The sequence below is a fragment of the Eptatretus burgeri genome, chromosome 2 (assembly GCF_056783735.1).
Source record: "Eptatretus burgeri isolate ZD-2024b chromosome 2, Ebu_testis_v1, whole genome shotgun sequence".
NCBI lineage: Eukaryota > Metazoa > Chordata > Myxini > Myxiniformes > Myxinidae > Eptatretus > Eptatretus burgeri.
Window position 1 is genome coordinate 146,482,511 of NC_140962.1, and position 115,000 is coordinate 146,597,510.

A 115,000-nucleotide genomic window follows, 5' to 3' on the forward strand; every position below is an offset into this window, starting at 1 on the left:
TCATCCACAGAGGAACCTAACCGCGGATCACCTTTCGGATGGACGAATTGTATTGTTCGTGCTGGCCTTTCATTGTACTGTACGCAAGGAGAGCAGAGTCAGGGGATGGCAATTTAGGGATGGAGGTGAAGCTTCACGCCACAACCACAGATGTTTGGATTCGAGCACACGCCAACCGTGGCCAAAACTGATCACATGTTCAACCCAGATTATGGATTACTGTCACACCTTCTTGTAGATGCTGCGGTTGTCCTCTTTGCTCCTTTTGTGAACTTATATTCAATGGAATGGGGTCCACCGATGACCTTCCACCTCCGAAGCCAAAAGCTCAAAGCGAGTGGTGTCAGGTCCAGGTTGCACCTGATGGAATAATAATGTATTATTAGTGTCATTGTGAGGTTCACGGTGTTAATTATCCTCAGCAGCAAGTCGTAATACTAACGCCGATGGCAAGGGAGCTGAGTGGTAGCATATGTGTTTGATTGTTCTTGTCTGGATTGGGTTGCAGAAAAATGTATGTATTGTTGTTCTGTTGATTCGCATACTGGGTGCCGCATCATGGAGTGCACCCTCATTCAGTGGCTGGCTGCTTTGTGCACTAACAATACTCCTTTGTGGACAATAAAACTCCATCGTGTCATTCTATAAAGCAAACCCAAACAAATTCCTGCCTTTTGATTGTACGCAGGCCATCAAAGTAGTGCAAGACAGGCCAAAAATGTATAACGAGGTGTATATATCAATGAAATCAATTAAAAGGTGTATATATCTCAATCACCTCACGATTTTTTCGACAACACTTCCATGACCTAATCTGATGAAAACTCTCTCAAACAATAATAATAATAATAATAATAATAATAATAATAATAATAATAACGATCTCTTATAATGCTTCATCTTCCTTTCGCACATGTGGTACTCTTCACTGTATCATAATGCTTCCACGATTTAAACTTATCAATTCTACTACTTCAAAGGCACAACTCTTCTACTAATTAAACAGACTGCTCCCAATTCGACCTCTCCTTCATACCTTGCCTAAAAAATCCAACTGTTATGTTTCTTCTCTCCATTCTATGAATTCGCCTTTATCGCATCCATCAAGAAACGAGTTTAATCACATCTCTGACAGAAAACTTAAAAAAAAAACCAGTTTGCAATGAATGTTCGCTTTGCATCAACCATTCTTTTTTTCCAACTTCAGTGGCAACTCACCCCTCTCACCCCTCACTCTAAAATCAACCATCACACTCTTCTCCCTCCAAGCCTCCCTCTCACCTCTCTCAAAAACTCCGCCCTCACCTTGCTCCCACCATTCACCCCCCCCCCCACTTGTCCTTCTCAAAGTTTCCCCCCTCTCTCATCCACAAAGCTGCCACCTTCCACTGCCCTCTCACCTCCATCTCTCCACTCCACCTCCTCAAATCCTCAGCTGCCTTCTTCCCCCTCTCTTGTCCCCGCTCTCCCCCAGCACCACAGAGCCTTTTCTCCTGCTCATCCGGCCCCTCCCCTAGCTATTCTGCAATCGCCGACACTCTTTCAACAACCCTGCTTACCTCCCCCCTTTGTCCCTTGTCCTACCCTCCCCCTCCCCTCCCAACCCCTGCACCCAAAGCCTCCTCCCCTCCCTCTTCATTAACAGTGTGGACCTCAAATATCCAGGGCCTTCGCTCAAACCTTTCAGATCCTTCCATACAGGTTGCCACTGACAAATCAGACATAATCTACCTAACAGAAACTTTCCTCCCCCAAGACGTGTCTGACTCCCAAGTATCTCTCCCTGGTTACTCCCTCCTCCAGTGTGACAGATCTAAGCCTCGTCCTGGTGGAGGAATTTCTCTCTTCATCAAAGACTCTATTCCTCAATCTCCATGCACTGCCCTCACTCCCCCACACCCCCAGGAATACCTCTGGCTCCGGCTTCCCTCCACTCCCACCTCATGTTTATATGTGCATTGTACCGTCCACCCAACAGTGATGACTCCATCTACACCTCACTATCCGAAAACATGGACCATCTTCCATCTTCTCATCCAAACTCTCTGTTCCTCATATGTGGCGACTTCAAATGTCATCATGCCAGTTGGCGAGGTGTGGGTACCTCTCTCACCTGTCATGGCATTTCAGCAAAAGCTTTCTGCGACTCATTGGGACTGACTCAATTGGTCAATTTCCCGACTCGGATCTCAAGCAATGGTACTCCATCTCTTCTGGATCTGATTTTGACAAATTTCCCTGACAATATCTGCTGCTCTTCCTCTGCTCCATTCGGTTCTTCTGACCACGCACGTCCTTGTCAAAGTGGACATCTCTCTGGCTGTTATCAGAGAACCACCTCACCACCGTAGAGTCTGGCATTTCACTCAAGCCGACTGGCAGGGTCTCCAAGCAGCCATCAAAGTTATCGTCTGGTCTCCTATCGCGACTTTCTCCAACATCAACTCATCCTGGAATTCTTTCAAAGAAACTTGCGCTCCCTCATGCACAGATTTGTCCCCTTTCGTCTTTAGATGTCCTACCCTTCCTCCTGCCCTTGGTTCACTGAAGCTTGTGGTGAGGCAGTTGTCCTGAAACAACTTGCCTTTGCCTTATGGAAAGCAAACCCAACTGAGGATAATCTCAGTTCCTTCCATTAAGCTCAGAACAAGTGTGTATCTACCCTAAAGAGAGCCAGAAAACAACATCTTTCTCATCTCAAGTCTGAACTCTCAAACCTCTCTCCCTCCTCAAAATCCTGGTGGAGTCTAATCAAATCTGTTTCTGGTGTATGTTGCCCCTCCATCCCCTCCCTTACCTCAAATGGCCGCACTGCTGATACCGCACGTGAAAAGGCTGAATGCCTAAACTCGGTGTTTGCAGCTAAATCTTGTGTCCAAAACCCATTTCTTTCTCTACCCACCTTACCCAGTCGCACCCAACTGTCCCTGGACTCTGTGTCCTTTTCTCCTCACAAGGTGGAGCGCTTGCTGTCAAACCTCGACTCAGATTCTGCAACCGGTCCAGACAGCATCAGCCCACGAGTCCTAAAAACCTGTTCCTCTGCTCTTGCTCACCCTCTCTCTGTTATATTCACCCTCTCACTTGCTCAAGGTCATCTGCCATCTGCTTGGAAATCTGCAAACATCACTGCCCTGCACTAAAAAGGTGCAAAAACAGATCCCTGCAACTACAGACCAATTAGCCTTCTCCCAATCATCAGCAAGGTTATGGAATCCATCATCGCTTCAGACATTAAATCCTTCCTCTTCTCCAATGGCTTGATTTGCGATCATCAATTTGGTTTCAGACCAGGTCACTCTACCCTGGATATGCTGGTTCTGCTCTCACAAAATATGGATGAAGGTCCTCAATGCCAGACAGGAAATCCGAGCCGTATCCATCGACATATCATGTGCTTTTGACACAGTCTGGCACCCTGCCCTACTCACCAAACTCTCTTCCTATGGTATTCAAGGCCATCTCCACTCATGGCTTGCAGACTTCCTCTCCTGTCGCAGTCAACGTGTGGCCCTAAATGGAGTTCCTTCATCCCCTCTTCCTGTCCAGGCTGGAGTTCCTCAAGGTAGCATTCTGGGCCCTGTTCTTTTTCTGGTTTTCATCAATGATCTCTCCGACTCTCTGGAAAATCCTCTATATCTTTTTGCTGATGACTCCACCCTCTGCCGTACCATCTGTCATGCCTCAGACCGACAAGCAGCAGCTTCTTCGCTCACTGCAGATCTGGATAATATCACAAACTGGTCTAACACGTGGAACATGTCTTTCAATCCGGACAAATCTCACACTCTCACTATGCCTCTCCGAAAGGACCGTTTAGAACCCTCCCATCCACTTTCTCAACAATCCTCTGGAAGAAGTCCTTTCTTTCAAGCTTCTGGGTCTCACTATCTGTCATGACCTTTCCTAGGAAAGCCACAATTCAAACCTCGCCTCCAAAGCCAGTCGCCAACTGGGAATCCTCCATCGTGCAAAGTCCTTCCTCGGCCCTCTTGAGCTCCTGACCACTTACAAAGCTTTCGTCTGCATTCTGATGGAGTACTGCTCTCCCCTCTGGGCTGGTGCTCCAGCCTCCCACCTTTCTTGGCTTCACGCTGTGGAAACCAAGGCATTTCGGATCATTGGTATCTCCCGCAATGAGGCTGTCTTTGGGCCTCTCACTCTCTCACCACAGGCCGTCGGTGATCTTTCTGTCTTCTACCATCTCCTCTCCAGCCTTGCCCCCCTGCTCTCTCTGCGATTTGTCCCCACCACATTTCCGCAGGGCGCTCAAGGTCTGCCAACAACCCCCTTCTGGTAAAACTTCCAAAATCACGAATCACTACTCACCTTCACTCTTTCTTTCCTCTTTTTTCCCACCTTTGGAATAAACTCCCTCACTCTGTTCAATCCCATTCTTCCCTCCAGGCCTTAAAAACAGCTGTCCACCACCACCTCTTATCAACCCCCATCCAAATCCTCGATCTTTTCTACCCCCGATAATCCACTCAATCCCACCTCCTTCAAATTCCCTGCTTTCCTTCCTGAAAGTCCCTGTAATGTCCATCTTCTCTTCGCCATGTTCCCCATCCCTCTCCCTTCCACAGATCTCCTAATGTGTCTGTCCCCACTGTTTTGTCCCTCCCCTCTTGTCTCATGCTCCCCTTGCTGTGTGTTGTGTGTTGGCTCTCATTCGAGCCTCGACAAAGTATACAACAACAACAACAACAACAACAACAACTACAACAAATGTTTAAATATTTTATCATTAATTAATCGGAACACCTGTGTTGGCATAACGGTTCAAGAGGCTGGCTCCTGTCTTGACATTGAATTAACACCAGGTTGGTTGAGTCAGCCTGACATGAGGTCGGAAAAATGAGGAGCGGCTTATTGGTAACAGGGGCACTGCATCAGCGGCACAGCAGCATTTCCAGAAAATGATGCAGCCAAGCAATCACAGGCTGCGTACGAATAAATGCATTAATTAATTAATCTGAGGTCTATCCTGGTTAACATTCCGACCCGACTACAAATTGTTGGATTGGAGCTAACGAGTCTGGGGGGGGGGGGGCTTGCATCATACGTTAGGCTATTCCTCAGATGGACGTTAAGCTGGGTGTCTGACCTGCGAGCTTTATTTGGTGGATGTTAAAGATCCCAGGGTGTCTTTCACATGGAAGAGGTGAGTTATTGTCGGGACCCTGAATAAATTTTGAAAATTACATCTTGGCACTGCTGGGAAGGCAAAGACAAAGCTCCAAAAGCAATTTTTGCTGTCACAGTGCTTTGGATGAGAGAGAGAGAGAGAGAGAGAGAGAGAGAGAGAGAGAGAGAGAGAGAGAGAGAGAGAGAGAGAGAGAGAGAGAGAGAGAGAGAGAGAGAGAGAGAGAGAGAGAGAGAGAGAGAGAGAGAGAGAGAGAGAGAGAGAGAGAGAGAGAGAGAGAGAGAGAGACAGAGACAGAGACAGAGACAGAGACAGAGACAGAGACAGAGACAGAGACAGACAGAGACACAGTAGACTTCCTTCCACTTATGATGCACTCATACAACACAAACCGACTTGCACTAACACAACAAGCTCAAAATAATACCGACTCATCCTCTATCCTTAAAAAAACACCCGAACAAACATGACTCACCAGCCTGGGTCATCAAGTCAAGACGTTGGCATCATTAATCATTTCAGCCCTTCAGTAAATATATATATATATATATATATATATATATATATATATATATATATATATATATATATATATGTACTGATTCTGATGTCCAATACACGATAACAGAGCGTCGGTGCTGCCGAAGCAATTTCCGTGCAACGATTACACTGGGTGGTTTGCCATTGCCTTCCCAGCAGTAGTTAGGTCAGGCGTTTTGAATTTGGCCATAATGCCGGCGATAACTCGTCCACTCTTCACAACACAAGGGACACCTCCACCAGCAAGTAATGCCAGAAACCATGACCTAATTGATGTTTAATTTCCAAGAACTAATCCCGACAGATGGGACAGCCAGTTTAACGTCCTTCTGAAGGACAACACACACACACACACACACACACACACACACACACACACACACACACACACACACACACACACACACACACACACACACACACACACACACACACACACACACACACACACACACACACACACTGATGCATCACCCTGCCTGCTAAACAGCAGATTGACCATTTATAGCTGGGTCAGGATTCAAACCCAGGCTATGCTTAAGTCAGAGGTGAGAGTGGGTACCAATCGGGAAGCCTACCAGCCCATTTCATTGTCTTCACAATATATGTTTTGCAAGGGATGTGAAAGCTCCACAAACAAGAAGGGCACCGGGAAGAGGGCATGCATCTGCCAGACTGAACAGTTAACATTTGTATGATGTAGTAACATTTGTATGATGTAGTAACATTTGTGTGATGTAGTAACATTTGTATGATGTAGTAACATTTGTATGATGTAGTAACATTTGTATGATCTACATATGTAGAGGGCATGATTCTGCCAGACTGAACAGTTAACATTTGTATGCCACTGATCAGCCGGATCTGGATCTGGACCTGAACCAAAATCGAATGTGCTTGGTCATGTAACCTCATCCCCAAGTATTGTTGGGTATGTTTTCTGTTGGGTATACCCAGCCAACTCATCCCCAAGTGTTGTTATAACTCGTCCACAACTTTTTGAGATATCATGCTCTCTGAATATCGTTTTTATTTGGCCGCATCACTCAAGGGAGAAGAATCACTTTAATAAAATACAAAAATTATCCTTGCCGAATCCAGATCTTCACCAAAATCGAATCAATTAGTCCTTGTCCTACTCCCAACCTGTCCACCAAGTTTAGTCCGAATCCGTTCACAACCTTTTGAGATATCCTATTAACAGACAAACAGGCAGACACAGAGACAGGGGTGAAAATATAACCTCTGCCCCCTTTCGTTGGCGGAGGTAACTGGAGAATTCAGAGAACACTTTCTCACACACAGTCTTGAGAAACCAAAACATGGGCAGAGACGATGAGCGGAAAATTTGATTTTCAAACAAACCTGATTTCAAGTCAAATCCAGTCCTCGAAACTTACTTCATATTCACGATTCCACACACAAACATACCCATTCACACTTACACAAGCATACAAATTCACACTAATACAAACATATCCATTCACACTTACACAAGCATACAAATTCACACTTACACAAACATACAAATCCACACTTATACAAACATACCAATCCACACTTACACAAACATACCCATTCACACTTACACAAACATACCCATTCACACTTACACAAACATACAAATCCACACTTATACAAACATACCAATCCACACTTACACAAACATACCCATTCACACTTACACAAACATACCAATCCACACACAAACATACCCATTCACACTTACACAAACATACCCATTCACATTTACACAAACATACCAATCCACACTTACACAAACATACAAATCCACACTTACACAAACATACCAATCCACACTTACACAAACATACCCATTAACACTTATACAAACATACCCATTCACACTTACACAAACATACCAATCCACACTTACACAAACATACAAATCCACACTTATACAAACCTACCCATTCACATTTACACAAACATACCAATCCACACTTACACAAACATACAAATCCACACTTATACAAACCTACCCATTCACATTTACACAAACATACCAATCCACACACACAAACATACAAATCCACTCTTACACAACCATACAAATCCACACTTACACAAACATACCAATCCACACACACAAACATACAAATCCACATTTACACAAACATACAAATCCACACTTACACAAACATACAAATCCACACTTACACAAACATACGCCTTCATTCTTCCACAAACACACCAATCCACACTCACACAAACACACCAATCCACACTTACACAAACACACCAATCCACACTCACACAAACATACCCATTCACACTTACACAAACACACCAATCCACACTTACACAAACATACAAATCCACACTTACACAAACATACGCCTTCATTCTTCCACAAACACACCAATCCACACTCAGACAAACACACCAATCCACACTTACACAAACATACCCCCTCATACTTCCACAAACGCAGCAATCCATCCTCACACAAACATACCCATTCACACTTACACAAACATACCAATCCATACTCACACAAACATACCCATTCACACTTACACATACAAACCAATCCACACTTCCACAAACACACCAATCCACACACACAAATACACCCATTCACACTTACACAAACACACCAATCCACACTTACACAAATACACCCATTCACACTTACATAAACATACCAATCCACACTTGCACAAACATACCCCCTCATACTTCCGCAAACACACCAATCCATCCTCACACAAATATACCCATTCACACACACACACACACACACACACACACACACACACACACACACACACACACACACACACACACACACACACACACACACACACACACACACACACACACACACACATCTGAAGAAGTAATTCCATCCCCTTGATTAATAGGAAAGCCTCCACAAGCCTTGGACTCCACCTCGAGTATCTCGTTTCGAGAACTTTTTGAACGACGCTCGTTTCAAACACGAGATACAGCACCGACGTCTTCCCTTCGCGTTTCATGGTGTTCATCCCCAGGTGGGGTTTTCATCGATCCCCCATGAAGGACAAATTGAAACAAAGAACACTCTTGCGACTGCAAATGTCCAAACATTGAAAGCTTTGTCGTCATCATTTTCAGGTCTCGACAGAGTATTCATGGGTAGATTTGAGAATACCAAAGGAGGTTGCGGAGAGGGATATGAGGGAGATGGGGTTGCTTGGAGAGAGGGGATGTTCGGGATGGAGGGGTGCGGAGAGGGTAACTCCTGCGACCGACCACATGTCAAGGTCAGATTAATTGGCCCATGAAAGTAGTAGAACATCAGTAGTAGTCGTAGTAGTTTTTTTCAGTAGTAGTGGGTGCATTCACAAACCCTTACTCACTCGTGTTTTGTTTATTGTTTCGGTATTTGGGATATTTTTCATAATTCCCTAAAATAATTTGGTTCATTGTTGTTCGTCATTCATTCATTTGATGTGCGACCCATGGCTGCAGGTGGCATCATTTCTGGAAGCGTGGTTCTGCTGCTGATGCAGCAGCCCTATAGGTACGAGCAGGAATCATGAGCAGGCGATGGCTCGCTGACTCTTCGTGAAGGACATCATGGTGGTCTTCACCATCAACTAATTGATGCTGGCAGAAGGGATTCTCGTTTGACGTCCATCGGAGAGAAGGCACACACATTGATGCCTCACCCTGCCAGTGAAACACGAGGATGAGAGTTTACAGCTGGGTCGGGATTATCTCGGCCATCCTGCCAACTCGCTTGATTGTCTTCGCAACGTATCCACTTTCAAAACCTCGAGAACTTCAATGGAATATCGCAGCAGAGTTCTTCACATGAATATAACAAGCTCAAATGAGCTAAGATCCTCGTCATCTTAATGATGACGTCATAAAACCAATATGACGTCATTGTGATGCATCAGGTTTGCGATAAATTATCGGTGCTAATGGCCGGCTTGATTCCCGCAAACAAAATTCAAACGGCTTGCCTAGTTTCGGAGATAATCGTATAGGCGATTTCCATTTGCGGCGATATTATGACGTCAACTTTTTTTTTCTAGGAAGAATTTCCAAAATCGGAGATGGTTACTGCCTGCGCGTGGGCTTTCTGCATATACATGGCAAGTTTCACGAAGATCCGATGAAAACTTTGGGTTCTGAAACAAGAAATTGTCAAAAAATAGGAATGACGTCATAAAAATTGATATGACGTCATAGTGATGTATCGTATGTGCGATAATTCATCGCTGCTAATGCCCTGTTCGATTCCCGCAAACAGAATTCAAAAAGCTTGCTTAGTTTCGGTGATAATTTTTTTAGGCGATTTCCATAAGCGGAGATATTTTGACGTCATAACTTTTTTTTTCTAGGAGGAATTTTCTAAATCAGAGATGGTTTCTGTCTGCGCAGGGAATTTTTACATATATATGCCGAGTTTCAGGAAGTTTCCATGAAAACTGTAGGCTGTGAAACAAAAAAGTCCACAAGAAGAAGAATGTGAGTAAGACTTCGAGATCCTCCACGAGGATCTAAAGACCTTGAAATAAATGATCCAGCACCCGCATCCTCAGAGAGAATATTGTGGACGAGGCTTGACGCAAATTCTGGCCTGGCAGCCATCTTGTAACTCGGTGGTGTTTTTGAAGACATTTGTATTCCACAAATGGCTCTTACCTTTGCAAGGTTCTTACGCGAGAGGTGACTTAACACCCTCGGGTTGGGAGGTGGAACGCATCTGCGGTGTGCGGTGCAACATTCCTGCCACTCCGCGTTAACCGTGTTGCACACCGCGGCCTCATTCCCAGAGCGTCGTGTGGCATTGCCAAACCATCCAATCTGGGACTTTCATTAAGTTCGTGGCACTTTATAAGCCTTTGAGCAATAAAATTACAGTGCCGACGTGTGTCTCGAATTACGTAAGTGAAGGTTCGCTGCCGTCGGACAGAGAAGCCAGCAAGCAAGATGGTCTCCGTGCTCACACCGTGCCCTCTTCTGGTCCACCAAAGATATCCGGTTACGTTCAACAACGAAAGCCAAAGGGAAGCCGGTTAAGCCCTAAGTAAAACACATTTCCTCGTCGACAGTATAAATCCACCGATATTATCGGGTCCGGTGTGATGGAGGACGTGGAGAAGAATGAGGAATGAAGGTAGAAAGCACCTGCTGCTCGCGAGGGTAGGGCCAGACGTCTTGGCGCCAAGAGTTGCTCGGCCTTGGCTGGAGACTGTGGACTGGACGATTTGCACTCAGCGAGATGGACGCAGCGCCAGACTGCTCAATAACCAGTCGATCCATTGAAAGCAAGCCTGGACAGATACAAACGATATGATGTTTCTCACCCAACACTTCTATTGGACGTTAAGCCACTCGGACACAACCTGCTGCGGACTAAAAAAAAAAATTGGTCACGGCTCGTAAAAGTCTCTTTCAATGAGATTCAAGCGAAATGATACTTAGGAGAAAATGGAGTTACGCAAAAAAAAAAATGTGCTCCAACAAATCGTGCGTCGTGCGTACGTAATAATTCGACGGGCGATAAGGAGCCACTTTGTAAATATCTATGGGAAACGTCACAATCGCGAATAGCGATTATCACGGCTTTCCACTTGAACGTGTGTGACGTGAGCCTGCGGCCTGTTTCCCCGCCCGCTTGCGCGTGCGGCCATCTTCCGGCCTTGCATTCGGGGCAAGATCCTTCGCGGCGTGGTTCGTGACCTTTTCAGAAATTTGGTGTTAGCCTCTGAACCGCGATGCCCTCTTCCTCGCCATGCCTTGTCAAAGCAGCGTTAATGAAAGTGCTCGCTTTTACAGAGCACGCATGCGTGCACGCCGAGGCCTTGAAGCGCCATCTTGACACGAAATCACGCCGGTGGTTCCGTTCCGTGGCACATGTGGTGGAGAGGCCGCGACCAGGAGAAACGTTTAAACCATTTTAGCCTTGATTTGGAGGCATTTTTTGGCATTTTCTTTTTTAATTATTTCTACGTCGAGTACAGGAGGGTGCTACCTGTATGGTCTTAATTCACTCCAACAAGAGAATTGGACCATCACAGGTGGAGGAGACCTTGTGGGGCGAGCAGGTTATCCCAGCCAGAAGGTCGTTCATTAGCTCGCTGAGTTTTTTAATGAACAATCCAGCAGCGCCCTGGCACTTCTACTTTATCAAGCTCGACTTCCAAAAGATTGAGATCCAAATCCTTTATGAAAGCCTTCAGCTGGATTTGAACCTTTGAACCTCTTGCCTCTTGATCCCAGTGCAGCGGCTTCACCAACAGGGCACTTCTGTGTCTGTGTCTGCCTTTCGTACAGTTTATATCACTGGAAGCCATTTTGGCTATATTATTCTCCCTCGAATCTTTAAGCAACTTCTCCATCACGCCTGTTGCTTCACAAACAAATACAAGGAAGCTGAGACAAAGGAAGAGACCATTTGGTCAGCCATGCTGATGCCACGTCCTGAACATCACAACACCCAAATCGATCCATTGAAATACTTCTTTCTACTATTGCCATCATTACCACAAAGTTAATGTGAAGTTTTCGAATTTGATTACTGCCAAACTATGGCCTACTCTTTTCGAAAGATACCCTGGGTTGTTAGCATTCCACAACCTTAATGCTGATTTTACACTTCCTTGCAAAGGGGATGCACTCCACCATCGTGACGCCGTCAGAGAAGGATTTCAAGACAAGATAGATCAGAGAGGGGGGGGGGTAACATGATGAGCTACACCCCGACAACACCAAGCCTTCCATTGAGGTCTCCCATCCAAGTTTGCTCACCGGATTTGATCACTTGGGATGCTAGGATCCTGGTGGGGTTGACTCTGCCTGTCATCCTTCCGAGGTCAGCGAAATGAGTGTCAGCATGCTGGCTGGCATCCTTTGATGGAGTGGGGACCCACCCAAGATTGTGTCCAATATCCAAAGAGACTGCTTCGGCAGCACCAACGCTCCGCACAGAGTATGGTCCCAATGGATGGATGGATGGGGTATGCTTACGCATTGTATCAGCATATGAACTGTGCTTCCCCCATTGTTTTAGGTCACTCACCTGCATTTGATTTTTCATTTATTTATTTATATTTTTATTTACAGATGCTTTCCGACGGTTCTATGATTTTTTCCTGGTGTATCGGCTTCAATATCCATCGGCACACAAAATTTCAGCTTTCGACGTCACCCGGCAGGTACCGATCTTAAATATCAGTCAGCCAGTGGTTAGAAAGATCTTCATATATTAGATGATTTTTTTGATGGCAGTTGCCATTCTTGGCCAGAAATGAAGTGACTCGACCTTGAAATTTCTTCGGTCACACCGACGATGGGCAAACCCGCATTCCCAGAGTATGCTGTTATACTCACCCAACTTGACACCGAAAGGGAAAAAATGATTGACATTTTGATTAAGTTACTGCTGTACACTCGTTCTTCATGATGACATTGTATCACTATAATCATTATCCTCTTGCACCATGCTCCATACGGAGCTTCAGTTCTTTCGGAGCAGTTTCCCTGGCGAGGGTGACAATTTAGGATAGGTGGCCATTCCTACGCAGGATACTCCAACTGAGTGAGGCAGGAATTGCTAATTTGCTCATGGTCCAGGAGACAACACACCTACTCTTCGTGAAAGATACCGTGACATTTCTAACGTCCACCAACAAATGCTAGCAGAGGGGACATCCTATTTAACGTCCATCTGAGGGACGGCACATACATTGATGAACAACCCCGTCTGTGAAACACCAGGATGGCAGTTTATAGCTGGTTAAGGATGTATACCCAGGCTTGACAGCTTAGAGCGGAGTGTGTACCTCTAAGGCCTGGAGCCCGAGGTTGATGCGTTTATCCTGTCTGGAGTATATAGATTACAGTCGATCTATGTTCAGGTCCTTTAGTCTGTGGTGCTGAGGATAACCAGAGAATGCCTCAAGTATGTTGATTCCTCCAAATTTTTCCCAGTTTAGTGTTAAACAGCAGTAGTGATTGTTCAAAAAGGTAATCATACATGTTTGTGGTTGATAATATATATATTTTTTTACATCTGGTCAACGATTTAGAAACTCCACTATTTATAAACGTTAACATGGCGTTTACCCAAGGAGTGAAAACTCCGATGGGAGAGGGGCAAATTAAGTCTCTTCAACCTCCATCTTGCGACGCTGAGTCCTCCTGTCAATTTTGGTTGAGAATGTATAAGTAACAACCTGTCTGTATTGCAGTAACGACCTGTATCACGGTCAAAAACAGACGGACAGACGGACACCAAATTGAGTATTTGGGAATGAATTTAACCTTTTGACCCCTCCCTCGGGCTTCCCTCACACTTTCTGTCATGTGGTAATCATAACTACCAAGTTTGGTCAATTTCTGCACAACAGTTTAGGAGGAGACCGTGTTAGGTCAGGTGTGGGAGCATGCGTTGGAGCAGCGTGTTGCTACGTTCACTTTCCATTGGTACACCAGGGGCCTCCGTCTGACCATCCCCGAGGAAGATGCCTGGCCCATCCCCATCTCCTTGAGATGCCGATCAACCTACTGCAACCATGAGGCATGCACTCTCCCATTGGCCATCACCACTCATGAGACTCTCTCGCTGATAGAATCTGGTGAGCATGAGCAGCATCAGGAAAACGAGCCACATGTCCACACAGCCGCAGCTGATGCTCAAGGACTATGCAGGTAACAAATCTCATTTGAGTCTCTCTCAGCAACCACTTGTTGGACACAAAGTCTCCCCAGCGATAGCCAAGGATTCTCTGAAGAGACCTAGTACCAAAGGACCTCCGTTTCATATCCCTGGTCAGTGTCCAAGTCGCACATCCGAAGAGCAAGACTGGAAGCACGAAGGACCCGAAGACTCGGACATTCATCCTCCTGCATAGGTACGAACAGTGCCATACACCATGATCCAGTGAATCCATGACTCCCAAAGCCCGACACAGACGTCCATTGACCTCTGGCTCACAACGTGCGGAGATATGACTATCACTGCCAAGGTAAGCAAATCTCTCTGTGACCTCAACGTCCTCACCATAAACAGGTACACACAAGATGGCAGCATCCAAGATGTCATTGAAAGCCTGGATTTTAGTTTTGTCCCTGGAAACCCATAATCCCAGCGGCTCAGATTCCTCACTCAGTGCCTTGAGGGCCCCAACAAGGATATCCAACATGTCTGCAATGATGACTGTATCATCTGTGAAATCAAGGTCGACTTCTTGACATTCCCAAGTGATGCACTGCAGCTTGATGTATCAGACATCTTCCCCAGAACCCATTGAAGAGTGTGGGGGGTCAGTACACACCCTTGACGAACTCCAGTAACAACTGGAAATAAGTCGTAGATGGTATCACCACATCTCACAGCACTCTCAGTACCAGAGTTTTGTTCAAAAATCAGATTGATCAGTTTTGGTGTCACCCCACGAAGACCGAGAATCCTCCAGAGGGCATCCCGATTCACTGAATCGAATGCTTTACAGAGATCAACAAAAGCTGCAAGCAGCCTCTGCCGAAACTCTCATCTGCGTTCGGTGAGGACCTGAAAAGCAAGGATATGGTCAATCGTTGACCTCTTTGGTGTAGACTGTGACATGAAGAGACAGTGTGGCAGACAGATATACAGACAGACAGATGGAGCCAATTACAATTTCTCCCATTTTTTCCCCCAAAAGCGTGGGGATAATAACTGCATTTTGGCCAATCGACCATTGTCTGTCGGGTGTCCCCTTTGGAAGGGAGATGTGAGGAGCTGAGCTTTCCTCAAAGTATCCACTTCCCTTTTGGGAAGGATCATGATTCGTGGCCTAAGTTGTGAAGTTGTATTATTCTGAGTTTTGTTCCGAGGGCTCTTTTCAGGATCGTCACTGAGCTCTGGACAGCCTCCAACTGCAGATCATTTGTGGTAATGTTCCCAGGGATGGTTTGTTGGATCTTTGTGAGGTTCTTCTTTGTCATTCCTGTTGCTCAAATTATCACTGGGACAATTTCAGCATTCTTCAGCTTCCAGGGTCTTTTCACTTCATTCTTGAGGTTTTGATATTTAGTCATTTTCTTGATTCCTGTGTTATTTAGACCAACATCACGAGGTACTGAAACCTCAATTAGCAATGCCTTATTGTCCTTTTTGTATCTAAGTACTATTGTCTGATCGCAGTTTTTTTTTTTTTTGTTCACGCTAGATGAGATCATCAGGTCATATGTGAGCATTATTTCCTTGTTTCCAATGATTGTTTTTGGTTCATGTTTCCATGAGTTTTGTGGAACTAGGATATTGAAATTTCTGTAGATGTGCCAGTGGATTACTCTACATACCTTGTTATGCCTTTGTGTGTCCAGCTGTTCTGACATGAGGTTTTTCTTTTTTACATCAGATAGGTGGCTTGTGCTTTATCCTGGTGTTGGCGCAGTCGTTAGGGCAGCGGTTTGGGATCCAAAAGGTCCCGAGTTCAAGCCCCGTTGGGCCACTGAATTAATACACCAGGGGGTTGACTCAGCCTGTCATCCTTCCGAGGTCGGCGAAGTGAGTACCAGTGTACTGGGCCGGTGTATACCCCGGTTAAAATAGGTGTACCATATCCCTGTGTCGTAAGAGGCGACCAGGGTTGCATCAGGAAGGGCATCCGGCGTAAAACATGTGCCAAATCACTATGCGGATCATGCGGATGATTCGCTGTGGCAACCCCGAAAGGGAGCAGCCGAAAGAAGAAGAAGAGAAGAGGTGGCTTGTGCTTTGTTTCTACCAGCCAGATAGAGGCTCAGATTGTCTCCATTGCTCAAAGGTCTCCATTGATGGAGGCTCAGAACACAAACACTCTTCTTACCTGCAACTTAAGAGACTCACACAGTCAAGAATGCTGTTATGTTTGTGGGGTAGACGGAAGAACTTCATAGTAAAGGTACAATTGTATAGAGTAGCATGGTCCATGGACAAGCAGGAGACATCTTAATGTAAATCAAGTATGGAAAGTTGTCAGCTTAAGTTGTTACGTGCCATTGCATTGGGGGGGGGGGGCAGTGCTGTGTTAATTAGGTAGGGTTTAAGGATAATTTATCCCAGTATGTGATTGCCCACCGTGACCTTTTCCTATGTTTTTGCATTTACAATACCAGCGATAAAAAGGAATCACGTCCTTAAAGCAACAACTGAGCTGAGTGTTCCAAGCAGGCAAAAACCCCACCTCCAGGAATAACAAGTAGCAAACCACACCTGGGGAGGATGATGGGTGGGCGTGAAGTCAGAAGGCTCGGGGGAGAGGAGAGTTCTGTGAGGTATGCGATTGGAGGAAAAGGATCTAACTCATTGGCTTCCCCTAAACACGGCAAAGAAGGCTGCGTGATTCGCGTGTTCATGCTGAGGTGAATTTGTCCGTCCGCTGGAGAAAAACACTAGCCATTGACTGTTCGGCTGAGTCGTGAAGTGTGTACACTTCTGAGGAGGGATGAAGAGCGTGCCTCGTGGCCTTATCACGAGGCCTCAGAAATCGTCTCGTCGTATGGTCGAGAGGAACAGTCGGCATATTCACTAGAGAAAAGAAGCTGCACGGCGGTTTCTGATCCCTGACATTGAATACATCCACACGAATACTTCACATACGTTTCCTGCCCACATCGGCTTGGTACAATTTTTGGATGCGGTTTCCTGCGCAGTACTATGCGTTTCGATCCACAAGCTCCTCGAGGGTCATCTCTGGACGAAGTTAAGTGCCAGAATAAAGGAGGGGTTTTTCTTTTGTTTTATCTTTTCCCCTTGTCCATTCTTGTAACTGTGTGTAGAGGTGCCTCAACTTTAGTCTGTAAATTTCCTCACGTTTCATTAACTCATTCTTTGATTTATTTTCATTATTACAGTTTGATTTATTCCTTCTTGTGAATACTTGATTTAAGTTCATTAAACTCCTATTTATTGAGAATGCTTGTGTCTGTCTATTTGTTGTGGGTTCGAGAATAAACCCTTGTCCTCGGTCCTGGTGGACGCGTCTGGTACGTGCTTCACCGCCTCCCATCCCGCGAGCGCATTAATCTCCAAGGGTCACGCGTTCGCCTTCAAGGTCGAACTGTTCGGCTATCTGACCAGGTCTGTCTTACCCGGCGTGGACACGACAATACAAAGGTTCCGCAATCATCAAATTGATGTTAAAATGAAAAATAACGTTCCTCTGACCCATGAAGTCGAGTATGTGTTGTGCGTTGGAGGAGCCGAGCTTGGCTTATTCCTCAGCTTTTGCATGTTGCGCACGTTGCGCACGTTGCGCACGTTGCGCACGTTAATACTATATATAGCTTTGTTGTCTTTAATTATTTTCCAGGAAGAAACAAAGAAGAGAAGTTGACTTGGCAGGTATACATCTCCATCCAAGCGAACGAAGAGCACGCAGTGAAGGGACAGACATCAAACTCCTAGCTATCATGAGACTATGAAACGTGAAAAAAAACACAACAGAATAAAGAGAGACCACAGACTGCTCCACAGCATGAGACTCATGAGAACCTGATCTCAAACAAAAGCAAATGAGGCCATTTGGGCCAACATTTCCATGGTGCACTCCTATGTTAATTTTTGTTTCTGCTTTAAACGTCTATCATTTTGTGGTTTACTCAAGTCTAAATAATCCGATCTTGATCGGGTCGCCGAACTTATGCATATTTTTATATATTTTTTAGTTTGGGGAGGGGGGGGAGATATTTTGATGTGCTCTTTACAGAGTGTTGGTGCTGCCAAAGCAGTTTCTTGGCAAGGGTTATACTTGGTGGTTTGCCAATGCCTTGCCAACAGTAGTTATGGTAGGAAGTTGTAATTTGTTTGTCATGCTGGCGATAGCTCACCGACTCTTCACAAAGGACACCATAATTAACGGGGTCCTTCGTGAATAGTACATTTTACTAAACCTTCCAATTATATTATTGAGGAAAAGGGTAGGAGTGCCAATGCTAGTACATACTAGTGGGGCATGCTTTCACACTGCAAGCAACTACTCAGGCGCATCCTACGTGCATACATAATAAATATAAGCTGTTTATATTTCATGATGCGGATTGTCAGAATGAGCTTTATATTATACATTGTGTAAGCATACGAACCGTGCTTCCCCATTGTCTCGGGTTGCTCACCTGCATTTGATTTTTCCTTTATTTATTTTCATTTATGGATACTTTCTGATGGTTCTGTGATTTTTTCCTGGTATACCGGCTTCAAAGTCCATCAGCCTACAAAATTATCATGCTTCCAATTTGTCTCGGATCGTTACCCGCACTTATTTTTTTCATTTATTTATATTTTCATTTTTTGGATGTTGTCCGATGATTCTGTCACTTTTTCCAGTGTAGCAGCTTCGATGTCCATCAGCGCACAAAATTCCAGCTTTCTATGTCACCCCGAAGGTGCCGATCCTTAATATCAGTCAGTGAGTCAGTGGTGACAAAGAGCTTTCGATATTAGATATTCTACGATTAATTTTCAATTGTTCATTGGCTTTGACACCAACACAAATTTTTATTACAGACCCGAGGCATCAAAAAACTACATATAATCGAACACAGTTTCAAATGGAGCACCTCACCACCATTAGAGCATTTAAATTATATCAGATGTGGCAATAATTAGGATTGTTGCTCTCGACTTAATGACAGAAGACACCATTTGCATTTTTACCGCCACTATCCCATCCCGCCACCATCGTCCAGAATCCCGCGCGGACACGAGCAACTCGCTCATAGATTTGGTGAAGCGTATTGTCGTTGCATTCTGCAAGGAGCTCAGGAAATCAAGAATTAGTGAATAGAATGAGCTTTATTTAAAAGTGTACAGCGACAAGTAATTTTTAATGTAAACATGGCAAAAGTTACAACATAAGAGGTGGAAGAGGTGCATGTTGGTGTTGCCTAGCAACCAGTTCCAGGGTAATCTCCATCGTCTTGGGTCACGTGACCCCAAATGAGCAGACCGAGGCTGCACCAGCTGACCTATATTACCCTCGCTGGAGGAGAGGGTATTGTGTATGGGTCCGTTTGTTTTTGTCTGTCTGTTTTGTTTGTTTGTCCGCACAGAACTTTTGTGTTTTTCTCTGCAACCGATCATCAGATTGAGACAAAATTTTCAACAAAGGCGCAACTACTCATGTAGAATGATTTATTCATAATTATAACGTCATAGGTCACGTGGTGTGGGCGGTCCTCCTGAGGAATCAGTGTTATTTTTATGACGTCAGAGGTGCCTTCATTATGACATAATTGATTATATGTAGAACACTACTACATCTGATCAGTATGAACATTTTTGAGCATCATCTAGGGATAAAATGGTCTGCAGGAATTTTTTGATGACATCATCGGTCACATGATTCGGCAGCCATATTGTTTTGTTTTTTTTAAACCTTCAAAAATCTTCTTTTCTGAAGTGGCTCAACAGATTGAGGCGAAACTTTACAAATAATACTGCCTATCCATGAGGAACAAAAGGTTCACAAATATGACATCATAGGTCACAAGGTTTGGCAGTCATGTTGGAGTGAAGAAAAACATTAAATAATGTTTTCTCTGGAACCGCTTAATCAATTAAGAAAATTTTTCAGCTTTCTACCCCAACATGAAGGGACTATTAAATATTTAAATCAGTGAGCCATTGAGTGAATGGTAAAAAGGGCTCAATATTTTAGATATATACAGGATGGTTTAGAGATACGTACACTCATCTCCAATCTGTGTAGCCTGAGTTGGAATCCCTACTCAGATACAATCTGTCATCCTGGTGTTTCACCGATGTGTGTGTGCCATCCTTTGGATGGAAGATAAACAGGCATGAATTGGTGGATGTTAAAGATCCCCCGCTGTCCTTCGTGAAGAGTCGGTGAGCCATCACTGGCACCACAGACAAATTCCAAATTCCTGGCCAAACTACTGCGGGAGAGCGATGGCAAACCACCCAGCACGACCCTGGCCAAGAAACTGCTTCAGCAGAAGCAATGCCATGTAACAGAGAATGGTACATCAGATATATATATATATATATATATATATATATATATATATATATATATATATATATATATATCATATATTTTCTTCGAAGTCCATAAAAAAACAAGCTCCATGAGATCAAATCAGAACTGACTTCGGGTAAGTCGGGTTGAGATTTTCCGCCAATACACCTCGCAAAGATATTAAATGGAACACTCACCAGTGTGACCACTCCTCATTTTCATAAATGCCAAGGTGAGCCAATGAAAAAAGCCAAGAATTCACAAGGTTTCGGAAAAGCGATGGTAATAGAAAACCTATATGCCAAGAAAACCTACAGAAAACCAAGACCTCAAGGTGAACAACGAATAGCCAAGATCTTGTGAAAAAAGCCAAGGAGTGGTCACACTGACACTCACTATGGTGTTTCCGGTTCCTGAAATACTGTGACGTGTGACTCAGGTGTGACGAACTTTTCCCACGCTGCTTTCACACCTGGGGAGCATGAGAGGGTAAAGTGCACAGAACTGACTCCGAGAAAATGAATTACAGGTGGCCGTGCAGGTGGGTTTTTTTTTTTCTTTACGCGGACTTTTGGCTCAAGGAGGACATCAGACATACTTCACATGCAGGACGAATGCATGAACAGACATCAACATTAACGATCCGACAGGAAGGTGCAGAGGCAGTGCACGACCCTCCAAGAGGTCAAGTCTAGGCTCGATTCCCAGCCCAACTGTAAACTGCCATCGTGGTGATTCACAGGCGGGAGTTTAGGAATGAGTACACCGTCCTTCGGATAAACTTGAAGCTGGATGTCCCGTCTGCCAGCATTAGTTGGTGGACTTTAGAGATCCCACGATGTGTTTCGCGATGAGTTGAGTTGTCGCCAGAGTTCTGAACAAATTTTAGATTCCTGTCCAAAATTAGCTCAATTAGCTGAACGTCAGGTATGGCCAACCGGTTCTTGAAAGACCTTCACTAAACCTTCCCCCTCCTCGGCCAACCCTGAAAGAAGGTGGCAATAATTGGGGCCGTTCCAGAAGATTTTGACACACTTTAATATAAATATTGGAGTTTAAAAGTGTTGGCTCAAGATATTAAGGTCTGTCGTTGAAGTAACACCAGGTGGGTTGACTCAGCTTGTCATCTTTCTGAGAACATATATGGGATTTGAACCTGGGTTTGCTGCCACACGATGGGTTTGCTGCCACATGATGGGTTTGCTGCCACATGATGGGTTTGTTGCCGCATGATGGGGTTGCTGCCGCATGATGGGTTTGCTGCCACGTGATGGGTTTGCTGCCGCATGATGGGTTTGCTGCCGCATGATGGGTTTGCTGCCGCATGATGGGTTTGCTGCCACATGATGGGTTTGCTGCCGCATGATGGGTTTGCTGCCGCATGATGGGTTTGCTGCCGCATGATGGGTTTGCTGCCATATGAGTCACGAGTTTTGATGGCAACGTTGTTTCGGCTAACCAACAAATTGAGGGTTCAAACACTTCTTTATTTAACTATAAAATCCAACTTTTCAGAAGTTGTTACTAAGGTTGAGATTCCATCGTTCACTCATTCATTCGCAGATGGTTCGTGGGAAACGGGTCCAACGTGCGCAGTTTTATAAGGTCTTCATTAGTCACGCTGCATGGTCCGAAGGAAGCCCTTTTCTCGCTAACCTTTGGTCCCCTGAAATCATAGATTCCGTGGTATTTGCAGATCTCAGGGCATTTAGCAGCCTTGTGCCAAACGACCTTCAAACAGCGATTTGACCTCATCTCCCGTTGGTGGATCACTATTTGGAAAGCATTATGGGGCCAGCACAGCAGTTGCATGTGAGGTCTGGTCATGGTCGTACAGAACGGTCGATTTGTAGTTTGGTTAGGGTCGTGCCAGGAATATCAGCTCAGCCTTTCATTTGCATTTTGTTTTGATTTTTCTTTGTTGTGTCCTCCAACAACTCTAATATTTACCTGCACTGTGCTCCAACTGTCCTCACTTGATTCACCCCGTTTACCCTTTTTCCAGGGTACCCGCTACCCCGCTAGTTCCGCTGCTTACCTCGTGGTATCAGCTCTTCTCTCTCACCGAGTGTTATTAAATGACCGTACTCGTGATAAACCAGGTAGAGTCTCTCTCACTGACCCTCGGAAGTCACCTCGACATAGATTGGATGAGGATTTTGCTGAAATTCACCAAATCCGGCAGTTTGCAAAAAATAATTTATGGGATGATAAGAATCTGAGTAATTCTTCCCTGCAAAGGATGCACTCACTCCACATGCAACACTCATCATCATCATCATCATCATCATCATCATCATCATCATCATCATCATCATCATCATCATCATCATCCAGACGCTTGACAGAGCTCTAGTGTTGCTGAACAGTGTGTGCTGGTAAGTGTTATTCTGGGTACACTGGATGGGTCGTATGGGATGGATTGGTCGCGATTGGTGGTTTTGTTGTGGTGGGTAGCCCAGTTGTGCCAGGTTTGATGATGCCGAGTTGTTTGGATATCCTAATTCGTGTTGTGCTGGGATTTTTCGTTTTGTTGTTGGGTGGGTGGGGCGTTGGTTCGGCTGTGGGAAATTTGGTGATGGTTATGTTGGGGAGTAGGGGGGTTCGTTATGCTGCTGGTAGGAGGGAGGTTGGTATGCTGGTGGTAGGAGGGGGTTGGTTATGCTGGTGGTAGGTGGGGGCTGGTTATGCTGGTGGTAGGAGGGAGGTTGGTTATGCTGGTGGTAGGAGGGGTTGGTTATGCTGGTGGTAGGAGGAGGGTTGGATATGCTGCTGGTAGGAGGGGTTGGTTATGCTGGTGGTAGGAGGGGGTTGGTTATGCTGGTGGTAGGAGGGGGTTGGTTATGCTGGTGGTAGGAGGGGTTGGTTATGCTGGTGGTAGGAGGGGGTTGGTCAGGCTGGTGGTAGGTGGGGGTTGGTTATGCTGTTGGTCGGAGGGGGGTTGGTCAGGCTGGTGGGAGGTGGGGTTGGTTATGCTGGTGGTAGGAGGGGGTTGGTCAGGCTGGTGGTAGGTGGGGGTTGATTATGCTGGTGGTAGGAGGGGGGTTGGTTATGCTGGTGGTAGGTGGGGGTTGGTTATGCTGTTGGTAGGAGGGGGGTTGGTCATGCTGTTGGTCGGAGGGGGTTGGTTATTCTGGTGGTTTGCTTTTGTTTTCCCAGCAGTCACTCACCGCAGGAATTTGTAATTTCTTCACGGTGCTGCGATAGCTTGCCCACTGTTTGGGAAAGACACCGGGAGTGGGATCTTCAATATCCACCAACGACAAATGTATTGCCGTTGGTCGTTGGTGATAGACAGGTCTGCCAGCAGATCGTCCATCTTTGTCTCACGCTGTATGTGAAACACCAGGGTGACAGTTTATTGCTGAGTATGGATTCCAGCCCAGGCAAAGTAGCTCAGTGGTGTGTGCACACACCTCCAGGGTAGCTCATTTGTGTGTGCACACACCTCCAGGGTAGCTCAGTTGTGTGTGCACACACCTCCAGGGTAGCTCAGTGGTGTGTGCACACACCTCCAGGGTAGCTCATTGGTGTGTGCACACACCTCCAGGGTAGCTCAGTGGTGAGTGCACACCCCTCCAGGGTAGCTCAGTGGTGTGTACACACACCTATAGGGTAGCTCAGTGGTGAGTGCACACACCTCCAGGGTAGCTCAGTGGTGAGTGCACACACCTCCAGGGTAGCTCAGTGGTGAGTGCACACACCTCCAGGGTAGCTCAGTTGTGTGTGCACACACCTCCAGGGTAGCTCAGTGGTGTGTGCACACACCTCCAGGGTAGCTCAGTGGTGAGTGCACACACCTCCAGGGTAGCTCAGTGGTGTGTACACACACCTCTAGGGTAGCTCAGTGGTGTGTACACACACCTCTAGGGTAGCTCAGTGGTGAGTGCACACACCTCCAGGGTAGCTCAGTGGTGAGTGCACTCACCTCCAGGATAGCTCAGTGGTGAGTGCACAAACCTCCAGGATAGCTCAGTGGTGAGTGCACTCACCTCCAGGGTAGCTCAGTGGTGAGTGCACACACCTCCAGGATAGCTCAGTGGTGAGTGCACAAACCTCCAGGATAGCTCAGTGGTGAGTGCACTCACCTCCAGGGTAGCTCAATGGTGAGTGCACACACCTCCAGGGTAGCTCAGTGGTGAGTGCACTCACCTCCAGGATAGCTCAGTGGTGAGTGCACTCACCTCCAGGGTAGCTCAATGGTGAGTGCACTCACCTCAAAGGGTAGCTCAATGGTGAGTGCACTCACCTCCAGGATATTTTGTAATCTCCGATCCAACTCGACATGAGATCGAAACGATCCCTCCCATTATATCTCTCACCAGGAATAAATAAAAAGTCAGAAAGTGAAAGTAGTCTGAACTGGAACGGCATTCGGTAGAGCACACACCTCTCCCAAGGTGATTACCGATTAGTTTACGTTTCGTATCCACTGATGGGTCGGATCTGGATTCGAATATTCAACAGAATGAAACCTGTTTCGTCCGAATCTCTCCACAACTTTTTCAGATATCGTTCACACACACACACACACACACACACACACACACACACACACACACACACACACACACACACACACACACACACACACACACACACACACACACACACACACACACACACACACACACACACACACACACACACACACACCTAGATCAGACAACCATTGCTTGTAATGGGATGAATATAAACAGAATATTCCATTAACTTCGAAGTATAAAATGTTGCAGTGTCCGGTACACAATGTTCTGGTGTTATAAGAACCACCATGAGATCTTAAACTCCCAAACTCGAATGTTTCAAAATCACCACCTGAACAAGAGCACTCCGACATGTTGCGCCCCCTGATGGCATTGCACCAGGACAACAGTTTCCAACGTCGATTCAAACCCAAGACCAGAAATCTCACAGGTCTTCACTTTGGACCAACAGAGCTATCCTGGACCACAACGATCCCCAACTCCAACTTCATCCCAACCCTAACCCTCACAGCCTACAACCAATCTTCAGCAGCTGGGTCTCTCTGCCACGAACTACTCGGGATAATCAAAGCTAATACGTCATTGATCTTTATTTCAATCTTGGTGTCGTCACCACATTTGAGATATTTCGATAAGAAGATCTAGATCTGCTCAAGAACGGCAAGAAGTTGGCAGATCTGCGACGAATGAGCACAAGTCGTTTGTGGAGAACACACCTCTGCCAAGCTGAACAGTTTAAATTTTGGATCTCACCGAGAGGTTGGATCTGAATCCGGATCTTAACCAAAATCGAATCCGCTTGTTCTTGTCAACTAACCAAATCAACCTAGTTTTGTCATAACTCGTCCACAACTTTTTGAGATATCCCGCTCTCCATAGGTGTTGGCCCCATCTCTCAATGTTGAAGGATCACTTTTTAAAATTCTAGTATCTGGATTCGGATCTTCATCAAAATCAAAACAAGTCACCCTTGTCAAACACCCAACCTCTCCACCAAATTGCGTCTGAATCCGTCCACAACTTTTTGAGATATCATGCTCAAAGACAGACAGGGGTGAAAACATAACCTGCTTGCACCTTCGGTGGTGGAGGTAACAAACACCTTTCCTTGCACCGACATCACCCACTCACCTCACACTGCAGAGTTCCATTTGTACGTTGTTCATCCTCCCCTGAAGGAATCCCATCTCCATGAGCCAAGCACGATCAACGCAGAGCCTGCGTGACGTTTGAACGTGACAATTGTCCTCCTGTCTATCAGTAATGGTGTGTGTCATCGTGGAGCGTTCCGGGTCCATCCACAATGCCTGCTACAGGGAGCCTCGTTTTCCAAGGGCGCAACTGTGCCGTTGATGCAGTGCCCCCTGCAGGTTAGAGCAGGAATGTGTAATTTGGTTTGGTGCCAGGGATGGCTCACTTACTCTTCCTGAAGGACACCATGGGATCTTTAACGTCCACCAACTAATTGAGGCACCGGCAGACGAGGCACCAAGGGCAACATCCATCTGGGATTCTAACTGATGGTGCACACATTTATTCTTCACCCTACAAAACACCAGTGTGGTGGTTTATAGATGGTTCAAGATCCCAACCCAGGCTAGACAGCTCAGAAGGAGAGTGTGCATATCTCTAGACTCTAGACCATAGGCTATCCCGCCAGCCCATCATCAGGATAAGACCTGTACTCAACGTCCGGGAAAATAATTCAAGGTGACTGCTCAGGTGAAAGGTCAAACTTGTCGGAGAGAAGTTAGTTTTGTAAACTCTTTTCTGCATTCCTTCCACAGGTTGTTTTGACTTGGACCGATAGCTCGAGACCAGTTTAATTTCTTCGGAAGATAGATGATGGATGACCAGAGAGTACATCTTTCAATTCCTCAAGGCACTTTGGATTCCCTCATCCATTCTGTTAATGGCAATGACTTACAAATTGAGTGGAATCTGGTGAAGAATCACAAGGTAAGTTCCAAGAAAACCTCAAAACAATGAACCAGAGGTGCCCATATTAGATCGCAAACACCCACCCCAGGGTAAAGATAAACTGACTAAGGGCCGGTGAAAGGACAATCAGCATCCGAGGTGGGTAGGAATGATCCGTCAAGAGCTAGGAGATCATATTATACATATAGACTACCAGTCAAAAGTTTTAGAATACCCCCATTTTTCCAATTTTCACTGAAATTTAAGCAGTTGAAGTCCAGTGAATAACCTGAAATGGTACAAAGCTAAGCGCTAAACTGCCACAGATTAAAAAAAATGTTTAGGTTACCAAAAACTAAAAAATAATGTAAATTTCAGAGTTGTTAAAAAGGCCCTTTTCAGTGAACAAGTAATGGGTTAGCAACTGCAGCTGTTCTGCAGCAATAGATGTAAATTAAGCCTTGAAAGTGGACGCAAACAATTCATTCAGGTGTCCTAACTTTTGTTGATTAGTTACAAACCCTCTGTCTGTATAAAAGCAGTGTTGGAACAGACTGTTGCTCCACCCTCTGAAGCATTATTTGGACAATATTGCACTGCAGGAAGTATTATATTGACATCATAATGGTGAGAAAAAAAACAATTAAGAAAGGAAGACAGACAGACCATGATAACCCTTAAAAGTGAAAAAGTTTCCTTTAGAGATATTGCAAAGGAGCCAAGGTGTCAGTGAGTACAGTTTCCTACACCATCAAAAGGCACTTGGAAACTGGAGGAAACTCTGACAGGAAGCGGTCTGGCAGACCCAAAGCCACAACACAATCAGAAGACAAGTTTCTGAGAGTCAACAGCTTGTGTGATAGGCGGCTCACAGGACAGCAGCTTCAAGCACAGCTTAACACTGGTCGAAGTAAGGAAGTCTCAGTTTCACGTATGAAGAGAAGACTTCGAGCTGCAGGTTTGACAGGTCGAGTGGTAGTAAGAAAGCCATTGCTAAGATGGCAAAATAAGAAAAAGAGGCTTGCCTGGGCCATGAAGCACCGCCAGTGGACCAATGAAAACTGGAAGAAGGACTTCTGGACCGATTAATCAAAATTTGAAATCTTCGGTTCATCACGCAGGGTTTTTGTACACTGTTGAGTCGGTGAAAGGATGGTTCCTCAGTGTGTGACACCAACTGTCAAACATGGAGGAGGAAGCGTGATGATCTGGGGCTCTTTTGCTGGATCCAGAGTCGGCGACTTGCACAGAGTGACTGGCACCCTGAACCAAAAGGGCTACCACAGCATTTTGCAGCGCCATGCAATACCCTCTGGTCTACGTGAAAGGTCAGGGGTTCATCCTACAGCAAGGTAAAGACCCAAAACATACCTCTAGGCTATGTCAGAACTACCTTAGAAGAAAAGAACAAGACGGTAGGCTTAAAATCATGGAATAGCCAGCACAGTCTCCAGACTTAAACCCCATCGAGCTGGTTTGGGATGAACTGGACAGAAGGGTGAAAGCAAAGCAACCTACAAGTGCAACACATCTGTGGGAACTTCTGCAACAGTGTTGGGAAGAACTTTCCGAACAATATTTGATTTCCATTGGAGAAAGAATGCCACGAGTATGTTCGGCTGTTATATTTGTAAAAGGTGGCAACTTTGATGAGTCAAAAATTTAGATAATATTTTGTTCAACAAAATGATTCCATGATTTCTTTTTTATCTGCAGTTGTTTATTTGTTCTATGCTTTCATATCAGTGTGCATTGAAACATTAAACGGCTTACATTTCAGTAAAAACTGGAAAAACGGGGGTGTTATAAAACTTTAGACCAGTAGAATATACAGTGGGGAGAACAAGTATTTGATACACTTCCGATTTTGCAGGTTTTCCCACTTACAAAGCAGGTAGAGGTCTGTAATTTTTATCATAGGTACATTTCAACTGTGAAAGACGGAATCTAAAAAAAAAATCCTGAAAATCACATTGTATGATTTTTAAATAATTAATTTGCATTTTATTGCATGAAATAAGTATTTGATACATCATAAAAACAGAACTTAATATTTGGTACAGAAACCTTTGTTTGCAATTACAGGGATCAAACGTTTCCTGCAGTTCTTAACCAGGTTTGCACAGACTGCAGCAGGGATTTTGACCCACTCCTCCATACAGATCTTCTCCAGATCCTTCAGGTTTCGGGGCTGTCGCTGGGCAACACAGACTTTCAGCTCCCTGCAAAGATTTTCTCTTGGGTTCAGGTCTGGAGACTGGCTAGGCCACTCCAGGACCTTGAGATGCTTCTTACGGAGCCACTCCTTCGATGCCATGGCTGTGTGTTTTGGGTCATTGTCATGCTGGAAGCCCCAGCCACGTCCCATCTTCAATGCTCTTGTTGAGGGAAGGACGTTGTTGGCCAAGATCTCACGATACATGGTCCCATCCATCCTCCCCTCAATATGGTGCAGTCGTCCTGTCCCCTTTGCAGAAAAGCATCCCCAAAGAATGATGTTTCCACCTCCATGCTTCGCGGTTGGGATGGTGTTCTTGGGGTTGTACTCATCCTTCTTCTTCCTCCAAACACGGCGAGTGGAGTTTAAACCAAAAAGCTCTGTTTTGGTCTCATCAGACCACATGACCTTCTCCCATTCCTCCTCTGGATCATCCAGATGGTCATTGGCAAACTCCAGACGGGCCTGGACATGTGTGGCTTGAGCAGAGGGACCTTGCGTGCACTGCAGGATTTTAATCCATGACGGCGTAGTGTGTCACTTATGGTTTTCTTTGATACTGTGGTCCCAGCTCTCTTCAGGTCATTGACCAGGTCCTGCCATGTAGTTCTGGGTTTATCCCTCAACTTTCTCATGATCATTGAGGCTCCATGAGGTGAGATCTTGCATGGAGCCCCAGACCGAGGGAGATTGACTGTTATCTTGAACTTCTTCCATTTTCTAATAATTGCGCCAACAGTTGTTTCCTTCTCACTAAGCTGCTTGCCTATTGTCCTGTAGCCCATCCCAGCGTTGTGCAAGTCTACAATTTTGTCCCTGATGTCCTGAGATAGCTCTCTGGTTTTGCCCATTGTGGAGAGGTTGGAGTCTGATTGATTGAGTGTGGACAGCTGTCTTTTACGCAGATAACGAGTTCAAACAGGTGCAGTTAATACAGGTAATGAGTGGAGAATGGGAGGACTTCTGAAAGACAAAACTAACAGGTCTGTGAGTGCCGGAATTCTTACTGGTTGGTAGGTGATCAAATACTTATTTCATGTAATAAAATGCAAATTAATTATTTAAAAATCATACAATGTGATTTTCAGGATTTTTGTTTTAGATTCCGTCTTTCACAGTTGAAGTGTACCTATGATAAAAATTACAGACCTCTATGTGCTTTGTAAGTGGGAAAACCTGCAAAATCGGCAGTGTATCAAATACTTTTTCTCCCCACTGTATATATATATATATATATATATATATATATATATATATATATATATATATATATATATATATATATATAATAATAAATGCACATACAATGCACGCACAATGTACGTACGCACGCACACTTCTTGCACATCATTGATGCACAAATGGGTTTACATACTTCAATGATCACAAGTACACTCACTTGTCAAAAGACTCCAAGACAAAACAAAAAAGGATGTGTGTGTGTGTGTGTGTGTGTGTGTGTGTGTGTGTGTGTGTGTGTGTGTGTGTGTGTGTGTGTGTGTGTGTGTGTGTGTGTGTGTGTGTGTGTGTGTGTGTGTGTGTGTGTGTGTGTGTGTGTGTGTGTGTGTGTGTGTGTAAAATAGATGACCTTTAAAACCCAACCCAGCAATAAACTGCCATCCTGGTGTTTCACAGGCAGGGTGATTCATCAATGTGTGTGCCGTCCCCCGGATGGATGTTAACGACCCCGTGGTGACCTTCACGAAGGGTGGGCGAGCTATCGCCGACACCATGAACAACATACAAATTCCTGCCCTAACTACTGCTGGGATAGGGATGGCAAACTGGCCTCACGACAAGAAACTGCTTCAGCTGAACCAACACCAAATAACAGATTATGGCACATCAAATTTATATTAGATATTCGTTACGGAAATGGCCGTAAATGGGGGTAAAATGGAGGAGAGATTAGAATAGTTATTTCATAGTAGGTGTTAGCATAAGTGTGGTGTAATTCCAGTAAATGATAAAATGCATCAGCACTTGTTTCAAAAGATCGAGTCCCCCTGCCCAAGTCTCTCTAAGCCCCACCTGCCCCCTCCTTAAATTATTGAGCCTTCCCTATCATTTATAGGTCCCTTTTGGGATTTCCTCCCCATAATGACAAATAAGTGTGACCCACATTGCGATCGCAGGGTCACTGCAGCATGCGTTGCGAGTGTGAGTTGGTACAAGTTTCTGTTCTTTTCACCTTCTCAATCTTCTCCATCCTCCACATCTCGCAGCACACGCACTCTCAATCCCTTTCACTTTCACTGCATGCCTCATAACGAGTGCAAATGTAGGCCATTAGCAGAGCAGTGGAACTTCTTAAGTGACTAAAGGCAAGTTCTGAAGCTTCTCGAAACTTCCTGCAGCTCCACCTCCCCTGCTCCTTCCAGGTGTGACGCCACTGCAATGCGGCTCCACCAATGACATGCGGACAACAAAGTTGCTCCAGAACATCCAGGTTGGGGGATTTGTGGAGGGGGTGGTGAGGAAGGAATATAAGGAGACACACAAACCATTTGAAGTCTGTTTTCTTCTTTTGGTGGTTGTCTTTTGCCTTTTTCCAACTGAGTCCACAACCTAAACAGTTTTGCCTTTCTACTTGCTTCGACTTTCATTGCATTCTTCCATACCTGACATTTCCACTCCCACTTTTCCACAGACCACAACACTTCTTAGTTTCTTTCTCTCTGTACTTTCCGCAGCTTTTACTGACACAAGCCTGATCTAAGCTTGGGGTCTCAGGGTCCTAAGTTTGAGCCCCGTTGGTTGCCAAATTAACACCAGGTGACGGACTCAGCCTCTCATCCTTCCGAGGTCAGCAAAATAAGAATCAGTGTACTGGTTTCAAGGCACAGCATCAGTGGCATAATCACTCCCCAACAAAATGATAGCTACACGGCAGCCAAGCTGCCATATGCAAGACGAAAACAACCAAACACACCTTCTCTGCACCCAGTGCCTTGTCACGCTGCTTCGGAGATACCACCTGCCCTCACACCAACAGAACGAGAATTCCCAGAGCCATGCAAGTCATCACTTTGGGATGGACAGACCTCCCCGGTTCCCCATACGACCGGAGCACTACTGCAGGAGGAAGAGAGGGACCGTAGGGGAGGAGACCCCAAATAGCCGAGAAATGGACCCAACTGCCTCCATCAAGGTTGCTGATGCTGTGCTGTGATGCACAAGACCCCATACTTATCTTTCACACTCCTTTTATCTTCTCCCCTCTGCACAACCTTCGTGTGTTTATTTGTGGCTCTAACACAGCTCCATGTTGCACCTCTTCTTCCTCTTAGATTCAGATCTCCTTAAATACTAAAGACCTGTACACATCCTCGCATTGAGGGTGCCTTTTGAGAGCGTCTACCATGAACTTTTAAATATATTCAGACATTTGCTTTAAAGTTTCGAAAAGTTCATGTTATTATTTAAAGATTACTCCATTTAATATCTTGTAACTTCGTAAATACACTATTTTCAAGTCATGGACGACGATCGTCCATGACGGGTCTCGCTATTGGCTCAATCAAGGCACGTGACAAATATCGGAAGTTTTATTATTTTTTTTCTTCTTCCTCTTCTTGTTCTTGTTCTTCTTCTTCTGGTGAAGACAAAACCTTTAGGACGCGGCTCTTGGACACATTTGTCCTTGTTCTTCTTTGGGTATCTGGATCCATGTCTAATTTACAGGCACCAAGTAATCGTTTGAAAACATCTGAGGGTGGGATTGCTCATGTACAGGTAATGAGAGCGTATACGTGCTGTAGATATTTGGAAATGCCTTGCTTTTCCACCCATTAAAATTTCTCACCATGAATTTACACCAACTGCCATCATTCCACGTTGAATTCTCACCAAACCAATACTACTCCCATCAATTTCCCACTCGATTGCTCATTGCCCGTGTGTGTAATAAATTTATGAACGTTTCGATTCATCTCTATTTATCCTGTTCCGGTTCGATCTGGGATAGCATTGATCTGGGATGATTGATCCGAGTACAGAACTGTAGTGGAAGCTCAGAGAGCGGCAGATGGTGTTGGTTCGCTCGGCCAATTAAGTGGTGATCACAGTTCCCCATCTGCTTCATTCACCTCATAGCAGTGGTGTAGTCTACGTGATACGCAGGTATATACCCACTAAGAAAGCTCCAGGATTTCCGTATACCAACTTAAAACTGCGCAAGGATACGTAACGATATAGTTTTGTGACAGAACTTTCAGTTCATTGATTTTGTTCCCACATACCGGGTAGAGTATAACTGCAATAAAATAAGCCTTGCAGGGGAAGCCATCAACTTTATTCATCTCCATTCATAAAATTCACCCCCACTCCAGTACGGTGCTGTTACAAAGCGTGAAACGCGGTGGCTCACTGGCTGTGACACGTGACACGTGACCCAGACCTGACCTCACGCACCTACCAACGATGAACATGTGTTTGACAGTAGATTGCTCATTGCCTGTGTTGCAAGTTTTTAATTAGCTAACATTATGAAAAGAAAGCAAACTACACTCTTTGAGCGTTTTCGTAAGCCTGGCCCTGAAGTTACCGCCGCTTCGGATGACACAACAGAAACTACAGAAAAGGATCAGCCTGATGCTAACGCTGCACCTGGTAAGTGAAAGTCGCATACAAATTAGTTAATGTCTTTATAATTCCAGCAGTGTGTGTGTGTGTGTGTGTGTGTGTGTGTGTGTGTGTGTGTGTGTGTGTGTGTGTGTGTGTGTGTGTGTGTGTGTGTGTGTGTGTGTGTGTGTGTGTGTGTGTGTATATATTTACATTTTATGTAAATAGAGAGAGAGGGGGAGGGGATTGGCCAATTAATTATTGGTCAATCCCAAGGCGAGCTCAGGGAGGACGGAAAACTACCTGAACATTTTGAGCTATGTTTGGACGTTTTCAGAATTTGTATCGTCATTTTATGAGTGTTTAAAGAAATCGCCGCTTCATGGCCTGGAGCGTCACGCCTAGGATAGTTATAGGCCGCAACGGTTCGGGGCCCCTTTAGCGACAAAAATGGCTTCTTTCACCTTTATAGCTGATGCCTGACGGCTTTATAACTGACTGATGCTTTATAACTGATCGCCGGATGCCTGACGTTATTACCTGCACGATGATGTGTGTGTTGAATTTGTGTGACTTTGTGTTGTCGAGTTATGAGCGAATAAAGGACTTTGCGCCTCTGGCCTATTCGATTAACGTTAGGCCTTACGGCTGTGATGCAGTTTCACTCTACCAGCTCTCACGAACGACGGAAAGATATTTTGGAATTCTGTTTTCAGATTTCACAGTCGATAGCCATCGGCTAAATCCCAACCTAGAAAACCAGGTGAAAATCGGAGGATTTTTGGTATTTTGGTGACTAAAGCAGCTTTGGGTACTTTGAGAACAGAAAATAAAATGCGCTGATTAATTCCCTTTAGCGGCGGTTAATGTAAATAATTTTTTCATCGGAACTTGGAGGTATGTGAGGTATAGACCTACGAAATGAGGGGTATCATTTGGTTGTCGGACTTATGATGATTAAATTGCAGAAAAAACGATTGTTGGCAGGCCGCGTACATTTCGGCGCCTCGCCATCGAAGGGAACGAAAATTTTTCAATCTGTTTTCGGATTTATCAGTATCTATAGGGTAGTAATGAGATTACCTCGAAAATCCGATAAAAACGGCTTATGTTTCGCAGTTTAGCCGCTGCTTGCATTTCGTACTGGGAAAAATAGCATTACAAAATCAACTGGCGTCGACACAGAAAAAAAAGAATGTCCATATCTGAGGAGTGGGTTTCCTTTAAGATCCAGTCCTCAGGCTCAAACAGAAACAGACAAACAGCCCTGGCCTCCTTGAGGAACAAGATTTGACGACATCAGATGTCCAGGGCACACGAAATAGCTCAGGAGCTCACTGAAAAGGTTGGACAGGATTTACTTGGAAATGTAGTGAGAGCTGTGTCAGAAACTGTGTTAGCTGAGACAGATGCTGTATTCAGGACAGCATACTACCTTTCTAAGATGAACCGACCTTTCACTGACCATGGCAATCTCATTGAGCTTCAGGGAAAAAATGGTGTCAGCATGGGCACTAGTCTGCACTCATGGTACAGTTCCACAAAAATCGTAGAACACGTAGCAAAAGAGATGTAGAAGAAAATTGTTAACAGCATTGTGTCTTCTTCAAGCAAGTTCTCATTGACGAGGCTACATCTCTCAGCCACAAATCTGCCATGACTGTCAATGTGAAAGCCTCTATAGATGGAGCTACTCCGGAATTTGTGTTTCTGGAGCTGGTTGAGCTGGAAAGCCAAAAGGCAGAGGGTATAGAGGAAGCCCTATTGAGCTGTTTGGACGCTGCAAGCTTCAGTGAAGAGTGGCTTCAAAAGAACTGGATCTCATTTGTTTCTGATGGAGCCATGTCATCTCAGTGTCATGTTAGGCAAGAATTCTGGTGTGGCAACCAGGTTGACTGCAAGGTACCCTTACCTCTTCACATGGCACTGCATGAACCACCGTTTGGAACTGGCTGTATCTGATGCTGTGGATGAGGTTCAGTCAATCATCCACTTCAAAGCATTCATGCAGAAGATCCACAATCTCTACAGTCAGTCCAATAAAAATTCACGGGAACTTCTGGAAGCAGCACTGGAAGTGGGCTCACGAGTCAAGAAAATTGGCAGAGTTTTAAATACGTTATGGGTGGCCAGCAGCTTCCGTGCTGTAAAGGCTGTGTGGAGATCATATGAAGCACTCAACAGACACTTTGAAAATGCTGCGGGAGACCAAACAAGAAACAGCAAAGAGAGGCAAACTTACAGACGTCTGGCACATCGTATGCAAAGCAAGGAATTTCTGTGTGACCTTGGACTCATGTACGATGTACTGTCTGAACTTGCAAACCTGTCTCAGCAACTCCAGGCCCATTCAATCACACTATTGAGAGCAGAACAGCTCTCATCCATCCATGAAGAACACCATCCGATTGCTGGCGTCATTCAAAGACTGTCCAGGAGAGATGTCGGAGGTGGCATTAAAGGCAAAGGCTTTGGGACATTTTGGATCGGTTTCCCTGGAGTCAAATGGAAAGCTCACATCAATCAATGCAAAGCAATTCCTACAAAGTCTGATCAACAATATGGAGAAGCGCCTCTCATTTGAAAGTGAAATGCTTCTTGATCTCAGCATTCTGGACACAAACAACTGGCCATCAACACCTGGCATACGGTATGGTGAGTCACGAGTGGAAACGACTGTGCAGGCGGTTCAATCTTTGTGAAGACCAAGCAGTTGATGGTATGAGAGATTTCCTTGAGCACACACACAGTGAGCCTGAAAGCCTAAAACCTCTCATACGATGCATGCAGACCATCCCTTGCAGCATGGCTGAGTGTGAAAGGGGTTTCAGTCTCATGAACAATGTATGCATGGACAAGAGATCTACATTGTTGTTATCCAATGTAAGTAATTTGATGATCAGCATCAATGGGCCCCCTGTAAGTCTTTTTGAGCCAAGTAAGTACGTCACAACATGGTTGAGAAGCCATCGCTCTGCCACACAAGCAAGGAGGCAACGCACACCTCAGATACCTGAGTACAAACATATTTGGAAAGTTTTGTAGACTACCAGGCTAGTAACCTCCCCCCACCCCCACGAAGATTATGCGACTCCATTTAGCAATAGTCCCATGCTCTTCTTGATCCTTATTTTGAATATGAATAGACGTTGATTTTCAAGATCACTGACTGGCATTTTATCTTTGAATTAATCACAAATATAATGTTAATATTTTTGTAACCTTAATTTATATTACTTTCACAATCCATCCCTTCTTGGCTTCATAGATGTATGCCAAGATACATTACACCTTACTAGAATTTTTAATATTGATATTTTGAAACTCTGCATGTTTGCATACAATTGATGTTGTGCCCTTTTTATGGACTTTTTAATCGAAGATTATTTTAATATTTGTGTCATATAGTGTCAAATTTTTTTTTCTTTGTAAAACTTGCCGCAATTCGGTCTTTAACTGCAATGGCAAGTGAATGAATAAGTGAATGGTTTGGAAGACAAGTGAACATACTGTTTTAATTCGTATCCTCCAGCCATGCAAAATCACTAGGGATCACTAAAAACGGTAGAAAATCAGTCCGAAGCGTTTAAATCTTCCCAGCTGTAAATGTCATTAGATGTTATAGTCTGTGTTGCTATAATTTGTTGATAACACATACCCAGTCTTGTAGAATGCTCTCAATTGTGTGTGGGTGCATGTAGTGTATGTGTTAGTGCCGTGGTGGTTATGGGGTGTCGCTCCGGCACAGATGTGGCGAAGGCGGGGAGGGATTCGGGGATCATCACGGTATACTCACTACAAAAACCTAGACTACACCACTGCCTCATAGGTACGGTAAACCGATCCTGGGTGCAAAGATCGGAGCAAAGGTGAATGCTGTCGGCGTCAGTGGTCTTTTTGTACACGCCAAGTTTGGAATTACCCGCCGGCACGGCCATCACATTACACACGCATCCAAAAATTGAGGTGCCACCAAGTAGGATATCCGTGCAATAGGCAAGGCTCACATTGAACGTTTTAACCACGATGATGGTTTTGCTTATGACTGTGAAAACATGGTTTGCCCAATGGAGAGGGGGTAGTGGATTGAAAGAACAATATGAACTGGAGGAGCACTCGGTAGAGCATATACCTCCGCCACGAGAACATATCGGGCCCAATACATTTTTGAAACATCATGAAATACAGTACTATATCGTTTTTGACCCTATCAATGGTGAAGAATCACTTTAGAAATTAAACAATTCTCGTCTTCCGATCTGGATTGGGATCTTCACCAAAAATCGAATCAATTCGTCATGGTCACACACCCGACCTGCCCACCAAGTTTCAATCGAATCCGTCCACAACTTTTTGAGACGTATCATTTTTGGCCTCGTCTCTCAATGAAGAATCAAATTTCAAGTCAATCAGATGAAAATTGAGGATTTTAGAAATCTCACCCAAGTTGTTGACCTTTAAAATTGTGACCTATTAGTGATAAACAGACAAACAAATAGAATCACAAAATTGACTAACCAATATAGTTGAAAAAATCTTCAATTTTACAAGTAATAAACAGACAGAAAGGAGTGAAAACATAACCTCCTTCACCTTTGGCAGCAGAGGCAACTATGATTGTTGAGTCTCTTCTCTTCCTCAGACATGAGGCTGACATTTAAATGTGTCCTTTGACATTCATAAATCAACATGCTCACACTGATAAACTACTCGACAGCAAATTGATGAGACACATACGTCTGGCAACCACGTTGTTGTGTTGGTCGGGTGAAGTTTTGGCTTAAGCATTTCATGAACCCGCTGGCCAGGCTCAACACTCAACTAATTAGTTAAGCAATGACTCGCCCACTCTTTGCGAATGACGCTGTGGGATCTTTAACGTCCAACTAATGCTGACAGACGGGATCCTAGTTTAACATTCTTCGGCCACACACATTGATGAAACACTGGGATGACGGTGTACCTCGGTCCAGATTCAAACCCAGGCTAGACAGCTTAGTGGTGTGTACATGTTCCTGCAGGCCATCCGGATAGCCCTCGATTCGCCGCATGTTGATGCAACAAATCTGTAAAAGACAAACATAACCTCGATTCATGGAAGGGTGAGAAGGGCTTTCTTAAAATTTAAACTCGGAAGTGCACCCATCATGCTGAAAATTGTTTATTTAAAAATCCTGACCTCAGCACTGGGGTCAACCTGTCATTTGAGGCTAACATATAGTTCCTGTGCTCGTTTTTTGGTCATTAGGACCTCTTCATGGTTCACCTGATTTCTCTCAACCAGTAGGTCCAGAGATGACGGAGCAAGAAAACCAGGTGGTATCTGCTCAACGTGCCGGTGTTTGCAGATTGACCACCTTATTGAAAAACGCTACCAGGTAAATACATCATCATCATAAGCACCACCATGACCCTCCACATCCTGGAGGAAGCACAGCAACCAGACTGCTCATTAGGGAGGGAAAACTCCTTCTTTTGAGACAAGTACAACCACAACCAGGCACTGGCCCTTGAGATTTACCCAAAAAGGCCATCTCAGCCTGGGTGGTGGATGTGTAAGTGGACGAATTAAAAACTTTGAAAGACAGGAAGGGGTTGAAGGTGTTTGTAACCGTCAGTCTGAACAGGTAACAATACCTCACGATGTCACCACTCACCAGGTGCACACTCCAATCTCAACTGTTGTGTTGGTCAAGCGATGGTACTTTTCAGCCGGGTGCCAATGTGATTTTAGAGAGATTGGTGACAATGACCTCAAATTTAAAAGGAGGCCTTTGGATGGAGAGATCTTTTAATGTTTCCAGTTAAAGGATAGTAGTGCAAGGCTTGTGGGAAAGGAAGGGGAAGGGTCTGTTGCAGCTTTGAGAAATGTTAATCTGAGTAAGTTAGTATATGACAAGAAAAAGCACAAATTGGTCGCTTAACTAAAGCCAACCAGTTTGCAACTTTACAAGATGGAGGTGATCACGAATCGAAGGACTTGGCCATTGTCGGTGAGGGGTATCTTGTGTTATTGAATCCAAATCGTGGATCATTTAAACGGCATGTTCACATTGTCCACAATTACCACTCCCTGGGAAAAGCTTGACGCGTCGCACACGCTGCTGACTGACAACACACCCACAGAAACAGCACGATGACGTCACAATCGATGGCAGGACGTGTGACATCCAGACAAGGAAAAAAAGACACCTGGAATGGTGCGAATTAGCAACACTCGAAGCGAGAAGAAACAAGCTGCACCTCGTCTGCAATGTGTACAACATGCATGCCACAGGTGTAAACATACCTTCGAACGTCAAATAAGAGCAAATCACATCACTTGGTGAACACCATCTTTGGAACAAGTAGTCAAAGTGGTTGTAAATTATTTGTAAAAACAAAACAAAACACAACAACAAAGCTCTTCCAACCATAATTTAATTTTAAAAAAGAATTAAACAAACTCAAAGGTGAAATTCCTTTGCAAATGGCGACCCCTGGTGGATTCAAGGTACCTTCGCTTGAATGAACAGCATTGTTGCATCTTGGGCCGAGTACCTTCGGTCAGGTTCCGAGTGCACAGAGTGGAATACTCGACTTGAAATGATGCCAGACAAAGGCTCTTCAGCACTCGTCACACTCAGCTAAACCTCGAGCTTTCAAAGAAAAGGAATTTTGAATTTTTCAGTCGAAATTCACAAACAGGTTCAACCAGTACACCTGGGACGTTTGCCTTACACCTGGGACCTGTGACAAGAGAGGCATTGGACGTACTTTTTCACACATTTGGAAATGGTTGGTTTATTTTTTTATTTCATGGTATTGTTTTAACACTTAAATTACAATTACAAGGAATGTATCCTCTCGTTCAAATTAGTATCGGCTTCGCGTTTTCTGTTTCTGCGAAGCACCTGGCACTTTATTCTGGAATCGTGGATTAAAATCCCCCTTCCTGTATCGAGTAATCGAATGCAAGTTCCTCCTTGTCTGAAACAAAAATCGAAGCAGACTCGATGGGAAATTGGTTCGAGTATCGATTCCAAGTCCTGGAGGTCAGCAGTTCAATTTCAACCTCAGCCAGGTCATACGCAAGATAAATGAGTACGTGCTGCTTCGTTGCTTGATGCCCAGCACTTGGAGGATAAAGCACAGGCAAACTCCGTAGGTTAGCATCCATGTGGAGGAGGAAATTCCTCCATAATTGCCTCACCGAATGTGGGGAGTATGGCATCACCAGTACCTTGAGTGTCGCAGGACGGTTCAGAGTGTTTGTGTGAAGTCGTGCAGTGTTGTCTCACCCGTCTTCATGCGCGCAATTTGTTGCGGCTCGTCTGACCATTAGACCCTGAAATTTTGTTTTTTTTCATGAAATGCAACATTTAAATATCAGCCCATACCTCCGATGGGCTGAACAGTTTACGTTCTGTGTCCCACTGATGCGCCGCGTCTGGATCCTGAAACTGAAGGTAAAGATGTTATGGAGAGTTTATTGGAGTTTGAGAGACAGGAATCAATGCAACAACTAAAAGCAAATTCTTGAATATGAAATTAACAAAACATAACAGCGATTAAAAAATAAATTTGAAGAGGTTCAGTTCTTAAGATAGATAAAACAAGGTGGAACAGTCCAGATGGAAGCAACCTCGCACACGATCTCGGGTCCCAACGAGTTCCAGGCGTGTTTGTGAACTCAGAATTGCAAACGGAGAGATCCCAAAACAATTAAACCCACTCCAAACCGACGGGAAGGTGGAGTTCGCACACAAGCTCATCCATTTCACATATCATGCACACAGTGGTCTCGTCCGAAAAAAGCAGAAGCCGAAGGTGGTCAAGTCACACTGAAAAATGAAAGGATTCGTCAAGTTATTGCTGGTGGCAGCACAAGTGGGTTTCGGAACGACCTCCAAAATGTCCGCATGGGATCGCGCCTTGAATCGGAGGTTCATGCCAGTGGGCGACAACAAAGCGCAAGATCATTCAGAAGAATTTCTTTTTAAAACTTTCAATAATAATCAGAAGAGAAATTTAAAGCACCAGCACAATGGACGGGAAGGGGAAGGGGGGGGGTACAATGTCCTCCATCAACAGACTCAATAAACTCACGCAGACTTTTCCAACAGTTGTATGATCGATTATTGGTTTGAAAACCACATCAAAACAGGAATGACTAAAAACCCAAGTTGTTCATCAACTACTGGCCAATAATAACAAGTGCAGACAAAAAAAAACAACAGAACTCCTTACAGCTCCCCCCCCCCAATCCACTTTCACAAATGGATCGATGTTCTCGAATTGGTAACAATGTTCCAGATAAATCGGCAGAACCGATGGTTGCGTCAAAAGGATAATCTAAAGTAACGAAATGAAAGTAACAAATATACAGTTTCATGCAGACAACCTAAGCCCTCGTCAACGATGCAGAATCCTACAACGAAAGCAAGGGCCGACTGACGAAGGTCTAAGTATACGGTAACAAAACGGATTCCAAAACAGTTAAATTACTTCCAAACAACAGTGAATAAAGTTCAACAATTTAGAACCAGTCCGACAAAAAACTGCATCAACCGGTGACAATACCCGTGTTGCGGTCCAAGAAGGTCGTACGATCGAGGTGAAATGATGACCCAACACGGTTTAATGGAAGCGAGAGATGTGCGTGAAGGAACGACCCCGTGCACCGGCTCGACCGAACGTAGCAATCCTGGAAACAAGACCACGATCAACGGAATGCAAAGAGTTTTGAAGTTTCATTGGAACCAATCGGGTCAAAAGAGTCCACAATCTTTGAGATTGTTCTTGATTATGACGTCGGTGACGGCGTCGAACACAAACTGCACGTTCTTGGTGTCAGTGGCACACGTGAAGTGCGAGTAGATCTCTTTGGTGTCTTTCTGCTTGTTCAGGTTCTCAAACTGCTTCTGGATGTAGGCCGACGCTTCTCTGTAGTTGTTTCCGTCTGTGGGGACAGGTACAAGGAAAACAGGATGAATTTGGATGCCTGTACGACTAAACACCCAATTCAACTTCATTTCACAGGAGTGAGAGGCACAGGGACATCAATGTTGATGAAAAGGGTTGTTGGGTGAAGGATTAAATATTCTACTGAAAAACTTCTCCATTTACACATTTCATTATCTCAAACATTTCTCCAAGATCCTAATGTATAAAGTCCTCTCTCCTTCAGTCACTCCTCGTAGCCAAGTAGAGCTAGGCCGAGAATCAAACGGTTGCTCCATGCTGAAACTTCTCTTCTGGCAGCTATGGTCGCTAGCAAAAACGGAACAATATTCCAGATAAAGCCTCACGAAATTCCACGAAAATGGGAGATTCCATTGAAGGCCTTCGTTTCCATGGAGTCAAGCTGATCAAGGTGTGAGGAAGGGGAGCCAGCATGAAAGGAGACAGAGGTCTGCCATCAATCTGCAGATGAGGGTCTCAAAGGTGGATGAACGGTCAGTCGTGCCAAGGAAAGACTGCGCGACGGAGGTTGGCAACCGGCTTTGGAAGCCTGAGATGCGACTTTCGATGTGGTTTGCCCAAGAAATATCAAGGCTGATGGTGAGGCTCAAAAACTTGAGTGACTGAACTTCAAGAGGTTTAAGGAAGTACATGAGAGGGTTCACGTTCGGAAAGAAAATGAGAATATGTGATGTCAGGATTGAAAGATATTGCATATGTTTGACCAGCCGGTGATGTCATCAGGATCTGAACAGAGTGAAGAGGCTGCTACCTCCACATTTTAAGGATGAGGGATGTTACAACATCGGGTAGTGTCAAAGAGATAGAGGATTTTCAAGAGTCAGAAAGATCGTTGACGATAACAAATCGGACTGGGCCCAGAACACTGCCTTTTCGACACTCGACAGAGATGAGATTATCCCGTTGAGGGCCGTGCGTTGGCGATGGGGAGAGGTTGCCTTCGATGCCATCGGCAGAGTTTGGAAAGCAAGACAAGGTGCCAGACTAACGAATTGCTCGAGATGTCTAGAAATTTAGAATTGACCCCCTCCGAATACAATTAAATAAAAACCCAATAGCTTTACCTCTTGCTGCCCAGTCCCATGCTGTCTGCTTACCCTCCATAACTATTACCACCCCCAGATCCCTTTCCTGTGCAAAACCCTCGAAGATTGGCTCTTGCATCATGCAATCCCTATTTTCATTATTCTTACCCATCCCCAGCACCTTACACTTCTTTATATTACCCTGTATCTGACAATCCTTTACCCAATCTATGAACATTCCGAGACTTAACTGAATCTAATCACCGCCCCCCCCCCCACCACTCTCGACCTTCCTTCAAGTTGTCATCCACAAATTTAGAAAGCACATCAGTACCAATCCCCGAGGAATCCCACTACTGACATCCTCCCACTCACAACCACTCTTTGCATGCTATCCTCTGCTATTCCATCCCATACATTTTGTAAGCATTGCATCATATCCTTCCCACTTTCTTAAAATCCAGTATTCAATACAGTAAGCAACCTGACCAGTCACCCCAAGCCCGCAACTAAGTTAGCAGCTTTGTAGATGGTACCTTATGAAAAGCTTTTTGAAAGTTCACACACACAACATCTACCCAATCAGAAACTACTTGCAAGAACTCTGAAAGTTTGTGAAAAATGACCTCATTTTAATAAACCCCTTGCTGAATGTGTTCGTGAAAATTACTTTAAAGAATAAATGATTACAGAATAATAGTTTGAAAATTATTCAAATGTTCCCAATCCGTTCCGTAATCAACGTAAACACCTGCCGTACAACTGAAGTGAAACCAACAGGTCGAGAGTTCCCCAATTCCTCCTGGATCCTTTAACGGGGTTGCGTTAACTACCCTCCAATGATCCGGTCGATATCCGCCATCACGACACGTACTCTGCTGCCTCCAGTAGTTTTGGATGTTCATGATCCAGCCATGGAGGTCGATTTTGTCTTGATTTTCTGAGATGCGGATTCACATCTTCCACTGCTACTTGCATATCCTCTGAAAGCCCTTGCTCACCCACCGAGTAGCCCTGCCCCAGACTTTAAAACCTCCAAATGGAGCACTGACACTGAACAGGTTCCTCCCACCATGAGCATCGGGAGGCACATCACAGAAAAACATCCAATCGGAATTGGTCTCCTTGATAAGTGGTCGACAGTTTGTTCTTCATTCCTTCACTTTGTGCGAATTTCACCCGAAAGAGCGCACAATGAGAAGCTTTGTAGTTCTTTTGATTCTGTTTCATGGAAATGTCCTTAAAATGTATGTTTACGTCGATATTATAAGTGAAGAGATCAAACTAAACACTGTTATAGTTGAAGGAGGTTACACGTCAGGAATACCTGTAAAAAAAAAAAACAGGTACAAATCAAAATTCACTAGTTATTAAAGTATTCAGCCCCTAATGTCAGCTCTTGGTGGAAACACCTTTTTCAGCAATGACTGATACAAATTTTTTGGGGGTAGATCTCTACCAGGTTTGCACAGTGAGATGGTGAAATCTTTCCCCATTCTTCACGTGACAATTGCTCTAGTTCTGCCAAGTTTGATGGGGATCGTTGATGGACTGCAATCTTCAAGTCTCACCACAAATGTCGAATTGGGTTCAAGTCACGACTGACTGGGCCACTCAAGAACATTTATTTTCTTATTTTTCAGCCACTCCAGTGTGGCTTTAGCTTTGTACATCAGATCATTGCCCTGATGAAATGTGTGAATCTTGCATCCAGTTTCAGATTCATGGCTGACGAAAAGCAGGTTTTCATCAAGGATTATCCTGTACTTTGCACCGTCCATTGACCCTTTTATCCAGAACATGATGTCGCCACCACCATGCTTGACACCAAGGATGGTGTTGACTCGGTGATTAGCAGAGCAAGGTTTGCACCACATGTAACGCTTTGAATTTAAACCAAAATAAATTTTTGTCTCATCTGACCACGAAACATTTCTCCACATGCCTGCAGTATCATCGAGATGCTTTTCCACAAACAATGGAAAACACAAACAAACGGAAATGGCTTCTTTATTGCCACCTGTCCATAGAGGCCAGATTTGTGAAGAACAGGGTATTTTTGATTAATGAACACTGAACTCGGATAAAGGGCCTTGCAGATCTTTCACAGTCAGTGTTGGATTTACAGTGACATCCGAAACCAGTTCCATGCTTGCCCGGCTGCTGAGTTTGGATGGGCGACCTGATCTGGGTAGTTTCTCGGTGGTATGATGTGGCTTAAACTTCTTAATGATCGATTTCACCGAACTCAAAGGGATAATGAGCGACTTTGAACTCTTCCTGTAACCCTCTCCTGAACGGTGCTTCTCCACCACTTTATGTCTGACTTCTTTGGAAAGCTCCTTGGTCTTCATGTTCACCTTGTTGGTTGAACAAGTGAGTTGCACATTAAAACTCTTTAGATAAGTGGGGAAGATTAATTTTTAAGTTAAACCACTGATTACATGCAGGTGAAACCGATTCCACTTAATGTGTACAACCTTTCAAACAAATCATTTGCTTCTGAAATGTTTTTGGGTCAATTAAGTAAAGGGAGTTGAATACATCTGCAACTGATAAATAATCATCTGATTTTCTCTGTTAATCAAACGTATTTTTTTCTTCTGTTAATCAAACGTATTCACATCTTATCTGTAAGGGGGTTGGGGTTAACACGCACGCACGCACGCACGCATGCACGCCTTATGATACGTACGTACGATATATGCATACCTAGAGCCAAAAATATACCAGCTTAGCATGCCAGGTGACACCGCAGAACCAATCCAAGTTGTACCTTGTGCAGAATTAATCACCAGCTTCTGTCACATGGATTGCTCACTTGGAGTAAAACTGCAATTAATAATCATCCTCATTTTTCAAAAAAATTGAAGTTAACAAATGTATGCTCCCCACAAACGAGGTGGGATATTCGCACGACAGTAAACCCTTGTTTTCCCCTGGCGGTTACGTTTCCTCTCACCGAAAACTCATGCATCATGAACTAGAGAGGTATACTGCAATCACCATCGCTCACGGTGCAAAACCAGAGCATTCACCACCACTAACATTTTCTGCACATTTCTTTACTTGGCGGATACTGGACTCAATGCCATAATGTCTGCCCACGCAGTGATGCAGCACCGCACTCTCTCGCCTCGACCAAGCTCATCCAAAACCTCCACTTTGTGTCTAAGCCATCATTTTGCATCGAGTTCACCACTAGCAACAGTTTTCTTCTTGGGAGCCATGGTTAAAAATCACGAAGGGCAATTATAACCAAAAACAAAGGAATTGATTAAGATTCCACAGAACGCAGTGTTGGCGCGTCGTATAGTACAATACTGTTGCCTTATTGTACTGTACGTGCTGCACGTCTCATTTAGCACCTGCACGACAGCAGCCCCGTCCCACGGAAAATTATATCAAAACAGCAGAAAAGTCCCACGGGTCAAATATTTTTGGTCTGATTGGATAACCACCAGAGGCCATTAACACAATTAGGGGCAGAGAATAGAACAACATTAAAAGAGCTCAACTCAGAACAATTTAGCAACGAAATTAGCACTATGTGATCAATTGATGGGGGATTACGATTCACTCCTCATACTTCCGGACTGAGAAACTATTTTATTGCAGCGAATTGAAAATCCCTGGCAGGGGTGAAAATTGCCAACAGTCTCTTGCGTTCTCTTAGTCACCTGCGGAAACGATTATGACCGGGACCTGTCAGATTATTTATATTTGCATAAATTTCCAGGAGTGTCAAGGACTTGGACAAGTTTTCAGACTTTTGAGTCCTGGAAAATGCCTTTTCATTTTTTTTCCAGGAATTTCTAGTAGTTTCAAAGACTGCGTGATCCCTGTAAAACGAAATTGATAGTCGTAATTTTGGGGTCAAAAGTAGTTTGCCATATGAATGTGGCAAGAGCACCTTCACTGCAAGAATTGGGTTCGACTCAGACGTTCTCATGGAGAAAGTAATGAATAGATGCACTCAAGTTTTAGTACATACTTAATGGATCTACTCACATTCTGATGGTATGTAACTACCTGCTTAAACACCCTGACCTATTTCTGTCTCGAGATCAACACTTCACAAGAATATACCTACTCCACACTCGATACCTTTGCTCCTTGAAGGTTAACGGTCTCTCATGCCGATTGTCCTCTTTTCTACCCCCATGAAACCCCCACCCCACCCCAAACCCACCTTTCAAATTCCAGCTTTCACTTCCTGGGAGGTTGCTTCTCTATCCATCTGGTCCACCCCTTGCATTCTCCCCTACCCTCATTCCTTCCCACACCCATTACTTGGCCACATCTCCTTTTATTTTGTCAAACTCTGCTGTTAGTGTCCCCCCCTTCACCCCCCTCCACTCACTCTACTGTTCCATTCGCTGAGTCCTGATGAATTCAGTGTTCCAGCTCTTCCAAGAGCCTCGACTTTGTATGCAAAATTATCTTTCACCCAGATTGCTGCACCCCCTCCAATTCCTCAAAAAAATTTTTCCCAGTCCAAGTCTCGCAGAGTGCAGCCACGTATTTGTGCTCCACAACTAAAATCCACATGCTAAACCAATGTTCCACACAATCCAGTGCATACAAGAGGTTAAATGTAATTTTTAACATTCTTACATCAAATAAAACCTCCAATTGCTAACCCCATACCCTTGTATAGAGGGAAGCAGATGGTGAGTGGACTTTCAACAATCTTCTTCTCAAACAGGTCCTTCTTGTTGAGGAACAAGATTATCGAGGTCTCCACGAACCACTTGTTGTTGCAAATGGAGTCAAAAAGCTTCATGCTCTCGTGCAAACGATTCTGCACACGTCACAAACGCACAAAAAAAAACGACTCGTTTGTCGAAAAGCCTGACGGTTTACCACCCGTCGACAATCGTGCCCACATTCTGGACTCTCATGGTGTTTCAAGGCAATTCATTTCACCACTTAAAATTTAAATCAACTTCACCGTGATGCAATATTCAATCCCATCACAAAGCGGAGCTGCAACAATCGAGTTCATGATGGGACAAGTAAGGTGGGAAACGACATCATCAGGATTGCATTCCAAAAAACCGACACGTCCAACACTTCCTTCAGAGTGAAAAGAACTTCAATGTTTGGCTTGAAAGTTTTGGGAGCAAATCAACTGTACGTGCAAAAATAAACGTTCAAGGACGTTCGTCGAGAGAACCAGCTCTCAACCATTACATCCAGGAAACGAGTCAATTTCCTTTATTTATTTATTTATTTATCTATTTTCAGGCTGCATTTCACCTTGGTACACCATTAACCAATGAAGTGATGGATAGGGTCTTCAAAAAGTTGAAGTTCCATGGAAACGATACAATCATACACGACAAGGCAACGTTTAACTCCACAAATCTCTAACATGCAACATAGACATTGCAGTTTGGCAAATATATTCGTTTGGTCCAGATTTTGGTGACATAGGGTAAGGATGCATCATACATACATCAATCCTCATCAACGCAGGGCTTCAAAATGCGGATTCCTTTCTTCGTGTGGGAATAATTGCGACGCTTCTTTCCCGAACACATATAAAGCTTGATTGTTCGTGTGCTTAAATATGGTGGTTGTGATCAAGGAATGTGCAGAGGTGACATTTCCCACCATCTTTTACCATCCAAGGACGAGAGCGATGACAAAGAGGAAAGAGCTGCTTAAATCTCATCACCAAAAGCTGACCAATAATTAATGAGCTTGAAGAGCTCCTAGCGGCTCGCAGCAGTGACTGATGATGAAAAGGCCAAACCTGCTTGGCCTATCCTCACAACAAAGGGACTGTCTGACTTCCTCTGCAAGGCAAATGAACAGGCAGAGATTGGGATAGGCATGGATCCAATAATGGAGAAGAGTCTGAAATTTAAGGCATCATCGCTCTTAAAAGATTTACGCAGGAAAGCAGGGGAAGTCTCACTCTCTCACTGGAAGCAGGTGGTGGTTTGTCTTCTGCCATCTCCTCTCAGGCTTTGTGCCCCCCCCCCAACCTCAATCTGTGATCTGTCCCCCCGATATTTCATCAGGGCGCTCAAGGTCTGCCAAAAAACCCCTCTGGTGAAACTTGCAAAATCAGAATCACTGCTCACCTTCACTCCTTTTTCCTACCTGTGGAACAATCTCCCACACCCTCTTCAATCCCACTCCTTCATCCAGGTATTAAAGCCAGCTATTCACCACCATCTCATAATCTTCCCCCATACTAACCATGATCTTTTCTACCTCCTTCAAATTCCCTGTTTGCCTTGCTGAAAGTCCCCTGTAGTACCAGCTTGTTTACCCCGTGTACCACACCCCATCCCTCTCCCTCCAACAGATCTCCCATTGTCCTCAGAACTGAAAGTTCCCTCAGCACAGTGTGATATTTTCCACAAGTGATGTTCTCGACCCACCACCATCAGCTGCGGACCAATGGTAGAGGGGAGAAGGCTTGTGGAAATGGAGAAGCGGAAAGGGAGGACTCGTGACAAGCTCGCGCAAGCATGGACGAAAAGCGCTCCTGAGCAGATGGCTCAGAAAGCAGAAAGGGGAGAAGCAAACTGAGATGTATCAGTAGTCGATGATGATGCACGCATACATGGATGCACCGGGGCGTGGTGAAGCAGAGTCGTGTGACGCGCCCATGTTCCGATGCTGTGTTGATTAGCAGAAGACGAACAGAATGAGAAAGCTTGTATGGGAAGGAACAAAAAGGTGTGAGGATAAAGAAATGAAGGTTTCATGAGCAGTTGGCATCAAGCTTCAGTGGAAAAAGAGCACTCCTTCCATGAGGGTTATCCTGCCCTCTCGATCCTGCCAGCTGCGAAGGCCGATGAGGGCAATTTAGCTGTCCAGCCTGGGTTTTATGAACGATCATCCCAGGTTTTTCATCAATGTGTGTGCAGTCTCATGGATGGACATGAAATGAGAATCCCGGCTTGCCAGCATTTGTTGGTGGATGGGAAAGATCCCATGGTGTCCACTGCGAAGAGTAGGCAAGCTATCATCAGCACTTGCCACCAACTTCGTTGAACCTCAGGCCTGGGCCAGCCTGTTTGTGAAAGACGTTGCTCAAGCTTCCCCCACAGCCAAACCCCACAAGAACATGGCATCAACTGGCTGTTAAAGGAGTAGTAGTAGTAGTAGTAGTATGGATTACATACAACACGTGCGAGTACTGCATATCCACATCACACATAGGGTGACTAAAATTGAGGTTGTTTGTGCATGCTTTTTAATACCGCGATGTTGATTTGAAGAGATGCTGAACATCAGTTCTAGTTTCAGAATGGGATACAAGAATGTTTCAAGGACATCAGATTCCCAAGCAGTCATTCTGTGTCATTTCAGTCAGGGGTTGCCGTGACCCCCTCAGATTTTTCTGAAAAAAAATCTCGAAGCTAGCATAACATATATGAGGAAGGTTTGCCAAGTTATAGCTTAAAATTCCAAGTAGTGTCTGAGATATGGCCCTACAAACACCCTAGGGGTGTTTCAATTCTGGCAGTCGCGAGTTGCAGATTTGTATTTGAAGCATTTTTGGAGGGCTCTCAATTCCAGAGTTTTACAAACAGAGTACTAAACATTCACACAAATGGTGTCTATTAGTGACACTTTCAGAATCTGACATAAAAAATGTTCTACTTAAAATACTTTTTAAGATAAGCACTCTCAAAAGTAGTGATTTGTAACATGCAGTCAAAAAAAATTGGAGTTTTCAAATTGCTGCCAACAGTCAGTTTATTCATCATGAAGAATTTTGTTGCCTGATTTACATAATCTAGTGACTGGATCATTTACACAATAAAACTGAAACCTTTTGGAGCAAAATCTTGGGTGCTATAGGTGTCTGAACTTTGCTCCAGACTCAACGACACTGAAATCTACCCCGGTTTTACCCCAAGTGTTCACCATGTTGACAGTTACACAGCTCTTTTAAATTTTTTGTCACTTAAAGACACATACATAGGCAAACTGTGGTAGAAAATTCAAGAGTTGTTCTCAATCCCTTCTATTTTTATAAAGGCCCACTATTTAAAAAAAAACATGTTCGATGAAAGTTGTATAATAAAAGCAATAGGTGTGCTTTTGAAGTGGAAGCCATGTCAAGAATTCCTAAGTTGGCACCACAATGATCAAATTATTGTGTTTTTTGGTCAGAACAAGTATGTGGTTACTTTAATTTGGCTCACATTTTTTAAAAAATATATTTTAGTTTAAGGCCACCGCCAATCTCAACTACAAATTAAAACACATAATGTGATCATAATAATCACCATTATAAATATTAATTTGCATATCTAATTGTTTATAAACTTAGTGTACATTGTACAAAAGTCTACATCCATTTGTAAATGTTGTTACAATATCTGATTCAACTTTTTTTTTTTCATAATTTCATATCAAATTGTTTGGACAAATGTACTTGGATCCATTGTACAAAGTGAACAGTGATTAGTTTTATAATTGCCAGGATATAATAAAATGTAACAATGAGCATTGGCAGTTACTACAGGGCTGTGCATTAGGTTAAAGCCTAAATAAAATAGAGTTGTGCTTCATGCCTAACTTTTGAAATGATTGGTGCACTTCTTTAAGCTTTAGTAAACTGATTTATATATTGTTAGATTCCACTTAAGTCATACTTCCTTACAATATCTTTATTTTATTTTAAAAAAAAGTAGCTTTTGGGACTGCAGAATCATTAGAAATTGATGCATTTTTTGTAAATTACTTCAAAACTTCAAACCCCACATTTATGATATTTTGCATGAATATAAAGCTTTACACAAGTATTTACTTGGTATAAATTTGATGTTTATGTGCAAATTTAATTCTATGATATGAGATTAATAATGTTATAAATATTTGTTACTTTTATATCATACAAAATGCACCATTGTACATTGTGCCTTTTTTCATGATTGAGATAAGTGTTAGCATCTGATTTTTAATTGGAAAAATACATTTTTGAGCCAAAGTAAATTAACCACAAAGTTATTCTGACCATGAAACACTACTGCATGCTCATTGTGGTGTCAGCTTAGGAATTCTTGACATGGCTTCCACTTCAAAAGCACACCTATTGCTTTTATTCGAAATCTTTCATCGGACATATTTTTTTTTAAATAGTGGGCCTTTATAAAAATCGTTTAAAAATAGAAGGAATTGAGAACAACTCTTGAATTTTCTACCACAGTTTGCCTATGTATGTGTCTTTAAGTGACAAAAATTTAAAAGAGCTGTGTTACTGTCAACATGGTGAACACTTGGGGTAAAACCGGGGTAAATTTCAGTGTCGTTGAGTCTGGAGCAAAGTTCAGACACCTATAGCACCCAAGAATTGCTCCAAAAGGTTTCAGTTTTCCTGTGTAAATGATCCAGTCACAAGATTATGTAAATCAGGCAATAAAATTCTTCATGATGAATAAACTGACTGTTGGCAGCAACAATTTGAAAACTCCAATTTTTTTGACTGCGTGTTACAAATTACTACTTTTGAGAGTACTTATCTTGAAAAGTATTTTAAGTAGAACATTTTTTTATGTCAGATTCTGAAAACCTCACCAATAGACACCATTTGTGTGAATTTTCAGAACTCTGTTTGTAAAACTCTGGAATTTAGAGCCCTTCAAAAATGCTTCAGATACAAATGTGCAACTCGCGACTGCCAGAATTGAAGCACCTCAAGGGTGTTTGTAGGACCATATCTCGGACACTACTTGGAATTTTGAGCTATAACTTGGCAAACCTTCCTCATATATGTTAAGGTAGCTTTGAGATTTTTTTTCAGGAAAATCTGAGGGGGTCACCGCAGAATTCCATTTTTTTGGCTGATTTGACACGGAATGACCCCAAGGACTGTCACTCTCCCACCAACAGGAAGTTCATGAGCGTTGATACAAGCCTACATATTGACTGTCCTGCTGTCCTCTCCTACGAGTGAAGCAGCTTTAGGCCAGATTTTGATGAAAGCACTGATTTTTACCTCTGCCACCGAAGGTGAAGGAGGTTACGTTTTCACCCCTTTGTCAGTCTGTCTGTCTGTTTGTCTGTGTAAATGATATGTCAAAAAAGTTGTGGACGGATCCGGATGAAATTTTGTGGACAGGTTTGTTGTGTGGCAAAGACGAACTGATTAGATTTTGATGAAGATCCGGATAATTTTTGATGTGATTCTTCACCATTGAGAGAGATGGCTCAAAACTGATAAGGCACTGTATCGCCCGATATTTCAAAAACGTATTGGGCCCGATATGTTCTCGGGGATCAGCCATTACAGGGCAGAGGTATGCGCTCTACCGCGTGCCCTTCTTGTTCACCATGTGTTCTCGAGGTCCATACCTTCAATTTTAGAAGGGTAGCCACAAAATTGATAAAGCCTAATAATTTCATGATAATTTATGCAAATTCAATGCATATTAAATATTTCACTGAAGGAATATTGGCAGCTGATTTATTTATTTTTAAAATATTTTTAATAGGTTTATAACTGATTTTAAGAGACGAGCTACCAAACTGATGAATGGCTACTCTAATTATAACGATAGTTTATTTCAATTACTAAATTGTCAGGCAACCCCATTGATATTTCAAAATCAAAGCTTACAGGTGACATGTGATGTCAGATATGGATCTGTTAACAGTCCATATGGGGGGAAACAACAAGCAAACCCAAACACAACAGCAACCAAAAGTCAGTGTTGATAGACTACACCTCTTCTGCTTATAAGCCAAAAAAGAAATCTTAACCCTTTTCAGGTGTCCAATAGTCAGATTGAAGACCAAACAGGCAGTGCAAATATCAATGATGAAGAATGTTACCCTTTTCTCTCAGGTATGTATTGTGATGTGGCACAGAGATGGAGACACGAACAGCTATATCAAGCATGAGAATCACCCATATCCACCATCTCTTTCGGACAGAAAAGCGACGTCAAGGACAAAAATAATACTAAAAGTCGCATCGGCTGAGCTGTCTGGAACAGGATACTCGGGTGAAACCTCATGGAATCCGACGTCAAAATACAACATGGTGCTGCTGCGCTGGATTTCCTTTCAACGAGAAACACTGCCACATTTGATGTACACGTATGATGCTTTTGTTCCCCACATCATGAAGGAATTGGCAGAGTTCAAAATAATTGCTGTAGAATGGAACACATGTCACCAGCAGCAAAGTCTGATTAAAAAAAAGAAAGAAAAAAGCACAAACGGGTGGAGCAAGGTTGCCAATCAGAACAAAATTCATGGAAACTGCCAAGTTTCTCCATGACCACCCCCTCAAACAGGCAGGAACTCTTCACATTTCTCGCAAGATGAGCGACAGATTTCCCCCCGATTGACAGGTTATAACAAGCTGGTCCACAAGTGATTGTCAGAGGATCTGAACGGGACGTGCGACCATGTAACCACGAAGAAACAGACATGAGAATACTGCTTCACCTGCGAGATTCCTTGAAGAGAACGACTCTCCCAAAAGCTTTGTTCGCACCGTGGATACTGATGCTGTGATTATGATTGGCAAGCTCTGCAATCTGCAGATATATGGGTTGGCATTGGGCACAGGAAAGTGTTTCACTTACCTTCATATTGACAGGATCTCATGCTTTGAAGACGACAAATCACTGGCCTTGCTCTTTCTCCAGTTTCACAGGCTGCGACACGATATCGCCTTTCAACAGGAAAGGGGAGGGGGGAGCCAGCATGGCAGGGGTGGAGGGAATGCTCTCTGGAGGTGACCGAGGCATTCACTTTTGTTGCAACGAGTCCCTCGATTACTCGACTCAATTTTGATGCCAACCATTTCAAATTCCTGGATCGCTTCACCGTCCTCCATGGCAGGACCAGCCACCTAAACTCTGTCGACGAAGCTCGTAGAGAGATGGAAAACATTCCACCCACGCAAGATGCCTTGTTGCAGCACTGGAAGCGTGTGATGTACCATGCTGCAATCTGAACTACAAGTGAATTGACCCAGCAACAAAGATAGTTTTAAAATCAAAGAGAGATGTAAAATACAATGAGAAAGCAATTTTGAGGAACAAATTTATGTCATTGATGAAATACAGTTCATGAAAATGGATATAATTTGTACGATTTTGCGGCAACCCTTCGAAACATCAAAGCTATGGACCTCAGGAACAACCTGGTGAAAAGTTGGTGCTTTCACCTGGTCTGTCCCCCATCGATCACCGAAGCTGGCTGACTGTACTCTTCAAGCAATCACGGGGCATCTGGATTCCTTTCGAAACACTCACCTGCTCACCTTCCGAAAGCCCAGACCAATTGCCTGCATTCATTTGCCTCCGTATTCTCCCGACTGTGGAATAGTCTCCGTGTCTGTTGTCTCGTCCTCACTCAAGTCCTTGCATGCACCGCACCCATCACTACCTCGTTCACATCCACGGATTCCTTTCCATGCTGTTCCTCTCCCGGAAGCTACAACTCGTTTTTGTTTTATTCATCCTCCCACACCCCCTCTCACCCCCAACACCTTGGTAGTTTGTGAAACTGCTGTCCTTAATAATTCAGTATCTCAAGTCCAGACCATTATGTAGAAAAATTTATGCATCATTGGACGAACAAAGGTCTGCTCTCGGAAAGATGCTCTTTAACAAGGTCCAATTATTCAAGTTTAGGGAGGATTCAAATAATTCTGTAAGCATGAAGCTTCATCTGCAAATGCCACCCGTCGTTATTGGAGTTAATTTCTAAGTGAAGGTTCGATACAAGCTCACAGACAATGTGATAAGCCACACTGTCTGAACAGTTTAGGTAATTGAGGACATGTGCGAAGCAGTGAAGATGAAGCCCTGGTAGGTTTGTGTGCAGACTCATTCACACTTCACATGAACAGGGAATGCGCAGCAATACTCAAAGGACCTTCAGTTTACCCAAGTAGCATCAGCGGGAGACAAAGCAATAAGAAGAAAGTCACATTTTTCTTGACCAAGGATAAGAAGCAAGCAGATTGTCATGCGGCAATTGAGCGACGAGAAACATTATGGAGAACTGCAGGTGTTTGGAGGCATCATCTCCAGCAGTTTCCGATTAAAATAAATAAAAATCAAAACAATCAAAACAATGTAATAAGTTCGTGCAAACGAGACCAATGGATCCTGTGCAATCCCATTCTTCCCTCCAGGCCTTCAAAACAGCTGTTCGCCACCACTTCTTATCATCCCCCATCCAAATCCTCGATCTTTTCTACCCCCGTTAATCCACCCCAAACCCACCTCCTTCAAATTCCCTGTTTTCCTTCCTGAAAGTCCCTGTCATGTCCATCTTGTATTCCCCGTGTGGGTTGAGGAGGCCATATTGCATAAACTATAGTACATACTATAGTATTGGCACACCTTGGACCAAGCATCATGCTCATACAAGCTTTATGAACACCCAATGCATTTCAGAGATACGACATTGGTCGAGCCACTTGTGCGGTATTTACCGCTCAGCATCCGAGTACTGAAGGACTGGCAGAAAACTCACCATTTCCTCATCCTCTTCCAGCACCAGGTCGTAAGCACTCATGGCCACACAAAAGATGATGGCGGTTACACCCTCGAAGCAGTGAATCCATTTCTTCCGCTCCGATCGCTGTCCACCCACGTCGAACATCCTGAAACCCAGAAGGTTAGAGCAATTTTGACGCTCCTCTTATCCTTAAACGTTGCACCTCCAAATATAAGCTGAGTTAATTTGAAATGTTTATCGTATGTGTGCGTTATGCAAATAGCCAAGCATAATATTTCAGTCCAATGATGTCGAGCTTGCCAAACTGCTGATAAAAACGAAGCTATTTGTGCGATCGTTTTGCGCGACTGGACGGCACACTCGATAGAATCCAATACAACACACACGGAGGAAGTTGAAAAGATACTTTTGGAGTTTGCAACACTTGGTTTCACGTTGAAAGTTTATTTTTTATTTTATTTTCCTCGAGTTTCAAAATTGTCGTCTTTTGTATTACCTCGACCACCGAAGTTGCACAGAGGTTAAGTTTTCAACACTATTTGTCCGTGTTTCCGAGCAGGATATCCCAAAAAGTTTACGTACAGATTCCGACAAAACTTTGTGGACAGGTCGGGTGTGTGACAAGGATGAATCGATTCAATTTTGGTGAAGATCCGGATCCTGGCCGATTCGTAGGATACACGACAAACTGATCAGCCTGGTGGAGGTACGCGTACTGTTGAGTGCCGTTCCAGTTTCAGCTTGCATATCGTGCATTTTCAAGACAATTCTGCAATTTTTTTTTTTTTTTTTACATTTATTTGCACGTGGAGATCTCGGCTCATGAAGGAGCGAAACCAGAGGGCAACAAGTTCACAGATTGATGGGAAAGCGAAGGGGAACGGGAAGACAACGACCATGTGGGAGTGGATGGATGAGGAGCAGGGGGGGGGGGGGAAATAAGCAAAACAGTGTATGCACCGTTGAAGGAATGGAGGAAGGCACACACAATCAGTTCCCAAAAACAGAACTGAGGGAGAGTGAAATGGAGGTGAGTGTACAGCTTAAACTTGGGGAGAGCAACTGATTGTTGGATTGTGGGAAAACAAAAAAAACGTGCGAACTTGAAGGGGAAAACAAAAGGATGAGAGGGTGGTGCGAGCGAGACATCCTCCACCGATCCAAGTCTTTCCTTGGAGGGGGGGGGGACTCAGTCCTCCACGAGCTGATGCTCTGGCACCGCATCAATCTCCTGGATTCTGTGGAATCGAAAGCTCTATAAATGATTGGACTCTCCCAGATACCCATGAGCTATTTAATTTCTCCGCTTCTTCAGTCTATGGAACCACCTTCCAGAGACTCTGTCTAGGACTTCAAAAGCAGGCAGTGCACGACTATCTCGTCATCCCCATGACCTTCATTACCCCCCATTAACCCTTCTGAACACGACCCTCTTAATTGCTGCGGTTTGTTTTCTCCTCTTCACTTTTCTCTTATGCTCATCGAATTCGTGAATCTCCTTGACCTTCGTCCTATTGTCAGATCTACCTTTTCCTTCCAGGAGCGTCCCTACTACATCATGCTTAGTTGGAAGGGACAAAACAGTCTGCAGCCAATTTTTGTAACATTCCCCGTCAATACTGATGGGCTGCTGTCCACCGTTCTCCAAACTGGAATTGCTTTGGCCTAGTTTTAGCAAAATACGCCAACGACATTCCCATAGCCAACATCCAATGTGTCTCGCTCGAACATTACTCGAATTTCCATAGATTTCCCAGATTGAACGCGAGTTACCATTACGAACAGATGAACGCATTCATATTTCAATTTCGACAAATTCCATCCCAAGTTTGCACGACCAATCTCAAGCGAGTGGAACTTTGGTCAAAGCTATCAAAATCAAAATGGAATGATATTCGGCACAGACGAGAGTGCGACAAATTGTTTGAAAGCGCACTTGAAGTGTAGATCCTTGAACGTGAAGCGAGTCTCAACGATTCCGGTGGTTTTCACACGGGTACGCAGCACGTCTTGCTGCGTCGGCACGTAGTCCGGCTGCGATATCCTCGAGAAGTCGTTCAGGTAGCTGCGGGTAAGCAGGGAAGAGTGAAAGATCGGATGTTCAGGATCAGCAAAAATCATCACACTGGATTATGTGGAGACCGGCAAGACAAACCAATTGCGATGGAATTGGAAGCAATAGCACAAGGAAGAACGACAAGGGAAAAATTGCTATCAGTCGGACCGACTTCTAAGTGTAAACTACAGGAAGACCACCCAGGGATGTTTGACCACTGCCCCCAACATCTTCAGCAAACGCTGACTGGGAAAACAGTCGGAGGGAAGGAAACCAAACTCCTGAAGGTCGAACACCCTTTTCATGGTGGATGCCGAAGTCACGATGGCTGTGTCGTGTAAAGACCACGCGGCCTCACGTTTCAACGCTTCACATTTGTATCTAATGTTCCACTGCATTATATTCTTGGGCGCAAGCACAATGGTCACCAATGAGAGATGAAGAAAGAAGAAGGATCCAACAAGCAGCTCGAGAGAATTAGAGGAGGAAGTACAAGTTGCGATTGAAGTCCTGATGGTGGGTATCTATTCGCTGCAGAGCTCACCCCATCGTTCCTTCCCATTTCCAATGAGTGGAGGTCGGGTTGGAGTGGGTTTGTGTCGTGGATGGGTGTGTGTGCTTGTAGTTATAGTGATCAGATTGGGTGGGGAGGGATTTGAGCTGGAAGTTATTCTTTTTTTTTGTTAAAATAAAGGAAGGAATATGTTCCTCCTGTGATGTGCCAATAGTGGGACAAGTTAGCTAAATATAGCATAACAATTGTGCATTTGGTAAGGAAAGCACCAAATTTGGTACACCAGTAGCCTATCATATTATGAACAGATTTGGATATTGGGCCATCTCAAATTCAGCCACCGATGGCTGTGGCAGCCATTTTCCACTGCCATCAAAAATTTTGAGATGACCCAATATCCAAATCTGTTCATAATATGATAGGCTACTAGTGTGCCAAATTTGGTGCTTTCCTTACAAAATGCACAATTGCTATGCTAAGTTGCCCCACTACAAGGAAAACCCGATTGATGCGATTCTTCGCCGTGCTCCAAGGATCATGGAAAAGCTGTCACGCAAATCACGCGCACACATTGCAGACAGGGACAACACAGGACTCGACTTTTAACAAGACAAATGCAGCCATTGGATGAAATCAACAGGACGTCGATTGAGGTTGTGCTAACCGCCGTGAGAATGCTCATGCTTCGGGCGTCGAGGCTTCTCTCTTGCTCCGATGAAAGTCCAACGCCCGAAACGTCGGATTCTTGCTTCACAAGGCAGTGAGCACCCCCTCGATCAACATCCTATCAATTCCATCCATTGTTCCACGCGTCGAGAAAATGGATACATGATGAGAAGACGAGATTTCAAAAAAAAATCAAAGTATTTTGACTTACATATTATGAAGATGGCCTCCAGGAAACGGACCGTCAGATGGCATTCATCCTCACGTTTCATGCTAATCCTGCCCAACAGCTTTGTGGGCGCCATGTTTTCCTTACCAAGTTGTACAGACGTTACGTTTTCGGCTCAAAGAATTTCATTAAGCAGTCAGCCATTGCTCAAACTCGTTACGATAAACGTACTTTCATCAACTGCAAGTCTTTCACACAAAAAGTCAGTGCTGTTGGTATGGAAGCAGCTCAGTCGTTGGAGGGTGGAATCAATTTTTGAAACATTAAATACACACGAGGAGTGTACGCGGAACAAAATATTTAAAAATACCACAAATAACCCTGCTGGGAACAAGCAATCCATGATGCTGCAAACTCCAAATGACACCACCAGAACGGAAGATCTAATTGGTTTCAACCCTGCTGGGAACCAAGCAATGGAACTGCTGAGCAGAACATGACCATGAGAGCGATACGTGGCCCATACCATTCATGTGGGTGGTGGAGGGAGTGGGATCACGCCGGGGCAATCGGAGAAGTCAGACACGTTCAACTCAGATTTGAAGGATCAACATTATTAAAAAGTAATGGATGGAGAACCGTAAATGAGGACGTTCCAATTACTACCGAGACAACCCAAATTGGTGCCACCTTGTGGAGTCTCATGTCCCAAGGAACATTTTTTTGGTCCAAGTGTTGAGCCAACTGATTCGTCAGATCTGACATTCACCTGAAAGCAACTAGGGCAGGAATTTGGAAGTCAGGATGCTGGTGATAACTCGATGACTCTTCGGGAAGGATACCATGGGGGTATTTAATGTGCACCGATGCCAACTGAGAGGCCCAGCTTAACATCCATCCGAGAGACATCTCTTTTCTGAAGTAACACCAGGATGGCAGTTTATAGCTCGGTCTCGATGAAAAAAAAACAAACAAAAACAAAAATAAAAAACAGGAATCAGCCATAAATGGCAAACCACAAGCACCAACATGTACAGAGAAATTCCCTCAAATTTTGTAGACGCCTCGTTAAACGGAAAGTCCTTCTTGTGAAATTAGTAATTGGTGATGGTTACTTTCGGGGAGTCATTCCCTGGGGAATTTAAATGAGAGATTAGGGAACGGGGTGGTGATGCATGGTGAAGAATGTTACATTTTCTATGTTATCAGCAAGCTGGGTGTTTAATCGGCTCCTTTTTTGGGGGGAAATTACCAATGTCTGGCCATTTAAAGATTAACTTTGGAGTTCCCAATTTTCCTCTGCACCTTCCAGCTCCATCCCCACCAAGAGACGACACCCTTTTTGCCGGTGGTCCAAAACGATAATTGCCCGATTATAATCGGCTGCGCTGCCCAGTTCGCAGCACCCGCGTATTCGGATACAAGGAGAATCATACAACCTTCCATTGTTTGTTGTCCCCCCCCCCCTTTTGTCTCTTTTAAAAAAAAAAAATTACCGACAAGCAAATAATAAATCTGCATACAAATAAAAGCTGGTGAAAGACATACTGGCAAAGCAGATAAACTAAATTACAAATGTACGAAAATAAATGAGATTATGTGCATCGAATGAAATGGTACATGGATTTCCATCCGCCGTTTTGTAGCATTCAAAACAACCACCACGCCCACCCTTCTTCCCCAACGAAAACTCCCCAAATCCCCACCACCATAAACCCCACATTAATTGTTGTGACGTTCTCAAAACAAAACCAGCTTGGTCAGCAAATTTATCAAATCTACAAAACTTCCAGATTTTGCACCCTCACCTCTTCCCCATCCACACGAGCATTGAATCACGGACGACAAATCATCAAAGCAGTAAAATGACTATTTGATGAACGGTTGACAGAATAGGACCAAAATATGGCGATCATACACTGCACCAAAAGGAAATTTTGAACTTTTCTTTCAAGCTTCTGGGTCTCACTATCTGCCATGACCTTTCCTGGGAAAGTCACATTTCCAACCTCGCCTCCAAAGCCAGTCGCCGACTGGGAATCCTCCGTTGTGCAAAGTCCTTCCTCGGCCCACCTGAGCTCCTGACCACTAACAAAGCTTTTGTCCGCAGTCTTATGAAGTACTGCTCTCCCCTCTGGGCTGGTGCTCCTGTCTCCCACCTTTCTCGGCTTAACGCTGTCGAAACCAGGGCTTTTAGGATCATCGGCATCTCCCGCAATGAAGCTGAGTCTTTGGGCCTCTCACTCAATCACCGCAGGGTGGTCGGTGGTCTTTCTGTCTTCTACCGTCTCCTCTCCAGCCTTGCCCCCCCTGCTTTCTCTGCGATTTGTCCCCACCATATTTCCGCAGGGCGCTCAAGGTCCGCCAACAACCCCCTTCTGGTGAAACTACCAAAATCACGAATCACTGCTCACTTTCCCTCTTTCATTCCTCTTTTTTCCCACCTTTGGAATAAACTTCGTCACTCTATTCTTTCCCATTCTTCCCTCCAGGCTTTCAAAACAGCTGTTCACCACCACCTCTTATCATCCCCCATCCAAATCCTCGATCTTTTCTACCCCCGATAATCCACCCAAGCCCACTTCCTTCAATTCCCATGCTTTCCTTCTTGAAAGTCCCTGTAATGTCCATCTTCTCTTCCCCATGTTCCCCGTCCCATCCCTCTCCCTTCTACAGATCTCCTAATGTGTCTGTTCCCCACTGTTTAGTCCCTCCCACTCCCGCCCCTCTTGTCTCATGCCCCCTTGCTGTGCGTTGTGTGTTAGCTCTCATACGAGCCTCAACAAGGTATACAAAAAAAAATCTCAGATCAATTTGGTTTCAGACCAGGTCACTCTGCCTTGGACATGCTGCTTTGACTCTCCCAACAATGAGTAGATGGCTTTGAGGTCAGACATGAGATCAGGGCAGGGCAGACAAAAAAAAAAAAGGAAATAAAGTCTACGCAAGCTTTGAGAAATGGCAAACTACAAAAACCAAATCAATACAAACAAAAGTTTGCATCACATCAAATGAATCAGATTACAATTTTTAATCGGTCAAGTGAGGATGCAAAGAAAAATAATGAATATATATATATATATATATATATATATATATATATATATATATATATATATATATATATATATATATATATATATATATATAACCCACAATGGGTACAATGCAGTCAAGGAAACGACCTTCGGAGACGGTGATGTTTCACCATATCATAACAAGGTACATTATAAAGCATGGTGCTATTCTAAACTACCTACCAGAATGTCACCTTTTGCTCACAAGGAGGCTAAGTATCTCCTCCGTGAAAGCAAATGTCACGTAACTACTAGGAAGTGGTTTAAAAAAAACCCAGAAATTCTCTGTTAACAAGAGGATAAGTTAACGGTTGGCATGCAGCCCTAAAACAACCCCCCAAAAAACTAAGACGGAAGCAGCCGGGGCCAATAGACAGTGTGCATAAGGAAATCAGACGACCCATCCCTCTTCTCGAGGAATCATGTGCAAAAGCATCCTGCTCCGGCAAACATCTTGGGCACAGCCAACAGGGACCATTTGCAAAGGCCAAAGTGGAGACACGATAAATGTTCGTCAAAATCAAGCTCCACGTCTTCCTTTCCATGCTCTCTCCTGTGGAGGGCCGACTATCTGTGAAAGTATTCGGTTAATTTACGAGGCAGAGCCAAAATTTCATCCATCTTAAAAAAAAAAAAAAACACGATTCATGCGAGGAGTGATGGAGCAACGAAAAACTCAATAGAACCTCAAAGATATATTGTTGTATATGGTACAATGTTTTGAGAGAGACATTGAACGATTCCTCGTACAATTAAGTTATAGCGCAGGCCGAGCTGCAAAGCTGTGAATGCTTTTCGACAAACACATAGCTCCAAGGGGGAAAAGGTTCACATAAGGGGGCCTCTGCGTCTCCCCGTGCACGAGTCCAACAAATGGCCTTCGGAGACGGCAGCTGCCTTTGGATTGAAACTGCAGGCCTTGCGGATGCCTCGACTCGACAAACTCTTGGGAACAAAGGCTTGTATGACGTCACAATCGCGCAGGACAAATCCAAGCTTTAGACGACGGTATTGCAACGTTCCCCCTCCCCCCTCCAAGGGCAGGTAACCATTGGGTTCTTGATGAGCTTTCCCACCACAAAGGTGAAAGTGGAATGATCATGTGGATCAATGATGGCTGGTTCAGGACCAGTAGGCCCTTTAGCCTTAAGCAAGACAAACCGAACGATGAATCAAATAAAAACCACGACAGGTGGTTGTACTGCAAATATGTCAAATGCATCGGTGGAGTACCCTATATTACTCCCCCCACACTCCCTAATAGGGTTACTGCTTGCAAACATTGTTTGCATTGCTTATTGAAAGAAGCGTAACAGTTGTGGTCAGCAAAACAGTCATCATGATGAAAGGATACATCCGAGTGGCCAGCGATTTGTCGGCAATTTGCGAGCAACAATAACCACCGACCGACCACACCCCATCCACTGCCACAGTCATTAATGAAAATGTCAAGATTCCAAGAAGGCAGCACCAAATAGAGGGAAAGGAACCAATTAAGTGCTGGAGAGACAATCGATGACATTGCACACTTGGGTCAAGAGAAGCCCAAAGGACAATGACTCATTTCACTCCGCTGCATCAAGAAGAATCGAACAGCACCGGCACCCCCCTTCCCCGAGGCACAACAAAACAAGGCAGTTAAAGCACCCTCTAGGCACGGGCCTCACAGGCCGAGGAACGGCACATGGTCACAACACAATTTCTGGAAAAATAAAATGCAGCATAAACCTAAAGGACGTGATCAATCGCCAGGGGAGTGAGTTTGATCCGGGTTGATGTAGGTCCTTTTATTTGGGTGGGAAGGTAAACATGGAATTGCAAAGAGCTCAAAAGCAATTGCATTCAGGATGAATTGCACTTCTTCTGATGATTCAGTTTTGTTTTGTTTTTTTGTTTTTTTTTCTTTAAATGCAATTTCCTTTCTACGTGGACAAACTTCAGTGTTTTTTTTTCCCCCCATTAACGAGAAATCCTGTTAAAATCAACTTATCAACGATCTTCCACCAGCTGCTCGGAATGGTCAAAAGCCTCGAGCAATGCCCTTTGTGCAGTCTCATTGGCGTTTGTTCGAGAAGGTACTTTGGTGCTCGAGTAAAGTACATGAATGCACATCAGAAAGAGGTGATTGATCCACAAGTGTCACCGAAACAAAAGTTGCCTTTTGCACACTTTGTGGCAAACATCGGTTAAATACTAGGTACGTTTCTAACGACAGATTAACTGAACATCTCAATAATTTTTCACAAATCAACATCACCATATCCACCAAGAGACTGTTTCGACTATTAAACGTTTTCCTAATATAACCTTGTGCTGTGGTGCATCAGTTTCTCATCCTTCCAGTTTTCTATTTTCCCAATTTTGTCTGAACAACAGCTGCCACCCCTCCCAAAATAAATTCAACTCTTCCATGAGAATTTATTCCCAAAATAAAGTACAAGTTGAAATTTGCCTCACCCCAAACCATGTAACAAGTACAGATAGGGGACAAAAAACAAAAGGGAAACACCAGGGTACACGAGCGGTACAGTAAATATATATACTGTATATATATATATATATATATATATATATATATATATATATATATATATATATATATATATATATATATATATATGTAAATAAAGAAAGGCCCACCCACATTTCACCCTGTGAATGGAGGGAATAGCCAATCAACCCTCACCTAATCAACTACATACAGGTGACTAGGATTAAATAAATGATTGACACACACACACCTCCAGCCGAAGCAGCTGCATAAAGCAACCCAACAAGACTTATACAAGGTAAGTGCTAATGCTGTTCCAAACCCTTCCCACAATTCCTCAACAACTATAAAGACGTTCACACATAATGCACACATGAGAATCCCAATGCAATACACCCCCCTCAGCTACCGGATCGCAGTTTCATCACTTAATGGCAAAACATCAGCTACAGTGTAGACAGAAATGCATACCAATGAGGCGCTCAAGCATGCACCACATAAATAAATAAAGGCCCACCCACATCTCTCACCTGTGAATGTAGCCAATTAGGTGAGAGCTGATTGGCGATTCATTCCATTCACAGGTGAGAGATGTGGGTGGTTCTTCATTTATATATTGACTGCTTTTGACGTTTGCATGTGGTACATGCTTGGGGGCCTTGTTGGGATGCATTGCTGTCTGCACCATCGCTGATGATTTGCCAATGAGCAATGAAACCGGTCCGGTAGCTGAGGGAAGTGAATAGCATTGGGAATGTCGTGTGTGTACTCCATGTGAACGTCTTTATAGTTGTTGAGGAACTCTAAGAAGGGCTTGAAACAGCGTTAGCACTTACCTCGGACAAGTCTTCTTGGGTTGCTTTATGCAGCTACTTCGGCTGGAGGTCTGTGGAAGGGGTCAATCATATATATATATATATATATATATATATATATATATATATATATATATATATATATATATATATATATATATATATAAATATATATATATATAAATATATATATATATATAAATATATATATATATAAATATATATATATATATATATATATATATATATATATATATATATATATATATATATATATATATATATATATATATATATATATATAGTGTTATGGTTTTCCGAATCCGATCTGATGAATGCATCCACACATCCAGGTCCTCAGACAGTTATTTCCTTAAATGCATGTTCAGATTAGCCCCATCCCAATGTCTAATGGGATTTCAGATGTGATGCGTTGAGAAGGGTAAAGAATAGATCCCTTCTCTTATGGGAAGTTTTTTTTTTCTTTACGACAGACACGTTTACACACATTTCTTTCGCGAGCGCTGGCACCCTTATTTTTCCTCAGCAAGTTTATGCACGTATTTCTTTTGCGAGCGCAGATGCCCGCCTTTTTTGAGAGCGCACGTGTCGTCATGGTAACCGTGCGCAAGTGCGGCGTGGTGAGCTTTGGGGAGACTCTGTTCCCGCTGATATAAAATGAATTGGAGGTAAATTCTGACACGAGAAGTGAGCAAGAAGCGGGTGTAAGCGCGCAAAAAAAAAAAGAAGAGAGAAGAAAGCGAGAGGGCAAGCGAGCCAAAAAGAAAGCGAGAGTTGAAGCACGCGAGGAAAGAAGCGAGCGAGAGAAGAAGCGTGCAAGTGAGCAAGCGAGCGTGTGGTGTGCGTGTGGGTGTCTGTCCAGCACCAATGAGACAATTCCTCATTCCCAGTGTTTGAGCAAGCGAGCATGTGGTGAGCGTGTGGGTGTGAGCAGCACCAATAACGAGTGAGGCACGGGTCAGTCACCAACAAACCATGTGGGTGACTGGACGTCACCAGTTTCGTGAAGTGTGAGGAGCTGCCCGTGTCGCAGCACCAGGGTCTAAACCCGCGACAGACGATCTCGGTGCCCTCCCAGACATCGACTGGCATTCAAGACTGTTCGCAAGGGGGTGCACGGCAAGGCTGGGTGCTGGCGACAGACGTGACACGCACGCACACATTTCAGGATGTTTTCACTTCACGGACAACTACCCTCTGGTGAGCGAGACTACTCTTCTCCCCCCCCACCCCCGAATGATCCTCTGGATACCCTTATCCAGGGGTGCAAATTAACAGCCACCAATGGCACCTAACTTTTGTGCTGGGCAGGTGCACAATGCTGCCTTACCTGCCCGGCTGGCGAATCACCGGTGATTCCTGTTATTTTGTACTAGCTTCTCTACTAGTTTTCTCAACTACAACTACTGTTTTTGTCCGCAAAAAATCCGTAGAAATCATCGGTAATTGTGTGGCGGCCATTTTGTCTGTTTTAATCTCGTTCCAAATCCCGCGAGATTGCGCGAGATTTGACGGTTTGGCGCGGTTCGGGCGCATTTTCTCATCTCCAGGTAAAGCCAGTGTTGGGTGCAAAAGCGATAATCCGATAGCAGATAATTATCGAAGTTAACTTTTTTTATCGGAAGTTAACTTCCATTTATCGTTATCGGACCAGTTAACTTCCGATAACTCGATTTTTTTTAGTCCGATAATGTCCGTTAATTTTTTGTCCGATAACATTTTAATCGTTTCCGGGTCGCATTTCGCCGAACGAATTATCAATGTGGAGAAAAATGTACTGTGATGAAATAAAGGATGAAGTGCCGCGCGATCACGTGTCGCGCGGCTCACACACGGGACAGATAAAACCGAGATTCCGCGCGGTCGGTGGGATTGTCCCTGGGGCATTGTCATTTACGGCGGTGGTTCACTTGGTGTTCGTTGAATGGTGAGAATTGAGAGTATACCGGACTCCGTGCTTATGCTGGCTAATTGCTGATATATTTTGCAGTGATCGACTGCACATGTATTCCTTGCTGCACATGTATTCCTTTTGTGTCTGTAGAGACGGCTTCAATCAAGTGAAATAAAGCCTTACACTCCGAAGGTTTTTCTCTCGCATTCACTTCAATTTATTTCACTTTATCCCTTCGACTGCCTCAACCGACTATGGATCTACAAGCCGGAGAGGTTCGATGCAGACCCCAACGCTACTGACTCGAAAATGAAGTGGTCCCATTGGTTCCGTTCCTTCTCACACTATCTGACCATCATTGAAGAGGGAGCCGACAAACTGGCTGCACTTGTAAACCATGTCTCGCCAAGTGTATTCAGGCTCTTCTCGGAGTGTGACACCTATGACGCAGTGATCGACGTGCTGCGGGCGCTCTACATGAAGCGCAAGAACGAGGTATACACAAGACATCTTCTCAACACATGCAGGCAAGAAGCCGGTGAGACAATCGATCAGTACCTGCAAGCTCTGAGGCAGTTGGGCAAAGACTGCAATTTCCGGGCTGTAACCGCCGAGGAACATCGAGATGAAGTGACCCGAGAGGCTTTCATCCAGGGGCTCAGGTCGGCCCCCATTCGGCAACGCTTACTGGAAAAAGCACAACCCAATGTTGAAACGGTAGCTGACCAGGCCTGAGCTATGGACGCGGCACAGCAGCAATCTGAATCATATGGGACACCGGTGTTGCTAATGAACGCTGCTATGGCGGAAACTCAAAGAACTCCCCGGGATACCTCCGATACTGAGGATGGAGATAAACCTGAGGAATCGGACACCCAGACCTCGTCAAACTCCTCGGCAACCACTTCGGTTGGTAAATGTTTCTTCTGTGGGTATAAAAGACACCTCCGTAGCAAATGCCCCACCAGGGATGCCACATGCATGAACTGTGACAAGAAAGGGCATTATGCCAGGGTATGCAAATCTACTCTTAGAAGAAATAAACCCACTTCTGCGGCTCTCTACTCACAAAAGAAAGTAACAGCAGCTTCACCGGGGAATCTATCCAAAGTTATCATCAACGTACGAATTAACGGGCATATGGCCGAGGCGCTGATCGATACCGGTAGCTCTGAAAGTTTCGTCAACAGCTCACTAGCGAAAGGCAGGAAATGGAAGATCCACCCGACAGACAATACGGTATGCATGGCCTCCACATCACTACAGTCCAGCGTACGAGGGTACTGCAATGTTGAGTTGGACGTAAAAGGCTACACGTATCGGGATGTAAGGGTACTGGTGCTTCGTGATTTATGCGCAGATGTTATTTTGGGTCATAATGTCCTCAAGCAGCACACGAGCATCAAAATACCCTTTGGAGGAAACAAACCTCGTCTAATTCTAAATGCTCTGACCACTGCAGGGTTATCGATTTGCGAAGCGCCGATCATCAAATTCTCATTCGAGAGGAAGACAAACCTTACACCGCGTTCGAGGCAGGTAGACGCCTCTATCGATTTAAGAGGATCCCGTTCGGTGTCACTAATGGAGTAGCTTGCTTCCAATGAGTTATGGACGACATCATCTCGGATGAAAACCTCAAAGACACTTTTGTTTACGTGGACAATGTCACGGTGTGCGGTAAGGATCGGGGGGAACATGATACGAATCTGGACAGATTCTTGAGCATTGCTAGAAAATATAATCTGACTCTCAACTACGACAAATGCGTATTCTCGGCAAGGTCAATTGATCTTCTCGGCTACACGATAGCCGACGGCACGATTAAGCCCGATCCTGAATGATTGCGCCCACTCCGTGAGCTACCCCCACCTCATGACCTGCAGACATTGCGTCGAGTGATTGGGATGTTCGCGTACTACGCAAGATGGATTCCTCAATACTCTGAGAAAATACATTCCCTGGTGCATTGCAAAAACTTCCCGCCAGATACCGCTGTTGTAAAAGTTTTCCACAGCCTCAAAGATGATATCAGTAATTCCGTGGTATTATCGATCGACAGCTCGGTGCCATTCGTGGTGGAAATGGACGCTTCCGATCATGCGATCACCGCGACGCTCAATCAGTCCGGATGAGCAGAGACACTCGGCGATAGAGAAGGAAGCGTACGCTATTGTCGAAGCCCTACGTAAATGGAGACATTATTTACTGGGCAATCACTTCACACTCGTCACGGACCAGCGATCCGTTGCCTTCATGTTTGATGGGAAAAATAACGGGAAAATTAAGAACGAGAAAATAATGAGATGGCGGATAGATCTATCTTGTTATAGTTACGACATTGTTTATCGGCCCGGGAGGGAAAACCCTGCTGCAGACACCTTCTCTCGGGTCTACTGTTCGGCGACATCCGGTCGGGCGTTGCAAGACCTTCATGTGTCTCTGTGCCACCCAGGGGTTACCAGAATGGCACATTTTGTGCGCAGACAAAACCTTCCCTATTCTATCGAAGATATTAAACAAATGAGTGCTTCATGCCCTGTTTGTGCTGAACTAAAACCCAGATTCTATGGCGCCGCTTCTGGCAGGTTGATCAAGGCCACTTCACCCTTCGAGAGACTAAATATCGACTTCAAAGGGCCCCTGCCGACTGAGACAGACAACAGATACATACTCACTGTTGTTGATGAATACTCAAGGTCCCATTTGCATTCCCGTGCTCGGATATGACCTCGGGCACTGTCGTGAAATGTCTCTCTGACCTCTTTGCCATGTTTGGGAAACCTTCGTACATACATTCAGACAGAAGACCGGGTTTCATGTCGGCCGGGCTAAAACAGTTCCTATTTGGGCACGGCATAGCAACTAGTCGAACGACGGGTTACAACCCACAGGGTAATGGGCAGGTGGAACGGTATAATGGAGTCATTTGGAAAGCCGTAACCCTGGTGCTGAGATCGAGAGGACTGGGGCCCGAGTGGTGGGAGGTTACCCTTCCCAATGCCCTGAATTCCATACGATCTTTGCTCTGTACGTCCATCAATGCTACTCCACACAAACGAATGTTTACTCACCAACGACGATATACTGGCGGCCAATCGGTGCCCAACTGGCTAACCTATCCGGGAACAGTGTTCATGAAGCGCCCGATACGACAAAGCAAGTATGAACCAATGGTGGAGAAGGTCGAACTCATCGATGCTAATCCTGAGTATGCTCATGTTAGACTTCCTGATGGCAGGGAGACCACAGTGTCGGTTCGCCATCTGGCTCATGCAGGTACTCCTCCCGCAGGTACTCCTCCATCTGGTACTCCTCCCTCTGACATTCCCTCTCCAGGTGTTTCCCCCTCAGGAACTCCTCCACCCGAGAATGGTGGCGACGGAGCTACCGCATTCCACCCGAGAGCGATCGAGGAGTCATCCCCGGCACGAGTCGAGGCTCCCCAAGAGGATCGGAAGCCTCCCTCAAGTGAAACCATCATTTACTCCCGGAGAGGTCGACGGATAAAACCTCCTCGCCGACTCGATCTGTAAAGGGGATTATCGGCATCCCTCGATGGCACCTTACCATGCTCCTATAACTCAAAATAATCCTCACTGCTTGAAATGTATGCTTCTGTAGTTTAAATAGTTCACGCTGCTTGAAATGTATACTCCTATAGCTTTGAAGTAATCATGGTGCGTTAGTTGAGCCTCTAGTTACATTTTAAAGATGGGGAGAATGTGATGAAATAAAGGATGAAGTGACGCGCGATCACGTGACGCGCGGCTCGCACACGGGACAGATAAAACCGTGATTCCGCGCGGTCGGTGGGATTGTCCCTGGGGCATTGTCATTTACGGCAGTGGTTCACTTGGTGTTCGTTGAATGGTAGGAATTGAGAGTATACCGGACTCCGTGCTTATGCTGGCAAATTGCTGATATATTTTGCGGTGATCGACTGCACGTGTATTCCTTACTGCACATGTATTCCTTTTGTGTTTGTAGAGACGGCTTCAATCAAGTGAAATAAAGCCTTACACTCCGAAGGGTTTTCTCTCGCATTCACTTCATGTACATGATTATAGATCACTTGTTTTACAAGATAATGCTGAATCAGGCCGCCGCGTGAAGAAAAATGGAAGAAGAAGAGGAGGCGGAGGAAAAAGAAGAAGAGGAGGCGGAGGAAAAAGAAGAAGAGAGGCGGAGGAAAAAGAAGAAGAGAGGCGGAGGAAAAAGAAGAGAGGCGGAGGAAGAAGAAGAAGAGAGGCAAAGGAAGAAGAAGAAGCCTTAGTAAGAAAAATAAGAAGAAGAATAAGAAGCCCTGCAATGGCGACTTCCTCAGCCATGCGGCTGCTCGGCTCTGCAGGTACTGGGTTCGGTCAAGGTTCGGAAACGTACGGATCGGTTAATTCAAACACAAGGATGGTCTAACCTTCGGCAGAGTGACGGACAATCGGACATGAGTGTTGAGGCGTGGAGATACCGTCGCGCCATGTTTGTAACTGTTCTCGGTGTGTTTGTAAGGTCGTGCCTCATGTTTGAATTAACGTTGCCTTCCTGTTTGTGTGCGCAGCGTTACGCAGACCTGTTCCCGTTGCTCTTTCGGTAAGACATGGACATTAATTTGTTTGTTGGATTCACATTGTGTCCTTGACCCGTCCGTTAACCTCCCAGTGCATGTTGGACTCCGGTTAAACTTGCTGTGTGTGTGTGTGTGTGTGTGTGTGTTTGTGTGTGTGTGTGTGTGTGTGTGTGTGTGTGTGTGTGACGACTCATCGACTCTAAAAAGATGCAAAATGCTTATTTTATTCTCGGGTTTAGCATAAATAAGCCTTTTCTATGGGTTTTGAAGGTTTTTCCTTGTTTTTTTTTAATCCTTGTTAAAAAGTAGTTATCGTTATCAGATTATCGTTAACTTCCGATATCTTTGTATTATCGTTATCGGACTTAAAAATTGGGGTTATCGGATTATCGTTATCGAAGTTAACTTTTTGGTTATCGTTGCCCAACACTATGCCCAGGTTGGTTAAATGAGTGAATTTGGGTGAATGAGTGAGTTTCATGAGTGAGTTTGATGGGTGAGGTTAGGTGGATGAGTGAGTTTATATGTGATGTTGGGTGGAGGAGTAGTGCCCCCACCATTGTCCATCACCCACAATCCCCCTCCCCAATCGTCCATCAGCCACAACCACCTCCACAACCACCTACAAAAATCCCCCCCCAGCACTACTCACAACCCCCCTGCCCCCATCACCCACACAAAAAGGTCCCCCCTCCCCCATCACCCACAACCTCCTCCTCCCTGCATCATCTCCCCACCCCACTCATCAAACTCACTCATCCATCCATCCAACTCACTCATCCACCCAACCTCCTCCATCAAACTCACTCATTCTGCAAACCTCCTCCATTAAACTCATTCATCCAACCAAACTCACTCATCCATCAAACTCACTCATCCATCAAACTCACTCATCCAACCAACTCACTCATCCAACCAACCTCACTCATGTGAGTATATTAAAAGTGTTTGATATCAAATTTGTGACTTTTGTCTTTATTTAACCGGGCCGGTAGAAATTCTGCTGGGCCGGTAACTTTTTCTAGTCACTGGCCCTGCTGGCCGGTGGATAAAAATATTAATTTGCACCCTGCTTGGTTGTCTGTGTTTAGCTGAAAGTCAACCCCCGATAAGCATCTGCTCTCTGTCTCTTTCCTAGCATTTTTATTGATTTTGCCTGATTAATTATTCATTTCGGTTGCTTTGAAATGAATTCATTTATTTACCTCAGAAAATAAAATTATTTTTATTTATTTATTTTATTATTAATTGATAATTTGTCCACTTCCAACCTGTCCGTGTTTGTCCTTTCCTTCCATTTGTCTTGCATTGTCCAAACCGAGATAGACTGGGAGGTAATTACCACAAATTTGACCAAAAATAGTCGGCACGCACTAGCGGTTAAAACGCTCGGCCGCCATAATTAAAATCTAATCAAGGTAACATTGGTGCTTTGCTGAGGGTGCGCTCCCCGCTTAGGTAACCATGTGACCTCCAGTTAAACAGAATAATTAGACGGTGGACACTGGTACTCATGGTTAACTGGGTGGGGTTCGTGGTTTTAAAACAACCCACCGTACCACAACGTTAATTGTAGGTGGTGGTCCCAGGTCTGGCTCTACTGAGGACAACCGGGGATTAATCCCCGAGTGACAAGTTGGTGTCTCGGTCCCCGCGATATATATATATATATATATATATATATATATATATATATATATATATATATATATATATATATATATATATATATATATATATCAGCCAGTCCAGTATTAGGAGCTAACAATTGAAAGAGGACACCTCAGCAAATGCTACCAGGTTATAATTGTTGGTGCGCATTTGGCAGGTGCTTCAGGGATAAAGGCTGTGGAAATTGCTAACGTGTCACGAGGAATTGTCTCAAAGGTGATGCCAGCCTGGGAAAAAGGAGGAAAGACGTCATAATTGAATGGCAGCAGTGGGCGCATGCTTGACAAGCATTGGTCCGGAATGCGTGGCAAAACAGGAGAGCAATGGCAGACAAACTGTGTGGGATTTGATGTGGGTCGTCAGCATCCTCTGTTATTGAAACAGGTCAGGAGGGAACTTCATAAGGCAGGATACCATAGCCAGGTTGCTATGCACAAACTGCTCCTAACATCTGGCAATGCCCGTTTGTGGTGCAAGGAGCATAGGTATTGGACTGCTAAGTAGTGCAGGAATGTGATATCGTCTGATCAGTTGGCCTTTGCAATCTTCTCCACAAGTGGAAATGTACATGTGACATGACAGAGCAGGGAGCTCAACAGCCCAGAGTGCCTTGTCCCAACAGTAAAAGATTCTGCTGTTTCCATAATGGTGTGTGGCACGTTCTCCTTGCATTTCCTGGGTCCGCTCATTCTATAAGAGGGACGGCTGACTTGGCACGTTAAGTTACCCTCTTGAGCGATCAGCATCAGTTGATGCAGTATTTTCTCCCTGCTGTGACGAGTGTCTTTCAGGACAATGCTCCAGTCCATGTGTCGTCACAGAGTGGCTTGAGGGGCACGAGACCGAACTTACCCACCCTTCCATGGCCCTCCCAATCGCCAGACCTCAATCCATTTGTGTGACTGTCTGGAGAGGTGCTTAAGATGGCTGTTTTCGCCTCCATCAAACTGACATGAATTGGAGGACTTCCTTGTGGAAGAACGTTGCCACATTCCTGCAGAACAGTTCCAGACCCTTGTTGAGTCTATGCCACGTTATATCTCTGCGATTCTGGATGCACGTGGTGGCCCAACACCCTAATAAGAGACGTTCCCTTGGTGTTTCCATTTTTTTTTTTTGGCCACTAACTGTACATCAAGAGCTCCAGCACCAAATATTTGCCATTTGTTGAAACCAATCAAGGATAACATATGTCAGATTTGGAGCAGTCTGGATGCTACAGGTGGAAACCAAAACAAATAAATAAATAAGAGGGATAGCATGTATTACGTTTTGGACAGTCCACGCAAGTACACGTCAAACCTTTAAAAATAAAAAAAAGGTAATTGCAGAACCAAAGTTATTGCAAAGTTTGAAGAATTTTCTATATTTTTATTTTTAGCTTTCACCGTTACTTGAAGGATGGCCTCGAGATGCGCACACTCGCCTAGATTTGAATCCCGACGTTTTGATGGGAGGGCGAGGCATCAGTGGATGCCATACCTCGGATGGACGTGAAGCCAGAGTACCCGCCTGCTAGCATTGACTGTTGGTCTCGAGATCAAACGGTATCTTTCGCGAAGACAAGGCGAGTCATCACCGGCATCCTGAACAAATGAGCCTAAATTACAAATTCCTGCCTTGACTCCTGGGAAGGCAACACCAGACGGCCTATCACAAAACAGCCAAACCACCAAGCATCACAAAAATGCCGAGGAACCGATTGAGCAGCACTAACGCTCTGCAAGGTTTATTGTACGACGACATTCAATTTGCAAGGGATTATGAAGTCCGTGACGTGAACAAAATGGATAAAACGGATGAACCTTGTTTTCCATCAAAGTTACAATTTGTACTCTACACCGATACAATCACCAAATTTTATTCAAATGGGTTGGGACAAAATAATTCGATTCCTCTGCTCATTTTATTTCCTGAATTCAAACATCCATCATCTTGGCAGGTGCACTCAACGCTTCCTTCCTTCAGGAGACCACAACTCCCTACCTGGCCACCACTTGCATTTGCAGCACTAAATCGGATCCGCAAGAGATTCTGAAACGGTCAAGATCTCTCAAAACCCTTCACAAATATACTACGAGCAAATTGGGGGAGGAAGTGATGATACCTGACCCCATGCGGCAGTAGAACCACAACAATCCGACGAAACTGGTGGAGCAATTACGTTTGGCTCATCTGCTCACCACCGAACCCCTCATCAACTTAACCTGCCCTTTGCAACTCATATACAACCACAAATTAGACAAAGAGAGAAGCTTGATGCTGCAGTATTTAGGATAATGATATAATTACATTTTATTTAATAAATCTTAGGATATTCCCGACTCCGACCACCTTCCATGCACATGGACGTTCCCCTTACAGGAAGAGATGTCCCACTGCAATCGGCAGATAAAGCGACCAGGTGTGCGTCATCGGGGCATCGATGTGAGTGTCATCTTTCAGGAAAACGTTGAAACCGGAGGATTGGTCTTCCAGCACTGGTCTTTGGAGACCCCACATCCTCTTTTGCGTAGAGTAGGCGAGTCATATTAAATGAGACGAGATACCTGAACAATTTCCAAAATCCTGCCCCGATTGCTGGGAATGCACTGCAAACCGCCGAGTACAACCTTACATTCCATCCATCTGGAGTATACTCTGCACAGAACGTCGGTCGGTGATGCCGAAGCAGTCTCCTCGGCCATCGGGCACAATCCTGGACAAGTCGCCACTCCGCCGCACGATACGAGAATGTCTCAATCATCCCAGCAAGTTGGCGCTCATTTTGCCGACCTCGGAAGGATGACAGGCTGAATCAACCCCACCTGGTATTAATTCAATGGCCAAGCAGGATTTGAACTCAGGACCGAAGGATCCCAAGCCCACCACCCAAACCATTAAGCCAACACCAGGCACAGAACAACCTTAAGTAGCGGAAACAATTCTGTGCAGGACTATTTATATCGACTACTACTCCTACTTGTTTAATGACCATTTCCTGTGTTCGGACGTTGGTCGGCTGATGGCCAGTCTCCACTCCGGCTTATCAAAAGCATCCTCCTCCATTAACCCCAAAAACTCCATGTCTACTGATCGCATTCTTCCAGGTCTTTTTTTAGTATATCTCTTGCTCTTTTACCCTCAACTACCAATCTAGTGGCTTTCTCACATGCTGAAACCACCTTGATCTTCTTTCTCAATAACATCTCAAATCTATATTACTTATTAAACAGCCCAAATCTCACCTGGTGCGGTTAGCCGGCGAACGTTTTAGTCCAAGCCCTTCACGTACAGGCTGGCCAGGTCTTGCATTTGACTGAAGGTGGTCGGAATTTGCAGAGCGATAACTCGCACGCCTTCTTTTGTACTCACCCCCCCTTTGGATCTGATACAGATGTTTAAGGTAATGAAAGGTATCGTAATAAAACTTGTGTGGGGGAGGAGAGGCGGGGCAGAGACTCACACATATGTTGACTGAAAGCAATTTTCAGGAAGACAGGAAGTTTATGGGGCAAGTGGTTAAAGCTTTTGCTCATCAAAGCCAGACTAAACAGCTCACAGGAAAGTGCAGTACCTCTGCACCATTCTATCAGACATGACGCTATATGCGATTTGCTCGTACATTGGAGGGTGAGGTTATGAGCAAAAGCCAAAGTAAAGTATATACTGAGGGTGGGAGGGGGAGGGGGGAAGTGGGGGCATGGGAGATGCAAGAAAGTAGCCAAAACATCTCCTCGCCTGTGCCAGCCAACTTGTGGCCTTCACAGACGAGGCAATAGCTTACTAGGCAGCGGAGTCGTTGAGCTGGTATTCTCGTGCCCGGAGCAGGCAGCTCTGCACACCCTTGTCCGTCCACAGACGAGCCACCACAGCGGCCAGGTCCGAAGTCATGATGCCCTCGTCGACCGATCCGGCCAATACAAAAAGCTGCCTCGCATCATCCTGGAACGGTGCGATGACAAAGGCAGACGTTCACGAAAACAAAACAAAAACAAAAGGCACTCAGGGTCAGCAAGTTGCAGACAGTTTTGTCATCATCCCTTTCATCAACGAGCAGGAACGAGTTTATGTTCCACGATGCACGATTCCTCGCACCAACCATGACTACATCCATTCCAGGGTGGGCAACCAATCATCATTATGGTGTCATGGTACTGTCAGACCTTCTGCTGGGCCTCAAAGCATGCAGTCTGTGTGATGCTCCTCCTCCAAACCAAAATTCAGTCTTGGTCCAAACAATGTGTGAAGAAGGGGGGGAGGGTGGTGAAGGGAGAACAAAAAGGCACAAGACTTAACCACCAATTAGGAAAGAAAGGGCCTCACCGCACGACATGTGTCCCCAAACTCGACTTGCAAGCTCCCCATAGCTCGGATTATCGTGATCATCGACTGGATCGTGTTGCTGTAGACGATCGCTTTGTACTGCTTGCACTCCTCTTCGGTGTATCCATCTTCGTGAATGATCCTGGAAGGGAGGGCCCGTTAGGAATCAAAACCCAACTCACGTGCCACACGGCATCGCGGCCCCTCGCTCGGCATGAAAAACCAGGTTCGACGGAATCGACCAAGCCACTCACTTCATCTGCTTCACGATGGTGCTCTTCCCAGACTCACCGGCTCCTGTGGGTGGATGCAAGACGGTCAAGTCAGTGGGACTCGGAATTAAACGCAGCACGTGATCTGAGCCGGCATACCCGGCGTGTCCGTCTTGAGCATTCGGATCAAGTGATGATGGCGATGGTTCCAGGATGATGGCGGGTTCAAACCCCGCATTGCGGTGCATTTATCCACCGCAAACCACATTGCGCTCACTAACAGTACAATACGTGGGCAAAGCTCCACAATCTCGTGCGGATTCATTAACAGAATCATCAACAACAATGGCAACATCACATCAGGATGGGACCACTTGGATAAATTGTCAATGACAAAAGACCTCGTGGTGGATTTAATTAAAATCCAGACCGGTCGGTGAATTAGCAAATATAATTAATTAATCCAATCAATCAATCAGAGCTATCCATCAGCGAAATTAGAAAGGGGGGGGGCGGGCATGCACTTGCCACCCTCCCTCCTCCCACCCTACCCAACCCATTTTACAATTAATTTTATGTCACAGAGGTGGGATTGAGAGGTTGTACACACAAACACGTCGTTCCAATCAATGGTGGACAAGATGCTACAACAATAGCCACCGCCTTGGATGCACAACACAATGGGAAGTTCATCACGCGCACTACACAAAAGCCCTCGCGCGCATCCATTATCGAGAGCTCGAGCCTCGCGGTGGCCGCGAGCGAGGAGCGACACAAACAATGGACGGATCTCACCGAGCAGGAGAAGCTTCACCTCCCGCGATGCCTTGTCTCCATCCTCACGGAGGTTCCTGTCGATCTGCTTGGAACGCTGCACAGCCACCTTGTCCTCTGAGCTGATGGAGCAGCCCATGATGGCCACGGGCAGAGAGAGGTGCTCTCGGAAGGAGGGAGAGATGCCCCGGCTCGCGTGAGCAGTGACGCGAGCACACGCGCCGCCCGCACCCGCACCCGCGCCCCGCGAAAACTTGGCAACAAGTTGGAAAAGTTTGCTCGCGTGGGCGTGGCCACCGAAACCGAGCTCGGTTTACAAAGCCAACCACGTGTGGTTTTACAGCGGCTCGCACGAGTCGGCCTGGTGACGCGAGAGAAGCCACAAAACCTCTTCCAACCGCAAAGCGTTGCTGCGCCAACAAAACCGAACAGCAGCAGTCGTCGCTTCACTCGTTTTTATCGAGCCTCCTGCTGACGTCATGAGCAAACGAAGGGGAGAGAGAGGGCGGAGCGAGATCACGACGTTGATTGGTTGTTACACTCACGCCGCAGCCAATCACGGCGGAGCTTGTGATTCAAGGTGAGGGTGGATTGTTTCCCCCGAGCGTCACGTGATGGTCGCCGACGTCACGACATAAATAATGTAGGACGTCATGAATAGGTAATTATGTGCTTGAATTGTCGAACGTGAACTTTTCCACCATTCTACAGGTGCTCAATGAAGTACGACAGGTCGATCGAATCCCTCTCCTCACCACACCACGAGTTAAGTTTGGTGGTGAATTAGCCGCTGTGGTTGCTGGTTTGGGATCTTAGGGTCCTGACTTCGAGCCCCCTGAACCCATGGCTCTATTTCTGAACTCATGGCTCATATTCTGAACTCATGGCTCATATTCTGAACTCGTGGCTCATATGCTGAACCCATGGCTCGTATTCTGAAGTCATGGCTCATATGCTGAACCCATGGCTCATATTCTGAACTCGTGGCTCATATTCTGAACTCATGGCTCATATTCTGAACCCATGGCTCATATTCTGAACCCATGGCTCATATTCTGAACTCATGGCTCGTATTCTGAACTCATGGCTCGTATTCTGAACTCATGGCTCGTATTCTGAACTCATGGCTCTATTTCTGAACTCGTGGCTCATATGCTGAACCCGTGGCTTGTATTCTGAACTCATGGCTCATATGCTGAACCGATGGCTCATATTCTGAACTCGTGGCTCATATTCTGAACCCATGGCTCATATTCTGAACCCATGGCTCATATTCTGAACCCATGGCTCATATTCTGAACTCATGGCTCGTATTCTGAAGTCATGGCTCATATGCTGAACCCATGGCTCGTATTCTGAAGTCATGGCTCATATGCTGAACCCATGGCTCATATTCTGAACTCATGGCTCATATTCTGAACTCATGGCTCATATGCTGTACCCATGGCTCGTTTTCTGAACTCATGGCTCATATTCTGAACCCATGGCTCGTATTCTGAACGCATGGCTCATATGCTGAACCCATGGCTCGTATTCTGAACCTATGGCTCATATTCTGAACTCATGGCTCATATGCTGAACCCATGGCTCGTATTCTGAACCCATGGCTCATATTCTGAACCCATGGCTCGTATTCTGAACCCATGGCTCATATTCTGAACTCATGGCTCGTATGCTGAACCCATGGCTCGTATTTTGAACTCATGGCTCGTATTCTAAACTCATGGCACATATGCTGAACCCATGGCTCGTTTTCTGAACTCATGGCTCATATTCTGAACTCATGGCTCATATTCTGAACTCATGGCTCATATTCTGAACTCATGGCTCATATTCTGAACTCATGGCTCATATTCTGAACTCATGGCTCATATTCTGAACTCATGGCTTGTATTCTGGACCCATGGCTCGTGTTATGAACACATGGCTTATATTCTGGACCCATGGCTCGTGTTCTGAACCCATGGCTCGTATTCTGAACTCATGCCTCTATTCTGAACTCATGGCTCATATGCTGAACTCATGGCTCATATTCTGAACCCATGGCTCGTATTCTGAAGTCATGGCTCATATGCTGAACCCATGGCTCATATTCTGAACTCATGGCTCATATGCCGAACCCATGGCTCGTTTTCTGAACTCATGGCTCGTATTCTGAACTCATGGCTCATATGCTGAACCCATGGCTCGTTTTCTGAAGTCATGGCTCATATTCTGAACTCATGGCTCATATTCTGAACTCATGGCTCGTATTCTGAACCCATGGCTCATATTCTGAACTCATGGTTCGTGTTCTAGACCCATGGCTCACGTTCTGAACACATGGCTTATATTCTGGACCCACGGCTCGTGTTCTGGACCCATGTAGTCCATGGGCCCAGGCCAAAAATTCCACTTGTTGGTACCATCGAAGGAAACCAATCCTAGTTATGATTTTTGAATTGGTGTGTATATATATATATATATATATATATATATATATATATATATATATATATATATATATATATATATAATATTTTGATGTGATAACCATTGCAGACTGGCAGCTTATTGGTAGGTATCATCTCGGGAGTGTACCCACCCTCCGCATAATGAAAGCGAAAAGGCAAACTCAGAAACATTCACTAACTAATAATGCAATTGCTGTTTCCACATGGGGCTAGAATGAACTGTAAACCACAAATACATGTCTAAAATGCTTTATTTATACCATCCGAATAATCCTTTCTGTCATTCCTGAAGGCAGAATTTGTTTTATGGCAGAAAGGGGCGAACAATAGGGCCGATCAAAATGTTGCTGATTAGTGATTTTCAGTACATTTTAATTTATAATATTGTCATATAAGTTCCCTGGGTAGTGCTACTGAACCGCAGTAGCCCACAACATGCACATGTTGTATGAGGAAAACATTTATGAACATTTTACAAGTTTTTACCACAGTTAAAGGAATTGCCCTTCCCCTACCCAAGTTCCAACAAGCGTCCAAAATGTGAAATTTACGGATAACCCAAATATCACCACGCTACTGTGGCATGTTTATGTACTATGTTTTACTCATGCATATTTGTAGCCATGAATGTCCTTGTGATTGTGCCAAAACATTCACACCATGGATCAGTGGTCTAGTCTTCATCACTGTTATCAGCATCAGAGTCCTCGAGGTCTACAACCTCTTCCTCGACATCAGCGGGCTGGTTGCTGCAGGTTCGCAACTTGCACATGTCAGTGCACTTCAGGCTATTGGCAAGGCACGTGCAGTCTGGGAGTTTGCACGACCGTCCACACTTGCAGGAAAGCAGTCGCAACACTGCACCCGGTGCTGGAGAACCCTGCATCCACTCGATGGCCAGCTTCCCATCATCATCAGTGGTCCATCCACAACCCTTGGGACTTGGAACATAGCAGACATTGGCATTGCAGACAGCGCCTCCAAATAGCAGCCTGGTAGTTTGCATGGAGGACGTGCATGAAGAGGCAGTTTTCACATGGTGGAAGCTGACTGGACTCTATCTTTCCCTGTCTGGCACAGAAGAGTTGATGTCGGCGTTCATTGACTTTCGTGGTGTTGGTAGACCTTGTTGTTCGTGGTGTCCATGATGCAGGTGACCTCTTGCAGCTTCTGAAAGAGCTCGGTGGATACTTCCCATGAATGACCGAGCTGACAGAAGGCCTCTTGGTAGGTCTTATCCGACTTCATTTGCTTCAAGGCGCCCATCTTTCCCCGGCCTGCAAAGGCACTGACTGTATCACAACCGGAGAACACGTGCAGTCCAACCAGGGCATCACAGACACCGTCTCCCATCGATCTCGCAAGCTTGTCAATGTCTAGGAACCGTGTGCGGGTTTGCGTACCACACTTCTGATACACGGGGCATGGGATGTCCTTATTGAAGGCAAGACACAGTACGAGGACATCTGTATCTTCGGCAGTGATCACCACAGCCTTGTACCCAGCCTCTACTGCATGCAGAGCATGCAGAAGCATTCGGGTGTCTGCTTCCTCCTGCGTGGACTTCAGCTCTGCCACTTCCTCCCAGTGGTCCTTGGTTTTTTTGTTTTTTTTTGATTTTCCCCGAAAACGTCAATATCTCAGAAAAAGGTAAAATGGTAAAAATGCAAAATACAGACACTAAGCTGCTCTTCTGGAACGGTTATCAGATATTGAAATAATCATATAGTCCCTACCAATAACTTAGTAGCCCTAAAGTTTGGTTTCCTCAGATGGTACCGATATATGCCTGGGCCCATGGACTATAAAGAATGTGGGTGAATATCATGACCTATATTTAATAACTGATCTTTTATTACTCACTGATGTGTTTGAGAAATTTAGAGAAGTTTGTTGTAATAAAGATTCCGATGGACTTGATCCTGTCCATAATTATACATCTCCTGGACGAGCCTGGAGTGCCATGTTAAAAATGACTAAACAATCCCTTGATCTTCTAAGAGATGTAGATATGCTCTTGATGCTTGAGAAGGCTAAAAGAGGAGGAATTTCACAAGTTTGTTCAAAGGGATATGCTAGGGCAAATAATAAATATCTTCCAAACTTCTCACCTGATAAGCCCACATTTTACTTAATGTACTTTGATGCGAATAACTTGTATGGCTGGGAAATGTCTGAATCTCAACACAATGGTAATTTTAAATGGGTGAAAGAATTCGAGTTCAAATCTCTCTTTGATGATATTGTTACAAATTTGGGAATTTGATTGCACACAACATTCAGGTTCCTTTAGTCAGCTATGTCGATAAGTGCTTGTTCCCTAGATAGCTCACCTTTCATTGTTTAAATGTTCAGAAATCAATTAGATGTGCTGCGGATCGATTTAATAGTTAGGGAACGAACAATGGAGACATCCCTCCCCCTCTTCTGCGAAGAGGAAGAAGATCCCTGCCGTCCCGTGACTCATGATGTCAACAACTCCCTCCCACTCGTGGCTGAGCGGGGGATGAAGCACGAGGGCATGAGTCATGAGTCACGCCAGAGCGGGGAAGGGCGGGGGAAGGGCAGGAGAAGGATAAGAGGAGATCTTTTCTTTTGTTCGGGGGCAGAGTTGGAGAAGGGAGTAGAGAGTAGCCATTCAGCAGACCTTCGGGTCCTGTTTGGCTTGGGTTAGGGTTGAGGCCTTCGGAAGCTTTTTGCTTCGGCTGGCTCAGTGAGCTTCGGCTGCAGCCTGGCTCGAGAGGAGGCTTTTTGCTTTGATGGTTCCGTGAGCTTCGGCTTCTGCTTGGCTCGGGAGAGCTTTTTGCTTCGAGCTGCTTTGCTTGGAAGGAAGTTGAGCCAGTCGCTCAGCTTGAGCTGCGAGTGGTGGCTTCTTCTTCTTCTTATTTCGTGGGGCTCTTTGTTCTCCATTTTGGTTCCCGGCTTGGTGAGACTCATCGACCTCTTCTTGGAGGTGGTTCCTCAGGGAAGCGATGCATCGACGGGAAGGATCAGCGCCTCGTCTCACCAGCACGTGTTGAGAAGCGCGGGAGGATTCGCGGGAGCTCGGGAAGGATCGCAGCTCACGGCGATTGCATCCAGCTCGCTCTCGCTGGAGCCCGGGCCCAAACAACTTGAAGACCACACGAGGTGGAGAGGTTCAAGATAGGTTCTGGGTTTCAGCTCACCTGTCCTCCGAACTGGAGCTCATTATTAAAGGCCTCTGCCACCATTTCGTGTGTGTGTGTGTGTGTGTGTGTGTGTGTGTGTGTGTGTGTGTGTGTGTGTGTGTGTGCGTGCGTGCGTACGTGTGTCCGTGGGCCCGTCTTATAAGTAGGAACTGCTGTTAAGTGCAAGTGACTGTACATAATAAGTAGACGGTTGTAGTTCTTTTGTCATGCTTTTGTTGCTTGTATAATTGCATACGTGTTTTGCTTTGTTTAATTGCGTACTTGCTTTATTATAATAAATGTCCTTGTGTGAATGTAAACCTGTTCGTTGCGTCCATTCCCTAATTGAACTGCCCCATCTTGCACTCGGAATATAGTTGGTTTTTAAATAGCAGGTAAAGTGATCGGGTTCAACGGGACTGCGCGATAATACCCCGCTCGGTTATCCCAAAAGGAAGCGAGCTGCTTAAGCGGCTCGTTTCCAAGCGGTTCAGTTGAGGTACAATCTCTCAGTAACCTACCCGCGCGAATAATTAGGTAAATCGAACATTTGGCGATCGGACCCTGTAGCACGGGTAGAGTGGGGAGAAGGTTGTGGTGTGGTTAAAAACACACACCTGTGCCTGGTTTCCGGCGTTGATCTGGAAAGCCGTGACTGGATTGTCCGTTCGGTGGGCGAAGTGACCGCTATTGGTTAGACGCAGTTGTTCGCTTGCCGACGGGCGGGAAATCGACAACAATATTGTTGCGAATCTGGAAACCATTATCACACTCATCATTCAGGTCCTTTAGCTCAGTTATCTCGGTAAGTACGTGTTCTATAGATAGCTCGCCTTCCATTGTTTTATGGGTAAATCGATGTAAATGCGCTGTGATTCATTTTAGTAGTTAGGGTTCAATCAGAACGACCCTCCTCCACAACTAAGAAGAAGAAGAAGAAGAAGAAGAAGAAGAAGAAGAAGAAGAAGAAGAAGAGCCCTCCCATCCCGTGATTCAACGGCATAAACAGGGATGACTGTTGGGGCGGGTGCGGCTGAAAGCAAGGTAAACAGTCCCCACCCTTGGTTGCGGGGGACGGCGCACGAGGGTGAATGAGTCACGCCGGAAGGGAGGCGGGGCTGAGAGGGATAAGACGGGACCCTCTGCTTGGCTCGGGTTGGTTCTAGTTAGTCTTGGGTTAGTCTTCGGTGAGCCTTCGGGGTTCATCAGGCTCGTGTTCTTGTGGCTTTTGTTCTGCTTGGTGGAGTTGGTTGTTCTGCTTTGTGGCCTCATCTTGGCTCGGCTGGCTCTTCTTGGTGCGTGGAGCAATTTGCGGTCTCTGCTTGGTTCCCGGTTTGGTGCGACTTCTTGGCCTCATCTTGGTCGGTGGTTCTTCGGGGAAGTGACGCATCGGGTCGGGAAGGATCGGCGCCTCGTCGCACCAGCATGTGGTCCGGAGTGCGAGGGGATCCGCCGGAGCTTGGAAAGAATCGCGGCTCGCGCTGATTGGATCCAGCTCGCCCTCGCTGGTGCCGGTCCGAACATCTGGAAGACCACATGAGGTGCAAAGGTCCGAGGCAGACCCTGGGCTTCAGCTCATCTGTCCCTCCGAGCTGAAGTCCGTATTAAAGGCATCAGTCACCATTTCTTGTGCGTATGTGTGTCCGTGGGCCCGTCTAACAAGTAGAAAACAGTGAAGTGCCTTGTTCGCTGTATATACTTGCATTTATTGTATTCGGTATAGTTCTGCTCTTTTGTGTTCCCTCGCTCCCCATTATTACTGTATAAATATACCCAAATTGTTAAATGTATCAGCTCGTTTTGTGTTTCTTGCATTGGCTCGACATGATGTGTGTTTGAGGATTAGTGTTGGTAACTTGTTCATTTGGTCTGGCCCGACTTTGGTAATTCCGCTCGGTTATGCCGGATCCGAGTTGGCGATAGTGACTCGATTGGGACAAAGTCGGCCGAGGGTGAATTCCCCGGAAGTCGGACCATGTGGGTACTGAGGTAAATTGAAAAGTTGGCAATCGACCCTACCCCACATGGTCTATCCATTGGCGAACTTCGGTCCAGTCAGGACCCGTCCGCTCCTGACTTATCCGGGGCGACGACCTTTACATTCCGGGCGATCGCTCGAGCCGGCTCGCGGGCTCCATCTAACGGTCGTGCTCACGGTCGACGTCCCAGCCCCGTAACAATATAATTTCCACAAGTCAAGAAGATTTAGGTAAACGAGATCATGGGTATTATTTTGAAGTCGATTTAAACCATCCTAGAAAACTTCATTACAAACATAAAGACCTTCCTTGTGGAGCTGAAAAAGAGATCCCCAATCAAGAGCTATTCGGTGGTTATCAACAACATTTCTTCAGTTCTTCAAACGAGTTTAAATATATTCTAACAACTCAATTACTCACACCATTGTTTGATAAAGAGAAGTATATTTTACATCAAGGAAATCTAAAGCAATTTATAGAACCAGGACTATAAGTTTAAAAGGTATATTGGGCACTAAAGTTGAGTCAAAGTACTTGGTTAGACAAATATATTGTTTATAATATGAGGATGACAACAAAGGCGAATAATGATTTTGAGAAGGACTTTTACAAGTTGATGAATAATTCTGTATTTGGTAAAACAATGGCAAATATAAGGAATAGGCAAAATGTAAGACTTGCTACAACTTGGGAGTAGGCAGAGAAGTTGATAAATAACCCAAGCTTTAAAAGAGTAGAAATACTTACAGATAATTTTGTGCTGTTCATTTGAATTTAGAGAGTATAAAGATGGATAAACCAATTTATGTAGGAACAACTGTTTTAGATATTTCAATGTATTTAATGTATGATTACTTTTTTAATAATCTAAAGAAAAGATGTGGTGAGAATATTGTATTGCTATATCTGGATACGGATAGCTTCATCCAAGAGATAAATACAGGTGATGTTTATAGGAATATGAAAGAATATGAAGATATTTATGATGCACGTAATTATGATCCTAATAACCCGCTCTTTTCGAACAAGAATAAAAAGGTTGTTGGAAAATTTAAATATGAATTAGGTGAATATATACAAAGTGAATTTGTTGGTGTTAGATCAAAGGCATATGCTTATAAATACTTATCGAGAGGGTTAAATTAATTCAAATGTGAAAATCAACATCAAGGTCGAAAGAAGAGTGTATTAAAAGAGGCCATGGACTTTCAATATTACCTTGAATGTATATGGAAGAGAAACGATGTTTATAGAGAGATGAATGTTATTAGAAATTATAAACACGAAATATTCTCAGATTCTGTTAGTAAGAAAGCTCTAACAGCATTTGATAATAAAAGATATATAATGTGTGATGGAATAAATATATTGCCTTATGGGTTTAAAGTATAAGTATTAATAAAAAGTGGGGTTGGGGGTTTTAACGGGCTACCACTGCATTGTTTTTAATTGATGAATAAATTAAGTTATTCCTGAAAATATAACATAAATATTTATAGAATCTCTATACTATTACTAAATTTGATTAAAGAAATGATCGTATGAAAGGGGGTGAAGCCCAGCCCCTGGCAGGGGGAGTAGTATCAAATGGGAGGGCTATGACGATGTAATGTGTACCAGTTTGAAAAGGAGAAATACGAGTGAGCATAAGGGAGCGAATATTGCGACTTTGAGAAATGGTAGACATTACTGTGTCAAAGCCTCCCTTTTGATACCACTGGACTTGGAATCATCATCCAGTTCCATTTGAGCATAGGCATTGGTCAAGTCAAGCTTAGTGATTGTCTGGCCACTCATCAGAGTGGCAAACAGATCATCTGCTTTGGGCAAAGGGTAGCCATCTAGCTTTGAGTAGCGGTTGATTGTCGTTTTGTAGTCCCCACAAATGCACACTGTTCCATCTGCTTTGAGTATTGGAACGATCGGTACCACCCAGTCGGAGTACTTGACTGGTGAGATGATGCCCTCGCTCTGCAGGCGGTCAAGCTCACATTCGATCATTGATCACATCAAGTATGGCACAGGTCTATCCTCATGGAACTATGGCTCGGCATCTGTAGAAACATGAATCTCACTTTGGACCCTGCAAAAGTGCCAACGCTTTCACTGAGCAGGCCAGGGTACTTGTTGAGCATGGTATTGTATCCAGCCTCAGAGTTGGAGACTCTGTTTATGTCACTCCAATTAAGTCTGATTATTTGTTAACAATCTCGGCCTCATAGGGTTGCTCTCGGCCTCATTGTAGTAGGACATGAGTGCTGTTTCCATATCATACAGTTACGTTAGCTGAGCCAACTACAGGAGCCACCTCCTTGGTGTATGTTCACAAGTCAGTAGATTCAGGCTGGTGTGCAGGAGCCTTTCTCAGAGTGTAGATGTAGATGAACTTGCTCTCGCTCATGATTGATCTGGAAGTGCTGGTATCAACTTCCATCCTCACTGGGATCTTATTGATTGTTACATCAACTATAATTGGAGCATTGGAGCTCTTTCTTCCAACAGCGAAAACCTCATGAAGTTCCTCACTTGACTCTCGGCTGCACGCTGTGCTCTGTGACCTGTCGTCCGCTGCATCGGGGTTCACCCCAATGTGATAAGCAGGAGACAAGTTCTTTGACTGGGAATGAGAACAACGACACTTCAAGTGTCCCCGCTTACCACAGTTGTCACAGGTATAATTCCTGCACCGACATTGGAAAGCTTGATGATTACCACCATAACGCCAACAGGTTACCCCAACCTTCCGAGTAGATTCATAAATATCAGGAGGTGGAGGTGAATTTGGTGGCTTGCTAAAATACTTTTGCTTGTAGCCAAAGGTTACCTTGTTAACCGATGGGTCCTGCTGAATAACTTTTAACTTGGTAGAGATCATACATAGGCTTTCGGCAGTTTGCATACACGCAGTGGCTATTTCCATGACTTTAGCCAAATTGGAGTCAGATTCAGTAATGAGTTTCCACGGAATTGAGTCGTCACTGATGGCTTTTAGAAAGAAATCACGTGACATCTCTTCGAGTTTATCTGTAAACTCACAATGTTCGGCGAGTTGGCGTAAATCGGCCACGAACTCGGATGCTGACTGACCATCTTGATGATGGTGGGTGTAAAATTTATATCTCGAGACGATCTTACCCAGTTTAGGGTGATAATGTCTTTTCACGAGATTGACGAGCTCTTCATATGACTTGTCAGAAGGTTTGGCTCGGGCAAGAAGATCTTTGCTGAGGCTGTACGTCGGGGCATCGCATACGGTCAGTCATACAGCTCGCCGCCTTTCACCGTCCTCATCGGTGTCCATTTTGTTTGCCACGAAGTACTGCTTCAGCCGATCAGTATAGTCTTCCCAATCACTCCCAACTGCGTATTCACGCAATATGCCGATGCACGAAGACATCCTCGTCGCCGCTGTAATGTACTCGATAGACAGCGCCGAACACAGCACAGCACATCACCGGAAGATGGGTGGGTCACATGACTCTCCTTTAACCATGCCCCAGTGCACCCATGTATGTTTTCATTCACATGAACTACAGTACTGATACATCACATCATAACGGAACACCTCTCTTAATTGCTTGCTGGACTTGATGAGCGGCTAGGCGAGTGGCTTACAAAGCGGTTGACGTGGAACGACTGGCTTGGCAAGCGATAGTAAGCCCAGCCAACATGAACACACAAGGTTCTTGCAAGGTTGTGGAAAACGTACCTTTCCTTGGTTAATTTACGTGTGAGCTTACTTTCAAAATGATGATGTCTTTGAACATAAAGTGTTGAAACATGCGCCTGGTTTCATATGAAGTGGCCAGTGTGTGAGTGGCCACCATAATGTTGACGTGTGGCCACTTTGGCACTTTTTCACACATTTCAGATGCATGTTTCAATGAAGGTATCGGTAAGTGAAGTTGCTCCAGTGTTTGAAAGGTCATTGCACTGGAGACCGTTTGACATTAAAAAATAAACCAATGTCACCCGCAGGGTGACCCGTATCTTGCCAAAAGGTGTGACTTCTTTAAGGTCACACTGAGGTGAACAGAGCTGCTATCCACCAGGAGCGACTCCTTGAGGAATATATGCCGACGAGAGATTCCGATGAGAATCGTTCTACAGAGTAACCATGAAGAATATGCTTTTGCCTCATAACGTCACCAAATGACGTCATAATGTCTCAAGCTTGACATATCTAGAAAGCACTCATCGAGGTGTTCAATTTGTGATACTACACGATATGGTTCCTAAAACTTGAAAATTTGACATTGGGGTCAAATATGTTTGACCTTAGGCGCTAACCATGAATGTCAAGGCCAATCGCCACCAAAAATTAATCAGCTGAGCGCCAGACCATGAACTATATTCCCATGAAGTTTCAAGACGATCCGATCAAAATTACTCAAAAAATAAGTTTTGTCGACTCCCCTGATTTGCGACAAAGTGACCCTGACCTTTGACCTTTACCTTCAAAATTTTGTGCACTGAAAGGGACCTCTATAGGCCTCTGATATGCGAAGTTACAAAAATTTCCAATGGTAACTGTGCTCTGCAGAATTTTTTATACGTGATTACAGACAAACAAAAAACAAAAACAAAAAGAAACATACAAGCTGACGAACATATCTTGCAAAAACTTCGTTTTGGCAAGATAGAAACAAAAAACATTTTACTAAACTATACTTATCATTATCAAGCACGACAAATGTTAAACACATTAATTTATTTTGACATCACGATTTTTCAACGACAACAAGCATACAGTCCTTTCAGACTTATAAACAGTCTAATGGAGTTCACACTTTCATTCTCTTTCGTCACTTGTCCCTATTGTGACAATTTATTCCGCTTTGTAGACGAAATGTAATACTTTATTGAAAGTCTGTTATGTTTACTTGGGGTCATGTGATCGTTCCCGAAATTGTATATACCTGTGTGTTGTATGTCGATGTGAATGTGTGGTCTGTGTTTGTTCATTACTTCCCCAACAACTGTATTGTTGCCCCCCCTCCCCCCCAGACAACCATCCCCTTCCTCTCAAACCTGGCAGCCGTTCAGTCACTGATCAAGTCTTTGGGCCTCAGTCCTCACTAACAGCTGTGATCTTTCCATCGTTGCCAACATTGAGAGAAGGAAAAAAGCAGTGGGATGGAGAGGATCCAACAGGTGGTGCGAGGGAGTGAAGTAGCCGAGAGGGCCTCCCCTCCCCTCCCTCCCATGGTAGGGAAATTTTGTAATTTCACCTTTAAATTTGTACATTCTAACACTGTCTTTTGAGCAAAATTAAAGCAGAATAATCATGTTTTCCTGATGAATTTAGTTTATTTATTTATTTATTTATTTATATTTAACAAATAACTCCTGAATATGTTTTGGACTTTCCATTGTACAGTATAACATAATGTTGTAATGAGTACAATATAAACTCAAATGTAAACATAAACTCAGACTTGGCCATGCCCCACTCTACAATACAGACTTTAGGGAGATCTACTGCAGTGACCTCATGCCACTGGGATACTTGGGACCCAGCACTAAGACTGGGGTCATTGCCTTGGCCAACAGCTTCTGTATCAGTAGATCTACTGCAATGATCTCATGTCACTGAGATACTTAGGACCTAGCACTAAGATTGCGCTCATCACCTTGGCCAACAGCTTCTGTGTTGGTAGATCTACTGCAATGACCTCATGTCACTGGGAATTGGAACCTCACACTAATATGGTGGTAGGTTGCTGTCTTTGCTTTGGCCAATGGCTTCTGTGTGTGCATATACTGTGCATGTGACTCGGGCATGCGGCGAATCCAGCATAGCTACGGTCCTTATTGGTACAAAGTTTGGTTTTGAGTTACATCGTGTCAGTCAACCAATGAGAAACATCCTACGTTTCGCGGGTCAATAATGATTGTAAGTGGGACAGCATTTGTCATATACTACCATGTACTTTGAATAGTAGCTGTCACCAATCAAATACAATGAGGTTACGGTTATGATTTTTCACGCACCATCTCGGGAAACTTCGCGAAGGCTGACAGAAACTTTGTCACAACATGAAAACCTATCAAAAATGTCGATGAGACATATTCTTTTGTGAAGGCGGTAGTTTTGGGGCAATAAAATTGATGGGTTGTTCAAGTATACAAAAAGTGGTAGACTACCCTCAACAGCAGTAGATTTGTTAACTATGTATTTCTTGTGTAAACCACATTTCTAAGTTGACCTCCAAAGCCAGTCGTCGACTGGCCATCCTTCCTTGACACACCTAAACTCTTATCCACATACAAGGCCTTCATACACAGCTTAAAGGAGCACTTGCCTCCCCTCTTGGCCAAATTCCACATTCTCTTCAATCTCATTATTCCCTCCAGGGTCTTCAAAATAGCTGTTCACCACCATCTCAGATCATCCCCACCCAAAACCATGATCTTTTCTACCCCCATTAACCCTCTCCTTTCCATTTTTCTTTCTTTCTTCCTGAGAGCTTGTTTCTGTATCCATATTGTCTATCCTTTGTGTCCCCCCCACCCCCCCCAATTCCTCCCCATTCTCCCCATTCCCATTATTTAGTTATTTGCCCAAGTCTCCCTTTACTTTCTCCCTCAAGCCTGCTGTTGGTGTGGTTCCCCTTCTTTCTGCTGTTCCTTTTGTTATTTTGCATCCTGATCCATTCTATGTTCTAGCTCCTCCATGAGCCTCGACTTTGTGTACAAAAAAAAATGTTTCATGTTGAATAATCATTTATATTTTTGCAATAATACCTCATTCCTCCACCCTCCCCAGTGAATTCATTTTGATAAACTGATCATACGGTGCATACATTGTAGACGTTAAATACTAGTTTCGTTAAGAACTAGACTCCATAATCCGATCACTGCGATGAGGCCAACCCTTCGGGTAAGGGTTGAAACTCATGAGGAACAAAACGGTGTCACAACAAGGTGATCAACATGAAACCAGAGCAATCCCACACTGCCCCTCCCCTCCCAAGACAGCTGCCAGGTCCCTAACAAGCCTACGTGGATTTGAGGAAGCGGGTGTTAATTACTTGCATGACGGTCATCGTGAGACCTTTTGCCCAAAGGACCCAACAACGTTTGCCTCACAAACGGTTTTCTCTTTGGGGACATCCTTTGTGCAGTGACTCCTTAATAGGCAACAACTTGCCTTTTCCAAAGACAGGACTGGTCAATGGAGTGAAAAAAAATTGGCCTTTATCTTCTCTTATTCTACATTATGATTTGGTTGTTATGATTGATATGACTGACAATGAAATTGATCTCAAATTGATTGATCTCAAAATCTGAAATTTCACAGAGGCTCAATCCCAATAAACTACGATTCAAACGTTTTACAGGTATTGTGTGCGCCTGCCTATTACAAATATTGTTTTTCATGTCCAACTTACTATCTATATATATATATATATATATATATATATATATATATATATATATATATATATATATATATATATATATATATATATATATATATATATATAGTTACGCACCTTGGTGATGTTATCTTGTTGTCTCCAGGTAAACAGCAGACGGTTTGGCAGGAAAACCTGAGCGTGATGAATCGATCTCTCTTTTGTGCCTGTGCAAGACAAGTAGCCTGAACGTGATCGAAATAAGATGCTTTGAAGCGTCTTTTGAAGATCCCTTTGAAGGTAATGTTGGTTGGTGTTGGGGTTAGAGTATGAAAACATGGTTGTATAGACGGGTATAAATGTGGTCCTTGAAATGGCGAGTATTTTACTGCGGTGAGCTCTGGTGGGAAGGAAGAGTAGGTGTTGGATCTGTTTTGTTGAAGATTATTTTTCTTGTCTCACACACACACACACACACACACACACACACACACACACACACACACACACACACACACACACACACACACACACACACACACACACACACACACACACACCTCAAAACTTGACTCAAACCTATAGACCCATTGTTTCATTACTAATCCTTTCAGTACCACCACTGCAGAGATGTATCAGCAGTTGGTGGTGCTCATGCATGCAGCACCGTTTCACCATGGAATGATGGAATAATAAATGTCACCTTCCCCCTGGCCATCAACCTTCATGAGAAGTGGGTGGATACAAATTCTCAGAAACGAACTGTGGGCAAGTTACCAACCAACCGCAGTGTTCTGGCCTCCTTTATAACTGAGAAATGAGACCAAACATCCGAGTTGGCTGGGGGGGGGAAGTGGTAGGGGATGGTGACATCCAGTGAGGAGGTGAAAGTAGGGAGAAAGGAAAGAGGTAAGGGAAGCAAGGAAAATAAATGAAAGAGAACACACACACCAACAGACCAACAAAAGAAGCACTCTGATTCTGACACGACGCTGACCTCATGTAAATAAATTACACCAACACATCACCTCCAAACTAGGAGGCATCCGCATGATCCTCAAGTGTTTTACAGACTGAGATTAAAGCCTATGGTCACCAAGAGACGAAAACAAAGATCTCGATCTAGATTTCGCCCTTGTTGTGGGCTCATCAGGACAACATACTGCTGATCGTTTATTTGTGACCATATTAGGCTCATTAAAATAACTGAATCAAACCCCCTAACTTCATGAGACAGCAAGGCACAGATCGAGTCACATCACAGTGCTTGCTGCACGACCTGTCAGCAACAAGTGTTACCTACAACACGAGCACATTGTCTCTGCCCTGCTGAAGTGGGATTTCTCCCAAAGAAGTGGGGGAAAAAATGCTGCATTAAGAAACATGGAAACATGGTGGTGGAAAGAGGAAGTGCAAGACATGATTAATAGGAAGAAGATGGCAAGCAGAGAATGGAAAATGACAGAAGATCAAGCAGGAGAACAATATACAGTTATAAAAGGTGAGGCAAATATATCAGTGGGCAAGGCAAGATGAGAAATTGTGTAAGAATGGCATGAAAAATTAGAAATACCAGAGGATGAGAAAACTGTTTCTAGAATATCAAGAGTGAGGTCCAAGCAAAAGCAAGTATGGAAAAATGAGGGCCCCTTGAGGAAGGGTCAAGAGGAGGAGGTTAGGAAAGCACTTGACAAAATGAACAGAGGGAAAGCCTTTGCACCATCTGAAGTTGCGGTCGAGTTAGTGAAGCCGTGAAGGTGTTGAGGGTTGGAGGAGTAAAGTGGATGGTAGAGCTGATTAGGAAGAGCATGATAATATCAATTTTCAAACAGCAAGGGGGATATCTTAGAATGTGGAAACTACAGAGGGATCAAATTGATGGAGCATCCTATGAAGGTACTGGAGAGGATTGTAGACTGAATGCGAAGGGGGATTTTATAACTAAGGCTAAATCAGCTATATAGTGCATCCATAGATCGAGAGAAGGCATATGATAGGATTCCAAGAGAAGTGGTGTATTGGTATTTGAGGAAGTGGGCCATATCGGAGAAGTTTGTGAGACTACTGATGGAGATGTACGTGGGTTGTCAGCACTAAAGTTAGGCTGGTGAACCTGGACTCCCAACATTTTAGAGTGGAGGTTGGTCTCCACCAGGGTTCTGCACTAAGTCCCTTCTTTTCTGTGATGGCGATGGACATTCTGAGTGACAACATCAGAGATAGAGAACTGTGGGAGCACCTGCTTAAACATGACTTAGTCATAATGGCTGAATCAAAGGAAGAGCTACGGAGAAGAGTGTTTGAAATGGCAAGAGAGCTTAGAGAGGCAGGGATTGAATGTTAATGCTCGAAAGACTAATGATGTATGGTAGGTCTGGTGTAGAGAGGGTGAAGATTGTAGATGGAAGAGGTGAAGAGCTGAAACAAGTGGACAAATTCAAATACCTTGGTTCAACACTAAAGGAAGAGGACGGTTGTGAAGCACAGTCCTGGACGGAGTGAAGGAAGCATTGATAAGGTGGAACGAGGTTAAATGGTGTCATAGCTGTGATAGAAGGATGCCGAGAGAATTGAAGTGCAAGAACCTACAAGACGGTGATTAGGCCGGTTATAATGTATGGTGAAAAAAGGAAGTGGAAAAAGATTTGAAGAACAAGGGATTGAGAGAAGAAGAGACAAGACAGAGGAGAATGTTGAAAGCCCCCGACCTTCCACTATAATCTAATTTATCTGACTTGTAACTAACCGAGTAGCCTCCACTACAACTAACTCCAAACCCCAAACTAACCAAGTGTGATCCGAGTAGCCAACCCTTAACTGTTGGGATTAAGGCTTAGGAAAGAAGAAGATGATCCTTCTTATTCTTCTTTCATACGCAGCACATGGTAGCTGGTAGCACCATTTGGTGAGGGGTGAGGCTGTGCCCCCCCCCACCTCCTCTGCAGGTTGCAGCAGGAATTTGTAATTTGTTCAGGGTCATGGCAATAACTCACCTACTCTTCAGGAAGGACAGCAAAGGATCCTTAATGTCCACCAACTCATGCTGGCAGATGGGACGCCCAGTTGAACATCCATTCAACATAGATGGGTTGGGATTCAAATCCAGGCGGGACAGCTCAGAGGTGAACATATCATTAAGCAATCCTGTCAGCCCAACTGTTGCTCTGCTGTGTACTTTGGTACTGCCGTGATGGTACAAACCTTTTATTTGTATTCCTTTAACTGTGAGTGGTTTTGTAAAGATATTTATCGAGTCAGGATAGAGACAGTGTTTGCTCAAATTCTGGAATTATTTTGAAACTAAAATACCGTGAATGAATTTTGTGACTGACTCTGGAGGTCGTATAATACTGGAGTTACCCCTTCTTAAAAACAAGTTTTTGGCCTTCTATCATTTTAAGGTAACAACAGGGATCTTTATACTGCTGGAGGTGTCCACATTAACGAGGACTTGTGGCCAATTTCAATACCAAAATTAACTATTCCACGTTCACTGCTGTGCTGTATGTGCGGTTCAAGTTCAAGCCCCTGTTTTGTCTGTTGAATTAACACCAGCGAGGGTTGACTCAGCCTGTCATCCTCTTGAGGTTGGCAAAATGAGTACCAGCATGCTGGTAACAGTGGGCATTGCATCCGCAGCACAGCTGCACCGCTAGAAAATGATGCAGCCAAGCAGCCACATGCTGCACACAAATGAATAAATAAAATTAAAAAGTTGCTTGGTGCTCAGTGCTTCAGCAATGCGGCTCCTTTGAGTGGTGCTGTGCTGCAGGTGCTGTTTAATTTAGGTGTTTTTTGTTTCTAACTGGAGACACTGCTCCGTATGGGAGCAGCCAGGTGGCAGTGTGGGGGATGTGGGGTCATGTGTGTACTGTATGTGCATGTGTACATAGTTGAATTAGTTCCATTTGTATTCAAATTCCTTTTTGCCTTGGTTATCCATTTTCACACTCACTTACCCTTTGATGCTTTACACTTGGCCATGTTATCATCCTGATTATTTATTGTCACTAGTGGGCACTCCCACGCTACAGGCGAGGGCATACCCTTCTCGGCTCAGCCAACCTCCGGTGGGCATTGTGCTACAGCACAGTCTTAGAAATGCACTTGATAATTCTTGTCATTTTTGAAAGAAATTTTATTGATCACGTCATATCATGCTGCGTATCATAAGATAAATATGATTTGTAATACCGGTTACCACCAAGTGTGGTGCTATTTCTACCACGTGTCAATTTTGGAATTTCGGTGACATCCATGTTTGCTCCATTCTCCTAAAATTACTATTATTTTGCAGAGTACTCACCCTCTGGATCGGTATAGTTTGCGCATTATTGCTGAAAAATAGTATAGTCTGGGTTTTGCAAGAAGACTACAGATATTTGTGTGGTGTGCATCTGAAACGTTGTAGATGGTCGAAAGGTCTGATTCTAAAGGGTCTCCATGGTCGAAAGGGTCTGAAGGGTCTAATCTCTCAAGGATGAAAATGTCTAATAGGTCCGAAGTGTCTAAAAAGGTCGAAGTGGTTTAAAGGTCTAAAGCTCTTAGGATCAAGGGACGAATCAGTCTAAAGGGACCTGAAGATGTCGAACATGTCTAAAGGGGCTGAAGGGTTTAAGTGGTCCAAAGGGATTTAAGGTTTAAGGGGTCTAAAGGGAGTCGAGGGTCTTAAGGGGTGTCAAGGTCTAAAGGTTCTCGGGGTCTAAAAAGGAGTCTAAATAGCATTGTAAGACTAAAGAGTGAAGGGGTCTAAAGGTGTCTAACATGTTGAAAGGGTTTTAAAGGTTAGGGGGTTTTAGGGGTCTGAGGGACTGAGGGGGTTTTGGGGTTGTAAATGGTTTAACAAGGTTTTCAGGGTTATGAAGAGTCTTCGGGGCTCTAAGGGTTATAAAGTGTCTAATGGGGTCTGTAGGTTCTACAATATCTTGGAGGTCTTTCTTGTCTCAGGGTTCTAAAGGGTCTAACATGTCTTAAGGGTCTTTGGGGTCTTATGGCATCTTAAGGGTCTTAAAGGATGTAAATGTCTAACGATGTTGAAATGATCCTAAAGTGTCTTCATAGGTCTAAGGGGTGTCAGCAGTCCAAAGGGTCTAAAGGTTTAAAACATACATTCCAATAGAACTTAATTAATAGACGTTTTCACTGTGCAACTGACGTTCAACCAGTATACGTAATTAAGAGACATAGTCACATGAGTTTATGGCTGAACATACACTTGCTCCATTATATATACTAGCAGATACCCGTCTATGACGGGTATGGGGGAAAGATCGGATCACAATACTTGGTTATGGTAGTTTCTTTGGATGTTTTGCGCTGCATTAAACAGCTCAGTTCATATTGGTGGCATGTCTGGGTGCCCATAGTAGCGTTTGAGACCCGTCGCTTTTGATTGCTGGCCTTGACACATAGTGCCAGATGAGTAACAAGAACAATTTGACATATTCATCGTTTCTATATTCCCTCCATCAACAGATTAACAATATGGCAGGATATAAGTCGTAAATGCTGAGTTAAACAAACGTCCTGAACTCATGGACTTAGTTAAGTAAAGCACGTCGTCTGGGATCCAGCCGTCGGTTTGCCGCCAAACGCTGCTGATTGTTACGTCATCGATTCCCTCTTTGAAAATTCTATCTATATTCGATTTTTTGAATCCGCTATCACCTGCGTAAATACATGGAACACATAATGTGAAGATTTCGGAAGTATGAACAGAATATGTTTGGAGAAAAGTGTGTTAGAAGTTTCAGGCTTACGCCCATTATATTATGATATCTATATCTATATCTTGTTTTTTGTCTATATGTATGTGTAGATACATATATATATATATATATATATATATATATATATATATATATATATATATATATATATATATATATATATATATATATATGTTGTTGCGCCCATGGGTACCGAGACACCAGCTTGTCACTCAGGGGGATTAATCCCCAGTTGTCCTCGGTAGAGCCGGACCTGGGGCCACCGCTCACAATTAACGTTGTGGTACGGTGGGTTGTTTTAGAACCACGAACGTCCCCCAGTTAACCATGAGTTTCAGTGTCCACCGTCTAATTATGCCATTTAACTAGAGGTCACGTGGTTACCTGAGTGGGGAGCGCGCCCTCGGCAAAGCACCAATGCTATCTCAAATAGATTTTAATTAGGGCAGCCGAGCGTTTTAACTGCTGGTGCGTGCCGACAATTTTTGGTCAAATCTGTGGTAATTACCTCCCAGTCTATCGAGGTTCGGACAATGCTAGACCAATGGAAGGAAAGGACAAACACGGAGAGGTTGGAAATCGACAAATGACTTGTTATTAATAAAATATATAAATAAATAGAACTTTTTATTTTCTGATGTTAATAAATGAATTAATTTCAAAGCAAAATCAATAAAAATGCCAGGAAAGAGACCAAGAGCTGATGCTTATTGGGGATTGACTTACTTACAGCTAAACACAGACATGGGTACCCAACAGATCATTCAGGGGTGGGCCAGAAGAATCGTCTCGCTCACCAGAAAGTAGTCGTCCATGAAGTGAAAATGTCCTGAAATGTGTGCGTGCATGTCATGTCCATCGCCAGCATGCAGCCTTGCCGTGCACCCTCTCGGAACAGCATTGAACGCCAATCGACGTCTAGGAGGGCACCGAGATCGTCTGTCATGGGTTTCGACCCTGGTGCTGCGACATGGGCAGTTCCTCACACTTCACGAAACTGGTGACGTCCAGTGACCTACACGGTCCGTCGGTGACTGACCCGTGCCTCACACGGTGACCGGCCCATGCCTCACTCGTTGGTGCTGCTCACACCCACACGCGCACCACACGCTCGCTTGCTCACTTGCGGGCTTGCACAATTCCTCGCTTGCACGCTTCCTCTCTGGTTCGCTTCTTCCCCCTCGTTTCCCCTCGGAAGAACCGGACGTGGGGACACCACTCACAATTAACTTTGTGGAACAGTGGGTTGCTTAACAACCACAAACGCCAATCAGTTAACCACGAGTTCCAGTGTCCAGCATCTAATTTGCCATTTAAATAGAGGTCATGTGGCCTCCTGATTGGGGATTGCACCCTCGGCGATACACCAATCTTATCTTGATTAGATCTTAAGAAAGGCAGCCAAGCGTTTACCGCTGGTGCACACCGACTATGACTGGTTAATTAGTTTGGGAATTACCTTCCAGTCTATTTAGGTTCGGACAATACTGGATCAATAGAAGGAAATGACAAGGACGGACAGATTTAAATGTCAACAAAGAATTTATTAATAAGGAAAAAATAAATAAACTGAAGAACTTTATATTTCCTTGTGGTGTAAATGGATGAATTCAAATTAATCAAATGCTCAATTAACAAAATAATCTCAAACAAAGAAAGAATTCAAGAAGCATTTATAGAAAAATTGACAAAGAGCAGATGCTCAAAACTATGCCTTACTTAACAATTTAACATGGGACAAGGGTACCCAGCAGATCATTCAGGGACAAAAGAAATCCAGTCTCAGCTTTCCAAGGCAGAAGTCATCGTGCATCTACTAAAATGACCCAAAATGTGTGAGCGTGCCTTGGTCTGCTGCCAGTGCCCTACCTCGCTGTGCACCCATCCGCAAACACGCTGAAACACCAATCGACGTCACGTCGTCACCCCCAGGAAACAGGAACACCAAGAATCAGGTACGCCAGGAGCCAGGTACCGAGCAGAACCAGCAGAAATGGTCCAACTGTCACCAACGATCAGGAGCTATCAGGAGCTGTAACCAACGGTCATGAGCTATCAAGAGCTGTATCCAATGGTTAGGAGATGCAACCAATGGTCAAGAGCTGTAAGGAACCGTGAGGAGCTATCAGGAGCTGTCACCAACCGTCAGGAGCTATCATGAGCTGTCACCAACCGTCAGAAGCTATCAGGAGCTGTCACCAACTGTCAGGAGCTATCAGGAGCTGTCACCAAACGTCAGGAGTTATCACCATCTGTAACCAACGGTCAGGAGCTGTAAGGAACTGTAATCAACAGTCAGGAGCTGTAAGGAGCTGTAACCAATGGTCAGGAGCTGTAAGGAACTGTCAGGAGCTATCAGCAGGTGTCACCAACCATCAGGAGCTGTCACCAATCGCCAGAAAGGTGGTCCTCCCGTCCTTTTTATAGGTGACCAGTGTGGGCGGAGCCTTAAACAGACTTCAGCCAAATCCAGCTTGCCTATTGGCGCATCGCTGCCCGTGACCTCCAACCATCAATCATTGTGATGATTCTTTCCTCACCATCGACCAAGATGCAACCCCCAATTAACACAAGCCTGGCTTACGACCCCATGTTCAGGGCACTGGATGAACGGCAGAAAGCAGCCATTTGCCGGAATAACCGAGCGAAAACGTGGTGTTCACAAAATGTCAAAATGTCAATTAACACCTCTCCTTTCAGCCTGACATGAACAAGAGTCAGTTCGCATCCATAGAGCTACCGAACTGGGTGTCAAACCTCGATGGAAAAAGGTGGATGTCAAACGTCGATGAAAGAGATGTGGGTCTCGAACTCAATGGACAAAGGTTGTCCTGAGATAAATGATCCACAGACGTGTCTGACCGTCAAAATGAACCGTCCAGGAAAAACCCACACTGTGTTTAATCAAATGTCCTATAAGTCCAAAGTGTAAATATATTGTTAATTTCCAAGCCAATGTGTATTGATGGAAAGGGAATAGAATGAGACTCCGTCAGGATAACAGCTATCTATCGCATGCACGAACGGTGAATATCGCTCATGCAGAAATGAAAACTAACATAAAATCATACGCCATGAACGTGTCGTGAAGAGGAAAAGGTTATCCCATAAGAAAGAAAGGGAATCTATTCTCTACCCTTCTCCAACGCATCAAAGAGTTCGAATCCCACCAGACAAGGGGAGGGGTCTACTCTGAACATGCATTTATGGAAATAACTGTCGGAGGATCTGGATGTTGTGTGCATTTGTCGGATCCGATTCTGAAATCCACAACTAATATATATATATATATATATATATATATATATATATATATATATATATATATATATATATATATATATATATATATATATATATGTATTATTCTTAATTTCTTTGTTATCACCACGCTTAAAAAAAAACAAATGGGGGTATATTGTAATTGGCTCTGTTCATCCGTCTGTCCATCCGTCACGCTATCTCCTCCTAAACATGGTTCCAGTTCAACTTCAATGGTGAATCTAGAAGAGGCCCAGAAGGAAGGGTTCACAAAATATGTACCATCTCATACGAAGTCGATGGCACGCCATTGCAAATCCCCACACTTCCTGCTTAAAGCAAAGACTGAAATATGGCAAACAGTTACACCAGGAATGATGTTGGATCAAATTTTGAGTGAAATATTTTTTTCCCCTATTTTGACCACTGTGACCCTAAATCCACACCCCATGGTGCATGAACTGGGGGTCAAACAAAAAAAATCGTTACATATTTCATTTGTCTCCCAATGTTGATTGCATTTACAAAGTGTCAAAAAAAATGTTTTAAAATGTGCCTGTAATTGCAATTTTTGGTATTTAACATTTGGACCCCACCCCAGGGGGCGGGGCCAAAAGTAATACTGCTCTTGCACCTTCATAGCATGTGGTGATGATCGTAACTACCAAGTTTGGTGAATTTCTGCATAACCGTTTAGGAGGAGATAGCGTGACGGATGGACGGGCTGACAGATGGAGCTGATTACACCTCCCCCCTCCCTCGTTTTTTTTTATTATTAAGCGTGGTTTCAGGGATATAACAGGTGGATCTATGCAAATTCAGGAAGAGATCATTATATTGTGAGTATTATATATGAATGGCTGTCAGAATGGCTTGGTGGCATGCACATTCACTTCTGAACTGTCTAGCCTGGGTTTGAATCCCAACACAGCTATAATCTGTCATCCTGGTGTTTCATAAGCAAGGCGAGGAATCTTTCATGAACCCGAATCTTTTTTTCATGAATCAGCTGGCCTCACCTGACGTTCGTTTGTGGTTTGGCAGGAATTTGGAATTTGTTCATGGTGCGTGCGATAGCTCGCCTGCTCTTGAGAAAGACACTGTGGGAACTTTATCGTCCACCAACTAATGGTGGCAGATGGAATGCCCATTTAACATACATCCAAGGGACGGCACAAGTATTGATGAATTACCCTGCCTATCCATCCATCTTTCCATCCATCGGGACCACAATCTATACAGAGCATTGGTGCTACCTAAGCAGTCTCCTTGGCTGTTGGGCGCAATCCTGCACAGGTTTCCACTCTGACCCAGGATACCGGCAAACTGGCACTCATTTTGCCAACCTCAGAAGGATGACAGGCAGAGTCAACCCCACCTCATATTAATTCAACAGCCGAGGGGGGCTTGAACTCAGGATCCTCGGAGCCCAAGCCCACCACCCTAACCATTAAGCCAACACGAGGCACATACCCTGCCAATGAAACACCAGTATGAGAGTTTTATAGCCCAGGCTAGACAGCTTAGAGGCAAGTGTAGGTACCTCATTGGCCATCCTGCCAGGCCCTGTGCATATATATATATATATATATATATATATATATATATATATATATATATATATATATATATATATATATATATATATATATATATATATATATATATATATATATATATATATATATACACACACACACACACACACACACACACACACACACATATATATTGGGTGGTCGCTAGACTACCGTTATTCTCAGGTTTACCGTCTGTCTGTATGTATGTAATGGACAGCTCTGGAGGCCAGAGGATTCAACCGATTTTGATGAAACTTGACTGGTAGGTTCATACCAGGATCTAGTTGTATGCTTTTGAGCACAGTTGCTATGGACACCACCGTTTCCCAGCAACGGGACTTTGAAATTTTTGAAAAATCCTAGAAAAAAAAAATTCAGAAAACGAAAGTCGGCTTCCACGCTTTTATGCACACTATAATCAACGTCTTTGTCAAAAAATTTCAGCCCGATCCGTCAAAAACTGTATGACTAGTATGCAATTATATAGCGACCACCCATGTCGCCTACCGGCTTTTATGTCTATATTATATGTACATACATACATACATACATACATACAAACACACAGTATTATACCTGTTGCAAGATTTACAGCGCAAGATTCATATTGGTTCAACATAGTACACTGAGCAATAAATAATAAATTATTTATTGATGCCTCATATTTTCAAAATCAACTCGTTTTCTCACTCAGGTGTGTGTGTGTGTGTGTGTTTGTGTGTGCCATATATATATATATATATATATATATATATATATATATATATATATATATATATATATATATATATATATATATATATATATATATATATATATATATATATATGTTGCGAATTCGCGCTCGCCGGCGTGCGAACGGCCACGTAACTCGAATCGCGGCACGTCGCCCACCGGACGGACAATTCTGTCGTGACCCTCTTGGACTAACGGCGGGAACTAGTCACGAGTGGGCCTTTCGGCCTCACTACGATCGTGCCAATCGGCCCCCCGCGTGGGATAGGGTTGTTCGCCAAATTCGACCAACCTAAGTACCCACACGGAGGGTAGACCGGGCGATCGCACCTCGCCGCAGGTCGACTCTGGACACGGGCCACTTAAGTGACCTGTTCCGTACTATCGGGATAACCGAGCGGTGTTATCCTCGACCTCGACGGTTCCGATTAATTATCGGGCGTATTAAGCCCACTACCAACCCTTTACGTGAAGCAAGATGGAGATTCAATCAAAGAAAAGACGAAGCGAAACGGGAAAACAGTTCAACATAAGGCACATTTATTCCGTGGCACAAGGAAAGCACACATATACAATTACAACAATTATGCACCAAAAGCAGATGTTACAAAAGAAACACAACAATGCAGATCTACTACCGACTACGCGAGCACACGGCAACAGTTACACAGTTTTACTTTGCAGACGGCGCCGACAACACATTTAATCAAAAGCAAAAGAAAAGGGCCACCCTCAAAGACAAGGGGGCAGACGGGGCCTGTGGGCCGCGAGACCGGGTGGATCCTACCCGTGTCTTGTGATGAGCTGCAAATGTGGCTGCGGTGCCCCGACTCCGCGCTCCTTCGCGGGTTTCGTTGGCACTGCTTGGAGTGGGGTGGGAACGGGGCCCCCTTTTCACACTATCTCAGCGTGGGGGGGGGGGAAGGGGGGAATTGTTGATGCTCGGGGGAAAGAGGATAGCTGGCTTGCTTGGGTCCCGTGACGAGCGACTCCACTGCGACCTCGTCGCCGACCGCCGTCTTCCTTGCCTCGGACCCGAGGTATCCGGTCCCCTCCGCAATTCTCCTCAGCCGACTGCAGCAAATCACCTCGACCGCGCTCCAGGCTCCAGGCTTCCTCTCTCTGCAGCTCCCCGACAGACTCCGAACCCCGACAGACTGCCACTCTCCAGACCCGACTTGACTGCCTCGACCTTCCTGACTCCAACTCACTGCCTCCAACCTTCTCTCCAACTCAAAACTCTCAACTCTTCTCCAATTCGCCTTGACCGAAAAAAAAACTCACTCAATTCGCCCCGCGCTCGGCGCTTTATAGTACGGCAGGAGAACCCATATGCAAATTTCTGGATCAGAACGAGCTCATGGGTGGAGCCACGCTCGCCCATTGGACGGAGAAAAAGGGGCGTGAGCCTCCCCTGATCCTCGAATTTGCATATATCGATTCTACTCCGACGTGCCTGGAGGCGGAGCCAAACCACCCCGTGCTTGCTGATTGGACGGATCAGAAGTGGGCGTGTATCATTCCTGATCCGACTTCTCCTCGGAAAGGCCGCACTTTGTACCCGCGGCTCGGCGCGCGCCCTGTACGAGTCCAGGACAGCCTGACGCTCGGTGCCCACAAGTGGTGCGGGAATGGCCGCAGAAGGAGAGGCGAAGGTGGTGGAGGGTTTAAAGTGCTGGTCCATGGCCATGGCGACGTTTGGAATGGCGGTGATGCGATGTTTGCGGGAGCGAGTTGTGAGGGTAAAGGTCGCGGCTGTTGGCGTTGTTGTTGTTGTGAAGCGGCGTTGCGGTTGGTGGTTGTTGTGTGATGGCGGTTGAGACGTGGTTGGTTCAAAATAAAGATAGAACAGAAAAACGGCGATCTCAAAGGGTCGCAGCCCGAATAAATCACATTTATTCCCTCTAAACAACGGGTTTGGGGCTAACTACACATGTACTTACAGAGATATCTCATCTACGGGACCTGAATGGTGGTTTGCGAATTTCCTCAACCGTAACAATATATATATATATATATATATATATATATATATATATATATATATATATATATATATATATATATATATATATATATATATATATATATATATATATATATATATACATACATATTATATTTATATATATATATATATATATATGTATATATATATATATGTATATATATATATATATGTATATATATATATATATGTATATATATATGTATATATATATATATATATATATATATATATATATGTATATACATATTGTTACGAAGTTGGAATTAAATTGCACACAACATACAGGTTCCCTTAGTCAGCTATGTCAATAAGAATAAGTGCATGTTCCCTAGATAGCTCACCTTCCATTGTTTAAAGGTTTTGAAATCGATTAGATGCGCTGCGGATCGATTTAATAGTTAGGGAGCGAACAATGGAGAGGTCCCTCCCCTCTTCTGCGAAGAGGAAGAAGAACCCTGCGGTGACGTCAACAACTCCCTCCCACCCGTGGTTGAGCGGGGGGTGGATCACGAGGGCATGAGTCACGCCGGATGCGGGGGAGGGGTGCAAAGGATAAAGAGGACATCTTTTCTTTGTTCGTTGGGAGTCCCGTGGTAGGGCTGAGTTCGTGGGCTGAGTTCGTGAAAGTCCCATGTAAAGAGTTCGAAAAGAGTCCCGTGGGAGTCCCTTGGCAGAGTTCGTGTGCTGAGTCCCGTGAGAGGAGTAAGCTTTTTGCTTTGGCAGTTGGGGGAGTCAGGAGGAAGCCAGAAGGCAAGGAACTGCGTGGAAGTCCGGGTCTCGTGAAGGAGACGCGAGCCGGAGGCGCAGCCTTGCCTACTGTATCGCGCAAACCGCGCGTTCGTGTGGAGAGAGCCAGAGAGAGCTCGCCTGCCACACGGAAGGCCCGAGCTCGACCACGGCTATGCTAGCTGCCATGGGGAAGGAGCATCGCGGGTCGCCCAAGCGCGTTCGTGTGGAGAGAGCCGGAGAGAGCTCGCCTGCCACACGGTAGGCCCGAGCTTGACCGCGGCTACGCAAGCTGCTGTGGGGACGGGACGTCGCGGGCACCACGAGGGTGCAGGTAACCTGCAACGGTCTCATGGGACTCGTTCGGTCTGCCAAGTCCCACGCCATAAAGACCCAAGAGGTCCAGTGTGACCCCATTGCCTTTGATGGGGTCTTTTTCCCGCTTTTCTTTCAAATGAATGTTGTGGCGCTGAGTCCCGTAAGTAAAACTGTGTAAGTGACTGTACATTAATAATTGCTTATAGACGGTTGTAGTTCTTTTGTCGTGCTTTTGTTGCTTGTATAATTGCATACGTGTTTTGCCTTATTTAATTGCATGCGTATTTCATTATAATAAATGTCCTTGTGTGAATGTAAACCTGCTCGTTTCGTCCATTCCCTCATTGACTGAACATTTCATGTGTTGGGACTTAGAAAGCCATTGGTTTGCTGTAATAGGGGGACATTTGGACCGACGGTTCTCGGCGATTCCGCCGCTTGGAACCGCGCATGGACAGGCTCGCCTCGGCGGTTTGTTCCGTACGAGTTCCGTCGAGGGTGGAATGCCCTGGTAGTTGGATCACGTGGGTTTTAGGTACATTGAAGATTGGCAATCGACCCTACCCCACGTGATCTGCCGATTGGCGTATTTCGGTTCTTGTACAAGGACCCGTCGCTCGGAGTTATCCGGGCGGCGATCGATATTCCGGGCGATCGGTCGGGCCGACTCGACTTGCGGCTCCGTTCAGAGCGGTCGGTTGCCGGCTGACACCCGGCAAGTAACAATATATATATATATATATATATATATATATATATATATATATATATATATATATATATATATATATATATATATATATACACATACATACATACATACATACATACATACATACATATATACCTACTATATAAATGGCAGTCCTTCTGTCTGTCTGTCTGTTTGTTTGTAACCAATAAGCTGCTAGACCATTTAACCGATCTTGATGAAACTTTACACACACATAGACCTAACATTCAGCTCCAGGATGCGCTAGTGGCTTTCCATAAAAATGAAAATATGTAAAAATATGTTTAAAAAAAATTCCATTAATAAAAAAAGGCTTTTGAATAGTGCGCCGGCATATTAATCGTAACAAAAGGCTTCATGGTTAAAAATGCTCGGGTTTTTTGAAATACAAAATGTTCGTATTCGTTGACTTTTTAAACACACATTCTCCTCCTGTTATAACAGCTTAGAAACCCAAAACATTATGCCACTGCGAAAGCGAACAAATTTAAATTCTCGAACTGCACGCACACGGCAACAGCGACAGAGGCGTTCAGAGGTATGCCATTTCATAATACACGTCTCCCAATTCTTACTTCAAGAACGGTTATAATTTTGACGTTATCAGGATAACAGACGTAAATAAATCAAATACGCTGGGCCAGGCTCGGTTATTCCCGACGTATAAATTAACTCACAAATGATGACATGAAACCAGCCACACATTGTTGAGGCATTACGGTTTTTTTATCTGATGTGGCAATAAATCTTATCATTTTTGAACAAGAGTCTTCTGCATATGAAACATGGCGGGGAAAATATAATATTATTGTGGTGATGAAAAAAAAAATAATGGTGGCAGCCTCTACAATTTCACAATTAACTCTGACATATACTCCTTCAGACCCGCCGTTATCCACAGGATTCCCGTGTGGAGCACAGGTATCCCTGCTAGTATATATATATATATATATATATATATATATATATATATATATATATATATATATATATATATATATATATATATATATATATATATATATATATATATATAGCCTGGTGTTGGCTTAGTGGTTAGGGTGGTGGCTTGGGATCCCAGGGTCCTGAGTTCAAGCACCGTTGGCTGCTGAATTAACACCAGGGGGTTGACTCAGCCTGTCATCCATCTGAGGTCGGCGAAGTGAGTACCAGTGTACTGGTCCCGGTGTATGCCCCGGTTAGAATAGGTATACCATATCCCTGTGTGTCGTGAGAGGCGACCAGGCTTGGTGTCAGGAAGGGCATCCGGCCATAAAACATTGCCTCAAGAAAAAAGCCTAACCCCTGCACAGCAGGGAAAAATGGCTGTAAAAACTGTCATTATTATATATATATATATATATATATATATATATATATATATATATATATATATATATATATATATATATATATGTACTAGCTGAAGTACCCGGTAATACCCGGGAAATTTGCCCTATTTTCCTCACGCTAGTTAGACTGAGGCATTAGTTGTATGGAGAAAATTAGGAAGCCATCTTTTATTCCTCAGATTTATGGAAGGAAGGCTTTATGCTGCCGTAATCCTCAGAGAGGTCATAGTTGAAGTCGGCCTTGAGCCACTCAATGTTTCTTGCAGCAGTGGCAACTGTCCTTGATGTCCTGCCAAAACCCGGACCTTGAAAGCTGGAACGTGAGTTTTGTGCTTCTCTCACCCATCGGTGTGACACTCTATTTGCAGTTAGGCGACGCTCTCTCTCTGCAGCCGACTCTGCTTGCCTGGCTCGTTCATGAGCAGATATATCAGCAGTAAGATGACTCTCTCTCTCTCTCTGCAGCTGACTCCGCTTGCCTGGCTCTTTCATGAGCAGATCTATCAGCAGTAAGCTGTTGACGTGCGCATGCAGTTCGAGAATTCAAATAACAGGAGGAGAATGTGTATGTTTAAAAAGTCAACGAATACAAACATTTTGTATTTCAAAAAACCCGAGCGTTTTTAACCATGAAGCCTTTTATTACGATTAATACGCCGGTGCACTATACGAAAGCCATTTTTTTTAATGGAAAATTTATATATATATATATATATATATATATATATATATATATATATATATATATATATCTATATATATATATATATATATATATATATATATATATATATATATATATTCATTTTTATGGAAAGCCACTTAGCGCATCCTGGAGCTGAATGTTAGGTCTATATGTGTGTAAAGTTTCATCAAGATTGGTTCACTGGTCTCGGAGCTTATTGGTTACAAACAGACAAACGGACAGAAGGACTGCCATATATATATATATATATATATATATATATATATATATATATATATATATATATATATATATATATATATATATATTGTACCTTTGGGAAAATGTAAAAAAAATCATTTTAGGTGATCCATGACCTGATGAGTCGAAAAACAGAAGAATCAGCAGTTTTATGTTTAGTTGATTTGAGGCCTCATATATTTGTCGAATGGGTAGATATGTGTGTGTCGATTTTTTTTATTTTTATTTTCATTCTAATTCTAGCTTTTTCTTCTCTTTTATCCTTTACTTTCAACTCCTCTCTTTCTTTATCTGTCTGTCTCGGAGAAGTGAATTCTTGCAGAAATTTTTCCATCAAGGCTCACTTGGCTGTGCCTGGATGGATTTGAGGGTTGTGGAGAAGCAGCTGAAACCCGAATCCAATCCAGGTTCCTCCTGATGATTCCATCTTTGCTCTTCACTTCTTCAGTTCCTTCTTGGTCTTCCATTTCATTATGTGGTGTATCACAAAATTATTCAAGAAAGCAAGGGTGAATTTAACCTGATCACACCTGTCTTGGGGAATGACCAATGTGTACATATATAAGACATACTTATGTACATGTGCACTTTGCTTAAATATTTTGCAAACAAGATATTCCAGCAGGCAGCAGGGATACCAAAATCAAAAAAAAAAAAATTCAAGTCTTTCTTGTTTTATTGTTTGCTCCTGAGTGAATTTTTTTTTTTTATAAGACATGCTTGTGTATTTAGAGTTTTGACTGATGTAAAAGCACTTAGGATGAAGATTGATGATGGTGGTGGAGAAAGCCCAAACTCTTGACCGAGCCTTAAGCTGCTCACGACAAGGCGTGAACGTATCCATGGCTAAAAAGCAATCTTAGATGGCTTTCCACCCCGTTGCACGATGTGTAAAATTCCAGGAAGCAACCATGCGGAGCAAACCCATAAGAGTAAGGGCAGTGCAATACGTCACTCCCCACTCCACCATGTAACCATTCATCAAGATCGATTTTGCTCCATTTGGTTCTGGTTATTTCTGGCCTGTGCTTCCTTTTTCCTCAGGGGAACTTCAATGCCGACTCAAAGTGGCCCTGAAGGTATTTTAGGTTGAATCACAATGTGTGCAATGGTGTCACACTTTGCCAGATGAGACAAGGCAGGGAGATGACGCTGTCATCTGATGGTCAATAAAAGGATCAAGCTGTGTTTTTAAACAAACAACATCATAGTGATGTGATTGAATTAACAATCTTCTGGAAATGAAATCTGTTTCCAGAAACTGATGGTCCAAATCTGTAATACGGCCCAACGGCCTTAAGCCGGATCTCGACCCATCACCTTGAGAATGTCACTCTAATGTTTTCACTAAAGATCATTCTGGTACCCATAGGTCTCACAATATTATGAGCTTTTCATATATTTATTCACTGGAAAGTAAAGTAACAACAAGATAGGGTAAGAAGCACTTCAACTGCTTTTGTCGACTTGGGACCAAAGTCAACAAACCTCAATCCAACGCTAAACCTAAACTTGTTCTGAAGAAGATATGGCTCAACATGATACCTGATATCTACAAACATTTGGTGGAAAGTCGTCTTGGCAGGCACCCCATTGAGAATCAAATCAATGGTTGTGAAGTTTTTCTGTCATGGTACTTTTGGTAATACTGTATAGTTCTCTACCGATTGACATCCGAAGGCACCGATTTGGTATCTCAGGAGCAACTTTACATTTTGTATTTCATAGCAAAAGGAATATGTAATTACAAAGTAAAAACATGTACTGATTATAAATACTTGTAACTAAAAAACGATAAAAACGAAATTGGCATGTGTTGAAACTATTGTGAGAATGTCGATCAGATCTCTAACTCGTGTACAGTATTCATGAAAAAAAATAAGAAACAATAAGTTTAAAGTGCTTCTTTTAAGGCAACACACATGTCGTTTGTAGTTGCACAGGTGTCGCTCTGGAAAACTCATGGGATTGTAATGCATTCTGCCTTTCTTCCTGCCAATCCAACTGAGAGTTAATGAGTTACACAGGTTATTAATGAATTTATTTCCACAATCACTGAAGCCTCAGGAAGGAGCTTGGAGGCAAATCTTATGCAATACAATAACGTGAGTAGACATATGTGGTTCATGGGATTGAACC

At 44.2% G+C, this 115,000-nt stretch overlaps 1 protein-coding gene and 2 long non-coding RNA genes across 3 annotated transcripts; 2 read left to right on the top strand and 1 right to left on the bottom strand.

Annotated features, from left to right (window-relative positions):
• Positions 1-11,312: 11,312 nt before the first annotated feature.
• LOC147033464 (uncharacterized) lies at positions 11,313-17,574 on the top strand. The gene is made up of 3 exons (XR_015055551.1): positions 11,313-12,666; positions 12,773-12,864; positions 16,054-17,574. It is a non-coding gene; the product is annotated as an uncharacterized LOC147033464 (long non-coding RNA).
• Positions 17,575-41,295: 23,721 nt separating this feature from the next.
• LOC147033465 (guanine nucleotide-binding protein G(i) subunit alpha-1-like) lies at positions 41,296-80,987 on the bottom strand. The gene is made up of 8 exons (XM_085871653.1): positions 80,550-80,987; positions 79,797-79,839; positions 79,543-79,684; positions 79,004-79,161; positions 59,233-59,361; positions 57,312-57,441; positions 48,486-48,639; positions 41,296-42,787 (listed from the first exon to the last, which is right to left on the bottom strand). Exons 1-8 carry the CDS (start codon positions 80,665-80,667, stop codon positions 42,597-42,599), a joined length of 1,065 nt encoding a protein of 354 aa, XP_085727779.1. The 5' UTR covers positions 80,668-80,987; the 3' UTR covers positions 41,296-42,596.
• Positions 80,988-89,882: 8,895 nt separating this feature from the next.
• Positions 89,883-95,970, top strand: LOC147033466 (uncharacterized). The gene is made up of 3 exons (XR_015052333.1): positions 89,883-90,781; positions 93,117-93,317; positions 95,637-95,970. It is a non-coding gene; the product is annotated as an uncharacterized LOC147033466 (long non-coding RNA).
• Positions 95,971-115,000: the final 19,030 nt, after the last annotated feature.

Bases quoted from the DNA above. Each gene is read 5' to 3' on its own strand.
- LOC147033465 (XM_085871653.1), bottom strand. From the start codon at position 80,667: ATGGGCTGCTCCATCAGCTCAGAGGACAAGGTGGCTGTGCAGCGTTCC. The intron at 79,685-79,796 runs GTGAGTGGCTTG...CCTCCCTTCCAG, and splicing joins ACCATCGTGAAGCAGATGAA to GATCATTCACGAAGATGGAT. The intron at 57,442-59,232 runs GTGCGCTTTCAA...TCTGGGTTTCAG, and splicing joins TTCAAGGATCTACACTTCAA to GATGTTCGACGTGGGTGGAC.